The sequence below is a fragment of the Phocoena phocoena genome, chromosome 13 (assembly GCF_963924675.1).
Source record: "Phocoena phocoena chromosome 13, mPhoPho1.1, whole genome shotgun sequence".
Classification (NCBI taxonomy): Eukaryota; Metazoa; Chordata; class Mammalia; order Artiodactyla; family Phocoenidae; genus Phocoena; species Phocoena phocoena.
Window position 1 is genome coordinate 835262 of NC_089231.1, and position 141194 is coordinate 976455.

General features: G+C 53.5%; 2 protein-coding genes across 4 annotated transcripts; one reads left to right on the forward strand and one right to left on the reverse strand.

The window, feature by feature from the left end:
• Nucleotides 1-10939: 10939 nt before the first annotated feature.
• SLC66A2 (solute carrier family 66 member 2) lies at nt 10940-55307 on the forward strand. Of its 3 annotated transcripts, XM_065890047.1 has the most exons (5): nt 10940-11142; nt 16096-16229; nt 23929-23979; nt 43615-43831; nt 55100-55307. In XM_065890047.1, the coding sequence occupies exons 1-5, from the start codon at nt 10940-10942 to the stop codon at nt 55305-55307; spliced, it is 813 nt and encodes a 270-aa protein (XP_065746119.1). The 3 variants fall into 3 exon arrangements, with proteins under 3 accessions (XP_065746119.1, XP_065746121.1, XP_065746122.1); XM_065890049.1 differs by lacking the exon at nt 23929-23979; XM_065890050.1 differs by lacking the exons at nt 23929-23979; nt 43615-43831 and having other exon boundaries at nt 55100-55161.
• A 4713-nt stretch (nt 55308-60020) lies between these two features.
• KCNG2 (potassium voltage-gated channel modifier subfamily G member 2) lies at nt 60021-92033 on the reverse strand. Its single transcript, XM_065890349.1, has 3 exons — nt 92005-92033; nt 91351-91954; nt 60021-60821 (listed from the first exon to the last, which is right to left on the reverse strand). The coding sequence occupies exons 1-3, from the start codon at nt 92031-92033 to the stop codon at nt 60021-60023; spliced, it is 1434 nt and encodes a 477-aa protein (XP_065746421.1).
• Between the last annotated feature and the right edge of the window lie 49161 nt (nt 92034-141194).

Below are 141194 nucleotides of genomic sequence, written 5' to 3' on the forward strand. Positions count from 1 at the left end.
CAATTCTGGCCCCATTTACAGTAAGTTGCCTTTCCCAGAAGCAATTATCCTGAGTCATGAGGACTTCCGGTACTAGTTGTGAATTTTAAAACAGTGGCTCTCAGACCTGGCTGCACGATAGAGCCACGTAACATTTGTCAGCACTCTGGACGCCTTGGCATTTGTGGTTTTTAAGCCCTCCAGGGGTTTCGGTGTGTGAACAAGCGGTCAAAACTGCAGAATGAACAGATTGAGGAAAGCAGAAAAGGAGGAACTGGCTTAAACCTCCCCAAAGGCAGAAAGGGTCTTCATTTTCTCAAATTTGGACATAGACCAATGTCTTACTGCCAGCTGTTTAGAACTTGAAATAAGATAGATTTTCGAAAGATTCTTCTGCCTGCTCAAATCTGCCTTTGATTTCTCTAGTGAGTTTTTCATTACAGCTATTGTACTTTTCAGCTCCAGAATTTCTTTTTGGTTTCTTTTAGGTTTTCTCCCTCGTTACTGATAGCTCCACTTTGTTCACACATTGCTTTCTCAACATTCTATGTTCCTTTAGTTCTTTGAGCATCTTTAAGGCAGTTGTTTTAAAGTCTTCGTCGAGTAGATCTGTCATCAGGTCTTCTTTAGGGCCAGTTTCTATTAATTAATTGTTCCCTTTGAACAGGTCATACTCTCCTGTTTCTTTGTATGCCCTGTAATTTTTATTTTGTTGTTGCTGAAAATTGGATATTTGAATCCAATAATGTGGTAACTCTGGAAATTGGATTCTCCCCCTTCCTCAAGGTCTGATGCTTTTTGTTATTGTTTTTGTTCGTTGCTTGTTGTAGGTCGTCTGAACTGAGGCTCATCCTGAGGTGGAAACTTAATGTCTGCTCAGGTCTTTCCTGAGCCTTTCCTTGGGCACGTGCAGTCACTTTGTAATTTTCTCCTCTGTGCAATTGTTTTTCAATGCCCTAGTCTTTAATGTCTGGCTTGAAAAGGGGAAAAAGAGAAAAACAAAGGGGGATAAACGGGGCACTCGCGTTTGAAATCCACTTGGTGGGGGAGGGGTTTGCAACAAGGGGGGAGGTGTGGCAACAACAGCCACCGGCCTCTTTGGCTGCATCTCTGCCATCTTACGCATCAGAGCACAGGTTCCTGATATTGGAGGACAAGGTCCTTCTGGTCCACCCTGGCTGGCTTCTGCAAGCTGCTCTAGAAACACGTGTATGGCCTCCTGCCATGTGGCTGAGGGTGGGACGGGTAGGTGCTACGTGCTAAGACCTGAAAGTCACCACAATTGACTGCAGTAACCATCCAGCGCTTCCCCTGGAACTTGCAAGCCTTAACCAGCTCTGGATTCTAAATTAGTTACATCAGACAGATTCTGTCCCTGTAGTTGTGCTCCAGGTGGGGGCCATTCCCGGTGCTTCTTGCTCTGCCATCATCCCAGAGTCCTCTCCAACCTATAAACTTCTTTAAAAGCTTTTAAATACTTACTTCCAAGGTTGCCCCGACTCTTGCTCTGACCAGCCCAGCATCTGGTTTTTATTCTGCATTGGTCAGTGTCAGTGTTGGAGTTCCCACCACTCCAACAACTCCTCTCAAAGGCCACCCCAAGGAAAATACACAATGAAGAAACAGCTTTCTTTGCCGAGTAAAAATAAAATCAGCTCGGCTTTTTCCACTTCAGGAAAATCAGTCTCTTGCTGTCAGCCCCTCAGAGGTAGAAACTCTGGGGCTGGGGGCTGGCTCCTGGCCACCCCCCACCCCACGTTAGCATTCACAGGTACTTCTGAGCCTCTCAGTGGGCACCTGTCTGTGGCCCACAGTTGCCTTGGGAAGAAAAGAAAATCCAAAGTCTGAGTTAAAAATGAAGTTGCTTCTTTTCCAGGTAAACAATTTTATCACGTCACAATCTTCCGTTTTTTTCTGCCGCACCACGTGGCTTGTGGGAGCTTGTTCCCCAGCCAGGCATCAAACCCAGGCACCCCCCCCCACCCTCCCCGCCCCCCGTAGTGAAAGTGCTGAGTCCTAACCACTGGGCTGCCAGGGAATTCCCTGTCACATCACAGTCTCAGTGAGGGACCTCAAGGAAACACTTGCATGAGCTTTAGAGAATGTGTCCAGCTGGACGAAAGTGTCCAGCTCTCTGGGGAGCCTCGGGTGCTTGTTCCAGCCCCAGCGAGGAGTGAGGGCCCAGGAAACTCTCAGGCAAGGTGGGGGGAGGGAGAGAGGGAAGGAGGGAGGGAGGAAACATTCAAGAAGCCTCTGGGTGATTGGTTGCAAGTTAATGCACACTTTGTATTTTAAAATTCTCTTTAGTACAGTCTATTTTCCCTTTACTGTATGACTTTTCAAATAAAAAATTGTGCTTTTTGTTACTGGTCAGGTCACAGTCTTAAGAGGTAAGATACTTGAGGAAATGTGAATGACAGAAAACTTAAGTCGCCTGACACGTTTCTGGAGCTCAAGCACATTAATTATCATTTAAAAAGCAGGCCACCAGGCAGGCGAGCAGTAGGGGGCTCCGGGGGCCCCTGGAGGGAATGAGCACCCTGCACCCCTGCTTCCTTGGTGTAAACACGATGCTGGCAGAAGCAGCAGACACAGGCCAGCATCGTGTGAGTCCATTTTCTGAAACGTCCAGAACAGGCAAAGGCATAAAGACAGAGAGCAGACTGCTGGTTTCCAGGGCTGGAGGGGGCAGGGGCTGGGGAGGAACTGCCTAAGAGGCGTGAGGTTTTATTGGGGGACGAAAATGTTCCAGAACCAGATGGAAATGGTGCTCCCACCACACTGTGAATGTACTGTATGCCACTGAGTTGTTCATTTAACAGAGCTAATTTTCTGTTGCATGAATTTTGCCTCAATTAAAAACAAAGATGAGGAAGGTTCACAGGCAAAAGCGTGCGCTTCTGGAGTCGGGATCGTGCGTGTGTGCTGTGTGCTCTCGAGGGCACCCCTCAGCGTAAGCACTGCTGTTCTCGGCTGACTGGTAGTAATCTGCACCTCGAGCCTGCATTCTGCATCTTCTTTCCAGCAAGAGCTCCTTTCGCTGAATGAGTGAGTGGTGAACCCCGATGACGCGGCCTTTCTCTCCGCGAAGCCACCTCGAATTCACAGGCGATGCTGCCTCTGGACGCCTCCTCCATTTCTGCTGTCAGCCCTCACGCCCTCTGCTGCCGCCTCCAGCTCTGTCCTCGTCTTTCCCTTCCTGAGTCAGTCCCCTTTGCAGAGTCATGAACTTCTGCTATTAGAGCTTGTTGCAAACCACTGCTTTTTGTTTGTTTTTGTGCTACAAGATCTTGCATTCATTTTCAGTGGATTTTTAGCCAAACACAGTGAACAAAGGTCACATTCCAACTTTTTTGTTTTTATTTTTCATCTCACAGGTAGCTGAGATCTAATTACCTGGTTTGAATTTGAAATGGTTTCTATTCCAACTATTAACAAAGAATTTTGAGCACGAGACGCCTTCATTTGCCTTCTCTTACTTTCCCTGTGCTCACTGGCCACCTAGTCTGCTGGATAAACCAACTGCACGGAACTTCCGTGTCACTTTTTAAAATAAGTGAAACCTTTTCTGGGTCTTTTGAGACTTCTGATGTGACCCCATCAGTCCTTTGAGCTCTGCACGTTGTTCACATCTGGACTGTTCTTTGTCTAGTAACTGCACACGCTTATTCTGGTCTTTTCTTTTTAGATGTGATCAGACCTCATCTTTACTCAGTTTAATTTCACTACGGGCTTTTTCTCTGCATGTTTTACAAAATAATTCCTTGATGAAACTTGTAACTATGTAGTTCCATAGCCTTCTAGCCTTCCTCTAGTCTTCAACCTATGAGCAGATTTCCCACTAGCATTTGTTTAGTTTCTTCAAACTGCAGTTTTACCCCCCAGCTCAGCCTCTTTTTCAGAGAGCACCTTGTTCTGTACACACTTCCGGCCTCCCGCAAGGGCGGCTCACTTAACCAGGGGATATGACATCGTTGCCACAATGCTCCTGGCTAAACTGCAGACGTTAGATCTGTCCAGTCTCACAGGCACGTTGCTTATTCACTTACTTTTGGTGCATAAGGCTACCATCACCCGACAAATTTTAAGAATTGCATCTATTTCTCTGAAGGTATTTAAAAATGTTCGCACACCCTGCTGTTCAGTCGCTGGCGTCTTTTGCACTTTCTGGAAAGTGAAGTTCCCAGAAGAAAAGTGGCAAAGCAATCGATTCCTGACAAAGCAGTGAGGGTGCCGGGCGCCCAGGTACTTCATGAAAACCGGGCTCAGACCCCCGTGGGCAGCACCGCCAGGGCCCCCGGGCGCTGCTGCACTCGTGACTCTCAAAGGTCTCCGACACCAGCCTCTGCACCCTTGCTTCCTACTCGTCTCTTGGAGGCCGACGGGGCTCTAACTAGTTCCCAACCTTCCTACCACCCGCCTCTCAAGCTGGGGGCTTGCTCTGTAATTCGGGGCCCAGCCGGTGGTCTCCTGGCTGCGGGACACCCCCGCCCCGTTCACTTTGCTCAGGTGGTGTCCCACCTCTGTGCTCGGGCAGCCGCCCCACGTGCTGTGTGGTCTTTGGTGTTTCTGCCGCCCTCCTGATTTCACTGCAGGTGGAGTCTGCATTTCCGTGTAGGGGCTCCTCACTGCTTTGGGGGAGGGGACATGTGCATCTAGGCTGGTGCTCCGTCTGGCCGGGCCTGAGGCCCAGGAGCTCTGTCTCCATCTCACCAGGGAAACCTTGGGGCTTCACAACCAGGAGCCGGACAGGACACCTCTCAGGATGCACATCTTTCCTTTCCTGCTTTTAAAAGAATATTTTCTCCCCTTTGTTGTCCTTTTATCTTACTTTTGTGTGTTTGTCATTTAAAATCTATAGAGGTGACAGTGTTCTTGTGTAAGGTCCTAGCAGTCCATCGGCTACATGACACTCCTGCACAAAGGCTGAGGTGGGGGGCCCTCCAGCGTGGGGCTCTGGAAGGCAGAGGCAAGGCTGAGAAGGGTGGTCATATCCTCGACCTTCGAGGATGTCCAGGGCCTGAGCTGAGTCCAGTAGAGGCCAGAGGAGACCTGGAAGGGTGACGGCCTGTCCCAAGCCCTGCGGAGACGGGACATGCGGCGGGTGCAGGGGCTGGAGCACAGTTCTGTGCTCTCTGCAGGTGTTCTTCGCCTGCAGAACCATTGTTCATGGAGCAGTTGCAGAGCCGCTGTGCTTTCAATGAATATTGATCCTTAATGAGAGGCGCCATTTATGTCTACCGCCTGCTCTGTGTTGGGCCGAGTGGCAACTCGGGTGGGCTTGCAGTGGCTCCACAACTTGGGACACAGGTGTCAGTCTGGAAAGTCAGAAGTGGGCTGATGTGGGTGGTTAGGGGCCATTGGTCTGGGGGTTTGTGTAGTATGGTTGACTGTTGCTAGATGCCATTTGGGAAGTGCTAAAGTTGTGGACACTTCAAAATTTGTGTGCGTGTTAGGGGAAGTGATGCGCCTTTGTAATGAACGATCCCTGTTCCAGTGGTCGAGCCCGGCGACATTCTCATTGGTGTCACAGTCGGAGGCCGGCAGGCAGGAACTGGGCCACGCCCTAGTGGAGCTCTCTGCTACCTTGTTCGCACCTGGCCAGCAGGAGAGGGCGAGCAAGGAGGGTGGGGTGGAGACGGGTGGGGCCGGGCACTTCCACCCATGTCACTGGCCAGAGGTCAGCCACACGGCCGCCCCGAGGCATGGGGTGGGCCTGGGGGCCAGCAGTGAGCCCGGCCTCACCTGGTAAAGGTACGAGCTCAGGATACAAGAAAATAGACATTCGCCAGGCAGAAGCCAAGGCCGGGTCCATGATGCCCTGCAGCTGCCCTTCCCAGCGGTCCAGCTCTGCAGCCTTCTACAAACCTCAGTGGGGTGCTTTGTCCACAGCCCCTGGGTTCTATTTTGTCTACATTCAGAGGCAGAATGAAGTTCTCAGAAACAACCGGTAAGCACATCCTCCGACAATGGGATGCATGGACCCTCGGGTGACTCTCAGCCCACGTGTCCTCATCGTGCCAGCTCAGCACAAGCCCTCAGCTTGGTGGTCTCAGTGACTTCGGTGAGAGCTTACCTTTCTTGGTGCCGTTTCCATATTCTCGACTAGTTCCAAAAATAGCACCTGTGAGCTGAGGAGAAAGTAAGAGCTCACACCTGGAGCCCATCTGTCTCAGCTAGAGCCTTGCAATGGAGCCCACAGGTATCCAAGAAGCGGCATGTGCTTGGCTCAAGGGCAAACGGGGGACACGTTTGGATGCCACATGACCCAAGTGTGGGACGTGGCCTTTCACTTCTAGGGAGAGGTAGCAATGCAGAAACTCGCCTTTTCTTCTGGTAAAGTGAAGCCATGTATTTTTTTCAATTAGAAAAGTCATATAGGGAATTCCCTGCTGGTCCAGTGGTTAGGACTCCAAGCTTCCACTGAAGGGGGCATGGGTTCGATCCCTGGTTGGGGAACTAAGATCCCGCATGCTGTGTTGCAACCAAAAAATAAATATTCCCCCCCAAAAATCATATATACTCACTGTAAAAAATTTAAGCCAGGGATTTCCCTGGTGGCTCAGTGGTTAAGAATCGGGGATTCTGCCAATGCAGGGGACATGGGTTGGAGCCCTGGTCCAGGAAGAGCCCACGTGCCGCGGAGCAGCTAAGTCCGTGCACCACAACTACTGAGCCTGTGCTCTAGAGCCCCTGAGCCACAACTACTGAGCCCATGAGCCACAACTACTGAGCCCGTGAGCCACAACTACTGAGCCCGCAAGCCACAACCGCTGAGCCCGCAAGCCACAACCGCTGAGCCCGCGTGCCACAACTACCGAAGCCCGTGCACCTAGAGCCCGTGCTCCACAAGAGAAGCCACTGCAATGAGAAGCCCGCGCACTGCAACGAAGAGTAGCCCCTGCTCGCTGCAACTAGAGAAAGCCGGCACAGCAAAGCAACAAAGACCTGATGCAGCCAAACATAAAACAAATTAATTAGTTAGGTATAAAATAGTCATATGAGAGATAAGTATTAAGAATTGAGGCTTTATCTGCTCAGGCTTGTTTCCCATGCACTTACTCATATACGTGAATAAAGTACTAATGGTCTTGCTGACGCTCCGTCTTTTTTGCAGCATAGAAGCAATTCCCTTGGGAGGGCGGAGGGCCAGCATCATTGCCTGAGACAGCTGTCCCTGTCACCCATCTGCTCACAGACCTCCGAGGTCCTCTTCCCTGTATTTCCACTGCACAGGACACCACATACCCCAGGGACAGTGTCGCTCGCGGAGGCTTATTTCTGAACCTCACCCAGCCTGACAATCTCTGTCTTTTAACTGGTGTGTTTAGACCACTCACATTTAAAGTGGTTATTGATATAGCTGGATTAAAATTTAGCACTTTATAATTGTTTTTTATTCATTGCATTTATTCTGTTTCCTTTTCCTCCTCACTTTCTGCCTTCTCTGGTTTTAACTGTGCATTTTATACAATTCCATTTTTATCTCATCTCTTGGTGTATTATTTATGGTTTAAAAAAACTTTTCTAGTGGTTGCCCTAGGGTTTACAATATATATTTTAAAATGATCTAAGTTCACCTTCAAATAACATATACTGCTTTATGTATAGTGCTGGTACCTTATATGAGAATATTCCCCAATTCCTCCCTTACATCCCTTGTCATTCATTTCATTTATCCACGTGCTATAATCACCCAATACACTGTTACTTGATTGCTTTAAATAAACAATAATCTTTTAGATTAAGAATAAGAGAAAAAAAAAGATTTACCTTCATTTATTCTTTCTCTGAGGGTCTTCATTTCTTTATGGAGATCCAATTTTCCTTCTGACTAAATAACTTATTTTAACATTTCCTCCAGGGTTGGGGATTTTGCTGGTGGCGCAGTGGTTAAGAATCCGCCTGCCAATGCAGAGGGCATGGGTTCGAGCCCTGGTCCGGGAAGATCCCACATGCCACAGAGCAGCTAAGCCCGTGAGCCACAACTACTAAGCCCGTGTGCCTAGAGCCCGTGCTCTGCAACAAGAGAAGACACCACAATGAGAAGCCCACGCACCACAAGGAAGAGTAGCCCTGCTCGCTGCAACTAGAGAAAGCCGCAGCAACGAAGACCCAACGCAGCCAAAAACAAAACATTTCTTACAGGGTTGGTCTGCTGGCAATAAATTCCTTGGTGCCATGTTTTTCTGAGAAAGTGTTTCTCCTTCGCTTTATGGATTCTATATTGGTTTCCAGTGGTTTGCTGTGACAAATTGCCACAAGCTGGGTGGCATAAAACTGCAGAGATTTATTCTCTCACAGTTCTGGAAGCCAAAAATCTGAAATCAGTTTAACTGGGTCAAAATCAAGGCGTTGGCAGGGCTCTGCTCCTTCCAGAGGCTCCTGGGAGGATTCGCTCCCCGCCTCTGCCAGCTGCTGGTGGCTGCCAGCATTCCTGCGCTGCATTACTCCAACTTTCAAGGCCGCATCTTCAAACCTCTCTGCTCCGTCATCTCATGGCCTCTGTGTGTCTCAAGTCTCCTTCTGCCTCTCTCTTATAAAGATACACGTGATGGCATTTAGGGCCCACCTGGGTAATGCAGGATAATCTCTGCATCGCAAGGTCCTTAACGTAATCACATCCGCAATTTCTTTCTTTTCACAGAAGGTAATGTTCACAGGTTCCGGGAACTAGGATGTGCTAGTTCTGGGTTTCATTTTTCAGACGGCACAGTTTGGCTGGCTTCTTTTGTTTGTAACACAGGAAGCCAGGTACTGTGCAGCAGCCGACATGAGCTCTCTCCTTCTGCTTGAGTGATGGTTCTGGACCAGTGGGTGCCCCTCTACTCCAGACAGGTGGGGTTCAAAAGGGTTACAGGCCCCTTCTGTGGGGCAAAATCTTGGATCAAGAATGCAAGATTGTATGCACTTCGCAGGACTCTGGAGGCCCTTGCTGTCCACGCTCCACCTGGCACAGCTGATGGGTCCAGGGCAGCAGCTGGCTATGGGCTGGCACCACTTTGCCCACGTGCTCCAGGACAAACAGGGCCAGATGCAGCAGCCTCAGATGCTCCAGTGCGTGGGGAGGGAAGACTATATCCCTACTCCAACCTCCACCATAAAGAGGACAGAACATTCTGGAGCTCCAGAGCTCGGGGTAGGATCTGGCTAAGGAGGAACAGCTACTTTTCTTCTCCAGCCTCTCCAGGACTTCCTTCTCCGCCTGTGTTTTATTTCCTTGTACATTTCTGGTGCTGTGTTCTTGGCCTTCTCTGGTGGATACTCAGAAGTACACTGGCCTCAGAGGCTGGAGAGGATGAGAGCAACCTGTGTTTCACGGAGAGCTCTCCTTATCGCCAGGCTTGTTTGGGAGTTGCTCTAAGTGAGGTTGTACCTGTTCTTAGGATTTCCCACGAAGCGTACCAGGTAGGAAGCTGGCTGGCCGGTTGTGTGCCCCTGGGGACCCCCCTCTCTCACCCACCAGGCCTTCCCTTTTGGGGTGATTTGGGCTTGCTGTGGTGGAGGTGGGAGCCCTGGGGGTGCTCCTCTGTAGACAGAATCCTGGGGGCCTGCAGGCGGTCTTTTCTGCTCTGAGCCCACCTGCACAGGGTCCAGGGCGGGCTGGCTGGCTTCTCACGGGGCCCTCCCTGACCCCCACCCCTCCCTCGCCCACCAGCATCTGGGTTCTGAGCACCTACCTCCCTCGAGCTCCCGAGGGCTCCCCTTGGTCAGGTGACACACTCAGGAATTCCTGTTTTCTCTCTCAGTGAGTGCTAGAGTTGTGCGCTCGAGATGAAGCACGTACCCTTCGCAGATCCGAGCTCCACCGGCCAGCACTGTCTTCAGTGACAAGGTACCTAACGCACTTGTGGACGGCAGTCCTGGCTGCTGCCTCCCTGGGCCCCGAAGTGGACCTTCAGAGGCTTCAGGCTGCGGGTGGGCTTTCGCTTCCCCGAGGAGTCGCGCCCCCGGCCCCCGCGCCTGGCCGAAACTGCCCTGGCCCTCTGCAAACTTCCGAACGCCGCTCCTCAGGGACACGCCCCGGCTCAGGATGGGGAGCCCCACAGACCCGGGCAGACCATGAACGGTGGAAGGACCCCTGGAATCACGGGGCGCTCAGACCCTGCCCGAGTCCCCACGAGGGGGGCGTCCCCAGGCCTCGCGCTGACCCTCGGGGCGGCGACAGGACCCGGTCCTCTGCTCCCGTTGGCGGTGCGCCGCGTCTACAAGGCAACTCGCCGCGGGACAGATGGCGCCGGGTCCACGTGGGCCCCTGGCCCAGAAGGAGAGGCCCCGCCAGGCAGCGATTTCCTAACCAGGGCCGGGTGGGCCCACGGAGCGCCCTGGCCACGACCCACGACACCCGGCTTCGCCCCGGGTCCCGCCCCCACCTCCCCGCCCACCGGCGCGCTCTAGGACCCAGCGGCGCCCGCCCCTCCGCCCGGCGCGGGCGGGGCCACGTATTGTGACGTCACGCCGAGGCGGGGCCCGGCGCTTGGACAGACAGAAGGAGGGTGGACTGACCGCTGGGAGCCGCCAGCGCGGGTGAGTCCGGCGGGGTCAGTAGTGTGCGTGGACGCGAGCGCCGCGCTGGGCTGAGCGTCCACCCCGGGCCGGGCCCCCTGGGCAGTGTCTACCCTCTTCCCCCCTCCTCCCGTCCCTCCGACCCCCAGGCTGTGCGACCCCCTCCCCCGGAACTGAGCCCCCACCCCGAACTGAAAGTCCACCCCGGGCCGGCGACCCGGAGGAGGGGGTCGTGCCCCAGCCGCGAGCCCGGCGGTGCGCCCCCCATTGGGCGTGGAGGCCCGGCCCGAGTGCTTTACCGCTTTTCCTCTCTCGCCAGGCCCCGCGACGGAGGACGGCTCAGGGCAGCGGCGGCATGTGAGGGTGACAGCGCGCGCGCCGGGAGCCCGAGAGCGCGGAGCGCGCGTGGGCCAGGTGGACGTCAGCTTGCCGGCGGGGCCGCCGGGCGCTCGGGATGGACGCAGAAGGCTTGGGTTGGCTTTTGGTCCCGCTGCAGCAGCTGGTTTCCTGGGGGGCAGCTGGGGCCATGGTCTTCGGAGGGGTGGTGCCGTACATCCCGCAGTACAGGGACATCCGGAGGACTCAGAACGCCGAGGGCTTCTCGACCTACGTATGTCTGGTGCTCCTGGTGGCCAATATCTTACGAATCCTCTTCTGGTAGGTTGAGGGCTTTCTTACTGTGGGGTGCTCCCAGGGAGATGGCTTTCTCCTTTTCTGGGTGAGGCCGGGGGGGCGGAAGTGTCAGCACTTCCTGGGAAGGAGCTGGTGAAATGGATGAGACTTTTTCCCAGGGAAAATGGTGGGATTGAAGTGGAGAAGCTCACATAATCTGGGATCTGCGTCTTCATTTTCGGTGGCTCGTACATGTACTGGATGCTTGCCCAGGGCCTTTTCTGTGGTGCTGTGTTCTAGGACTGGGTCCATGCCCTTAGGAATTTGGGTGAGGTTTGGGGGTAGTGGAGAGAAAACGAAGGGAATTAATGAATACCGGTAACAGAAGGTGGTCAGCATAGGAAGGACAAACCACTGGCCAGTAAAGGCTCTCAGGAGGGAACCAGACAGGAAGGAGTGCTGTGGGGGTGGTCTGCCGTGAAGGGTGGTCCCTTCCTGCCTTCCGCCTTGTGTGTGCGGGTTTGTTTTTGTTTGTTTTTTTTAACAGTAAGTCAACTTTCTGGATAATACTTAAAAGACTTTTTTTTGCTCCTCTCAGACCAACTTCCTCTTATTATCATTTGCATTCTGGTCAGGAACTTGAAGTTAATTTTAACAGTTGTTGAAGCCAGACATAATTGGGAGGGTACACTTTCAGAGGAAGTGAAAAGAGGTCTCGCGGCCTCGCTGTAAGGCCAAAAAAGCCTGCAACTTTCCTTCCTTCTAGACGGTCCCAGGCCCCTCTGTGAGCACAGACAGGACAGCCTGGGACCGGGCAGCTGGCTCCTCCTTTTGCCTTTTTGGAGTAATCGTGCTTTCTTGCTAATTGAGTTTAAGTCAGCCTTACTGAGGCGTGATTTACAGGGAAGAAAGTCACCCGTTGCACGTGCGCAGTTTCATGAGTTTTGGCAGATGTCCCCTCTGCGGTCATCAGGGTGTGAGTCCCCTGAGTCCAGAAGTTCTCTGGTCCTTCACCTTCTGTCCACCTGGCCTAAGGCAGCCCTTGGTCACTCTCACTCTGTTTTTGCTCAGTCTGAGGTTTTAAAAGGTGAGCTGGTGAGTCGACCCCTTCTCCTGGAAGAATTTGTCACACCATGAGCCCTGTCTCTGGGCCAGTCCGCTTCTGAAGGAGGGGTCAGAGGGCGCTTATCTTTTAACTTGTTTAGCACAAGTTGAAAAAGTGCATTTGAAGACTCCTCCTTTCCCTGTGGCTGAGGATAGCACTCGGCCGCTGCAGCAAGACCCTCCCCTTCCCTCTCTCAGCTGCCCCTCACTAGGTAGGGTTGCACAGAAGCAGGTCCCAAGCTGTAATCGTGTGTGACACTGCTGTCAACCCTGAGCACCCTGGGTGTGGCCTCCGGAGCTCCCAGCCCAGGCCCGGGGCGGTAGGTCGGGAAGCAGCATTTCCTTTAGGCAGTGGCAAGTTTTCTCGGAGGAGTGGCGGAGGATTGGCTGAGGTTGCATTTCTTACGGGAAATAGTTCCTTTGAGAGGTCTTCCCCCCAGCCATGCTTATCATTCAGAATTGCAAAAAGAAAATAGGATATCTAATCTACCTCTAACTATCTGTTTTGGAGAAATCAGAAATTAAACCAGTTTCTTGAATGCCATCTCGTCAGTGCTTCTGGGTTTAACAAGCAAGCATTTGATGCGTTGGGACTGGGAGTTCTCTCTCCATTGTAGGGCCTGAGCCTTTGAGAAAGAAAGAGTCTTTGGTGGAATTCTGAACTTTGTGCACTGGCACATCTATTTCTGCACATCTGATTGCCCCTTTCGCACAGCATCAGCTGCGTGAGCTGTCCTGGGTCCCTCCGTGAGTTCAGTGGCTGCTGTGTGAACACACAGGGCTGCCCTCAGCCTGGATTCCAGAAGACTGTGGGACCCTATGGGAAGAAGGGAGGGCTGGCAGAGGTCTCTCCTCCAGGATCCCTCTGACCTGGGGTTGTGCTTTCCCTGTGTTTCACACCTGGCAGTACTTTGTAGTTCACGTGGTGAAGCCCAGCAGACAGGCCGGGCTCCGTCTACGACTTGTAACAAATACACGCGTCTCCTCCCACGTGGTCCCAAGGCCCCACTGCTCTGAGGGTGTTGCCTGTGCTTCCTTTCCTTCCTTTCTCTGGAGCCTCCAAAGCCCCTACTCCTGGGTCCCCTAGCAGCCCATTTGATTTAATAGGTTTTTCAGGGTTTCCCATGAGCCAGACGCTGGGCAGATGCTGCAGGGTTAACGCTTCAGCAGAAGTGCTGTATGGAACGTGCCAGACACGTGTATATGGGCGATGGGTGGTGGGGAGGGGGAGATCACCGGCTGGGAGCTGTGGTGGGCTCCGGGTGGGACGAGAGCAGTGATGGACTTGGAGGAAGTGAAGAGTACGTTTCCCAAAGCTGGCTGGGAATACAGTCTCCGGAACTCCAGTCTGCCTGGGAAGCCGCCCAGGGAAATGTGTGGTGTGAGGCATGTGAGAAGCTCTGCAGTCCTGGGGGTCGGGGGTGGGGTGGGGGAAGGCTGACCAAGCTGTAGAAACCCGGCGTTTCTGTACCTCACGGAACTCTAATGCCTTTATTTCTTGCGATTCTTCCCATCCTTTTGCAGAACCAGCATTGAGCAGATCATACAAAATGCTGACGTGCAGGATTTGGCCTTTGTGGTGTCGGAAGCCAGAGGGTGGAGTGATTCTGTAAATGAGAAGGGGAAGGAGGGGGCCAGGGTGCAAGGACGGTGCTGCAGGGCCATCTGACCCAGGGCCTGAGGCATTCACAGAGCTAGTTCTCCAGCCCCATCCCTATCTGATCAGAGATATGGTGACACTGTACCGGAGACGGAGAGACGTGGTGACATTGTATTGCAGGTGTAGTAAAATTGTATCGCAGATGTGGTGACACTGCACCAGAGGGCTAGTGACACTCTGCTACTCGAGAAGCCAGTCAGGGAAGTAGATACACAGCTTTTCTTCCAATCGAGCTTTTCTCTGCTACTTTGAAGACGCGTAGAAGGTGTTCCTTGTGGGAGCTTTTGCTCAGGCTCGGTGAGGCAGTGCACGTTCTCTGCCACGCGTCTCCCTGGGAGCGAGACATGTGCACTGCACCCGGGGACGGCGCCTCCACTGGCTGCTCCAAGCAGCAGGCCACACGCTCGTCTGCTGGGCTGTCCTGTCCTCTGCTGCAGACCAGGCTTTGCCAACTGCATTCTCAGGGCGGGGGAGGGAGAGGTGCCCCGTGACACCTCTGCCAGCACAGACTATTAGCGTTAAAGGCAGTAGTTTAAGTAACTTGACAAATGAAAAATAGTGCCTTTCTATTTTAATTGGCTTTTAAAAATCACTAATAATGTTGAGCTTTGTGTCATATTTGTTTTGTCCCTTGTGTATCTTCTGTGGAAAGTTGTGCTTTTTGAAATTTTCTGTCTTGTTCAGCTTGTCTTCACCCTAAAAGCAGTTTAATGTTCACTCTGCCCCCCTTACTTCACTGTAAATACTGAATTTACCTAGATTCGGTTTTCGGTGTGTGGTATAAGGGGAAGCACAAACCTTCATCCCTCGCCCCCCGGTTTTTCTAGTCACTCATTGTTTCTGTTGAAAATAATGGAAGTGGCCTTATTACATAAAGGCCCACATCCCGCGTCTTCAGCCTTGTCACTAACTGGAACTGAGCTTGGTCCCTAGACTGACTGACTTTTTGTGATGCCCGCCCGCTCGTCTCCCCAGCCTGGCGCGGAACCTGCTCTGTCTTCTCCTCTGGACTACCTGTTCATTAGTCAGCCCCCCGGGGTCAGTCAGGTAACCGGTGGGGACTAGTTCCTAGAACTGCTAGAAACGTCCTCAAGCAGCTGTAGGGTTGTGTCCGCACTTTACGGAAGAGATGAAGCCCGGAGGTGGTGGGGCACAGCGAGAAGGCCGGGGGGCAGCGTGCTCCCCAGAGCCAGCCTGTGGCGGAGCGCGTGTGTGGCCCCATCAGCCAGCTGTTAGGGACCCTCTCCTTGTAGGGGCGGGTGTGAGAGCGAGGCCAGGGGAGGTGGGCCGGGCTGTGTCTCCTGGTTTCCAGGAGGAGCTGGAGGTCAGACCGCCATCCAGGACCTCCCGACTGTGACCTGTCGGCCACTGACTCAGGCTGGGGAGGCCCCGTCAGGCCGCGCTGCAGCTGGTTCTAGCAGGATCTCGGCTCCGGAGCAGCCAGGCTGCTTTGAGGGTGCTCTGCCCGGGCCTCGCCGTAGAGGTGACACTTCTGCAGGCCAGTCCTGTGACGCTGGTGGCCACGTTTGAGACCCCAGCTGGTGTGCGGAGGGCAGTGCTGTGACCGGCCCCTGGGCCGGGGTCTTCTGATGGGCCCAGCGGTGCCACTCACTGGGCTGTGGCCGTGGCCTCCAGGAACTCTTGGCTGAGCTGCTGAAATGCTCAACACACTGGAGGAGAGTCAGCAGGAAGGCCCTGGGGCCGAGGGCTGGGAGGGCTGGGCGGGCTGGGGCTCGGAGAAGAGAGTGGACGTGGAGGCGTCCGTGCGGGCCAGCCAGGCCTGGTCGGGCATCAGGGCCTGAGGCTGGCAGTGCGGACCGCGCCCTGCCTGCCGTCTCCTCCTCTCTGGTGAGGGCTGGGTGGCCCGGCCCCCCACTGCTCTGCTCACACTGGGGGCCGTGCTGGCCTGCAGACCCCACTCCCCACGGCCAGGGGCCAGGGTCGCCGTCAGTCTCCAGACTCTGGAATGAGCCCTGGGGAGGCAGGTGTTCCAGCACCTGGGCTTCTCACCTGGCGGTGGCTGGGCCTCCGCAGGAGGGCGGCGGTCAGCTGGCCGGACTGGGGTTGGGGGTCAAGGGCAGGAGACCCACTCCCACCGGCCCTCGGCCCTGGGAGGGTCGCAGCGGCTCCCGGGGGGGCCTGCGGCACGTGGAGCAGCCTGCCCGTGACTCGGCTCTGGGGGGCGGTGGAGGCCCGGCCAGCGCCCCCCTGATGCCGCGGCCCCTCCCCCGCAGGTTCGGGAGGCGCTTTGAGGCGCCGCTGCTCTGGCAGAGCGTCGTCATGATCGTGACCATGCTGCTGATGCTGAAGCTCTGCACCGAGGTCCGCGTGGCCAACGAGCTGAACCTGAAACGCCGGGTCTTTGCAGGTTGGTGACCCGCAGCTTTGGGGATGAAGCCCAGCAACTCGACGAGCAAGGCTCGGCTGGAGCTCTCGGGGTGGGGGGCCTCCACCCAGTGCCACCCCAGCAGCGCTGGCTTCGCCAGGTGGCACGGTGTCTGTCGCGACGCCGGTGTTCGCAGTCAGCCAAGTGACACCGTATCGTGTGAAACTGGAACTCGGGCGAGTTACGACCTGTTCTTACCGTGTCCCTCGCCGTGGCCGTCGTCACGCGGGCCCCTCAGCTGGGGCAGGAGGGCGGCACTGCTGGTCTGTTTCTGCTCAGGCCGGAGCCAGATGTTTCCTGCAGAGGCGGTTTTCTCTCTGACCTTGTGTGTGGCTTGTGCACCAAACACAGCCTCTGTTTTTCCCGTCCCCTGTGGCTGAGTCAACCGGCATCTTTCTCACATACCTTGTTAGACATTCACCCGACGTCGTGCTCTGTGGGCCTCGGGTGGGCACGCGGGGTCCGCGAGCTCGGGCAGGCGAGCTCCGTGCTCAGCCCCTACAGCTTTTGGCTGGCTTGGAAGATAGAAGGTGCTCCTCCTGGTTTTGCCTTCTCCTTTGAAAATGTTTCTTTCGAGCCAGTGTTCTGTGTTCGACCGCGCAGGCTGGTGGGCTTCTCTGTGCAGGAGGGTTGAGGCCGTACTTCTGGTTTTTCTAATGACTGAGTCTAAGACCGCTCTCCCCTTCGACGTTGTCTGGGAATGTGGGTGTGTGCGATCTCAGCTACTGCTTAGAGAAGCGTTTTCTCTGGAGTTTGTTTAGTTCTGGGACTCCTGCAGACTTGAGGTCTTGCCCAGCTATTTTTTCCTTGGTGGTTATTTTCTCTCCCTTTGAGCGACTCCTCTCCTCTTGTGTAGCTTCTGTTTCTAGAGTGAGAGTGAGTGTGTGCTAACTTCAGTCTTTGTAGAAATGGGTCAGCCTCAGCTCCGATGAGGAGCCTGGATCAGTTAGGGTCACTGAGATGATAAAGAGGATCACCCGCCACTCTGTTTCCGGTGTGTTTTTGCTTTTTCTCTCCCGTTAACGCCATCCTCCGAGCTGTGACTCAGGAGATCCACCAGACGTGGTGCCGCTTGTACCGCTGCTCTTGCCTAGAAAGCAGGGCTCCTGGATCCTGGACCCCTCATGAGTTGAGGAGCTGGCTCTTAACTTTCTCTGAGTCGAGGGCTTTCTGCCCAAGCGGCTTCTGCCCCTGCCCTCTGTGGTCTGTGCCCTTTCGAGCCTCCCCTTTAATGGGTGCAGGATCTCACAGCCGAGTGCAGAGTGGGCCGCGTGGAGTGGTCAGTGGTGTGTCTTCACCCAGGGCGGGCGGAAGGCCTGGAGAGGACACCCGGTGCCCTGGTGGCGTAGTGGTCCTGCCCCTCAGGCTCTGCGGCGGGAGACCAGGCTTGTGACCTTGTTTGAAACTGTGCGTGGGTCGTGAAGGCGGAGGGTGCCAGATACAGCAGGTGTTGAGGCCTCTGGGTCACGCGGCAAACTTGGAGTTTAACGTTGGACATTTGATAGCAGCTCACGGTGATGGCCGGCCCTGGTGGAGGGAGGACTGTGCCTCCTGACCTCTGGGCCCCCTCCTGACCCCGGCCCTCCCCCACTGGGTCCCCTGTGGCCTCAGGGAGAGTCGTCTCCTAAGCTCCGCCCACACTGGCTGAGACTCTGAGCATTCAACACTTGAATCCAGATCGGTTTACATGTTTCCGTGTCTACTGTTTATGAGACACACAGGTCTCACCACCCCACTATGGGAAGCTTTTAATGAATGTGTGGGTTTATTTCCTTTCATTTGCCAGAAGTAGGCGGGTGGGCTGTGAAAAAGCCAAGCGGTTCGGGCCTGGAAGCTCTGAGAGCCCGTGGGCCGCTGTGCCGCGGCCCCCGTCTCTCCCCCCACCCTCCGTGGCAGGTGGCTGGCCTCCGCTTCCCGACGTGTCAGCCGAGGCCTCGGGACACAGACTTCTTGGGGAACTGACCATGCACATTACAGTAACTCTCCAGGAGAGTCTGGGGAGCTTTGTTTCACGGTTCTCATAGGATGGCCAGGCAGCCTAACAAAAAGCTTAAATATTTTCCAGCTATCTTTTATAGAGGTTTGCAGTTTTGAAGGTCACTAATTCTACTTGAAAGTTAAGGTTAAAGAAACGTAGATGGTGGTGAGGAGAAAAAGCAGGTTACTTAGAAAATTAAATATCTAATTTGTTATCTGAAGAGCTGCATGTGCTCATTGTAGACGTTTTAGGGAAGACAGGATATACAGTAGGAGTAAAAAGCCTTCCGTCCCACCACCCAGAGGTGACTACTTTGAACATTTTGTAGACGTTTTAGGGAAGACAGGATATACAGTAGGAGTAAAAAGCCTTCCGTCCCACCACCCGGAGGTGACTACTTTGAACATTTTGGTATAGTTTTCCATTTTTTTCTTTTTTCTTTGTTAGTCTCCTGTCACAAAATTGGGATCATTTTCAAAATTAGGATCAAACGTTTTCAAACCTCTCATTCCACTGGCAGCTTTTCCATGCCCTTGTGTGTAGTGGGGGCAGGGCCAGGGGTGTGGTCCCCCTCCTCGGGTTGTCCCAGGTGAAATGGCATCCACCGAGACCACGTGTTTCAGGGAGGAATTGGCTGGAGACACTAATATGCACCTGCTGTTTAACTGTGAACTAGGAGTGAAGTGTGGTGTCCGTCTCGAAGGTGCCGTGTTTTTCCTTTTTCGCTTTTTATTGTAGAGAATTTCAAGCACGTAGAAGTAGGGAGAGTAGCATAACGGAGCTCCGTGTGGCACCATAACCACCTCCAGACCCCGTTCACATCTTTCTCCTGCAGTTTCTGAAGCAAATCCTAGTTGTAGCCTCTTTATAGATAGTCTGTAACGTATCTCTAAAGAAATCGTCACCCATAAGAAATCAATGGTTCCTTATCATGAAACCACCATCTGTGTGTGAGTTTCCAGCTGTCTTGTCCGTTTCCTGGCTTTTTGGCCAGTTTGTTTCCTTAAATCAGGATCCAGCACACACTGTGATTGGCTGGTGTCTTTGTTGTTGATTGGTCTTTTTAATCTATAGGTTCTCCCTAACTCCCCCTTCTCCTTGGAACTTATCTGTTGTTGAAACGGGTCGTTTGCTGTGAGCTGAGTGCTGCCCGCCCAGCACAGGGTCAGCAGACCAGCAGCGGTGTTCAGAGCGAGTCAGGCCCACGGGAGCTGGACGGAATCAGGCTGCTGAACCAGGTCTGTCTGGGACGCCCTGCAGAGAACATTTTAAAAGATAACTGGACCCAGGTCTGGCCCTTTGTCTTTGCAGGACTGTTGCGTCCTTCCTCTGGGAGGTGTGGCTGTCAGCTGGCCCCTCTGGGTGGTGGCAGCCACCGGGGCCCAGGGCCCAGTCTTGACAGTCAGCCCCAGGCCACCAGCCCCAAGGCTCCGCCGTCTCAGCTTCTGTAGAGAAACTTCCCCACAAACGCTACTTGGTCTTCCGACGGTTTGATTTGTAAAGGAAGGCAGGTGAAGGCCTATATTTGCCTCTTTTCAAAATTGGTTCCCAGCACCTTGCAGCGATGAGCACGTTTGTTTGTACGTTATCCTGTGTTTCATGAGGTGGAAGCCCCTTTACCCACCTCTGGCCAGGGGGAGCCTCTGCCACCGGCTCTTTTTTTTTTTTTAATAAATTAATTAATTAATTTATTTTTGGCTGTGTTGGGTCTTCGTTTCTGTGCGAAGGCTTTCTCTAGTTGCGGCGAGCGGGGGCCACTCTTCATCACGGTGCGCGGGCCTCTCACTGTAGCGGCCTCTCTTGCTGCGGAGCACAGGCTCCAGTCGCGCAGGCTCAGTAGTTGTGGCGCACGGGCTTAGTTGCTCCGCGGCATGTGGGATCTTCCCGGACCAGGGCTCGAACCCGTGTCCCCTGCATTGGCAGGCAGATTCTCAACCACAGCGCCACCAGGGAAGCCCTGCCGCCGGCTCTTGATCTTTGACCTTTGGTCCTGTGGACCCCGGACACTGGTGCGACAAGATGCTCTGAGCTTGCTGTCCAGTTTCCTGCCCCAGACCTGCAGTCAGCCAGGTGTCCGAGGAGCCTGGTCTGGAGGTTTCCCAGGAGACAGAGTGCCCCCTCCCAGGCTGGCCCTTCACGGGGCCCTGGTCGGCTCTGATCTTCCCACTGCAGCCCAGGGACCCAAGAATAACAGAGCGTGGCGTCTCTACCAGGCACCTCCCTCATGGCTCCTGGCCAGGTTCCGTCATGAGGCCGGCCGACAGCGAGGCTGCTGAGAAGTTGTTTCCTCGGGGATCCTCAGGGCCACACGTTCCTCCCGCCAGATTCCCGTGTTGTACTGTCACTAAGAATAGTGCCTCCCAATGGGTGTGTCACCAACCGGCTGCAGGCGTGAATTCACCTGAGGTTTGCCCCACATCTCAGCACGGGGGTGGCATTGGCTGGGGAGGTGGACGGGAGGGGTGACTGCTGAAGGGGACAGGTTTCCTTGTGAGGTGATGCAAGTTCTAAAATACCGTAGCGGTGGTGGCTGCATCACACACCTGTGGGTGCCCTGTACACCGCTGGGAGAGTGGCTCTTTGATGGTGTGTAGTTACAGCTCAGTAAAGCTGTAAAAACACGCTGGGTGGGGAGGGTCACGTACCATCCTGAGACTGAAAGCTGAGGACGCCCCCTTCCCCAGGAAGATGTTTACCCGCAGACCGTCCTGCATTTTCAAGGGCTCCGTTGTGTCCTCGGGCATCAGGCTACGATCCTGCTTCAGTTCAGCCCGCTGCCCCGAAGCTGACACAGGGCCTCCTGTTCCCGTGTTGCCTGGGCCCCCGGTCCCCCTGTAGCCGCCATCCCTTCCACCACACACAGGCACCGTTGCCCCTGCGTAGTCTCTCCAAGGTGCCCCCAGCAGTGAGTCTCAAAGTGTGACAGGACTAAAGCCCCTGGGGCAGTTGAGGGCCTGCCTCTGGTCCACCCCGCAGCCTCCTCCTGGCCACAAGAGGCTGACTCTCCCGTCTCAGCTCCGCTGGAACTTCTGCCTTGTCATCTCGGATTCCTGTCTCTGGGGCTGCTCGACGAGTGACCCCAAAACTTGATGACGTGAAAGGACATTTTTGCTTCGGACTCCACAGTTGGGCTGTTTGCTCGAGCTCCTCTCTCACTGTCTCATTCGCTTTCTCTCTCTCTCTGTCTCTGTCTCTCCCTCACTGTCTCTCCCCCTTACCCCCTCTTTCTCTGTCTAGCTTTCTGTCTCTCGCTCTGTCTCTCCCTGTGTCTCTGTCTCTCTCTGTGTCTCTCTTTCACTCCTCTCTCTTGCTCTGTCTCTCCCTCTGTCTCTGTCTCTGTCTCTCACTGTCTCTCCCCCTTACCCCCTCTTGCTCTGTCTCTCCCTGTGTCTCTGTCTCTCTCTGTGTCTCTCTCTCTTTCACTCCTCTCTCTTGCTCTGTCTCTCCCTCTGTCTCTGTCTCTGTCTCTCACTGTCTCTCCCCCTTACCCCCTCTTGCTCTGTCTCTCCCTCTGTCTCTGTCTCTCTCTGTGTCTCTCTCTCTTTCACTCCTCTCTCATGTGTCTGGGTTGGTGCTGGCTGTTGGCCGGACCTCAGCCGGGCTCTGCTGGAACATCCCTGCGTGGCCTCCTCATGTGGCCTGGGCTTCCTCACAAGGCGGCGCTGAGTTTCAAGGGGAGAACCGGGTGGACGCTGTATCTTTTTAAAGATCTAGTCTTGGAACTCACACAGCATCACTTCTGAAGACCTGCAGTCTCAGGCCACCCATAGTCAAGGGGGCAAAGACCCGCCTCCTGGTGGGGGAGGGGAGGTTCTGAGGACAGTGTGGTTGTGTGTTTTTTTAAAGATTCAGTTATTATTTATTTATTTTTGGCTGCGTCGGGTCTTAGTTGCGGCACGCAGGATCTTCGTTGAGGCACGCGGGGGGATCTTTCGTTGCAGTGTGCGGGCTTCTCTCTAGTTGTGACGTGTGGGTTTTCTCTTCTCTAGTTGTGACACGCAGGCTCCAGGGCTTATGGGCTCTGTGGTTTGCAGCACGCAGGCTCTCCAGTTGTGGCACGTGGGCTTAGTTGCCCTGTGGCATGTGGGATCTTAGTTCCCTGACCAGGGATTGAACCCGTGTCCCCTGCGCTGTAAGGCGGATTCTCTACCGCTGGACCACCAGGGAAATCCCAGTGCAGTTGTTTTGGAACCTTCGTGCCTGGCGTGCAGTGTGTCCTCAGTACAGCTCTGTGGAAGCACATGATGGTTGAAAACATTTCTAGCGTCTCTCAGCTTCAGAGCCCACTTTCTTCCATCTGTCCTGTGCAAAGGTGTCTTTTCTAAAACGTAGATCTGATCATGTTGCTTTCCAGCCAAGGAACCTTAGGTAGCTTGGCGCAGTACAAAGGGATGTGACCTTCCCACCCAACTTACCCAGCCCTCTGCTTGCCGACCCCCAGCTCTGCACCCGCGCACTCTGTGTGTCTCCCAGCCATGCCCGGTGCTTCTGCATGTGCGAAGCTCTGCTTGTCAGCTCAGTGTGATCAAGCCTGGAGAGGAGAAGGGAAACGGTGTCTGAAACGCACAAGTAACTGAGTTGAGCGCTCTCTCCTACAGCCTCCCTCCTCTCCCCTCCTTCCCTCTTTTGATCTGTAGAGGAGGTGCCCATGAATGGTGAAATTGGTCTGAATCAAAGAAATAGAAGCAAAAAGCTGAGAGAATCTGACCAACTCTGAGGGGTCAGAACCCAGAAGGTCCAGGAGGGGGTGTTGGGGAGAGGGGTGGGGTGAGGAGAGGAGACTGCAATTTGTGTTGGTTTATAAACCACTCCCCCTGCCCGGACCCTCCAGCTCCTCCCGGTCTAGGCAGCAAGTCTGGTGTTTGCTTTTAGTTGATTACATGCAAAATTTCCATTTTGGGGTAGAGTGAACATGGCCTGGGGCAGGTGGCACACGACCTTTGGTCTTGCCTCTGCTTTCTGACCTCAGTGACTCTTCTCTTTAACTACTGTCCATCCCAAGCCCCACCTGCAGGTGGAACCCAGCTGGAGGTGCTCTGTCTTCAGGGCCTCTGGTCGGTAGGTCAGTCGGTCATTGTCCTGGGGTGGCCCAGACTAGGGAGGTCTCAGGTGGGGTGGGGTGCTCGGAGGGGCAAGATACCTGGCAGTTGAATTGTCGCACAGTGGGTCAGGTACTCCTTCCTGGGCCACAGTGGAGACAGCTGCCAGACCTGCTCCCTGACTGGGTGTGATGTCCGAGGGCGGTCAAGTTCACGTGCTGAGCTAGCTCTCCGTTTATGGCGGGAGTCCTGTTGAGTGTCCTCTGAAAACAGCTCTATTGAGCAAGCTTCTGGAGAGTTTGGACCCTGAGACAACTACCTTGCAACCAGGGCTTGCGTACAGATGAGTTCCCAGGGGAAAGTAGAAGGAGGGTCTGCTGTATCTCTGTCAGCACCTCTGACCTTAGAAATTAAATGAAAATGAGGTGGCTTTTCATTTTTTTCCCTCTGTCCCAAGCACTTATTTGGAGGAGGGTAGGTTTGGAGAAAAATGGTTCAGAAAGTGTATTTCCTAATGCACAGAAACTAAAAGCTCGCTGTCTTCCTGTTCCATTGTTTTTTGTTTTTTTTTAAAGAAATACAACAAGGACTTACCAGTGTTAAAACCAGTCTGTTTTTGTCTCTTCTTCCTTCCTGTTTTCTCTCTCTCTGTCTTTAAATGTAGCTGCAGATAATAAAGATGAAGCCAGAGCCCCCCCCAGGCGGTCATATCTGGGTAGGTACCACGCTGCATGAGCCCCCCCCAGGCGGTCATATCTGGGTAGGTACCACGCTGCATGAGCCCCCCCAGGCGGTCACATCTGGGTAGGTACCACGCTGCATGAGCCCCCCCAGGCGGTCACATCTGGGTAGGTACCACGCTGCATGAACCCCCCCCAGGCGGTCACATCTGGGTAGGTACCACGCTGCATGAGCCCCCCCAGGCGGTCACATCTGGGTAGGTACCACGCTGCATGAGCCCCCCCCAGGTGGTCACATCTGGGTAGGTACCACGTTGCATGAGCTTCCTCCTCTGCAGCTCGTCCCTCTCTGTCTCTGCTCCCATCTGTGCCGCATCCTCACCTTGCATGCACATCATCCACCCAGTGTGGCCAAGGCTCCAGCCAGCCAACCAGCCACACCTGCTGTTTTTGAGCATGAAGTAGCTCCTAGAAACCTGCCCATTTCCTGCGTGTGTGGGAGCGGGGAGAGGGAGGGAGGGGCATGGAGAGGTAGAAAGAAAGAGAAATGATCAGAACACAAGTTTTGGAATTCTTTCGTTAAATTTATTCCAAAGTATTTTATTCTTTTTGATTCTATGGTAAATGGAATTGTTCTCTTGATTTCACTTTGGTTTGCTCATTGTTTCTTTGTAGAAATAAAATTGATTTTCACAAATTGATCTTGTGTCCTGCAACTTTGCAGAACTCATTTATTCTAATCATTTTTTAGTGGATATTTGAGGCTTTTCTATATGCAAGATTCTGTTACCCGCAGATAGAGGTAGTGTTACTCCTTCTTCTCCGATCTGGATGCGTTTCATTTCTCTTTCTTGCCTAATAGCCCTGTGGCCAGACGTGGGAGAGCAGGTGTGCTTGTCTTGTTCCTGATTGTAATGAGAGGGCATTTAGTCCTTGACCATTAAGTATGATGCGAGCTGTGGATTTTACAGAGATGCCCTTTATCAGGTTAAGCAAGTGCCCTTCTGTTCTGAGTTTGTTGAGTTTTTCCATCATGAAAGGATATTTAAGTTTGTCAAATGCTTTTTGTGTCTGTTGAGATGATCGTGTGGTTTTGTCCTTTATTCTGCTTTTACAGTGTATTACATTGATGGATTTTTGTATGCTGGACCAACCTTGCATTCTCGGGATAAATCTCATCTGATCATGATGTATAATCCTTTTTATAAGTTGCTAGATTCTGTTTGCTAGTATTAGGTGGAGGATTTTTGTGTCCATATTCGTAAGAAATATTGGTCTCTTTTTTTCTTTCTTCTTGTGATGACTGGTTTTAATATCAGGATAGAACTGGCTTTATAAAGTAAGTTAGGAATGGGAAGTGTTCCTTCCTCTTCTATTTTTTTTAATTTTAAGACTTTGCTATCAATTTCTTATTAATTAAAATGTTTTAATTGAAATATATTTGACATATAACATTATGTAAGTTAAATGTGTGTATGTTAATTTGATACATGTATATGCTGTGATATGATAGCCATGGAGTGATAATGAACACCTCTATTGTGTTACATAATTATCTTTTTTTTTTTAGTAGTTGGAATAATTACTTTTAGTCTCTTAGCAAGTTTGATGATTATAATTCAGTGTTGTTATCTGTATTCAGTCTACTGTGCATTAGATCTGTGGGGCTTATTTACTGCTTGTTGCAAGTTCACCGATTCTTTTAAATGTTTGGTACAATTATCCAGTGAAACTCTCTGGGCCTGGGCGTTTTGTGGGAAGTTTTAAAAGTACTAATTCAGTCTTTTACTTGTTATAGATCTATTCTGATTTTCTATTTCTTCCTGAGTTAGTTTCAATAGAAGTTCTTTCTTGGAATTTGTCCATTTAATCTGTTATTTAATTTGTTGGCATATAATTGTTCTTGGTATTCCCTTATAATCTTTTCGACTTCTGTAAAGTTGGTGGTAATGATCTTTCTTTAATTCTTGACTTTAGTAATTTGACTCTCCTCCCTTTCTCTCTCCTTGTTTTGGTTCTTCCAGCTCAAGGTTTGTCCATTTAATTGGGTTTTTTTCCCCAAAGAGCCAACTTCTGGTTTTGTTGATTTTTCTCTATTGTTTTTCTAGTCCCTATTTATTTCCACTGTAGTATTTATTATTTCTTTCCTTCTGCTTATTTTGGGTTTAGTTTGCTTTTTTTTTTAGTTTAAGATAGAATTAATTTACTGATGAGGTATTTCTTCTTTTTTTTAAATTGATGTATAGTTGATCTTCTTTTTAAATATAGCATTTACAGCCATAATTTCCTTGTAAGGAATGCATTAGCTGCATCCTGTAAGTTTTGGTATGTTGTGTTTTTGTTTGCATTTTGGTCTTAAAATATTTTTAAATTTCCTTCAGGATTTCTTCTTTGACTCATTTGTTATTTTTGAGTTTGTTGTTTAATTTCCACATATTTGTGAATCCCCCAAATTTCCATCTGTTATTGATTTTTAATTTAATTCCATTGTAGTTGGAGAACATATTTTGTATTATTCCAGTCATTTTATTTTATTTTATATTTTAAAAAAATGTATTTATTTTTGGCCGCATTGGGTCTTTGTTGCTGCTTGCGGGCTTTCTCTAGTTGGGGCGAGCGTGGGCTACTCTTTGTTGTGGCACGCGGGCGTCTCATTGCAGTGGCTTCTCTTGTTGTGAAGCACAGGCTCTAGACATGTCGGCTTCAGTAGTTGTGGCACGCGGGCTCTAGAGCGTGGGCTCAGTAGTTGTGGCGCATGGGCTTAGTTGCTCCTCAGCATGTGGGATCTTCCTGGACCAGGGATCGAACCTGTGTCCCCTGCATTGGCAGGTGGATTCTTAACCACTGCACCACCAGGGAAGTCCCTATTCCAGTCATTTAAAATTGAGGCTTGTTTGATGGCCTGGCTGATGGTCTCTCTTAGAGAACGTTCCATGTGCACTTCAGGACGATGTATATTCTGCTGTTGTCAGGTGGAGGTGGAGGGGTGTCTGTTAGGTTTGTAGTGTGGTCAGGTCTCCTCTTCCCTTTTTCCTCTGTCTAGTTGTTATGTCCGTTACTAAAAGTGTGTATTGAAATCTTCAGCTACCTTTAGATTATTTGTTTCTCTTTTCACTTCTGTCAGTTTTTGCTTTTTATATTTTGGGGCACTGTTGTTAGGTGCATATGTTTATCGTTTTATACTGATAGATTGGCCCTTTTATCATTATAAAATTTTCCTTCATTTCTAGTGACTTTTTGTTTTAAAGTCAATTTTTTTCTGATAGTAGTGTAGCTACTGAAGATCTCCTATGATTGCTGTTTGTATGGCATATCTTTTTCCACTTTGCTTTTGACTTCTTTGTATCTTTGAATCTAAAGTACGTCTCCTGTGGACGGCATATAGTGGATCATTGAAAAAAACTCATTCTGGCAATTCTGCCCTTTGATTGGATTGTTTAATTCATTCACATTGAATGTTATTGTGATATGTTTAGATTCACACCTGCCATTTCAGTTTCTGTTTTCTATCCTCATGTCTACCCTAACCCCCAACTGTTCCTTCTTTACTGCTTTCTTTTGTATTAAGTGAACATTTTCTAGTGTAATATTTTAATTCCTTTAATGAGCCTTAAATATATATATAGACACACATACATATGTGTGTGTGTGTGTGTGTATACTACATTATATCACATTATATTATATTATATTATGTTATTTTCTTGGTGGTTGCTCTAAGGCTTATGATATGCATCTTACCAGAATCTACTTCAGACTTATACTAACTTAATTATTTAATCAGTTAAGAGAGGAAAGGAGAAGAACTATGCACATATACTGTCTTTTATAATTACCTGCATAATTACCTTTACCTATACTTTTTGTTTTTCTCAAGTGGATTATAATTATTGTCTGATGTCTCTCTCTTTCATCATGAAGAACTTATTTTTTGTATTCCCTGTAAGATGGGTCTGCTAACAAGAAATTCTCCCAGTTCTTTTTTATCTGGAAATGTCTCTATTTTGCCCTTGTTTTAAAAAAAAAATTTTGCAGGAATTCCCTGGTGGTCCAGTGGTTAGGACTCCACGATCTCGTTGTTGAGGGCCCGGGTTCAGTCCCTGGTTGGGGAACTAAGATCCCACAAGCTGTGCAGCCAGGATAAAAAAATAAAGTTTGCTGGATGTAAGAATCTTGGTTGACAGTTTCTTTGCTGCATTTCAAATATGTTACTCATTATCTCTTGCTGATTTCTTTCTTTTTTTTTTAAGTTAATTTATTTTTAAAATTTTGGGCTGCATTGGGTCTTCGTTGGTGCACATGGGTTTTCTCTAGTTGCGGTGAGCAGGGGCTATTCTCAGTTGCGGTACGTGGGCTTCTCATTGTGGTGTCTTCTCTTGATGCAGAGCACGGGCTCTAGGCACGCGGGCTTCAGTAGCTGTGGCACGCGGGCTCAGTAGTTGTGGCTCGAGTGTTCCAGAGCGTGGGCTCAGTAGTTGTGGCGCACAGGCTTAGTTGCTCTGCAGCATGTGGGACCTTCCCAGACCAGGGCTGGAACCCTTGTCCCCTACATTGGCAGGCGATGCTTAACCACTGCACCACCAGGGAAGTCCCTGATTTCTTTCTTCTTTTTTTATTTTTTGGCTGTGCCACTCGAATTGCGGGATCTTAGTTCCCTGACCAGGGATTGAACCCAGGCCCTTGGCAGTGAAAGCATGGAGTCCTACCCACTGGACCGCCAGGGAATTCCCTCTCTTGCTGTCTTTTTCTTTGGCATTCAACATTTAGACTGTGGTATTCCGTGAGGGTGTAGTTCTCTTTGTACTTACCCTTTTTGGAACTTGTTAAGCTTCTTGGGTGTGTAGACTGATATTTTCATCAAATCTGGGAAGTTTTCGGTCATTATTTCTTAGGCTGTTTTCCTCTCCTTTCTCCTCTCTTCAGTGCACCCGTCACACACATGTTGGTGCACTGACTATTATTCTGTGTGTCTCTGAGGCTCTGTTCAATTTTCTGAATTCCATTTTCTCATTCTTCTTCAGATGCATGATCTCTATTGACCTGTGTTCAAGTTTGCTGAATCTTCCGCTAGCTCAGCTCTATTGTTGAGCCCCTTATTGTGCTTTTTTTTTTTTTTACCTCAGTTACTGGACTTTGCAACTCCAGAATTTGGCTCTTTTTAGTAATTTCTACCTCTTTATTGCTATTCTCTGTTTGATGAGACATTGTCAGTATACGTCTTCCTTTCATTCTTCATGTACGGTTTCCTTTAGTTCTTTGGACCTATTTGTAATGGCTGCTTTGAAGTCTTTTCTGCTGAGTCCAATGGTTCTGTCCCTTCAAAAGCAATGTTTCCTTTTCTTTCTTCTTCTGTGTATGGGCCACTTTCCATACATACTTTGTTGAAAACTGGCTGTTTGAGGTAAAATACTGCAGCAACTCTGGACGCTGACCCCACCCTGCTTGGGGGCCTGTTTGGTGTCTGTGTGTTTAGTGACTTGGCTGGATGGCTGCCCTCTTAGAGTCCCTCCCCCGCCAGGCTGGCTGTGGACCTGCTGTCTTTGACTCTCCTTGTCCCCCCTGTTAAGCTGCTCCGGGGTCTGCCACCACTGATTAACAACTGATTGCTCTGTTGGTTTTGATAACGGCCTAGGCCACGCAGCAGCGCTCTAAGGTCTGATCCAGTTAAAGTCAGGCAGGGGTGGCCTGAGGCCCGCCTTTGACAGTTGCTGTGTCCAGGAGGGCCGCTCTTGCTGTCTTTCTGATAAACCTTCAGCTTCCCCTCAGTTGCCCTCCGACAGGTTACCTATTGTGTTTGTCTGTGCCCTTAGGCTTGAGCCTGTTCCAAGCAAGGTACCCCTCTGGGGGGAGCGGTGGAGCGCTCTGTTCTCACCCCTCCACTTCCAGGGCAGACCCTCTGAACCCTTGCTCTGGAGCTGGAGGCCGGGCAGCGGTGGCCCTTGTTGGGGTGACTGCAGTGCTTTAAGTGCAGGCACTGGGGGTTGTAGCCCCTGGTATTTCCCGGCTTCCCCTCCAGTTGTGGGACCTCCACCCCATGAGCGCACTGAGGCAGGAGGGATATTCTGTACCTGCTGCTCCTGGGGGCTGCGGGGAGGGGCCCCTCTGGGCTGCCCCCACCTGGGGTGATGCTGTCATCACTCGGGGGCAGGGCAGGAAGCAGGCCACGTCCAGGCTCTTTTCCCAAATAGTTGCCTCTCGGTTCCAGAGACTCACACCAGGGGGTGGAGAACCTCACGCCCCTTTCCTGGACGGCCCGTCCCCTCGGCTGCGTTTCACCCGACGGAAGCCCTGCTGCCGAATTACAGAGGGTGTTTCGGGCCAGGAGGGCACTAGCTTTTCCGTGTTTCTTTACTTACGGGTGAACTCAGGGCACTTGAGCATCTCTGTGGGTTTACCGTCACGTGGGCGCTCTGGAAGGTCCGCCTTACCGGAAGGCCATGTCCTCTCTTCCCTTTGAGCAGTAGCCTTAAAGCTTCACTTTTAAAGTGAAGCTGCTGTCTTGATTTGGGGAAAACGATTTATCCCAGTCTGCCTGGGTCAGGGCCTTTCTGGCGCTCGTCCAGCTGGGTACAGCCATGTGGGTGCCGCGGTTCAGCACAGAGCTGGTTCGGTCAACCAGTGACCAGCTCGCTGGGCAGCCTGGCAGAGCAGGGAGCACAGGCCGTCAGCCTCTGGCCTCTCTCGTTGTCCGAGCAGAAGCTAGCAGTGGGGCCTGGAGGTGTGAGGGGACACGACGAAAAGCCTCTTGCAGCCAGGAGCCAGGAAGGCCAACCAACCAGCACCCACGGGGGGCTCACCCTGCCCGGGGCCGCCTTGGGACGTGATGAGCTCACCTCCCAGGTAGCACTTTTGAATGAGGGGTGTGTCCCCTCTCAGTGGTCAGTCCTGCCCAGCTAGGGGGTCGGTGGGGCCTTCGGCTGGGTCTCTGCGTCTCTGGGCCGTGGCCTGCCTGCTTTGGACGAGGACATATGGAATGAAAGGTGGGTTCGAAACGTGAGCCAGGCTCTGTAGGCTGAGAGGGCATTTATACTTGTGCACCAGATCGCTGGCTACCCTTGCTGAGTCCTGTGTCGTCCCTGGTCATTTGGATAAAGTGAAGCTGGGGGCCAGGAAGGGTCCGCACCTGGGTGGGCTTCCCTCCAGGTCAGCCCCTATCTGGAGCCCAGCCGGGCCGTGCCCTGGGCCTTCTCAGATGGCCCTGTGCTCCCATGGGGGCTGGCACACCTTCTTTCTTTGCTGGAGGGTGAGCCCTGGACATGGGCTCGGAGGTCAGGGCTGCGTCCCAGGACCCAGCGGGCACTTCAGAGTCATAAAAACAGGTGAATGAGACAGCGGTGGGGTTAAGAGCCAGGTTTCAGTTTGAACCAGGGCTTTGAAGGGATGGAAGGTTGGCACGTGAGGGTCTTCTGAGAAAGGGGCCATCCCGAGGGTGGCCTTGTCCCCGGGAGTGGGGCGCGTGGGGAGCCCCCTTGGTGGTGTCCCCGCCCCGGGGCTCGCGCGTTCTCCCCACGGGGCCGGGGCCGGAGCGCACGGGGCCCTCCGGCGGTCACTCGTGTCTTCCCGGGAGCGGGTCGCACGGGGGCGCGCGCGGGCCGCCAGGCCAGGATTGAGCGTCGGTTGCTGCGGAGCCGTAACTGCCCGTGGTTAATAGGGTCTCGGCTTTAATGGGAGGGGCGGGCCCCGGGCTGTGGGCGGGACGGGTCCGGGCCCCCTTGGCGGGCCCGGGAGGCGGTGGTGCCGGTTGTGCCGGTTTTCCATGGCCTTGGACGGCGACGCGAGGAGCGGACCCGACAGCCCAGTCCGGTGGCAGCAAACCGGCCTCGGCGTCAGCCGTGCTGCCGGCCAGGCCCAGGCGTCCGGGGTCAGAGGGCAGTGCCCACAGCGTCCCCAGAAGCCTCCTTCCTCTTTGAAATGTGACCTCACGATTTGAGAGGACCAAGTTGTTGCATTGAGATAGGTGAGCGGTTTGTGTATTTTAAAAAAACCAACTCCGTGGAGGTACAGTTTACATACAGCGGAGCCCCACTTGGAGGGAGTGCGCTCTAGAAAAGTCGCTGGGGGCGCAGGGGGCTCCTGGGCCGGCCGGCTGGTGCGTGTCCCTCGCAGGTACCCGGTGAGGACCCGCGATCCTGCCTGGGGAGGGCCCCGTGTGCCGGCCGGAGCAGAGGCCCAGGAAGGGCTGCCCGGACACGGCTGCAGGTTGCGTGCGGCGGTACCTGGGGTGTCTGCGCGCTGTTCCTGCTTTTCTCTCGCTAAGGAAAGCACCAGGCTGAGTGCGGCGACCCAGGTCGGCTCCGTGGCGCAGCGGCTTCTGTGTCTGGAGCCGCATTCAGAAACCTCCCTGGGTCTCTGCTCTTCTCACCGGTGGCCGGTCTACACCCTCTTAGGCCAGATGTCTTCCATATTCGTTTGGAGCATAAAAACACAATCCGTTAAGAAACCGAGTCTTTCTTGCCACTAGGACACAGTCTCCTGGTGCAGATTCTCCAAATGGTAAATCACGTCTTAACCCAGAAGTGATGGGACTGAACAAGGAAGGGATGGATTTGTGGATCCAGGGAAGCCTCAGACCTTCTGAGTAACATTTCAGTAATTGGGAAGCTTCAGGGATGTGCTCTTCGCCATCAGGTGTCTCTGGAGGCAGGTAGGGAGCAGCTGAGCTGGATGCATCTGAGGCCACACGCGGCTCGGCCCCCAGTCCTGGGCACCTCCCTTCAGCTCTCAACGCCTTGCCTTCAAGTCTTGCCTTTTTGTCTGGAAACCCCCACATCCCGGGAGGAAGCATATCCTGCCTGAGTTTGGGGCTCGCTGCGGAAATGGTGACGGGGTGCAGTTTATGTTAACACCTCCAGTTCCTCGGGCCTCCTCCTGGCGGTGTTCTGCCCGCGTTCCTGTTCTCTGAGCACCGTCTGCTCACGCCTGCGCCTGCACTTGACAGTCCCCGGCACAGCAGGGGGCGGGGGCCCCAGGGAGGAAGGTGTGGCTCCTTTTGAGGAGTCGGGGTGCCCGCCCTCCCCTGTCCCTGGGCTAGCACCACTTTTTCTGAAAGGGAATCCAGACCTCCCTCGTTTCTTAGCTTATTTTTTTAAATTATTAATGAGAAAATCTTCTGACATAGGAATCCCTAAAGAAGTAGAAAAAATGTTTGGTCGCATCTGATTACAGATCAGGAATCTACGTTTTATTAAGCCTTCTGTGTTCCTCTAACTTTTTCTGACTAAACTCTGCAAATTTCATTTCATGCTTTCTATATCTACCCAGTGGTATCTTCAGCTGACGTTTTTCCTTATATAATTCCTACTTTTTTCTCCCTACTGCTTGATTTAATTCACCGCAACACATCAGTTACAGTTGATGGGTAGATGGGTCGCTAAATGGATTTTAAGTTGTCCAGGATTCCAACGACAGCACCTAAAACTTGAAGTTTACAAGAACTATTTTTAATTTCAGCATTACAAAATATATTTACTAAAGTGGGTATTTACGTCTGTATCTCTCTATGAAAAGCAAATCATATATATGAAAAACTTTATTACACATTAAAATTTATTTTTAAGATATAATTTACATACCATAAAACTTACCCTGAAAATTTTTAAAGTTGAGGTAAAAGTGGCACAAAGTAATCCATTTTAGCCGTTTGAAAGTATACAATTCAGGGCTTTTAGTGCATTCACAGTGTTGTGCAATCATCGCCACTGTCTAATTACAGGACGTTTCTATCACCCCAGAAAGAGACCCCACACCTCCCAATTTCCTTACGCCAAGCCCTGTCAACCACTCAACTGTTCTGCCTGTTTTGGACACTTCACATCAGGGAATAATACAATATGTGCCTTTGTGTCTGGATTCTTTCACTCAGCATAATTGTTTTAAAATTTGTCCAGGTTGTAGAGTATATCAATAGTTCATTCCTTTTTATTGTTGAGTTATATGGTTGCGCTACAATTTGTGTGTTTATTAACTGGTTGATGGAAATTTGGGTCGTTTCCAGTTTTTGACTGTTACAGATGAAACTGCTGTGAATGAACCCTTGCGTACAGGTCTCTGTATGAACATATGCTTTCTTTTCTCTTGGGTGTATACCTAGGAGTGGACTGGCTGGATCATGTGGTAAGTGTACGTTTAATTTTTTAAGAAACTGTTGCACTGGCTTCCGAAGTTCTGCACCATTTTGCATTCCCACCAGCAGTGTGCGAATTCCAGTTGCTTTGCATCCTCATCAATACTTTGTATGGACCTTTTTAAAAAAAATTTTTAGCCATTCAGATAGGTATGGGGTGGCATTTCATCGTTGTCTTAACTTGCATTTCACTAATGATGTCGAGCATCTTTTCATGTGCTTGTCACCCTTATATCTTCATTGGTGAAGTATCCAAATCTGTCAATTTAAAAATTGTTCTTATTGAATTTTGAGTTTTTCATGTTTGGATACAGGTGTTTTTATCAGATACATGGTTTGCAGTATTTTCTCCCAGTCTGTGGTTTGTCTTTTCATTCTTTTAGTGGTTTCTTTTGACAAGCAGAAGTTTTAAATTTTTATGAAGCCCAGTTTATCAGTTTGTTCTTCTATCGGTTATGCTTTTAGTGTCAGGTTTAAGGCATCTTTGTCAAACTCAAGGGCACAAAGGTTTCTCCCTATTTTTTTTTTTCCTGGTGGTTTTGCAGTTTTAGGTTTTAAATTTAGATCTGTGATCTAATTATCTGTCAGTTAATTTTTGTTCACAGTGTGAGGTATGGCTCCAACGTTATTGTTTTTGCATATGGATGTCCAAAGACCGTCTTTTTTCCCCACTAAATCACCTTTGCATCTTTGTCAGAAATCAGCTGTCTGTGTGTGGGGTCCTTTTCTGGACTCTGCTCTGTCGTATTGATTTATTTCTCAATTCCCGTGCCAGCACCGCACTGTCCTGATCGCTGTGGCTTTTTTGGTGCCGAGTCTTGGAATCAGGTAGTGTCAGTCCTCCAACTTGGTTCTCTGTTCTACGTGCTTTGCATTTCTATATGAATTTTAGAATCCATTTGTCATTTTCTACAAAAAGCACGGTAGGATTTTGATTGGGATTATCTTGAATCTATAGATTGATTTGGGGAGAATTGACATCTTTATGATTGTGCCGAAAGTGTTAACACAGGAGGCTTGGGACTGCTGTCCTTAGGAAAGCCCGCTTGCCAAGTTGGCCCCTGGCTGATGTCTGGGAACTTGGAGTTTGGCATACTTCCCGTCATTCTCAACTGATGAGAGGGGCTTTCTGTGCTTCAGCTGTCTGGACACCTGCTTTCCTTCTGGAAGTCTGGGATTTTGGTGTGTGCTAGGCAGAGGGTATCTACGTGACCAGCCCCCAGTAAAAGCTCTGGGCACCGAGTCCTTAATGAGCTGCCCTGGTCATCGTCCGTTGCTGGAGGAATCAAGCTCATCCGAGGGAGGGTCCTGGGAGAGGCTCCCGGGAGCTCACACCTGGAGTTCTCCAGACGCCGCCCCATCTGCCCTTCCCTTTGTGGATTTTGCTTTATATCCTGTGGTACAATAATCACGGCTGTGGCTCTGGAGGCGTGCTGGGTGACTCCTCCTGAAAGATCATCGGACCTGGGGATGGTCTTGGAGACTCGTGACACAGCAGTGTTGAGACGCCAGCGCAGAAACACCGTGTAGGTGTCCACTTATGTCTGCTTTCATTTCCCTCAGCAATGTTTTGTAGTTTTCAGTGTGCCCATCTTGCACATTGTCAGATTTATCCCTAAGTATTTCATATTTTTCATTACCGTATCATGTATGGTATTGTTTATTAAGTCTCAGTTTCTGATTGTTCACTGCTGGTGTGTAGAAATGCAATTTACTTTTGTATGTTGATCTGATAGCCTGCAACCTTGCTGAACTCATTTATTCATTCTAAGGGATTTTAGTGGGTTCCTTAGATACATAATAAATAAGATCATGTCATCTGCAAAAAGGGATAGTTTTACTTCTTCCTTTCCCACCTGGATGCCTTCTATTTCTTTTTTGGTTTTTTTTTGCCTGGTTGCTCTGGATAGAAACTCCAGCACAGTGTTGATTAGAAGTGGTAAGAGTGGGCATACTTGCTTTGTTCTTGATCTTAGGGAAAAGCATACTTTTGTTTATCCCCTGCCTACCTTAGAGTAATTGTCATGCAGTTAACTTTACATGTGCTAAAGCCCCATGCTACATTGCTCTTATTTTGTTTAAATAGTCACTTATCTATTAATAAGATTTAAATGATAAGAAAAAAAATCGTATATATTCACCCACTTATTTACCATTTCCAACGGTCATTTTTTTAAATTGATTTATTTAATTTATTTTATTTTTGGCTGCATTGGGTCTTCGTTGCTGCGCGTGGGCTTTCTCTAGTTTCAGCGAGCCGGGGCTACTCTTTGTTGTGATGCGCGGGCTTCTCATTGCGGTGGCTTTCTTGTAGCAGAGCACTGGCTCTAGGCATGCAGGCTTCAGTAGTTGTGGCACGCGGGCTCAGTAGTTGTGGCTCGTGGGCTCTAGAGCACAGGCTCAGTAGTTGTGGCGCACGGGCTTAGTTGCTCCGTGGCATGTGGGATCTTCCCGGACCAGGGCTGGAACCCTTGTCCCCTGCATTGGCAGGCGGATTCTTAACCACTGCGCCACCAGGGAAGTCCCCAGTGGTCATTTTTGATTGGATGCCAGACATTGTGAATTTTACTTTGCTGGGTGATGGGTATTTTTGTGGGCCTATACATTTTCTTGTGGCTCGTGGGCTCTAGAGCACAGGCTCAGTAGTTGTGGCACGCGGGCTTAGTTGCCCCGTGGCACGTGGGGTCTTAGTTCCCCGACCAGGGATCGAATGTGCGTCCCCTGCACCGTAAGGCAGATTCTTTACCTCTGGACCCCCAGGGACGTCCCAGTTTGATCTTCTTAGATCTTGCTTTTAAGATTAGTTCAGCGGAACCAAAGCAGTGCCCAGTCTGTTCCCTGCTGCTGGGGCAAGTTGCCCCTGTGGTCTGCCTAACGCCTGTGTGTTTTGAGGTTTCCCAGGCTGGCTGGGGTGAGGGATGCCAATGTGGGCCCTCTTGGTTCCCTCGCTGGTGGGGGCCCCGCCGAGTCCTTGAGGGCCATTCTGCAGGCCCTTGGCCCCCACACGGCCCTCCCTCCAGCTCCGAGACCTGCACACCCCACCTGTTAATTCCCAGACCAGCTCGTTCACCCAGGCTGTCTGCCGGCTCGGCTGTGAGGGGCCCACTTCCTGTCCCGTGTCCTGGGAACTCGCAGGGTACAGCTGGGACAGTTTGGGGTGCACCACGCCTGCTTCCCATCTCAGAGGTCACTGTCCTTCATGCCCAATGTCCAGGGTCTTACTGGGAACTCGCAGGGTACAACTGGGACAGTTTGGGGCGCACCACACCTGTCCCATCTCAGAGATCACTGTCCTCCATGCCCAATGTCCAGGGTCTTACAAGGACATATTTTGCCCATTTTGGGTCCAAAACTCCACGTATTTTGACCGTGTTTTGGTTGTTTGGGAGAGTAAATGTGGCCCCTTTGCCCCATCTTGGCTGGAAAGAGAAGGGGCAGCTCAGTTCTTACTTTTCCGGCCTTTGTATTCTTCTAAGCACCGCTAGCCGCTTAGGTGTAAACGCCCAGCTAGTACGGGTTTTTGTTCCTGTCCTACAGCCTGGGATTTGCCAGAGTGGAAGGACGATTAACCTTTCTCCTCAGGGCGGTGGTGACGGTGACGGGCTGTTCCCTCCACCCCTTTGCTCTGTGTGAGCTGCCACTGTGGGTGTCCCAGGGAATCCCCACGCCCTCCGCTAGGGGCACCAGCTGTCCCCCTGCTGCTCTGGGGGGCCCTCCTTAGATGGCTCCGTTTGTGGTAAACGCATGAATTGAGGTGGCTTAGGGTGTGCTCGGCTTACCGGTGCCTATTTTTTAGGAAGGCCCTGTGCCTTGATTTTCAGTGAACATCGTAGGCTGAGTGAGTTGACAGGCTTGGATGGGGTTGGATGGGCCACAGAGAGGGACAGTGACCGCATCTGAAGCCCACGCGCATCAAGTCACGCTGTTGCCATGGAAACACAACTGGGCATCTGTGGGGCTCTCGTCTTTTTTTTTTTTTAATTAATTTTATTTATTTTTGGCTGCGTTGGGTCTTTGTTGCTGCGCGTGGGTTTTCTCTAGTTGCGGCAACCGGGGGGCTACTCTTCGTTGCAGTGCACAGGCTTCTCACTGCAGTGGCTTCTCTTTTGCAGAGCACTGGCTCTAGGCGCGCGGGTTTCAGTAGTTGTGGCACGCGGGCTCAGTAGTTGTGGCTCACAGGCTCTAGAGTGCAGGCTCAGTAGCTATGGCGCACGTGTGGGATCTTCCCGGACCAGGGCTCGAACCTGTGTCCCCTGCATTGGCAGGCGGACTCTCAACCACTGCGCTGCCAGGGCAGCCCAGCTCTCATCTTCTTGATCTCAGCACACTTTGCCTTCCTCTTTTGTCTCAGATACGTGGTAACTTGTGGAAATGCATGTGAGCGTCCTTTTTCCTTCCTCTGGAAGTTCACTGCTGTATCTCGTAAAGGGCCAGGTGCTCCCGGGTGCTGGCACGTTTCCCTGGAACTTCAGAAACAGTGGTCAACGCAGCTCCTGGAAGAGACGATTCCCCTGCCTGTGATACAGGCAGAGACAGACTTCTGGGAAGTGGGCATCGATCATGACAGGTCCTCTGTCCCCGATGACTAGCTCCTATCCCACCTCCTCTGAGCCACACTTCCTCCTGCCCTTTCCCGTTCTCAGGGACCTTTGTCCTCACCCCCCGGAGGGCGTGCGGCGGTCCCTGTGCGGCAGTGGCTTCGGAGGCACCGACCTCTTGGATCTCGTTCTCTGAGGCGGCCGAGTGCTGTTTGCCAAATGAGCGTTGAATTGGACAGCTTTCCACCTCGTTCGGAATTCATGCTTATTGATGATGACGCCTGTTACAGTCATTCGGGCCTTTTGAGGAGACACCTTGAGTTACTCATTCAGAACATGCATATTTGGTCCCACCTCTTCCTGAGCATAGACCTGTGAGCAAGTCATGCAGACTTTTTGTTTCCAAGCCCCCCGCACTCAGACGCGGGGCCCAGTGGCGCTGCTGGGCCGCCCTCACGTCACCCCCCTCCCCCCCACGCCTCTGCGCCCGCCCGCTTCACTCGCCCGGGCTGCCGGCCGGTTCCGAGTGGGGTCCTTGCGCGGGGACAGCACTTCAGCTGCAGCAGGTGGGTGCGGGTCTCAGGCCGGGTTTGCTGAAGGGGCGCGTCCCAGCGACCGCAGTGGCTGCGGTGGGCAGCCCGGAGCCTCATCACCACCACAGCAGTGGATGCTCAGGCGAGGGGCTGTCGGATGAGAATCTGACAGCTGTGATGCCCGAGCGCTGCTGTCGGACTCTGACCCACGTGGTTGAAGTTTTACAAACCTGAACGGCAGGAATTACGCTCATTTCCACAGGTCACCACAGTGAGTCACGGTGAAAAGGGCCGTGTCTCCTAGGTTCTCGAAGTGAATTGTTGGCACCTAAGCCTTCGGAGGGGGCAGTTTCCTGAGCATCGAGTCCAGGGAGCTGGCGCGCGCTGTGCATCCTGCCGGCTCGCCCGCCCAGGGCCCCCTGGCTGGTGCCAGGCTGATGGGAGGAGTCCGATCCGTCTGTCATGCTGGGGGCTCATGTGCCGGTACATAGTCCTTGCTTTCAAAAGGAATTCTTTACAAATGTATCCAAGAGGCTGTGTTTTCTGCCACAGATGAGCTTAATTCCGTAAAATGCAACTTTGTGTTTTCGAGCGTAAACGCAGATTGCTCGACAGACTTGGTACAGCCATGTGCTCTGGCGAACGGCAGCCATATGAGCGAGCTCTCTGGAGGTGGCAGCGGGGCTCCCGGCCCCTCCGCGCTCCCACGGACGCCGTCCCCCCTCGTCTTGACCTGCTTCTGGTCCTCGTGTCCCTCCTGGGAGTCCGTCGTGGTGAACGCAGGGAGGGGTGCTGTCCTCAGCGTCAGCGGAGCAGGGGGCTGACAGGATGCGGACTCCCCCGAGCGCCCGTGGGGTGACCTCGACCTTCGCTCTGCCGTTTCTGGCATTTGTGTGGATGGTTTTTTGGCTACAACGGCTTTGCAGAACCTGCCTGTGACACAGCGGGATGTGGACCGGCAGCCCAGGGGCCCGGGATGGCCTGAAGAGAGCTAGCGAGAAGTCGGAGGTGGCCACGCGGGCCCCCTGCGGCCTCCCTGAAGCCAAGGTGAAGCCCCAGGCCTGACCCTCCCTGCGGGTGGGGGGCGGGCAGAGATGCCGTGGCTCTGGCCCGGCCCCTCTCTGGGCACCATTCTTCTGTCCAAGCTCGCGCTGACGTCCTGTAGCCTCAGGACTGGGTGTACAAATATCTTTTCGAGTACGTGTTTTCAGTTCTTTTGGGTGTATGCCCGGAAGTGGAATTGCTGGATCATACAGTAATTCTGTGTTTAATTTGTTGAGAAACTGCCGTCCTGTTTTCCGCAGCAGCTGCGCCAATTTACATCCCCACCAGCAGTGCACGGGCTCCCTCTTCCCACCTCCTCGCCAACACTTGTTATTCCTTGTCTTCTTGATGATGGCCATTCTGACAGGTGTGAGGTGACATCTCATTGTGGTTCTGATTTGCATTTCCCTGATGATTAGTGATATTGGACATCTTTTCATGTACCTGTCGCCCACTTGTATGTCTTCTTTGGAAAAACGTTTATTCAATTCCTCTGTCCACTTTTTTATTTTTTAATTTATTCATTCATTCATTTATTTTTGGCTGTGTTGGGTCTCCGTTGCTGTGTGGGCTTTCTCTAGTTGCGGCGAGCGGGGCTACTCTTAGTTGCAGTGCACGGTATTCTCATCGCGGTGGCTTCTTTTGTTGTGGAGCACGGGCTCTAGCACACAGGCTTCAGTAGTTGTGGCTCGTGGGCTCAGTAGTTGTGGCTTGCAAGCTCTAGAGCGCAGCCTCGGTAGTTGTGGCGCACGGGCTTCAGTAGTTGTGGCTCGCGGGCTCTAGAGTACAGGCTCGGTAGTTGTGGCACATGGGCTTAGTTGCTCCATGGCATGTGGGATCTTCCCGCACCAGGGCTTGAACCCGTATCCCCTGTACTGGCAGGCGGATTCCCAACGACTGCGCCACCAGGGAAGTCCCATTCTGCCCGTTGTTAATGGGGCTGTTTGTTTTTGGATGTTGAGTGGTCTGGTTCTGTATATATTTTGGATATTAACCCCTCATAAGATAGGAAATATTTCCTCCCATTCCATAGTTTGCCTTTTTGTGTTGCTGATTGTTTCTTCTGCTCCGCAGAAGCTTTTTCTTTGTTTCTTTTTCCATTAAATTTTTAAAGGTTGCCCTCCATTTACAAAGTATTGGCTATATTCCCTGTGTTGTACAGTATATCCCTGTAGCTGATCTTACACCCAGTAGTTTGTACCTTGCACCCTCCCACCCCTGTATTGGACGCACCCCCCCCCCACCGTAACTACTAGTTTGTTCTTTATATCTATGAGTTGCAGAGGCTTTTTAGTTTGATGTAATTCCACTTGTTTATTTTTGCTTTTGTTGCTTGTGCTTTTGGAATCATATCCAAAAAATCGTTGCCAAGACCCATATCAAGGAGCTTTTTGCCTAGAAGCACAGAAGTTTAACATTTTGATGTAGTCCAATTTATCTGTTTTTGCATTCGTTGCCTGTGCTTTTGGTGTATCTAAGAAATCACTAACAAACTCAGTGTCATGATGCTTTCTCCCTGTATTTTCTTCTAAGAGTTTTCTAGTTTTATCTAGTATGTTTAGTCTTTGGTCCATTTTGAGTTAATTTTTGCACATGAAGGTAGGGGCCCAACCTTGGTCTCTTCTCAGAAACTTATTGACACGGGTTTTCTGGTAGTCATTTGCCAACTGACTTGCTCCCCGAGAACCTAAGATAGAAAGGCTTCCGATCGATTGACCACAGACCCCGCTTTCTGAAGTCCCCACACACTCACCTGCTGTCCTTGGCCGTCCCTGTCCTGCCCGAGCTCTCAGCCCTGGCCGTGTTCTCCCTGCTCCTCGGGCACAAAGACAGGACCTAATTCGGCAGGCCTGCGCGTCCTGCCCTGCCACACCCTCTCGGGCCCTCTGTCTGGGATGCCTGCGTGTGGGCCCGCTGTTCCGTGTCCTGCGCCCACACACACAGGGCCACACACTGTAGCCGGGGCCTCTTCAGGGAGCAGCCAGGCTCAGGACCCTGAGGTCCTCGGGGAGGGGACCTCAGTGCCACAGGCCGTGTTCATTCTGCCTCTGGCGCCCCTGCCTGCCCTCCCCCTTCCCAGCTCCGATGCCCACAGTGTCCTCACGTGGGGTTAGGTAGTGGGAGACCTGGATGTGGGGGACAGGGCGTGTGGTGCAGCCTGGACCCTCCCCCACGGCACCTCCCGGCCCCCTGGACGGCCGACTCCTGGTGGCCTCGCCCGTGCTGGCAGCCCTTGCTGGGCCTTTTCCCGAAGGGGTGCTGGGCTCTGGACCTTACCAGTCTAAGGACGGGGTCAGGCTCGGCACGTCACGCCCTCCCCGACTCCCTCCGTGTTTATCCCCATTCCCTGACCTTCCCGGCCACCACGTCTGTGCCCAGGACCCCCGCGTGTCTCTGCCCGAGCCCAGGAAGCTCGTGTGAACTGCTCATTTGTGTGAGTGCTTGTGAACTTGGTGTCGGCAGGACACGCCTGTGCGGCAAATGATAACATCGTACCAGCTGAGTGTGTGGTGATGTCGTACATTTTTACTGGGCCCTTATTAACCCTTATTATGGGCTGGGTACTTTTGAGATTCATAAGATTAACTCATTTAACCAATAAAACAACCCTAGGAGGTAGGAACTATTGTTCCTCTATTACATCTGAGGAAATGGAGAAACAAAATTAATCCAAAGTTGCAGAGGGAAGGAATGGGGATTCTAACCAGGAGAGAGGTTCCAGAGGCTCTGGACCAGCCCGCAGTACACTATCAGACTATTTAGGAAGAATTTAAAGATTTTAGTGTCTTTTATGTGGAGCTAATATCTGTATCAAGGCTCCTTCAGAAATGCCGTAATGGAGGCAGATGGAGCCCACAGTTTACGTCCTCCTCTCACTGACCTCGACCTCCCCACTCGGTCCTATCCTCCCCGCACTGACCTTGACCTCCTCACTCGGTCCCGTCCTCCCCACACTGACCTTGGCCTCCTCACTCGGTCCGTCCTCCTCTCACTGACCTCGACCTCCCCACTCGGTCCTATCCTCCCCCCACTGACCTTGACCTCCTCACTCGGTCCCGTCCTCCCACACTGACCTTGACCTCCTCACTTGGTCCCGTCCTTCCCACACTGACCTTGGCCTCCTCACTCGGTCCCGTCCTTCCCACACTGACCTTGGCCTCCTCACTCAGTCCCGCTCTCCCCACACTGACCTTGGCCTCCTCACTCGGTCCCGCTCTCCCCACACTGACCTTGGCCTCCTCACTCGGTCCCGTCCTCCCACACTGACCTTGGCCTCCTCACTCGGTCCTGTCCTCCCCAACACTGACCTTGGCCTCCTCACTCGGTCCCGTCCTTCCCACACTGACCTTGGCCTCCTCACTCGGTCCTGTCCTCCCCAACACTGACCTTGACCTGCACACCTCATTCACGTTTCTCTCCCTTTTGCCCTAGACTTCGACCCCCAGCACTTTTGGCACTGGAACAGCTTTGGGGACTACGTGCAGTGTGTCCTGGCCTTCACCTGTGTGGCGGGCTGTGTCACCTACCTGTCCATCGACTCGGCCCTTTTCGTGGAGAGCCTGGGCTTCCTGGCCGTGCTGACCGAGGCCATGCTGGGCATGCCGCAGCTCTGCCGCAACCACCGCCACCAGTCCACGGAGGGCATGAGGTAGGGGCGCGGCAGGGACCTGTGTGCAGATCTCTGCTTCACTTTCAGTTCTGCTGGGAAGCTACCAGTTCAAGAGCAGCTTCGGGCTAGGACGCTGGTCTTCTGACCTCTTGATGTACAAGCAGGTGTGTTCCTGTGCGACAGGTGAGGGGAAGCCGAGACCCTCCCGTGAAGCAGCTCACTGCGGGCCACGGACGGGAGGCGGGGTCCGCAGATGTCTCCTGAAGGCAGAAGGTTCAAGCCCTTTAATGTAGGAAACGACGCGGCAGCCTCCTCCCCCTTAGCACGAGAGGTCTCAGGTGCTCCCCGCCTCCCTCAGGCACAGTTCCATTTATGAGAACATCAGAAAGCAAAAAACGCTTAGGAATTAACTTAACCAAGGAGGTGGAAGACCTGTACAGTGAAGAAACTACGGTGAGATGCCACCTCTCACCCGTTTGGATGGTGACTGTCAGAAAAACAGAACAGCAAGTGTTGGTAAAGGATGTGCAAAGATTGGAATTCTTGTGTTCTGTTGGTGGGAATGCAAAGTGGTCCAGCTGCTGTGGAAAGCAATATGGCATTTCCTCAAAAGATTACAAACAGAATTACAATGTGACCCAGCAATTCTACTTCTGGGCATATAACCAAGAGAATTGAAAGCAGGGTCTTGAAGAGATATTGTACACCCATGTTCATAACATAATAGCATTATTCATAACAGATAAAACATGGAAGCAACCCAAGTGTCCATCAGTGGATGAATAGATAAACAAAATGTGGTCTGTCCGTACAATGGAATATTACTCAGTCTTAACAGGAAGGAAGTTTTGACACAGGTTACTTCATGGAATCGTGAGGACACGATGCTCAGTCACAAAAGGACGGATACTGTATACTTCCACTTATACGAGGGACTGAGGGCCATCAGATTCATAGACACAAAGTCGAATGGTGGTTGCCAGGGGCTAGGAAGAGGGGAGAATGGGGAGTTATTGTTTAATGAGTATTTATCTGTGGTGTTTTTGAGTGGGTATCTCTCTGTATAGATTTTTTTAGTGAAGTGTAAAAACTCTACCTCCCTTATGATATTTTTAATGTAGTATATTTTATAGATGTGATGTTTCCCTCCACTTATAATTTTCTTAAATATTTCCTCTCTTCGTATTTAGAACCACATCAGATAACATTACAATTTTTGCTTCAATCAGCATAATGCACAAAACTGAAGAGGATAGGAATGTCTATTGTTTTACCCTTATTTTTCCTTATGATGTTCTTCCTTCCTTCCTGCTGTTGCAAGATGCCTTCTTTCCTTGTTTTCGTTTTTGTTTTTGTTTTTGTTTCCTGTTTTGAGAAACTCCTGTAACTAGCCTTTAAGGGTATTTCAGGTGGTGGCAGATTTTTTTACTTTTCCTTCACCTGAGAATGTCTTGATATCCCTTTCATCTCTGAAGGATGTTTTTGCTGATATAGGTTGAACTAGGTTGATAGTTCATTTCTTTTAGCCCTTCCTTCTGGCCTCTTTGGCTTCTGAGGAGAAACCCACTGTGATGTTTGTTTCCTCTGTAAGTAAGGTGTTATTTTGCTCTAGCTGCTTTTGAGATTTGTTTTTTTGGTCTTTGGTTTTCAGAAGTTTGACTGTGTCTTGGTGTGGATCTGTCCTGTTTGGGATTCACTCAGCTTCTTGAATCCCTAGGTTATACTTCCTGCTAATTTGGGGAAGTTTTCAGCTGTTATGTCTTTGAGTACTTTTTCAGTCCTGCCCTTTACCCCTCTTCTCTAGGACTCTGATGATGTGGAGTGTTAGGTCATTTGCTATGATCCTTTTGTTAAGATCATTTCTTTTTTTGTTATGGTTCACTGGATCTTTCCGGTGTTCCAGCCACTGTGCTCTGAGAGCCCATTTACTGACTGTTTCCTTTGGTTATTGTATTTTTCGATACAGTAAAACTTCCATTTGGTTCTTCTTTACATATTTGTTTCTTTTGTGAAGCTTTTTGATTCTTTGCTGAGACTCTCTTTTTTCGTTTGTTTCGAGCATATTCATAATTGCTCACTGAAGCAGTTTTAAAGTGGCTGTTTGAAAATCTTTGCTTTTTCTCACTGTTTTGGCATCTAAACACTGTCTTTTTAAAATTTTGTTTGAGATCTTTTTGGTTCTTGATATGACAGATGATTTCCAGTTTAAACCTGGACATTTCCACGTTATTTATAAGACTCTGTGTCTTACTTAGACCTTTGGTTTTAGCTGGCTTTCTTGACACTTCCCTGGCGGTGGGATTGGGACGCCTGGCAGGAGTAAACGTCTAGGATTTCCACCCTTCTCTGCTATCACGGGTGGTGGTGGGGCTGCCTTTTTTTCTGTTTTGTTTGGAGTAGAGCAGTTACTGGCTAAAGTTGCCTATTCTGCCAGGCTGCACCCTTCCTGGTCTTTTGCACAGAGAACAGCCTGTTCCTGGGGCCTCCTGGCATTTCCTGCTTCTTCAGCTCCAAGTCTGGCGTTCCTGTGGCCTTTTCCCCACCTTTGAGAGTCTTGTGTTTCTGCATAATGTCCAGGGTGTATAGGGGAGGAACAGGGGGACGATTCTGTCTTCCAAGAAGCTGAAGTTGGTGTCACACCTGATTTTAACTAACCCTTTGTTTTTGTGTGCGATCCTCTTATCTTGGGTACGGGACACATGACTGCAGCTGTCTTTTAGGCTGACCTTCTAAACCTCCTTTTATTTGACCACCGTCTCCATGTTTCTCCAGAAATATCCTTGCCATCTGACAGTGATGCGCAGATGTTTTAATTTGCCCAGCTCATCTACTTGACTGACGGCCTTGAAGGCAAGAACTGTATCCCGTTTCTTTCTTTCCCCAACATCTGACAATGTGCTTGGAAAATTACAGCAGTTCAGTTCAGTAAATATTTATTGAATGAACTCATGAAGGACTAAAATAGTTGATTCTCGAAATCACTTTCGGGAAAGTGACAACACTTGGGGAAGCAGGCATGAATGTGGAAGATTTACCAGTGTGGGTACCTAGCTGATCGGGCTAATTCTTGGAGAATCTGTGCACAACAGCAAAAGTTGCAGAAGGCCCCAGTGGGAATTGTCCCTGGTGGGGCTGCGGTGACTCAGCCAGCAAAGGCAGTGTCGGAAAGACGGCAGGCCGGACCGTGCAGGTCTGTGCCGCTCTGCAGGAGCGCGGCCGTGGGCGTGGCCGTGGGCGTGGCTGTGGGCGTGACCGTCCCCCTTCCTGTCTCAGGGTGACCTCGGGAGTGACGGGATGCGCAGAAGGCCCTGGTACCTGGGGCGTTGGACCTGAAAGGAGGAAGCCCGGGTCGTGCACGTGCTCCTGAGGTTCTGACTTTAGGGCGGAAAGGATGCGTGTGGTCGTCAGCCTTTGGTGACCGCAGCCCCTCTCCCCCAGTGCCCTCCCCCCCACAGACCACCCGCCTGCCTGGTGGCACCGGGTAAAGGAGACAGAAGGCAAAGGCGGAAGGGAAGGGAAGGAGACTGCGGTCAGTGCCGCGAGCAGGTCGCGAGAAGGCCCGGCTGCGCGGGGACGAAGACCCGCTTCATGCCAGCCGGCGGGGCCCGAGCAGGGCCCGGAGCCAGTGGGGGGGGGCAGTCTCTGTCACGGACATGGGCACGGGCCGCTAATTCAATCAGCTTGGAGTGCAGGGTCCTCTCGAGAGCCCCACTCATCCTCGTTAAGAAGACTAACCTAATCGTGGGCCCTGCCGCTCGGAGCCGGGCTCTGGGTGGAGGTGCAATTAGGTTAGGGGCCTGTTCAGTGTTGCTGTCGTGGCGGGGCTCCATGGGTGGGTCTGCAGGGCCAGGCCGCTGGGGGCCAGCTGGGCCCCGAGCTGAGGCTCTGCTCTCTGCATGTGGTGTGGGGTGGCATGTCCTGCAGGTGGCCGGAAGTGATGGGAGGGTCACAGGTTCTCTGCTCAGCTGGAGTTAACAGAGAGGTGACCTTGCTCTGTGTGTATCTAAAGGGCCAACACCCTTTTTCTTAGCGGTGAGCACACACTGAGTGCTGAGAGAGAGAGTGAGTGCGGGGCTGGAGCCTGGTTACAGTTCTGTTTCCTGTAAAGTTTGTGCTTCTTCGAAGAAGTCTGTGTAAGAGGAACTCTAAGGTAAAGGAATTTTCACGCCGTGACGGATTAAACCTGAAGCAGGTGCGTCAACGGTGCAACGCAGGCACAGGCCTCTCCCAGCACAGCTCACAGGCACCCGGGCCTCCGCGCGTCCCTCTTCTGGGTCTTCCCTCAGCCCCACCGCGGTCTCTGCTCCATCCCTGCCAGGCTCCGTTTTGTCACTTTGTCCCCAGGGTGGGGCCTTCTTTCCTTGCTCAGTGACGTGTCTTCAGAACAGCTTGGCTGTCACACGTCAATAAATCCGACTCCACGATCCTGAAAATGAGACTCTTAGGTATCCCTGTGCAGGTCGGGCTGGTCTGACCTGCGTCTGACCCTTCCCTCGTCCCCAGGGCCGGCACGATGCCACCCATGTGTTCAGGGAGCCTGGATGCCCACTCGAGCCTGAGCTGTGGCGAGCGTGGTTGCCCCCGCGTGTCCAGCCTGTCACGTTGTAGCCTGGTTCCTACGGGGTGGATCGCGGGCTCCTGGGTGGGGCGAGGAGGGTGGGGCTGTGAGGAAAGCGCCACTCGCGCTCTCCACATCCCGGCCTGGAAGAGAGAGGCTGGGGCTCCCTGTGTGCACTCAGCCCAGCACTTGCCCCGACACGGGACCCTCCGGCCGGCTGCGTGGTCAGCCCCCCTCGGCGTGGACACCGGAGCGTCCCGAGGTTGGTTGCTCCCGTCCCAAGCAGAGGACCAGAGGCCTTCCTCCCTCTCCTGCACCCGGGCCCGGACGCGGGACTTGGTCTCAGGGCTGCCTCTGCCCCTCGTCCCCACTTCCCAGCAGCCGCCCTGCGCGGCCTGACCCAGCACCCTCAGGCGTCCATCCAGGGAGCCCGCCGGGAGGGCTGCTTCATCCCCGACCTGCTCTATGACGGAGAAGCCCTGGACCCGCTGGGACCTGGGATTCTCAGAGCCTGTGGTCAGGGCCACCACAGACCTGCTGCAGGACGCTCAGCCTCAACTTGCTTCAGACAGAAGACCGTCAGGAGGTGTGAGAAGGGAAGCGGCTGTGAGGTCCTATCCGGGGGCCAACTCCGTCTCCTGCGGACCCACGGACGCCTTTAGAGGGTGTGAGCCCACGCGCACAGGTGTGCACACACGCGCACACGCAGATTCTCTGACACACATGCACATATGCTCACGCACACACATGCACACATTTTCACACACGTACATTTCTTGGAGGAAATGCAAGAGATACTTGATGATTTCCCTTTACAAGATGTTAAGTGACTGTTCTTCTGAACCAGTAATAGAAAGTGCCGTCGCTTTTGAAATCATGTTACTAATTAGTGCAGAAGTTCCCTCCTCCTTCCTCCGCGTTCTGCCGGATCGGAAGATGTTCCCCAACAAGTAATTACTGGAGAGCCTGGGGGCGGGTGGGACTGGAAGAGGAGGCCAGCTGTGGGGAAAACCATCCGGGGAACCGGTTACGATTGAGGAGGGGGAGGGGCAGGCGGGAAGCCCGGGGGCGAGCAGGGGCCACGAGAGGAGGTCGTGTGTACGCGCGTGCGTGTGTGCGTGCGCGGCCCCCGTGGTGTGGTGGGGATGCCCCAGCCCGCTGCCTTGTCCCAGCGGGGACACTTCCTGCCTTGACAGGAAGCGTCCGGGAAGTGTCCACCTGGTCCGGCTCCGGCGTTGCCCTTGAACCTGGAGCTGGGCGCCTGGAGCCTTGCCTTGGCTGCTCGGGAATCAGGGCGGCGTCTCCCTCGGGGGCTGCACGTACGTCACTTCTCAGCCCCCCACTCATCTTCCTCTGTCGTCCTTGACACGTAATCAGCCCACAGTGGTGTGAGCGGAGAATGCCGTGCACGTGGTAACAGCGCACGCCTGGGCTCCCACACACGCTTCTCCGCCACAGTACACGCACGCACACGCCACACCCAGGGTCCAGTCGGTGGACGAGGAGGGCTGGAATTACAATTCAGCAAAAGCCCTGGAACTTAAAGAAAAAAAAAAACTGCATTGAGATGTAACCTACCCACCATCGCCATTTAAAGTGCGCAAGTCAGTGGATTTTAGGACTACCACAGAGCTGTGCAGCCGTCACCCAGTCTAATTTTAGGACATTTTCGTCACCCAGGAAGCAGCCTCATACCCGTCAGTACTCCCCATCGCCCCCACCCTCGCTGCCAGGCCTGGGCAACCACTGGTCTGCTTTCTGTCTCCGCGGCTCTGTGCTCGGGGCACGTCATGTAAATGGAATCAGGCGATGCGAGGTCCTTCGCTGCGTTCACTCTGCATGATGTTCCCAAGGTCCGTCCACGTACGATCTGGCAGTGTCCATCTTTTCTAAGGTTGAATAATATTTCAGTGTACGGACAGATCAAGTTTTGCTTATGTCTTCTTCAGCTGGTAGACATTTGGGTTCGACATCTTTTTGGCTGTTCTGAACAGTGCTTCTGTGAACATTTGTGTACCGGTTTTCGCGTGGACGTATGCTTTCCTTTGTCTTGGAATACACCTAGCAGTGGAATTGCTGAGTTGGTGGCTGCACCATTTTCCGTTCCCACCAGGGGTGTTCGGGGGTTCTGGCTTCTCCACACCCTCACCAACGCTTGTTACCCTCTGACCCCTTGATTGTAGCCATCCTCGTGGGTGTGAAGTGGGATCTCCTGTGGCTTTGATTTGCGTTTCTCTGGTGACTAATGACATCAAACACCTTTTCCTGTGATTATTGGCCATTTATGTGTCTTCTTTAGAGAAAGGTCTATCCAGATTCTTTGCCCATTTAAAAATTTGGTTAGCTGCCTTTCTTTATTGATTTGTAGAGATCTTTAACTGCTCTTGCCAGGTATATGATTTGCAAATATCTTCTCCCAGTGTGTGCTGTCTTTTCACGTTGCAGCGCAATGGATTTGACTTGGATGGAGTCCAATGTATCATTTTAAAAACTGCTATGCTTTGGATGTCACACCCAAGAGACCACTGTTTCTTGTGACCCACGGTCACAAAGACCTACTCCTGTGGGATGTGTTCTGGGTAGGGTTTGAATTTCGGGGAGCTTTGGATAGGCGGACAGGAGGGTAGGTGTGGGCCGGGAGGTGGGAATGAGGCGCGGCCGGGGAGGTGTGTGGGCTGCTGGCGGGGCCGGGGTAGGCACAGGGGTGAGGCTCTCACCTCGTGGACACTGGCCGGGCGGAGGCTTTCTGGACGGCCGGATGGGGCGAGGATGAGGTGAGAGGTATTTTAGGAATAGTCATCTGCCTGCTCACTTGGAGAGGAAACATGCTGGAGCCAAGAATGAGGTACCAGGGGCCCGGATTAAAATAGCAGGAGGGCGGGGAGGGCCAGGTATTTGAGGCAGCAGCTTGGGGTGGGGCCCGGTGTGGGGGGGACCTAGAAAAAGGAATCCAGCTTCCCGGCGCCCCCTGAGCTGGAGGAATGCAGCCTGGGGACAGTCTCCCCTCCCACCCAGACCGGCTTCTGCAAGGTTCCGAGCCCTGCGCCCCCCGCATCACTGGAGCCCTGGGCCAGCTGAGCCCTCTGTCGAGGAGGGGTCTTCCTGGAGACCCAGCCATGCGCAGCACGCGAGCTCCGGACGTGGTGTCCACGAGGACGTCCCTGGCCTGCTGGCCAGTGGTAGCCAAGCCTCGGGGCTCGCCCCACCCAGTAGCTGTTGAGGGTAAAGGAAGACCTAACACCCGTGTGGGGAGAATGGGCCTGGGCTCGGCACACGTCCACAGGGTACCGCAGGGTCTGGGGTGACCAGTGGGTGCGAGGCACGAGCTTGTATGTCCAGAGCGCCCTGCACGAGGGCTCACATAGCTCAGGCTGGCACTGGTCTGCTTAGGCCGGGAGCAGCTTGATTAATATTTGCCCCGAGCCCTCGACACGTGGGGCTGGTGGTGGGGCCTGTCGGATTCCTGCCCCCGGGGCGAGAGCTGACTGTGGGCCGGGCCCGGGGAGGCGCCTGGGCAGCTAAAAATGTTCGTGTGCGCCAGGCAGGGCCCAGCTCTCTGCAGTTACCTCACGTCTCCACTTGTGGGGGTGCACCTGTGCCTCCAGGGCCCAGAGGGACACCAGCCCGGGACAGGCTCCAGCTGTGCCTTCTGCCGCCCCCTCCCCAGCCCTTCCCACAGTGTAAGGCACTCGCTGTGTGCCCTTGGGCAAGCCACCTGACTTCTCTATGCCTCAGCCTCTCCTCCATAAAAGGGGCCGCACAGGCCACTCCGTGTTGTTTGTTTTTTGGGGGGGGGTCTTTGGGTCTCCTATTAAGTTCGGGTACCTCTGGGGGAGACTGTGCCTCAGCTCTTAATTCTGTAAAATGGAACTAGACTCATTTATGACTCGTTGGTTCTCTTCCTGTCTTCGTGGCCTTTTGCAGAAATAGCGGTTGCTTGTCAGAGCTTCTCCTTGAAATGCTTGCTCTGTGGGTGTGGGTTTTCCTTTGAAATGGAGGTGCTCCGAGCTGTGGAAAGCTGTGAGCAGCCTCGCTGGCAGGCCGGGCATCTCTGTAGCTCAGATGGGTGGCTCTGGTCTGCCCAGGTGCCCGCAGCCTCCTGGTGCCACCCGGCCACACTGGTGCCCAGTCCCCCCGCGCACACCGCTCCCACCACAGCTGTCACTCTGGTGCGTTTCTCCACCGTGTCATGTGCATCTCCCTCCCGCCCAGCCTCTGCAATCCCCCCGGGGTTCTACGTGTGCAGGTTGACCCGAGCTGCTGCTGGGCAGCCCCTGTGCTCCCACCCGCTGCTCTTTCCAGATACCGCTGTGGGCGGCCCCTGTCCAGTCCCCTGTGTCCCCGAACCGTGATGCAGAGTCACCCATGGGCCATTTTTCACACCACTGATTCACTAAAATTCCGAGTTGGTGCACCAGAGCAGGACAGAATCCAGACGGAGAGACAGGCACAACTTTGCAGCGACAGACGCCACGTAGAAGAGATGACAGCAGTGGGCATTCTCCCTGCTGCTCCTCAGCCATCGTCCAGGGTCTACCAGGTCAGGTGTCCACAGGGACCAGTCAGCGAAGGCCAGCAAAACTTGGGACGGGGCACAGGGTGGCCAGTGATGGAATGCTACTAATCTCAGATCTTTTCCATGAAGGGCCCGTCTTTCCCCTTGGGTGCAGTTACAAATCTGGACAGGACGGATGGGGCAGCTCTGGGTGCTGGAGCAGACGGATTGACGTTTTGTTTTTTCACATCTGCCAGCCTGGACTCCAGCACAGCCCCAAGTCCAGAACGGTGTGCTGGGTAGAAAGCTCCGAGAGAAGCCTCTCTGCCTGGTCTGAGGGGCAGGAAGGGCTCTCCTCCAGGACCTGCGGGGCAGACCACCACCCAAGTCCCCGCCTGGCCACCGAGGGCTGCCCACACAGTGCAGATACGAATAGCTCCGCAGTGCTTTTGAAAACTGAGCTGAAATTGAGCCGTAGCCCCTGAAAACCACCCAGAACTTGCAGCTTGAACTCAATTTAACCGCGTCGGTTCCCTGGTAGAACATAAAACACGACGTTCTCCACAGGACTGAAGCAAGACAGTCTCCTTACGGAACGTTAAAAACGTCTAGGATATAAACCCAAGTTACTCACCACGAAGAATAGGAAGATCTCAGCAACTCTCAAAAGACAATCAACAGACAACAAAGAATCGAGAAACAGTCAACTAAGGTGACACAGATACTGGAATTATCAGATTTTCAAGGCACTAGTGTGACTGTGCTCTAAAGGGCAACAGCAGACGCTCTTTAAATCAATGCAAAGACAGACCATCTCAGGAGAGAAATAAAAGCTGTAAGAAAAGCCAGCTCGACGTTTTTAACTTGAAAAATACAGTAGCTAAATAAAAACTACACTTCAGTAGTTCAGTGGTAGAATGGTGATGACAGAGGACGAATCAATGAACTTGAAGATCAATGAGAGTCTGAACAACAGAAAAAGTGAAAGTTTGAACGACAGAAAAAAAATCGGGGGAAAAAAAGAATAGACTCAGGGACAGCACCATGAAATCTAACATTCGTGTCACCTGAGACCACAGGAGAGGGGAAAGGCTGGTGCAGAAAAGAATGCTGGAGAAATAATGGTTGAAGACCTCCCAAATTTGATGCAAGATCAACGTACAGATTTAAGATATTCAGCAAGTCCCAAACGTGCATTACATCACAAACTGCTAAAAACCAAAGGCAAATAAATGTTGAGAGCCAGAGAAAAAGGACTGATGATATATAATAACCTGGATTTTTAAATGCAGAGTTAGTTATCAGCTAATTAAAAACAAAAGTCTTTAAACGCCATGTGGGTCAACACGACAAGCCAAGTGAGACGCACGGGACTGTTCAGGTGGGTGGGCCGGCCGCAGGGTCGACGGGAACCAACCTCCTGGGCCTCCCCGTGCCCTGAGTCATTCTCCTGATTAAGGATCATGGAAGCCTCCAGACGCTGTGGGTGCAGGTCAGGGGAGCTGTCCACTTCCTGTCCCGTGACGTGAGCGATAGACGACACGCGGCCGCTCTGTGCCACACGGACCGATCTCAGACTTTGGGAGTGGCACCGATGACCAGGAATGGAATCGCCCTCAGGCTGTCTTTTGAGTGCGGAGCCTGGCCTGGAGGGGATTCCCAGGAGAAGCCCGCATCACCCGGCTTTGCCCGGCAGCCTCTGGTTTCCTGCTCAGCACCCCTGGGTGCAGGTGTGGGGGGCAGAGGGCCACCCCTCCCAGGCCAGTTCTCATGCTGCAGGGTCAGCCTGTGGGACGCGGCATGAGGAGGTGGCGGTCTTCCCTCTCCCATCTGAGGCCACAGCACGTCTCCCGAGGGACACACACCTGATGTGCCTGCAGCCAGGAAGGATGGGACGTTTGTGAGGCGGTGTGGGCTCAGCCCCTGTGCCAGCCCCTCCCCTGCTCTGGAGAGCTGAGGCTGCTCCTGCCGAAGGGCCTTCCTGTCCTTGCGGCCATGCACGCGGTGGCTTCATGGCCAGGACAGGAGGGATGGGAGGGTGGGCCGAGGCCTGGCATGGCCCCTGGCCCCTGGGCTATGTCCCCTGGCCCCTGGATTAGGACCCCTGACCACTGGGTTATGTCTCCTGACCCTGGGTTATGTCCCCTAACCACTGGGTTATGTCCCCTGACCCCTAGATTTTGGCCCCTGACCCCTGGATTATGTCCCCCGGCCCCGGGGTCGTGACCCCTGACCACCGTTCATGTCTCCACAGCATCAAGATGGTCCTCATGTGGACGAGCGGCGACACCTTCAAGACGGCCTACTTCCTGCTGAACGGCGCGCCCCTGCAGTTCTCAGTGTGCGGGCTGCTGCAGGTGCTGGTGGACCTGGCCATCCTGGGGCAGGCCTACGTGTTCACCCGCCACCCCCTAAAGCCGGCCCCCCACGCAGCGCACCCCGCCAGCGCCAAGGCTCTCTGAGGCAGCCGGGAGGATGAGGATGTGGGACCACGGGCCGTGGGCTCCGGCCAGGCCACCTGTCCTCCCCGAGTGGGGCAGGTGGGTGCTGCGGCCCCGAGACAGGGTCCCAGCCGTCGGGTCTTGCTCAGCTTCTGTGGCTCTCGGGGGGTGATGGGGGCCTGGGTGCCGACATGGTGCTCTGTTATCTAGGACTCGTGTGAGCAGGTTCTCCCCCCAGGCTGGCGCTGTTCTCAAAGTGACGGAAAGCAGGTCTCCTCTCCCACTTTGGCTCAAAATACTGCTGGCTGCAGCCTGGGTCATGTTCACATACCAGGAGGAGGCCACCCTGGGCCCTGCAGGACCGAGGACCTCAGGAAACCTCCACATCTCAGCCCCCGTGGCCTCGACGTGGCTGATGGGGCCGAGGGGGCCTGCAGCTGGGCTGGGGAGCCCCAAGATGGGAGAGACGGGGGGCAGGAGTGAGAAATGGCACCAGGAGAGCCCAGGTCCCAGCCCACGGAGCCCGCAGCCTCAGACTGGCTGGGGGTGACTCACGGCAGGGTCGGGCCCGGGACACGTGGGGGTGAGGTACCGAAGCATTGCGGGGCTCTGGTTGCGCAACCCCAGGTAGGCGCCTTTCCAGGGCCCCCGGTAGCCTCGCTGCTCTGCCGGCCCCTCCTGGGCAGGCTGCTGTGGACCCACCATCTCCAGCCGGGCTCTGGCCAGTGTGAGCCCCGAGGTGTTGGGAGCGGGGCCTGGGTTCTCTGTGGGTGCTGGGGCGTGGCGGATGCAGCAGCCCCCGGGGCTGCCTGGGAAGGCCGAGGGCCCGGGCCTGGGGCCGGGCAGACCCACTGGCCGTCGCCACGGCGGGCTACCGCACAGGCATCCCTTTCCTCTGGGAACCGTGTGCTTGCGGACATGGCCTTAGGCGTCTGTCTTCCAGGCCTGGAGCTGCCTGCGGGTCAGGGCAGGGGACAGCGAGGCAGGTGTCCCCCATGCTGTGCGGGGCATCCCTGCCGCCACCCTCCTCCCGTGCAGCCCTCCGCATCGGCTGTGCCTGGTGGTGGTGGGGTGCTGGTCTGACACTGGTCCCCCTTCGGTTTACACGAGCATCTCAGCCGTGCCCAGCGGCCCTGCTCCAACTCCGGGCCCCGCAGGGCAAGTGTTCAGATGCTTCCACAAGGCTCCCGCAGGCGCTTTTCCTTCCCCCAGGCAGAGGGGTGGCTCTGTAGTGTCCACGGCCCTGGGGCTGGTGCCAAAGCTGCAGCGTCTGCTATGGCCAGTGGAAGGCGTGCGGAGCCGTTTCCTCCTCCTGAGTTTTCCTCAAAAACTCCTGAATGTTTGAGGATCCTGCTTAGTTCTCTGGCCTGCAAGATGCTTTGAAAACGTTTACTTTTTAAAAATGAAAGGAGATGTCTGTAGCAGTCATTGCCTCCAAATTGAAACATTACCAGTTGCAGGGGTGACCTACATGCCACGTGTGGGAGCACTGCTGATTCTGTCAGGGTGGCTTTAATTCAATAAACTGCTCGTGGATCCAGCGTGGCCTTGTGAGTGGAGTCGGAGTGGGGGGTCCAGGGCAGAATAAAGGACCGGTCTCGTCCTCATTCACCTCAGGGGACCCCAGGGAAGGGCTGGGCCAGCGTCTCCTCCTTGGGGGACAGTTGTGGCCCCTGTGAGACCGGGGCTGCTCCCTCAGGCCCCCCGGGGACAGTGAGCGTCCTGCGCCAGCAGGGCCAGGCGGGGGGAGGTGGTGGCGCCCTGGTCTCCGCCAGTTCACACAGTTCCCTTAACAACGGGATGCCTCAAAAGGTTGGGGAGTGTCTCCTTTAAAGGCCAAAAGAAGTGTTTCAAGGAAAACCGGTAATTCTGTATAGCAAGTAGGGTTGGATCCCTTTGTACCGAGCAGTTTTTTTTTTCATGGAGAGTATTTCTGCTGAGGGCAAGAGCAAAAGAATCAACAAAGTCGAAATACGCGGAAGTGATATATTTTACGTTTTTTCAGTGAGTCACCCCAGCCTGTAGCGCTGGCCTCGGAGAGTCTGAGTGAGCTGATCAAAGGTGGTGACATCCGATGTGGCCGCCCCAGGCAGCAGGGAGCCTCGGTGTGGACCCTGGAGCCCATGTACTGAATCACGCAGGACAGGGGTCCTGCTCTGGGGGTAGATTTTGTTTTCCTTCTGATAATGTGTTAATTGAAAATAACTTATTTTAATTAAAAAATTAATGCCGTAGAAGTTCAAATACTAAAAAAAAAACCATGAAGGTGCCTTTTGGGGACTTCACTACTGAGCCGGGAAACGGCACTGAACAGGCTGCTGTGTTCCTCCGGGGAGCGAGCCCTAGAGCTGCGCTTCAGACACAGAGAAGAGAGAGCTGTTTCACAGGCCCAGCTGCTGCCCCGGCCGAGAGAGCTCTGAACCCCGAGCTCTGGGCACAGCCATCCACCGGGGAAAGGGCAGACGTTTTTAATAGCCCCACGAGAAGTGGGGCTTCTAGTGAAAAAAATACATGAAGGTCACTTTCCCCCCCAAACCCTAAATGTCCTATTTATTTTTATAGCTCTTCCTCTCAACGAGGATAGCATTTTGGAAATGGGAACAAAATGGTGCTGTTGCCCCAGCTCCTGGGGTGCGTGAGAAAGTTCATCTCGTTCAGTTGAGCTTCTGAAAGCTCTGAGCAGATAAAGAGCTGCGAACGGTGCCGGCACCCTGCCCACGGCTCTCGAGCTGCCCTCACCACCCCAGCCCTGGTATCCAGCTGGCCAAGAAGAAACTGTGTGTGTGTGTGTGTGTGTGTGTGTGTGTGCGCGCGCGCGTGCGCGCGGGCAGGGGCGGGGGATGCATTTTCCCCGAAGATAAGGCGTGCAGGAATTGGGGCTATTTTGGGAGCAAATGTGGGGGTTTCCAACCCTCAACATTGACAGTGGAGCATGTTCAGCCCTGGAGCTGCCCTGTTCAGTCTGAGTGGCACACGCGGGTCAGCTGGGGGGTGGGGGAGGGCCCGTCGGGGCCCAAGGGAGGATGCACAGCCTGTGCAGAAAGCAGCCCCGAGGGGAAGGGGCGCGCTGGCTGATTCCTGGAATGGCACAGCACAAGTCACCCCCTAAACGCTTTGCAGACGTTTTGGGGTCAACCAGACAGCTCTGGCGGGGACCAGGATCCTGCATGTTGGGGCTGTGGAGCCAGAGGGTTCTTCGGGATCACTCTGGTTGTACCGATGGGGAAACTCAGGTGCAGAGGGGGGTGCCTGGCCCACGCAGCCTGCCCACTGGTTTGGTGGCCAGAGCAAACCCAGTGCCCCCGCGTCAGCGAGTCGTGAGTCGGCGGGAACTGACCTTGGCTCTCTGCACAGCACTTGGGGGGTTGAGACAGCTGCATTCGCGAACTCAGTCTCCTGGCCTCCCTCCTGCAGTGCTTTCGAGCGTTTTCAGCAGGTGGCCAAGGAGGCAGCGATGGCAACACCACGTCTTGCAGGAGACGCACAGAGCTGTCCCACAGGGGTGCCTCCAGTCTGGGTTTCCTTGGCGTGCATGAGGGAGCAGGCCGGCGGGGACCTGGCCAGTTCCCGGCCCCCAACCCAGATGGGCAACCGAGGCCACAGCTAGCGGAGCCTTCCAGAGCGCAGCCGGAGGGACGGTGGGGGGGGGGGGGAGGGTCGGGGTGGCGGTGGGGAGACGGAACAGACAAGCCAGCGGCTGGCGCTCCGCCCACGTGGTGGGCAGTGGGTGTGCTCCGCCCCTCCCCACACACCCGCGGTTCCCAGCAGGATGGCCGACGGGCACCCCATCCCGTGACTCGAGGTGGCCTCTGGTCTTGCAGGGTGCCTAGGTGCCCTCAGAGCCACTGCAGCGCGGGGGGGGGGGGGGGGGGGGGCGGGGAGGACAGGGGACAGCTGCCTTGGGTTACTCCACCGCTGACCGAACCCTTGCAGGGAAAATCGGCAAGGCCTCCCCGCCCCACAGGAGGAAGCGGTTCTTCCCGGACGACCAGCCGTGCTGGGTGACGAGCGATGTGACGAGCATAGATTCCTCTGGCCTCCAGAGAAGCAGCTCAGTCACCCCGGGCGGGGCGCCCGAGGGGAGGGTGGGGCCGGCTGATGTGCAGGCCTTCAGCTTTGCCGGGCATTTTCAGGGGCGAACAGATGAGGAGGGATCCCGGAAGATCCCCACGGAGCTTGTGCCGGGGAAGGGAGGTCAGAGGTCAGGGCTGGGACCTCCCTCCCCTGAAGGAACTGGCGTGCTGTGAGCATCAGTGTCACACCTCTGTCCCTATCGCTTGGCAGCGATGTGGGCTTCTGCAGTGGGTGACACGGCGGGCGCAGGAAGGGACTGCGCCCCACCCCCACTGCGTCCCACCAGTGACGCGCAGGGGAAGGTCAAGGTGAGGCCTGGGGATGAGCTACAGGCTTGGAGCTTCTGGGATCGCTGAATTTACTTTTAGCTGGCCATCACGGAGTCAAAAGTCCAGAGACAAAAGGAAAGCGGACGACAGGCTGGTGACGCTCCTTGGAGTTCAACTCTCTCAAAGCACAGGATGGCTGTGATCCCCGATTCAGGCCGGGGTCAGCCCCGGGCCAAGTTCTGGGCTGTGCGGGGCGAGCAACATGCACGGCAAAGGGAGCCGGGCCCCCAAGTCGTCCCCGTCCCTCCGTGCGCGGCGGGAGGCGAGAATGCGGTCTGGTCCTGGAGCTCCAGGGGAGCAGCCTCTTCGCCGGTGCCGCGTCCCCGCCGGGTCAGGGCGGCCCCGCGGACGCCCACAGCCCGGCCGCGGAGTCCCCGGCCGGGCCGGCACCGTCGGGGCCCTGCGAGCCGTCGTCCTCCGCGGCGGAGGCACAGGCAGAGGCGGAGTGCGTGCTGTCCTCGCGCAGGGCGGGCTCGGGGCTGGCAGCGCGCTGCTGCTGCTGCTTGAGCTCTGAGTAGGAGCGCGAGAAGGTGTGGAAGATGGAGGTGACCGGGAAGGCCATGAGCAGGATGCCGCTGAGAATGCTGCTGAGCGCCACCACCTGCCCGGGGAGGCTGCGCGGCACCATGTCGCCGTAGCCCACGGTGGTCATGGAGATGACGGCCCACCAGTAGCTGGCCGGCACGCTGGAGAAGTCGCGGCGTGCGCCCAGCTCGCGCTCGGCCAGGTGCACGAGTGGCGCAAAGAGGGCCATGGCCACGCAGAGGAAGAGCAGAAGCAGCCCGAACTCGCGCGCGCAGCGGCGCACGGTCAGGCCGAGCGAGCGCAGCCCCAGCGAGTGGCGCGCCAGACGCATCACGTAGAGCACGCGCAGCGCGCGCAACAGCCGCAGCACCAGCCCCGCGCGCTCCAGCAGCTTGTTGCCGCCTGCGCCCGGCCGCGCCGCCAGGCCCACGAGCAGCGACACGTAGAAGGGCAGGATGGCCAGGATGTCGATGATGTTGAGCGGTGTCCGCAGGAAGGCACACTTGCTCTCAGCCTGCAGCGAGCGCAGCAGGAACTCGAAGGAGAACCAGGCCACGCACACCGTCTCCAGCACAAATAGGTTGCGGCACTTGGGGGAGCACTCGCCCTGGGGGGGGGAGAAGGGGACACGTGTTGGGGGCAGGGAGGCCTGTCCCTCCCGGGCTGCCCTTCCTCCTGACGCCCACCCGTGCACATGTGCCACTGTAAGGGCAAGGGTTGTAAACCAAAAAAGCCCAATTCCTGTAAAAAGAAAAACAACACAAAAATTTACTGGGAGGTTGGCTTCCCACAGGAGAGCAATCAGAGCTCAGCTGACCAGCTCCCCAGCAAAACCAGAGAAAATCGTTAAAAAACAACCACTTAAAGTCTCTGGAAACACTCCTAAGGACAACAGAAAATGAAAAATGTATTCAAGAAAATCTGTGGAAATTGGTTTAAAAAGGAGAGTCTTTGGTATTTGAACCGAGACTCCCCCAGCGTCCCAGCTCAGCGAGGAGGCGGCTCCAGTCCAGAGGCTGCAGCCACCAACGCGGGGCTCCCTGTCCCCGTGGGCTGAGTCCCCGGAGAGTGCAGCTGGGAAGAGGGACACCTGCTCCCACACAGCCCCTACTCCTGCAGTGGAATGGAGGCTGTACCTTGAGGACGCCGGGACCCCCAGAGCCCTCGCCCCCGCTTGTGAGGGTGGTTCCACGCCAGGAGAGACGACGGAGAGGACCTCGGCCCGCTGGCTCCCCGTCTCTCTGCAGGGCACTCAGCTCAGAGAATGAGGGTCACCAAGGAAGGAGCTTGCCACTGCCCCACCCCCAGGCCCAGAGCCCTGGCACAGAGATGCTGTGTAGCGGAGACGCAGACTGTAAGTGAGATGCCCCGATCACTTCCCAGAGGAACCGACTTCATTTGCAACAGAAAGTGGTGAAGTTCAAACCCAAGGGTGCTCTCAAGAGTGGTAGAGGTTGCAGTGAAGGAAAACAAGAGGACGTTTGTGGACCTGATGAAGACACAGCCTAGGCTGTGGGGTGGCCAGTTTGCAGGAGAGAACTGGGGTGCAGAACTGGAGGAGCCCTCCTGGGGTCAGCACTGACCTCAGAAACTGTTCCATCCTGAGAGCCGCGATGCGGCTGGATTGGCTGCTAGAGGAATTTATGCCCAAGGGCAGCTGAAAACAATAGAGCAGTCAGCCAGCAATTAGAGGACTTTCAAAGTTCCCTCAGGGAAGGAGACCCAAGTGCTACCAAAAGCAGTGTCCTCCCAGAGTGACTGGGCCTCTTAGAGGAGCAGCGCCAAGGGCTGAACATGTGTGCCTGCGTGCGTGCGTGCGTGTGTGTGTGGGGGGGGGGGGCAGGGGGCAGGGCAGGAATAGACTTCACTAAAATAATCCAACCAATCACTAAACAAGCAAATGACAGTAACGTGCCCCGAACTGGGGGGCAGGGGAAGGCAATATCCAGTGTTCCTAAATTGTATTGTCTAAAATGTCTAGTTTTCAATAAAAAAATCATAGTGCAGGCAAAAAAACAGTGAAGTATGACCCATACATCAGAAATCAGGCAACAAAAACTGCCAATGAGACCAAACGTCAGATTTAACAAAAAGTTTCAAAATTGCCATTATAAATACATTCACAGAACTAAGGAGAACTTGATTAAAGAAGTAGTGGAGGGGGCTTCCCCGGTGGCACAGTGGTTGAGAGTCCGCCTGCCGATGCAGGGGACACGGGTTCGTGCCCCGGTCCGGGAAGATCCCACATGCCGCGGAGCGGCTGGGCCCGTGAGCCATGGCCGCTGAGCCTGCGCGTCTGGAGCCTGTGCTCCGCAGTGGGAGAGGCCACAGCAGTGAGAGGCCCGCATACCGCAAAAAAAAAAAAAGAAGAAGAAGTAGTGGAAGGTATGATGACAATCCATTCCATCAGATGGAGAATATCAATAAAGAAAAATTTAAAAAGAACCAAGTGGAAATTTTGAAGTTGAAAAGTACAATAACAAAAAATTCACTATAGGAGCTCAGCAGTGGATGTAAACTGTCAGAGAAAAGGTTTGGTGAACTTGAAGATCGACTGGTGACGATTACGCAGGCTGAAAACAGAGGGACGCAAGGATCGTGCTGGAACCAAGGAATCCAGGTACCAGCAGGAAGGGGAGAGGAGAGGAGGAGAAGAGTGTTTGAGAAACCGTGGCTGAAAACTTCCAAATCTATTGAAAAACAAGGACCTACACACCCAGGAAGCTCACTGAGCTCCAGCAGGGAAAAGACATCACAGGAAAAATGCTGACCGCCAAAGACAAGGAGGAAACCTTGGAAGCAGCAGAGACAGCGATAGGTCACCTGAGAGCTCACTCTGGTGAGATTACGCCTACATCTCAGCAGAAAGCAGTGGGCAGCGTGTTCAAAGTGCTCAGAAGACAGCCGAGAATCCTACATCCAGCAACGCTGTCATTAAAAAATGAGGGTGACATAAAGACTTGCCCAGATAAACAAGACCGAGAGCTGCCTTACAAGAACTCGAAAGGAAGGTCTTCAGGCTGAAAACCAGTGACCCCAGAGTCTTCTTAGATGTGATACCAAAAGCAGGAGCAAACAAGATAAAAAAGATGAATTAATCAAATTTAAAACGTAATCGCTTCCAAGGACACTGTTATGGCCTGAAATGCTCCTCTTCCAAACCCTTCTGTTCAAGCCCTGACTGTTAGTACCTCAGAAGGTGACTTTTTGGAGATGAGGTCTTTAAAGACAATGCGCAGAATGGGAGAATATATTTACAAATCATATACGATAGAGACTTGTATCTAGAATACAGAAAGAATTCCTACGACTCAACCATAAAAAAGACAACCCAATTAAAAAAATTGGCAAGGGATCTGAATAGACCTTTCTCTGAAGAAGATACACAAGTGGCCAAGAAGCGCATGAAACGGGGCTCAACACCGTTAATCATCAGCGAAGTGCAGATCAAACCCACTCGAAGGTCCCACTTCACACCCACCAGCACGGCCAGAATGACAGCGCAGACGACAAGTGTTGGAGAAATTAGGGCCTCGTGCACTGCTGATGGGAACATGCAACCGTCCAGTCACTTTGGACAAGAGCCTGGCTGTTCCTCATACAGTTCCTCACATGACCCTGCAATTCCACCCCTGCCGTGAGCCCAGAGAAGTCAATATGCACGTGCACAAAGAAACTGCACACGGATGTTCGTGGCCGCATGACTCACAAGAAGTGGAAACAACCCAAATGTCCATCCGATGATTAATGGATCAACAAAACTTGGTAGCGCCATACGATGGGACATTATTGGGCCACGGAAACGAATGAAGCGCTCATTCCTGTTACAACACACACGAACCCTGAAGATAGTTCAGAGTGAAAGGATCCAGTTACACAAGACACGTGCTGGGTGGTTCTGTTCTTACGGATCCAGAACAAGGAAATCTATAAAGACAAAGTTGATCCGTGGTTGCTTGGGGCTGGTGGGGGGAGAGATGGGGCCGGGCAGTGAGTGCTGAAGGCACTGGGTCTCTTTTGCGAGGTGGAAATGCTCTAAAATCAGACGGTGGTGATGGCAGCACAACCTGCGAACGTATGAAAACCCGCTGAATCGTACACTCAAACTGGGCAAATTGTACAGCATGTGGATTATATATCAGCAAAGCTTTTGTTTAGTTTTGTTTTTGCAGTACGCGGGCCTCCCACTGCTGCGGCCTCTCCCATTGCGGAGCACAGGCTCTGGACACGCAGGCTCAGCGGCCATGGCTCACGGGCCCAGCCGCTCCGCGGCATGTGGGATCTTCCCGGACCGGGGCACGAACCCTTGTCCCCTGCATCGGCAGGCGGACTCTCAACCACTGCGTCACCGGGGAAGCCCAGCAAAGCTAGTTTTTAAAAAAGACTTATTAATTAATCCCAGAGTGTGGCTGGCTGGGTGTGGACAGTGAGCGAGGACCCCGGTGTCGGGGCTCCGTGTGCAGGGGCGTCCAGAGCGGAAGCCAGAGAGCGTGCAGACCTCCCCAGCTGCCCCCGTCTGGCCACGTCTCACCTTTGCCCCCGAGCCCCCAGCCAGCCCAAGTCCCCTCCCCAGGTTACCTCTATCACTGCTGAGGAACAGAAGGAAAGGTCAGGGGAACACACCAGACTCAGCGGACGCCCCTGATGCTCTCTGCTGTCAGTCTTGGCACAGCTCACACGGCGTGAGGGGACCCGGGGCCTTGCACCACCCCCACCTGGCTCACGTCCCTCTGAGTCCCCGCCCAGCAAGAAGTGGTGAGCTTCCATCGCCACGCGGACCGGAGGTGAGGACCCGCCTGGTGCTCCCAACGGGGGGCAGGTTGTGGTTCAGAAGACATTTGCAGCACTGGCCTCGGTGTCCTGAGGGCACAGAGGTGGGCAGGACCCCGCAGGGCTGCTCCCCAAGCCGGACACCAACTTGTCAACGGGGAACCTGGGGCACCCCAACTCCCGCTAACCTCTCTGATTTGCACTTTCTGAGCCAGCCGCCCAGTGCCCAGGGCGCTTTACGCGTATCGAGCGGAGCCTGGCGTTCTCATTAATGAGCTGTCTGAGCCCAGCGCCTTGGCCTCTACATCAGTCACCCTCCCGGTCGTGCGCCTGGAAAACCCTGCCGTGTGCTTACTTCCCCGCGTGGCCCCGGACATAAGGGTGGGCCCCGGGGAAGGTCACAGCTTTAGGATAAAGCCCTGAATGTCACTGGGCAGGTCCATCCTCAAACAGAGGTGATGGCGGCTCCAGCTGGACGAAGAGCTCCCACCCCATCTCGGTCTCGGACCCGCTCGTGGGGCGCAGAGGTGGAAAAGCCGAGTCCACTCCCGAGCAGCGGGGGGGGGGTGTGGGAGGGTGGGCGCTCCAAGCTTTGAGGGTGAGCCTGGGGCACACCCTTGTCAGGCTCTGAGAGGTTACAGCACCTCCCAGGCAGCGCTGATGCCCCGGGCCTCTGACCACCTGGCACGGGCCCTGGACAGGAGCCAGCAGGGGTGTCCCGCTGGGCCTGGGGCCTTAGGACAGAGCAGCTCCAGGATTTAGGCAGGAAGACGCAGCTGGGGCCGCGGGGACTGACAGGGTTGGAAACCTGGGTGGGGGAAGGGGACCTGCTGGTCAGTGAGCAGGAGAGGAAGGTGGAGCCCCAGGTCGTACCTGCCTCACCTGCTCGGGACTCTGATGACCTCAGCCCAAGGGGTGCTTGGGGGTCCCGTGACCCACCGCCCCAGGAGCACCCCCGACGACGCCCGTTCGTCCAGGCCGACCTGGGGCTCTGGGTCCCCCGTCATCCCTGGGCCAAGTGCAGCCGCTGGCCCCCTTTCAGGTGGGCTGCGGCCACGTGTGCTGGTGGGGGGGAGGGACAAAGGTCCCCCAGTCCGCCCGCCCCGTGCTGGAGGAGCGACCTCAGCGCTCCGGCCTGGAGCCAGACCCATCCGGTGGGTCCGGGAAGAGGCATGTACTGTGAGCGCCTCCCCTCACCCCCTTCAGGACCAGCCAGGAGGTTCACTGGAGGCAGCTCTTTCTGGAACTTTTAGTCCAGAAAATGACGCTGATTTATCATAATTTGACACATCTGGCCTATTTGGCCAAAACTGGGTCAGCGGTAAATCTATGTTTCGCTGGTTCACCCACTTCTGAAGGCCCCACTGCCTGCACTTTCACTGACGCCGGTAATTAGGCCATAGCTGCCCCGCACGGGCTGCTGTGCGCCGGCCGCGGGGCGACGCCGCCCCTGCCCGAGCCGAGAGGACCTTTCACACCCCGCCTGCCCGGCTCGAGGCTGGGGGCCCCAGTCGTCTGCTCTTCGTGCCCTCCGCTCCCTCCGAGGGCTGACTATCGGGGCCGGACGGGGCGTCTGCTAACGGCTGCCGCCCCCCTCAGCTGTCGGGGTGGGAGGGGAGGGCTCGGGTCTCAGGGGCTTGTGGGGGACACGGAGACTCCGGAGCGATTGTTTCTGCAGGGAGAGAAGGTGGACCCTACACCCTGGGACGGTCGCGGGCAGTGGGGGACCTCCGTGTCTGGTCTCGGTGGGTGGGACCCTCTCACCTCCACACCACCCTTCGCGTCCCCCGGGGGTGTTCCCATGAGAACCGCAGGGCCACCTCTGACCCCAGGAAGACGGCCTGGAACGTGCCAGAGCCACTCAAATGGACCAGCGACCCCCAGGGCCCAGGGAAAGGGCTCCCCCTTCAGAATCACAAGCACCTTTCGGCTCCACAGAGGAAACAAAGGAGCAGCAAAGGGAATCCCAGGACCCAGAGCCCCTTTCTCTGGCTGGGCCGCTACCACACTGGAGCCCTGACCCCCTCTCGGCCCCTCCGCCTCCGGCCACCCGTGGGTGCGGGGAGCTGAGGGCGCAGCATCTGCTGTAAGGAACCCCTGGGCTCCGCAGGCTGGACCACGCGCGACCATCACAGGCCCGCCACTCACCGGGACCAGGTGCGGGGGGTTCTCACTGGGGGTGCAAGAGCCGGGCTGTGGGTGGGAGGGAGGGTCCCGCACAGTCAAGGGGGTTCCTGAGGAGCGGGGAGAAGGGACAGGGAGGTGCGGGTGGCCCAGAACTGGCCTCGGCGGCTGCGGAGCCCTGGGGTGGCCCGGTCGTCCTCTAGGGCAGGAGGCCAGAAGCACAGCTGTGGGGCTGAGGTGGCAGCTGGATGGGGGTGGGCAGGGCCCCCAGCACTGGAGGCAGGGCCTTCTCCCCAGGCTGCAGCTCCCCCGGCACAGCCTGCACTGGTGCCGCTCATGGGCTCCGCCAGGGCTCCCGTGAGGCACCGCCACCTCCCCCAGGGCCCTGGGTCCTGCCTGGTCCCACGGGAGACTTCCCTTCCCAGGGAAAGGCCACAGAACGCCGCGCCCCCTCCCCCGGAAGGGATCTCGGCACCAGCCTGAGAGTCTGTGCGTGATGCTCCAGCAGGCGTTGCCCTGGGCGCTGGGTTCCTCCCCTCTCCTTCCGAAAGGGTCACTGGGCATCCTTCAATTACCTGTGGCTCAAGAACCAAAGGCCGGCTGCCCCCAAGGAAGCAGCTCTGTCACCGCGGCGTCGAGTCTGAGCTGACCGCAGACGTGGACGCAGGGCAGTGGGCTGTGTGGCCACACCGTCCATGTCCCCGCACATCCAGAAATGTCGAGGCCGCACATCAGATTCCGTGCCGGACTGCAAACCTTACGTGAACGCTATTAGCCACCGTCACCGAGAAACCAACCAAATGGAACCGCCAGCATTCCTCCAGGGCTGTGGCAGCCTCGGGCTGGCAGACAAGAACGTTTTCATGTTTATCAGAAATTGCTGAGCTGTTCCCCTCAGGAGCTCCACGATTCACCCACTTCCCCACCAGGCCGGGGTCACGGGGGCCCCTGCCCCCGGCCAAGGATCGAGAGGAGCCCAGAACACTGGGCAGAGTATATACCGGCACGAACGTCTCACAGATACATCTGAAAAGCCTTCAAGGGTCCGCACCCTTCGACCTGGAAAGCCCGTTTGGGGAGTGGGTTCTCAGGGACTGTAAGACACGTGCCCACAGGCTGACGCGGAAGGATACGCACTCCGGTGAGGCCGGGGGTGGAGCCGCGGGGCCACCGCTACCAACCCCGAGGCCCCCGCACCGCTTCTTTACAGCCAGGCCGCCCCCACCCCAACCTGGCAACCACGGATCCCTCTGCCTTTTCCAGACGCCTCATAAACGGACTCACGCCGCGTGTAGACTTTCGAGTCTGCTTTTCCCACGCCGTATCCTGAGACTCGTGCTGCTTTGCTCTCTATTGCTGACGGCTTGTTGCATGGATGTGCCAGTTACCCCTGCATCCGTGGGTGTGCATGGCGGTGCTTTCCAGTCTGGGGCTGATGCAAGCAGCTGGGGGGGCTTTCGTGGAGACACACTTTCATTTCTCTCGGATAGATAACACCTGGGGGGTGCTGACTCACTCATTCATTCTACAGGCTTTTTGGTGGATTTCCTGGGATTTTTTGTGTGTTCGTAGTTTCGCTGCTTCCTTTCCCATCACATACTTTCTTTTTCTTGCTTCACTGCACAGAGGAGGACTTACAGAACGATGCTGAATAAATAGGCTTTATTCCCAATGGCAGGGAGGAAGCATTGTCATTTATCTTTCTCCTTACGTAGGTCATCAGCTGTAGGTTTTTTAAAATAGGTGTTCTCCACCAGGTTAAAGAAATTCCCTCTATTTCTAGAATTGAATGTTTTTGTTTTAATCGTGAATGGGTATTGAATTTTGTCAAACGCTTTCTCGACATCTATTGAGATGACCAGATGGCTCTTCTTATTTTTATTTTTTTTGCGGTACGCGGGCCTCTCACTGTCGTGGCCTCTCCCGTTGCGGAGCACAGGCTCCGGACGCGCAGGCTCAGCGGCCATGGCTCACGGGCCCAGCCGCTCCGCGGCATGTGGGATCTTCCCGGACCGGGGAACGAACCCGTGTCCCCTGCATCGGCAGGCGGACGCTCAACCACTGCGCCACCAGGGAAGCCCCAGATGGCTCTTCCTCTTTGCTGTGTTAATACTGTAAATTACACTGATTGATTCTCAGAAGGTGAATCAGGCTTGCTTTCCTGAAATTTCCGCTTAGTCATGGTGTGCGGGTCCCCTTTTTATACATTGCCGTACTTGGTTTAGTAACATTTTGTTGGAGTTCTGCATCTATGTTCATGTGAGACACTGGTCTGCGGTTTTTTTCTTTCCTTGGCGTCTTTGTCTGGTTTGGTGCCAGGATAATCCTGGAAGTGTCTACTTTCTGCAAGAGATCGTGCAGGACTGGTATCATTTCTTCCTTAAACTTTTGGTAGAATTCACCAGTGAAACCATCTGGGACTGGAGTTTTCTTTTTGGAAGGTTTTAAACTATGAATTAAATTTCTGTAATCAGCATAAGGTTATCTACTCCTTCTTGAATGAGTTCTGGTGACTGAACATGTTTTTAATTATTTTTGTTTGACGAACCAAAAAAGATAGACTTATAAAGGAAGAAACAGTATTCCTACCACGACCCATCTCCCAGGGGCAGGAGTTCTCAACTGTTCCTTCTGCTACAGTTACTTCCATACTTTTAAGTAACATACTTAGCTGGCTTATTGATGGAGTAACTGTACACATTTCTATGACTTTGTGTAGCTGAGGATTCGGTTCTCAGACACCATCCCCACCACATCCATGATCCCTTTCCTCTAGAAACAGGGCTGTCACGCTTTGAGGTAAAATCTGGAGCTACTAAGATAAGGTGGAGGCGCTTCACTGCCGAGCCAGGTTGTGGGCTACACTGCATTACATCTTTTTCCCTCATAAAATGTTTTCTTTTTTCCCTCAAGTTTTATGGCCCCGTTCTAAAGTTGCTTAGCTTGCTGTAAATCATGGTGTATTTTCTCCAGATTGAAAACACACCGGACGGTCCTGTTTCCTTTCCAAGGCCTGCCTCCCCTTGCAGGGGCCTCTGCCCTCCTGCTGTGCCCTGTGGTCCGCAGCGGCTCTCAGCTCCTCTCTGGGGCTCTCCGTCCACCTTGATGCGCGGTGTCTCCTCCTAAGTTTACTCCATTTTCCTGCCAAAGCGCATCCTCTGGTACCCCCCTGAGAGGAGGTACGCGGCGGGTACGTCTTTGAGCCTTTGCATGTCTGGAGAGTCCTGACTCCACCTCCATGCTTGACTGCTCTGGCCTGATGTAGGCGATGGGCAGAAAGTCCATTTCCACTCGGAAGTTTGACGGGGCTGCCCCATCACGTCCAAGCTTTCAGTGTTGCTGGTGAAGTTAGCACTGACAGGGAGAAGTGCTTAAACCTCAGTCAATGCATTTCCAACCGAAGGGACCGTGTAGCTGGCAGAGGTCGGAACCCGAACATGGCCAGCTGGGCCTTCCGAGCCTGCCACCCCGAGGCCACCCAGAGTTCCTCCTCGAGGTCCATCTGAGGGCCACCCCCAGGCCCACTCCACCCCGAGGTCTGCCCCAAGCTCCCTCGCCTGAGGTCCGGCGCCGTGGGGACTGACAGTTCACCCATCACGATTCCCTGTCTCGCGGAAGTCCTCGGCTATCTTCTCGGGGCTGGTCAACCTAGGACCCGGGCCCTCGCGTCCCAGAGACTCGGGGGGTCCCCATGTCCTCCTCTCTGTCTGCTCATCGTGATCTCCTCCCAGTGACGGCTGCCCTCCTGGCTCGACCCCTGACTCCTTCCCTCCCCCGACCTCTCCACGTCGTCTCTCAGCACCCCCTAGACGAGCGCCAACCCTTCCAACCAGGCGCTGCGATTACATCTCAGGGCCGCTCTCACCCCTCTTGGCTCTGTGGACGTGGCCCTTCCCCTCGGGCCTCCACAGGGACCAGTGAGGCCCCTTGGGGTCTCCTGTTTCCTTCAAGCTCCACCTTTGCCCGTCTTTGCCGTGGGCTTCCTTTCCCAACAGGCCTCTCCTCCTCCGAAGGCCGAGGCACCATGTGGAAGCTGCCCTCACCATGGGCCCATCGGCCGCCAGGCTTTGCAGGTGAAAAGCTGGAGCGGCGGCTGCGTCGGGGTCCCGATGCCGGCCGGTGGGACTCCACCCGTCGAGAGCGCTCGCCCAGGTGCCCGCGGCGGGGTGCGGGATGGCTGAGGTCGGTCACGGCAGGCTCTCCCACACCCTACGCGGCTGCACCCCAAACCCGCTCCCGGGCTCAGGGCTCTGTGGGGGGGGCAGGCGGCCGGAAGCAGCACCGTCGGGACAGTGGGAGCACAGGGGACAGGTCAGGCTGGCTCCACACCAGGGGCTTCTGGACACCAAGTGGTTTTGGAACTGTTCTCGGAAGGTGCGGCCTCCACGGCCCGGCCCTCACTCAACACCGACCCTGCTTTGATTTCCTAGTGAAAATAAACAGCCGGCCGGGTTTCTTCAGTAACAGAGGCTGAGGGGTGGCCAGTGGCTCGGTGGGCCGGCAGGGGGGCAGCAGAGGCCTGGTCTGGCTGCATCTCCAGCCCCTGCTTCGTTCTCATTTCAGAGCATCAAAGATTCAGCGGCATTCGTCCTGCTAAGGCGCCTGCTGCCCCTATTAGACTGCGTGCAACCACTCTCCGTAGATAAACCCAGGTGTGAGGGCGAGGAGAGGAACAGGGGCTGGGCCGCGGCGGGCGGGACTCGTAACTGCGAGGGCAGCGCTGAGCTCGGCCTGAACGGCTGTCGCCAGCCTGAGGGATCCAACCCCAGGGAGCGTTCCACCGAAGACCCCGAGGCTTGCAGGCTCCCCCTGTGTTTATCTAGGGTGCGATTAGACCCTTAAAATGCTCACGTCCCTTTGCTGCCTGTGTGTGCTCTGGACAGATTCTCGTCCCTCCATCCATCCACCGCGGACCTTGTGTCTGGCAAAACAGCGAAGCCAAGCTGTGGCCCGCAGCTGGGGCACCAGCAGGGTCACGAAGCCACCCCGTCACAGACGGGACACTTGGAAGGGTAAAGGGCTCGTCCTCACTCATTGAGCTGGTCGCTCGTTAACAGCTTCGCGCGCGGATCTCCCTCGTGCCGCCCGTAAGTACCTTAAGGAAAACACTTATGAACTCATTTCACCAACTCCAAATTTATAATAGTTTGAGCTGAACTGAGGTTTATTTTTTCCGGTTACCTACGGTAACAGGCTCTTGTAGTACAAATGGATAATTAGGGGAAGGAATATTAAATCCACTTAAGAGAACCAATGGTTAAAAAGATCAAACAGTCATTTACATAGAAATAATGAATGTACTCATTTCGAATTGTCTGCCCTGAAGCAGCGCTGTCAGTTCACTTTCCTGGCAACAGCCCACGAACCAGTTTTGTGGGGTCCCACGGAAAGAAATGAAGATACCTTGGTTACGAAGTACTCCACCCTCTGCCTGGCTGGAATGAGCCTGTCTTCCCGTTGGACCCACCCGCATCTTCTGGTCCCTCCTGGGAACGACGTGCCGGCCCAAATGCTGGAGGGGTTCAAGAACCAGACAGAACCGCAGCCACCAGCATCTTGACACTCGGTGCCCCGAGGAGTGAGGTCGCTCAGTGCTCACAGCTGCGAGCATGTCTGAGCTACAGGGTGTTCACTCATCCCTTCCACCAGGTCGTTGAGTGTGAGCGCTGGGCACCCTGCCCCCAGGGCCCCGCCATCCTCGCGGGAGCGACCCACGTGAGCCACAGACACAACAAACGACATGGTCACAGACAGCGCCGCCGCCCATGAATTAGTGAAGAGGGTGTCCGTCTCAGGGGAAAACAGTCCCCAGCCAGGAACCGGAATTCCATCTGAGTCACAGGCAACGGCACGAAGTGGGCAGGTGCTGCCCTTCATTTGCTCACCAAGCTTAGTCCTTGTTCCTAGGGAAGCCCTCCTGCAGGGGTGGGCGTGCTCTTTCCAGGGAAACAGGCGTGCTTCCTCCTCTCTGTCCCGTGCCGGGCTTGGTCCCACCTGTCCGTGCGGCACCCCTGACGCACAGTTGTGCGAATCCCCCTTAGAGCCCTTGGCAGCAGCGACTTGATCGCACCCTCCTGGCTGCTGGGTTCAGTCGCGGCCCCTCCGAGATGCTACGCACAGTGCGCTCGCCCCACGACGCTTTCCGGCTCCTGTGACCCGGGCAGGAGGCGGCTCCTGTTGCCGGCCAGAAGGGCCCTCGTGCCCTGGCTTCCGTGCGCTTTCTGACTGGCTTCAGCAGGAGGTGATTTTTCCTGGGAAAGCAGCCCCTCCCTGCCGACCTCAGCACGTCCATCTGGCAGCTAAAGGCACAAATGCACAGGGCCAGGGGCAGGGGCCCTGCCCATCATGGCCACCGCAGCAGCGGCAGCGCTGTGGACCCGCAGGACCAGCCAAGGTTTTCTGCAGGACCCAGGACCGTGCCAACACTGCACGGACATCCTTGGGGCAGAGGACGGAGGGTCAGGCGGGCAGGGAAGGCTGAGCGGGGGCGTGCACGGCGGGGGACCCCGGCCGGAGGCTGGCAGCCCCTCTCGCTCAGGAGGGGGGCAGTAGATGTGTGTCATCACACCGGGGGAATGTCCACAACGCACACACCCAAACAACCCAAGGCAGGTGGATGAAGAAGGAAATCGTCGGAAGCGCAGATGCAGGTGGAGATGTGAAGAGAGGACAGCCTGTAGTGAGCGAATGCAAACGTAAAAAGCCAGGCAAACTGTTATCAGGTCGCCCAGAACTGGCCGGGCCCAGGGTCCAGGGGCTGGAGCCCACGAAGGCATCGCAAGGGCCCCTTGGGGCAGCGTTCGGGGCGTGGGCTCACAGCCCCGCCCCCGACGGGTACAGCTGAGGACCTAATGAGCAGAGTGGTCGAGCGGTGGGAGATCCGTTAGCAGATGTGATAGGAAGGGCTGGAAACGAGAGCTGCAGGGAGGGAGCGCTTAAAATGACCAAATGACAGGACCGCTTTGACGTTACTGTTACGGGAGCCAAGTGGCTACAATGCACTACTGCACCACGTTTACAGTTTCATGAAGAGGCTTCGGGAACAGAGGCAGTGAAATGCATTCAGGCTTCAGCAGCCACCTCTCATTTGATTTTCACTTTGTTCTGTACACGGCTCTGTACCTGCCACGCTTCCGTAAAGAAGGAGCAGCACGTTTACAACCAGGAGAACACTCTGAAGCGTGGGTACGCGTCAGGCCGGTGGGAGCAGAGGGACAGGCCGTCTGGGCAGGCGTGCTGGGCGGGCGAGGGGCCTGGCTGACCGCGTCCGGGGCAGGATCTGCGGTGTGGTGGCTGTTTTCTCCCAGCTCTGCACCCAGCTGAGCCCACGTGGCCGTTCTCACAGGACGTCAGAGTTTATTTCTCAAGATGCTCATTGCCAGGTCACATCAGAAAACAGCAGCTCTCCCAATCCCCCCAGTCTCCACTGAGACCTTGCTCCTTGGGGCACAGCCCGCTTCCCTAGGAGCTGCCACTGTGGGGATTTCACAAACAAAGCCGACCCACTGGAGTAACCCTGACCCTCACTCACCGAAGATCTTATGGGCGTTGATAAATTAGAATTTGGGGTTCTGAGAACAGCCAGTTTGCTGAATTACAACAGTTAACGTCTTCTCATTAAAAAATTCCTTCGTGTTATGTGCTCAGGTCTGTTCCCGCTAACTGGCTGGTGCTGGATGAATTCTGCTGCCTTAAACAGCTTTTAAAAAGGCCTCACGTACACTGGGAGACACCCTTGATCCCCACTCATTTCCAGGCACGTTCAATGTTCTCACAGCTGCCCCGACACCAGCTGCCGTGGAGGAGCGGGGCACGGGGTCCCCTGGCACTGACTGCAACACAAGGTGACGCCCACCCCCCCTGCCTGGGCCCAGGGAGGGGCCTCAGTGGGGACGGGCTGGGTGGGGGACGGGCTCAGGGAGGCCCGCTGGGCTCCACCGCTTTCTTCTCTGTCCGCTTCTCTCCCCACTCTGTCCTGGAGCGAGAGACTGTCCGAGGGCCCGATCGAGGTGGCTGTGTCGGGAGACCAGGACTCAGGCCTCCTCACTTGAAGCCGAGGGCAGTGGCCAGTCGCTCCCCTGGAGGTCGGAGGGGGTCAGTGCAGACTTGGGGTGCGGAGATGGCATGGGGACCCCCGGTGGCACCAGGAGGGAGGGTGGGGAAGCGACCAGAGGGCTGTTTCCTGGCACAGCGGCTTCCCAGTCGCCCTGCCCCGTGGTCTCCACACCAGCTGGGGAGACGGAGGCCCCCGCCCTGGGCCCGGGTCACATCCTGAGTGCGATGGGGCACCTGCTGACAGCCATGCAGGGGCCGGTCGTCTGATTCCCCAGCTGCCCCTTCGGCCTGGCTTTCCCTCTGCTCCCACTGCGGACCGACAACTCCCGCTGTGTCGTTTACAGAAACCAGTGTCTGGAGAAGGAGAGTCAGTGCCTGGACGCGGCCTCGTCGCCGCCGCCCACCCCGTATCCCGCACGTGCTTTAGCATCTTGTTTGCAAAAGGGTAAAAAGCTGTCACTGAATTCTGTGTGCAAAGCACCGTCCACAGCAGTTTCCAAGCATTATTCAGTTTAACCTCAGCAGCTCTGACGTGTCTGCATTTCACAGACGAGGAAACTTTGGCTCTGAAAGGACATGGAAGTGTTGTCAGGTCTTCAGCAGTGGGTTACCAGAGCTGGGGCGGGAGCCCTGGTCTGCATTTAAGTCTGAGAACTTAACCAACACCCAGTTTTGCCTCTTCCGGTGACAGAGAAGGTGAACCAAAGGCCTTGGCTAGATTATGACACAGAGAACCTTGGGACCGGCTTCCAGTTCTGCACGTCAAGAGCTTGGCAGTCGCTGCTCCCTCCAAACAACAACTGAAAAGCTGAACAGACTGAAGAGTCAACACCTCTTCTTGGGCCGTAAGAGAGGTGAGGTCACAGGGCAAATCACTGCCCCCCAAGGACTGGAGAGACAGACGGGTGAACGCAGGGAGTCCAGCTTCCTGGGGCAGAGACTCGAAGCTGCCATGGGAACCGGTGCCAGGCAGGAAAACCCGACTGTGATTTTTCAATTGCTGGAGGCTCAGTGTGAACAAGTCTGAGAGTCAGAAGCTCCAGGGGACCCTGTCAGGGAGGCCCTCAATACTGTGAGATTAACCACCAGGAGCTCGATGAGGTTCTCACAGTAAATATGGGAGCAGAGAAAACATACAGGGCATTGGTTCAAGATGGCAGAGTAGAAGGACGTGTGCTCAGTCCCTCTTGCGAGAACACGGAGATCACAACTACCTGCTGAACAGTGATCGACAGGAAGACACTGGAACTCACCAGAAGAGACACCCCACGTCCAAGACAAAGGAGAGGCCACAGTGAGACGGCAGGAGGGGCGCAATCACAATAAAATCAAATCCCGTAACTGCTGGGTGGGTGTCTCATAGACTGGAGAACGCTTAGACCACAGGAGTCCACCCACTGGAGTGAAGGTTCTGAGCCCCACGTCAGGCTTCCCAACCTGGGGGTCCGGCAACGGCAGGAGGAATTCCTAGAGAATCAGACTTTGAAGCCTAGTGGGAATTGACTGCAGGACTTAGCAGGACTGGGGGAAAGAGACTCCACTCTTGGAGGGCACACACAAAGTAGTGTGTGCATCGGGACCCAGGGGAAGGAACCGTGACCCCAGGGGAGAATGAACCAGACCTACCTGCCAGTGTTGGAGGGTCTCCTGCAGAGGTGGGGGGTGGCTGTGGCTCACCTTGGGGACAAGGACACTGGCGGCAGAAGTTCTGGGAAGTACTCCTTGGCGTGAGCCCTCCCAGAGTCTGCCACTAGCCCCACCAAAGAGCTGGGTAGGCTCCAGTGTTGGGTTGCCTCAGGCCAAACAACCAACAGGGCGGGAACCCAGCCCCACCCATCAGCAGACAAGTGGATTAAAGTTTCACTGAGCTCTGCCCACCAGAGCAACAGTCAGCTCTACCCACCACCAGTCCCTCCCATCAGGAAACTTATACAAGCCTCTTAGACAGCCTCATCCACCAGAGGGCAGACAGCAGAAGCAAGAACTACAGTCCTGCAGCCTGTGGAACGAAAACCACATTCACAGAAAGATAGACAAGATGAAAAGGCAGAAGGCTACGTACCAGACGAAGGAACAAGATAAAGCCCCAGAAAAACAACTGAATGAAGTGGAGATAGGCAACCTTCCAGAAAAAGAATTCAGAGTAACGATAGTGAAGGTGATCCAGGACCTCGGAAAAAGAATGGAGGTGAAGATCGAGAAAATGCAAGAAATGTTTAACAAAGACCTAGAAGAATTAAAGAACAAACAAACAGAGAAGAACAGCACAGTAACTGAAATGAAAACTACACTAGAAGGAATCAATAGCAGAACAACTGAGGCAAAAGAGCGGATAAGTGACCTGGAAGACAGAATGGTAGAATCCACTGCCACAGAACAGAATAGAGAAAAAAGAATGAAAACAAATGAAGACAGCCTAACAGACCCCTGGGACAAGATTAAACGCAACAACATTCGCATTACAGGGGTCCCAGAAGGAGAAGAGAGAAAGAAAGGACCCAAGAAAATATTTGAAGAGATTATAGTCGAATACTTCCCTAACATGGGAAAGGAAATAGCCACCCAAGTCCAGGAAGTGCAGAGTCCCAGGCAGGATAAACCTAAGGAGAAACACGCCAAGACACATAGTAATCAAATTGACAAAACTTAAAGACAAAGAAAAATTATTGAAAACAACAAGGGAAAAACGATAAATATCATACAAGGGAACTCCCATAAGGTTAACAGCTGATTTCTCAGCAGAAACTCTACAAGCCAGAAGGAACTGGCGTGATATATTTAAAGTGATGAAAGGGAAGAAACTACGACCAAGATTACTCTACCTGGCAAGGATCTCATTCAGATTCAATGGAGAAATCAAAAGCTTTACAGACAAGCAAAAGCTAAGAGAATTCAGCACCACCAAACCAGCTCTACAACAAATGCTAAAGGAACTTCTCTAAGTGGGAAACACAAGAGAAGAAAAGGACCTACAAAAACAAACCCATAACAATTAAGAAAATGGTAATAGGAACATACATATCAATTATTACCTTAAACGTGAATGGATTAAATGCTCCAACCAAAAGACACAGGCTCGCTGAATGGATACAAAAACAAGACCCATCTATATGCTGTCTGCAAGAGACCCACTTCAGACCTAGGGACACACAGAGACTGAAAGTGAGGGGATGGAAAAAGATATTCCATGCAAATGGAAATCAAAAGAAAGCTGGAGTAGCAATACTCATATCCGATAAAATAGACCTTAAAATAAAGAATGTTACAAGAGACAGGGAAGGACACTTCATAACGATCAAGGGATCAATCCAAGAAGATATAACAAGTATAGATATATGTGCACCCGACACAGGAGCACCTCAATACATACGGCAACTGCTAACAGCTGTAAAAGAGGAAATCGACAGTAACACAGTAATAGTGGGGGACTTTAACACCCCACTTACACCAATGGACAGACCATCCAGACAGAAAATTAATAAGGAAACACAAGCTTGAAATGACACAACAGACCAGATAGATTTAATTGATATTTATACGACGTTCCATCCCAAAACAGCAGATTACACTTTCTTCTCAAGTGCACACAGAACATTCTCCAGGATAGATCACATCTTGGGTCACAAATCAAGCCTCAGTAAATTTAAGAAAATTGAAATCATATCAAGCATCTTTTCTGACCACAACGCTATGAGATTAGAAATCAATTACAGGGGGAAAAATGTAAAAAACACAAACACATGGAGGCGAAACAACACGTTACTAAATAACCAAGAGATCACTGAAGAAATCAAAGAGGAAATCAAAAAATACCTAGAGACAAATGACAATGAAACACAATGATCCAAAACCTATGGGATGCAGCAAAAGCAGTTCTAAGAGGGAAGTTTATAGCAATACAAGCCTACCTCAAGAAACAAGAAAGACTTCAAATAAACAATCTAACCTTACACCTAAGGGAACTAGAGAAAGAAGAACAAACAAAACCCAAAGTTAGCAGAAGGAAAGGAATCATAAAGATCAGAGCAGAAATAAATGAAACAGAAACAAAGAAAACAATAGCAAAGATGAATAAAACTAAAAGCTGGTTCTTTGAGAAGATAAACAAAATTGATAAACCTTTAACCAGACCCATCAAGAAAAAGAGGGAGAGGACTCAAGTCAATAAAATTAGAAATGAAAAAGGAGAAGTTACAACAGACACCGCTGAAATACAAAGCATCATAAGAGACTACTGCAAGCAACTCTGTGTCAATAAAATGGACAACCTGGAAGAAATGGACAAATTCTTAGAAAGGTATAATCTTCCAAGACTGAACCAGTAAGAAATAGAAAATATGAACAGACCAATCACAAGTAATGAAATTGAAACTGTGATTAAAAATCTTCCAACAAACATAAGTCCAGGACCAGATGGCTTCACAGGTGAATTCTATCAAACATTTAGAGAAGAGCTAACACCCATCCTTCTCAAACTCTTCCAAAACACTGCAGAGGAAGGAACACTCCCAAACTCATTCTATGAGGCCACCATCACCCTGATACCAAAACCAGACAAAGATACTACAAAAAAAGAAAATTACACACCAATATCACTGATAAATACAGATGCAAAAATCCTCAACAAAGTACTACCAAACAGGGCTTCCCTGGTGGCGCAGTGGTTGAGAGTCCGCCTGCCGATGCAGGGGACACAGGTTCATGCCCCGGTCCGGGAAGATCCCACATGCCGCGGAGTGGCTGGGCCCGTGAGCCATGGCTGCTGAGCCTGCGTGTCCGGAGCCTGTGCTCCGCAACGGGAGAGGCCACAACAGTGAGAGGCCCGCATACTGCAAAAAAAAAAACAACTAGCAAACAGAATCCAACACATTAAAAGTATCATACACTATGATCAAGTGGGATTTATCCCAGGGATGCAAGGACTCTTCAATATATGCAAATCAATCAATGTGATACACCATATTAACAAATTGAAGAAGAAAAACCATATGATCATCTCAATAGATGCATAGAAAGCTTTTGACAAAATTCAACACCCATTTATGATAAAAACTCTCCAGAAAGTGGGCATAGAGGGAACCTACCTCAACATAATAAAGGCCATATACAACAAACCCACAGCAAACATCATTCTCAATGGTGAAAAACTGAAAGCATTCCCTCTAAGATCAGGAACAAGACAAGGATGTCCACTCTTACCACCATTATTCAATATAGTTTTGGAAGTCCTAGACACAGCAATCAGAGAAGAAAAAGAAATAAAAGGAATACAAATTGGAAAAGAAGAAGTAAAGCTGTCACCGTTGCGGATGACATGATACTATACATAGAGAATCCTAAAGATGCCACCAGAAAACTACTAGAGCTAATCAATGAATCTGGTAAAGTTGCAGGATACAAAGTTAATGCACAGAAATCTCTTGCATTCCTATATACTAACAACGAACAATCAGAAAGAAAAATTAAGGAAACAATCCCATTCACCATTGCAACAAAAAGAATAAAATACCTAGGAGTAAACCTACCTAAGGAGGTAAAAGACCTGTATGCAGAAAACAATAAGACACTGATGACAGAAATCAAAGATGACACAAATAGATGGAGAGATATACCATGTTCTTGGACTGGAAGAATGAATATTGTGAAAATGACTGTACTACCCAAAGCAATCTACAGATTCAGTGAAATCCCTATCACATTACCAGTGGCATTCTTTACAGAACTAGAACAAAAAATCTTAAAATTTGTATGGAGACACAAAAGACCCCAAACAGCCAACGCAATTTTGAGGGAAAAAAACGGAGCTGGAGGAATCAGACTCCCTGACTTCAGACTACACTACAAAGCTACAGTAAGCAAGACAACATGGTACTGGCACAAAAACAGAAATATAGATCAATGGAACAGGATCGAAAGCCCAGAGATAAACCCACACGCCTATGGTCAACTAATCTATGACAAAGGAGGCAAGGATATACAATGGAGAAAAGACAGTCTCTTCAATAAGTGGTGCTGGGAAAACTGGACAGCTACATGTAAGAGAATGAAATTAGAACACTCCCTAACACCATACATAAAAATAAACTCAAAATGGATTAGAGACCTAAATGTAACACTGGACACTATAAAACTCTTAGAAGAAAACATAGGAAGAACACTCTTTGACATAAATCACAGCAAGATCTTTTTTGATCCACCTCCTAGAGTAATGGAAATAAAAACAAAAATAAACAAATGGGACCTAATGAAACTTCAAAGCTTTTGAAAAGGAAAGGAAACTACAAACAAGACGAAAAGACAACTCTCAGAATGGGAGAAAATATTTGCAAACGAATCAACGGACAACGGATTAATCTCCAAAATATATAAACAGCTCATGCAGCTCAATCTTAAAAAAACAAACAACCCAATCAGAAAATGCGCAGAAGACCTAAATAGACATTTCTCCAAAGAAGACATACAGATGGCCAAGAAGCACATGAAAAGCTGCTCTACATCACTAATTATTAGAGAAATGCAAATCAAAACTACCATGAGGTATTGCCTCACACCAGTTAGAATGGGCATCATCAGAAAATCTACAAACAACAAATGGTGGAGAGGGTGTGGAGAAAAGGGAACCCTCTCGCACTGTTGGTGGGAATGTAAATTGATACAGTCACTACGGAGAACAGTATGGAGGCTCCTTAAAAAACTAAATATAGAATTACCATATGACCCAGCAATCCCACTACTGGGCATATACCCAGAGAAAACCATAATTCAAAAAGACACATGCACCCCAATGTTCATTGCAGCACTATTTACAACAGCCAGGTCATGGAAGCAACCTAAATGCCCATCGACAGACGAATGGATAAAGAAGTTGGGGTACATATATACAATGGAATATCACTCAGCCATAAAAAGGAATGAAACTGGGTCATTTGTACAGATGTGGATGGATCTAGAGACTGTCATACAGAGTGAAGTAGGTCAGAAAGAGAAAATCAAATATCGTATATTAACACATATATATGGAACCTAGAAAAATGGTACAGATGAACCAGTTTGCAGGGCAGAAATAGAGACACAGATGTAAAGAACAAACGTATGGACACCAAGTGGGGAAAGTGGTGGGGGCGGGGGTGGGGGGTGGGACGAATTGGGAGATTGGGATTGACATGTATACACTGATGTGTATAAAATAGATAAATAATAAGAACCTGCTGTGTAAAAAATAAATAAAATTCAAAAAAAAAGAAAACATACAAATGGCAAATAAGCACGTGAAAACATGCTCCACATCATATGTCATCAGGGAAATGCAAGGTAAAACAACAATGAGACACCACTCCACACCTATTAGCATGGCCAAAACCCAGAGCACTGACAGCATGAAAGGCTGGCGAGGATGTGGAGCTACAGGAACGCTCATCACTGCTGGCGGGAACGCAAAAATGGTGCAGCCACTTCGGAAGACATTTTGGGGCTTCCTTAAAAAACTAAACATAGTTTTACCAGACGATCCGGCAATCGCACTCCTTGGTATTTATCCAGAGGAAACGAAAACTCATGTTCACACAAAAACCTGCACAGAGATGCGTACAGCAGCTTTATTCATGACTGCCAAATGGAAGCAACCAAAGGATGTCCTTCAGTGATGAATAAACTATGGTGCATTCAGACAATGGAACATTATTCAAGGCCAAAAAGAAATGAGCTACCAAGCCATGAAAAAAAGATGCAGAAACCTTAAATGCATATTACTAAGTCAAAAAAGCCAATCTGAAGAGGATTTCAACTATAGGACCTTCTGGAAAAGGCAAAACTATGGAGAAAGTAAAAAGATCAGCGGTGCCAGGGCCTGGGGAAGGGGAGGGAGGGATGCATACGGCGGGGGGCGGGGTGCACAGAGGATTTTTAGGGCAGTGGAACGATTCTGTGTGATGCTATTATGGTGGATTCATGTCATTTTACATTTGTCCAAACCCACAGAACGTACACTACCCAGAATGACGCTCATGTAAGCCCTGGGCTTTAAGTGATTATGACGTGTCAGCGTAGGTTCATCATTTGTAACAAACGTCCACGCTCTGGGGACGCTGATGCTGGGAGACGCTGTGCATCTGGGGGTGGGGGGTGCAGGGGGCATATGGGAAATCTCTGTACCTTCCTCTCAATTTTGCTGTGAACTTTAAACTGCTCTAAAAAAATTGTCTTTAAAAAACAAAAAGAGTCTCGTAGCTTCTATTCTAGGCATTTGAGCACAAGTCTTTTTTTCCCCTCAGACTAAAGCACAAATTCAAAACAAAAATCCCCTGTTTTTCCTGCCAAATTTACATGGAAAGTAGAGGGAAGTGTCCTGAGCTCCATGTTTATCCCTTGGCACATCTGGCTTGGTTTCCAGTGCCTCTAAGAGCCTCGTAAGAGGGTCTCCCTTGAAAACAGGCAGTGGTCCCTCCAACGTGGCGGTCAATGACTGCTAGGGGCCTTGGACTACAATTCTGGGTGGCGTGGTGGGGACATGGTGGGGGGAGAAGGGACACGTCAGGGGGAGGGGCCGAAGCCTCGCCTTTCTCAGCAGCCTTGGAGCCATCATCCTCATTTTACAGAAGAGAACGACGATCAGGGTTAGCACCTGACCCAGGAACGTCTGGCTCTCAGATGAGGTTCTGCCCACAGCAGAATATCTGCCACCACATTTTGGTGGTTCCTGGATCAGATCTTTGCAAACAAGAAAATAAACCAGCCAAACCTGTTATCCGTTTTCAGTGGTCCTGGGAGCCTCTGTTCCCAGCTCAGTCCCTGGGGGCCCTGGGGTCACAAGGGCCCTCCCTGCAGCCCCAGGGCAGCTGTGCCAGCAGAGGCCGCTGGCCGGTTTCCATCCTTCCTTTTTCCTTTCAGCTCCACTGGGCCCTGTGGCCACCAGGTCAGGACAGCACCACCAGTCCGTTCGCATGCGTGTGACGATGGGACACAGAGGGTCACGGGCCGCGTTTCCACAGGGAAGCCACCTTCCCCTGCTGGGTGGGGACCGGAGCCTCCTGGGACGAGGTGGAGGTCACGTGCAGCCCCAGTGCCCAGCGGATGCTGGTGGGAGAGCCCCATGGTCCGGCCCTGTGGCAGCGGCCCGAGTGCAGCATTCTTACGCGTCGTGGACGGGAGGCGCTCTGCCAGGAGCTGGGAAGAAGCCCAGGCTCAGGGGCTCCTCTGCCGCTGGCGCAGTCCGTTAGTGCTGCTGCCAGGGCTGAAACAACACATGTTCGTCCTTCGCAGCTCTGGGGCCAGACGCGTGGGGTCCAGGCAGAATCGGTGTCTGCTGAGGACCTGCTCCTGGTACGTGGACGCACCTTCTCACTGTGTCCTCACGTGGCGAAGGGGCAGGGGAGCTCTGCGGTCTCTGTTACGGGGACACTAATCCCATCGCGAGGGCTCCACCCTCATGACCTCGTCGCCCCCAGAGGCCTCCCGGCCCCGGCACGCTGGGCGTTAGGATTCAGCATGTGAATCTGGGGGACATGACATTCAGCCGGTAGCACTCTGCACCCCACCACCGCCAGTTCATGTCCTTCTCCCCTGCACTCCATCCAACAGCCCCCAAAGTCTAAATCACTTCAGCATCAACTCCAGAGTCTAAGGCCTGACATCATCCGAGGCTGGCCGGGGGCGGGTGGTGGGGGACTCCAGGCCGAATCATCGGAGGCAAAATCCCTCCAGCTGTGAGCCTGTGACCAGACGGTGCCGTGCTTCCACACACCACGGTGGGCCAGGGGTCCCACAGGCGAGAACCAAGGAGAGACAGCCCGCTGCGCTGGTTCCGTTTGTTTCTCCCGGGAACCCTGACTGACACAGCTCGGAAGCAGCAAAGCTCTCACCCCAGCTCCAGGCTGGCAAACTCGACGTGTGTGTCTGTGCCCACACGCAGCAGAAGCTCTGTCACCAGCTTCCGATGCTGTTGCCAAATGTCTTAGTGAATTCAATACTTGAAGTCCCAGTCATGAAATCCATAACTAATTATGTGGGTCTTGATTTAATCATATGAGCTTAAAGGAAAAAATCGACTCGCAAGCCAAACACCAGCCTCCGTGGAAAGGAAGTGCTGGCTCTGAGCGCAGCCTGCGCGAGGACGGGCTGTTCCCCCCAGGCCGGTTCGCAGCCCGTCCCGACGCAGCCAAGCTCTGCACTGTCTCCAGGCAACGACGGCCGCCACCGCATGAAGGAATCTGCGAGCTGTTTGCTGAAACAGAGGCTCCTGTCCCATCCTCCCAGCAGCTCCAAAGGCCTGTCCTCAGCATCTGATGGCTGGGCAGGCGCCATGGCGTGACTTCCAGCACGGGGAGGGCCCCGATGGCACGACCTGTCCCCGTGGTCACCTAACCACGCCCGACAGCCTTAGGAGGATGGATTACCCTGCAGCAATCGTGGGCTCGGGGATGGTCTGGTGCCCGATGGGGGGTGGGGTGGGGAGGGCTGGAGAAACACTCTATCTCCTTCACAGAGCCCCCAGTAACCTAGGAGTGAGGCCAGAGGCCCACTGGAGCCCCGAGGCAGTGGGTCGGGGACCTCGCCTCCCGTCTGGCTTGGGGCTCCCACAGCGACTTGTAGGTGGGGTCTGGGGTCAGCCCTGGAGCTGGGGCTGCCTCGCCGTCCGCAGGAGCTGGGGGGCGTCCCTCCAGCACTGGCCCCCCGCCTCACCTCACCGGGTCGGGGGGCACAGACCCCTCTCTCTCCTTCTGAGCCTGGCATTAAAACTTCTGCTCGCGTGCCAAGGGGAGACGGGGGGCATCTTGGGGTGGTGACCGCTGTGATCGTTTCTCCCAGGAACCAGGCAATGCGTTAGCTCAGAATGCACTCTTGGGGTCAGAGGAGTCACGGTAACTTTCTGTGGCCACGGTGTTTAGGGGTTTGGTATTACTCATCTTCATCTCTGCAGACAAGGTGGGGCTGCCGAGCAGACAGCCCTGAGGCCTGGCCACGAGACCCGCTGGATGCCAGGGAGCCTTTCCTTCCCGCATGGATGGTCCCGCCGTGGACCAGACACTGGGGACTGAGCCCACTCCGCGGGGACCTCCTGGGGCAGGACAGAGCGGGTCCCCGCATGCACGCCCCCAACCCCTGCCCCTGGGTCCTGCAGGCGGAGGCAAGAGCAGCCATGGCTCCAGAAGTCTGGGGGGAACACTGGTGCAGCAGTGGGGGGGCCCCCGCTCCTTCTTCGTGCTCCTGACCCGGTAAACACCCGAGACGCCACAGCAACGCTCCTAAGAGCTGTTGCCAACACACAGTGAACGCTGTGCTAAGATAACTCAGGGTTGGCGTGCGTTCCACGGGGCTTCCGGGTGGCGGTCTCCTCTTCTCTCGCTGGCCAGCTTCTCGCCCTGCAAACACCTGTCTTCATCTCCAAAGCAAAACCAGCGTCCGGGCCTGGAGATTTTGCATGGACAACTCCAATGTCACCTGGGGTTTCGAACCCTCGGAAGCCCTCAGACAGGGGCGGGATCCTTACGTCTGCCGGGCCTGAGGTTATGAACACGACACGGAAGGGTGAGGACAGGCGTCCACGAGGGCAGAGCTGAGCGCTGGAAGGGGCTCCTGGCTGAGACCTCAGTGCAGGAGGGAGACAGTTCCCTGGCAGCGCCGGCGTGGCCCCGACCGGGGCAGGGACCTGGGGACATGCAGCAGGAGTCTCGCCCTCGGGTGTTTTCATGACGGTGGTCGGCCACATAATGCCTGGAAGACGTCCACGTCCTGGTCCTCAGGCCCATGGCTGCGTCGCCTCTGATGGCAGAAGGGACTATGGAGGGTGGGATGACGGCGAGGCTGGAGCCGGGAGCAACCTGCTTACGGGGCCAGCGTCGTCACAGCGTCCTTCCAGCCCATCACGAGGAGGGGACGGTGGTGGGAGAGGAGAACCAGGTGACGTGCTGGGAGGACAGAGGAGGGGCCGAGGGATGAGGGAAGGGGACAGGTCCCCCGGAGCCTCCACAGGAACCAGCCCTGGACGTGAGGCCCGGGTCCCACCGGGACCTCAAGGGCGAGTCGTGCCGTTTCATGAGGCAGTTCGTGGTGGTTTATTTCACGGCAGCAGGGGACACACGCAGTCCACGGCGGAGCCGGAGCCATCAAGGCCCCACCGCGAACAAGGAGCAGGCCTAACTGCTCACCGTGTCACCTTCAGAACGGCAGGAGCCAGAGGACGGGCCGTGAGGGTCCTGCGGGTCCCACCCCGAGGCCGAGCCCAGCCCTGGGCTGCCCCACAGACGTTCCTGGGGACCTGGCCCCCACCCGCGCACTGACCTGGACACCGAACGGCCATGGAGTCGGAGGGGCGGCTCTGCCCGGGGCGCCCCCCAAACCTCGACGGGGGCACAAGAGGCAGCAAGGAGTCCCGGTGTGGCTGTGGGCCCTGTGGCCTTTCCTGCTGCAGCCATGCCGGGTCTGCCCAGCCCGGGGCTGCCCTGCTCTCGCTAAGCGTAGCGGGGGGGGGTCCTGGGACCCGCCTGGCCGAGGGTCCTCAGGGCCTCCTGAGTCGGTCGGACGCACCGGAGCCCCAGCTGCTTTGACTTGGGACGGGCTGTGCCCTGCGGATCACTGCGGCCCCCACCCGGCCCGTCCACACTCCGACTCCACGGATCTGATGGCTCTAAGTGCCTCATATGAGTGGAATCAGACAGGATTTGTCCTACTGAACTGTCAGTTGGCTTGTTTCATTCGGCAAAACGTCCTCAAGATTCGTCCCGCGGGTATGCTTTTACCATCCTTCTTCCTATAAACCGTGAAAAGCGGAGACCTAGGTCTCACTCAGTTACAATGCGTGAGAGCAAATTCTGGACGGAGCCACCACCGGGCACAGGGACTACCAGGGCACCGAGGAGACACAGGGGACACAGCAAGAGCCTGGATTCTAGGGGAGGGCGGACCGCAGGGACGCCCACCCCCAAGCACACGGTGCCTGCGCGGCCTCGGGGGCACAGGGACTTTGCACAGCTCTGCCCGCCACCCTCGGGCTCAGGCCACGTCACCAGCCAGAGGGGACCTGGACGTCTGGCTGCGGAGTCTGTCCTGGGGCCAAGACAAGAAGGCAAAGGGAGCTGGTCCCTGTGCCCAAAGGCCGCGTCCCGGCCACACTGGAGCCGGGGGCTGGGATTTCTATGCAGTGGGGGCCTCCTTCCAGCCCAGGCGGGGGCCTGGCCACTCAAGGGGTATTTCATGGATTGGCAGCAGGAATCAACTTTCCTCTGAGTCCCTGAATAATGGAGGATAATAATCTTTTTTCTCCCTTGATGCTTTTCTGCACCTACACACAAAAATAACCACCAATGCCAGTGCTGCCAGAGATGACAAGAGATGTCACCAGACAGACTGATGACAAGGGAGCCGTACCAGCTCACCCCTGATTCTTCACGACACTCCCTGCTCCCCCAAGATCGTTTTTCAGGAGGGAATTGGGTGCATTTAAATGGAGTGCTAACTAGAACGTGGGTGCATTGGGGAAGCGTCCCTGCTTGTCACTGATGGAGGATGAGGACCTCAGGCCCACGGAGCTGTCGGTGCTGTGCCTCTCAGAGGATGCTTTCTGGAGCCTTCAAGAGAAGACGTGAAATCTCACAAAGAAGTTCTTTAGCCACTTAATTAAATCAGAGATCACACAGAGATAATACTTCAGCCTTGTGACTTTCAAGCTAAATTCTACTGGAGGGCTTCCCCGGTGGCGCACTAGTTAAGAATCCGCCTGCCAGTGCAGGAGACACAGGTTCAATCCCTGGTCCGGGAAGATCCCACATGCCGCGGAGCAACTAAGCCCGTGCGCCACAACTACTGAGCCTGCGCTCTAGAGCCCGTGCTGCGCTACAAGAGAAGCCACTGCAATGAGAAGCCTGTGCACCGCAATGAAGAGTAGCCCCTGCTCGTGGCAACTACGGAAAGCCCATGTGCGGCAACGAAGACCCAACACAGCCAATAAATAAGTAAATAAAATAAAATAAAAATTTCTACTGGAAAAACCCCAACAAACAAGAAAATAATGAAGGATTCCATGCCCTCCATCCCTGATGCCTCGTGCCTGGAAACTTCCGTGGTCGGACCGTCAAGGGTGCAGCTGCAGGGGACAGCAGGGAGGCTCCCCGCAAACGTAAACACAGAATCACCACAGAATCCAGCTAGTGCACTCCTGGGATAAACCCCAAAGAACCGAGGGCAGGGACTCACCAGATGTTTGTGCCGTGTCCACGGCAGCGTTATTCCCGACAGCAAAAGGAGGAAGCGACCCACGTGTCCACGGGCGGATGACGGATGAACAAAGTGAGGCGATACATACGCGGGAGTATGTGTCAGACCCCTTCCTAAACAGGAAGGGGTCTGACACCTGCTGCATCACGGATGAACCCAGAGGACACTGTGCTCAGTGAAACAAGACAGTCACAGAAAGATGCTGCCTGTGTGAGTCCACTTAAATGAGCCCCTGAAGTAGCTGAATTCACAGAGGCAGAAGGTACAGGCTGGGTTCCAGGGGCTGGGGAGTTAGTGTTTAATGGGGACAAAGTTTCAGTTTGGGAAGATAAAGATTTCTAGGGACAGAGGGTGGTGATGATTGCCCAGCTCTGTGGACGTACTTAACGCCACTGAACTGGACGTAAAAATGGCTAAGATGGTGGATTTTATGGGTTTTTTTTTACCACACACACACAGTTGATGAAACATAAAACGTCTTCCTTCCTGTGGCAGTGACAGCACCTACTGTGTGCAGTGGGCCGGGGCTTCGTAAGCACCCCTCACGAGCACATGGCCACACTCACCATGTGCTCACCGACACTGGGGTCCTTACTTCCTAATCTGACGACTGATTTGGTGAGACAGCACCTGGGTGGTGTGAAGCAGTGTTTCTGGAAATGGGGAAGAGGTGGGTGACGGATGTGAATGGTGGGTGACGTGGGGACCAGATGACGCCTAGAGGATTCTCAGGGTCAGCTCGACCTCCGGTGACGCTGTCATTGGTTGACATAGGGAACTTCTGTTCCCTGATCCCTGTGGAAGTGATTTCCCCCCTTGGATTGTATGGAGTTACTGCTACTGAGGAAGTCCAAACATGTTGAGTGTCTTTACAAGCAGAATCCCCAGCTGGGGCCTGATTAAGACAACTGGAAATGACAGCTCAGGAGTCAGACACCCAAACGATGAAGGAGAAGCCAAACCAATTTCCTAAAATTTACATTTAAATCTAATCTGCAATCAGGATCCCCAGGCTCGTGGTCAAGACCGCTCACAGCTAATGTTCCAGGAGAACAGAGCTCCGTGTCTCTGAATAATGAGCTGACGGCAGCGGGCGGGCTCGGGCTCTACCCCGGACTGCGGAGGGGCTCTGACGGAGAGGCTGACATGAGCTCTGCCCTGCTCTGCCTGGGGCCGTGGGGTTCAAGTCCGAGCCTCTGCCACCCCTGGAAGCTGGAGCTGGGGAGGTTAAGGCAGGACGCCCCTGCCACCCCGTGAGAAAACACAGGCAATGCTTTGAGGGCAACACGAAGCCACATCCTTCAAATACCGCAGCATCTCCTCTCGTCTAAGCCCGACCCGCACGACACCCACTCAGGCCTTCCCCGAGTGTTTCCGAGACATTCCGTAGGCTGTGCATCGCACAAACGCTGCTGAGCTCTGGGTGACATCCTGACCCCAGGATGACACTTCTGCCCACTGCCTCACGGGACAACAGAGGGGGCAGGAACAAGCCCCAGCACCTCCACAAAGCCGGCCCTGGGTGTGCCAGAGCTGGGCGCCTGGAAGAATTCAGAGGTCCTGTCCCTGTGGTCCAGGACGACGGGACTTGAGTTTAGGACACAGCACTCTCTAGACTGCGTGTTTTAACTCCAAGCTGTCCAAGCCTCAAGGCCTGGCCGTCAGAGCGGTTCAGCGAGAAGGCCCGCTGGCCCGGCAGCCTCGCCGAGCTCTTGCAATCGGCTGGAATTCGGAGCCTCTGCTGGCAGCGCAGCGGGCGGCCTGAGGGGGCAGCCGCGCCGGGGGCTCACTCCCAGCGAACCTGCCCTGGGCGGGTGCAGGGGGGCCCAGGGCCTGCAGTTTCAGCGACCAACGGGGTCGCGGGGCCTAAGACCACCACCCAGAGGGCGCCCCACGGCCCAGCTGCCGCCGCCCCTCCCCAGTTCCGTCCCAGCCGCCCCCAGCCCTGCCCGGCCCAGTCGCCCCGGCCCCGCGCTCACCCTCTCCTCCTCGGCGCGGATGTCGGGCATGGTGCTGAGGCAGAGGCCGACCGCCGTGACGGCCACGAAGGCCACGGACACGCAGGCGAAGAGCTTGCCGGCCGGGCCCGAGCGCGGGTCGTCCAGCACGTCGCGCAGGCGCCGCCGGCCGCGCGCCAGCCGCCCGCCGCCGGCCCCAGGGGCGCAGGCCGGGCTACCGGGGCCCCCGCGCTCCGCCGGCCCCGCGCGCGCCTCGGCGGCCTCCTCCTCGCGGCGGCGCAGGCGGCGCAGGCAGCAGCGCTCCAGGCGCGCCTCGTCGATGCCCCAGTAGGCCAGCTCGTCGCGGAAGGCCAGTGCGCACGCGCCGCGCAGCAGCCGCAGCTTCCCGGCGCGCAGCAGCGCCACGATGGCGCGGAAGGCGCACGGGCTGCGGTCGAAGAAGAACTCGTCGCGGCTCACGTCGTAGTCGTCGCACACGCGCAGCAGCTCGTCGTGGCCGCGGCAGGCGCGGAGGCGCTCGAGGCGCGCCAGGGGACAGCGGGCCAGCGCGGCCCAGGCCAGGCGCACCCTGCAGCCGCCCACGTTGATGATGACGTGCCGGGCGCGGGCCCCGCCAACGCCGCCGCTGCCGCTGCCGCCGCCGCCAACCGGGGGCTCGGGGCCCGGGGGCTCCGCGGGCCCGGGGAGCAGGGCCATGGCCCCATGCGCCACACCAGGGTCCGGAGGCTGGGCCTGCGAAGGAAGGGAGCGCGCGTTAGGCCGTAGACCGGCCGGGAGCTCTGGGACACCCCCGCCCTCGCATGACCTTGGGGCTTGGGGAGCGAACCAAACCAAGGGCTCCATCGGCCCAGTCGCTCGGTTCTCCTCTCCTGCATCCCTGACGCCTGTAGGTGGTCCCAGGAGCCCGCCCCTCAGCTTTCCAGCAGGCCCCGCTTACAAGGGACCCGCCTTAATTTCTTGCCTGGAGACTAGGGACACGGCCAGCGCGGGGCAGCACGAGGGAGGAGGGCGGGCCGCCCTGGAGATGCTGCCTCTGGAGATGATGGCAAGGCCAGACCTGGGGGGTTTCCGGCTGGTTAACAAGTGGGGGCCGGGGGACGGACTGCTACGGATGTATTGATCCTTAAGAAGCGTCAGCCAAGCTGCCACAGCAGCCTGTGGACGTTGTTTGCATTCGGATTAGAGGGAACCAACTATAAAAAGACATATAAGAGTAACTAAGAAAATCCCAGCACTACCTACGATTTTAAAGCCTTCTTAAAGGCATGAGACTAGTACTGCGCTCGTGAAAAACAGGGCGTTTCGGCCCCGTAGAGGCCCACAGTGAGGTATTCGCGTGAAATGAGGTCTGGGTCTTCATTAAGCACATCTTTCTCAAGGTGGTGTGCAGAAAACACTTCATCTGCTGCTGGAGCCCGGTGATGAGAACACTGGGGCCATTATACTTTCTCTCTGCTTTTACATACATTTACAAACGTCCCTAATAAAAACAGGTTTGTTTTGCTTTTTAAAAGCTTCCAGATAATTCCACTGCACAGCTGGGTTTGGGAGGCACTGATGTAGAGAAACTCACGATGCTTCGGTTGCCTTGATTCTCTAAACCAGAGGTTCTTTATTTATTGTCCATGGGAATTCTTCAGGGATCTACGAGCCTTCTAAAATTAGATGCAAACTTGTCTGTGTACACATTTTTCTAATAGAGGATCCTCAGATTCTCAAAGGGATCTGTGGCCTCAAAGCTTAATGAAGCTCCCAGCTCCAAACATCTAAGGGAGGGAAATATCTCTGTAGTGTGGGGATTGCTAGCCTGGGTCCCCTTTAAAATACTTTGAACGTGGGTCACCCACACTAGTTGGTGGGCATGTACACTTTGGCATTCGTTGTCGGATGCCTTCTTAAGAATGCTTGGGCAGGGGTAAGATTCCAGGTGAGTTTCTTATATGAATGATTACTTGTTTTATTCTTTGACCAGGGTTCAAGAAACTCACAAAAGAAATCATATTCTTCTCAGTGAGCATCTCATCATAGCTCGTGCGTAGACCAGCAACCAGAATTCCTAAATGTGTTGGTTTACTTGGCACTTGTTAAAAGGACGTGTCACAAAATATGTTACTGAGACAAAATCATTTTTGTCCTGAATGTGGACATTTAAAGTTTTGTGGCGTATTTACCCACAATTGCACCTGACATTCCTTCCTCTGCCCAGAGCTGGGTCACCCCTTAACGTCTATGTATCTGTTTGGAAACAGGGTCCCTGACTCAGGAACCACATCAGAAAGGGTCCATAAGTAACACTGATGACTGTGTCCTTTGCAGAGACTCGCGTGGGTTCTTTCCCACGCCGCTGGAGGGCGGTTCTGTTCCTCCAGATCCTGCTCAGGATGGCCCCCCTTGACTCGTTAACACAACGGGGTCAGCGCTTCAGCACCACGCACTTCTCTACACCGTGGCAACAGTGACAGAGCAGAGAAAACAGGCAGATACCAATCCGGGGACATAAACTCCAAAGGTCCCATTTACCAGGGAGTATATCTTAGACGTTGGCTAGGCAGTAATCTGCAGGGGAGGGACAGTCCCAGTTTGGTTCTCAAAGTGTAGACTGAGGGCCAACAGCACCAAAATTATCAAAAGAACCTGCAAAAAAAAGTATATTCCTGGCTCTACACTTAAAATTCTGAGGGACTGGAAAAGTGCACAGTAAGGACCCCCAAACATCCCCCCATTAAAGCAATGAGAAAACCGGCAAAAACCATCAGAATCAACTTTTTTTGGAACTCTGGACAGTAACCAAAGGGTAGCAGCAGCCAGGGGAACACTTGAGTAAAAACAGCTGAGGGCTTCCTTGGTGGCACAGTGGTTGAGAGTCCGCCTGCCGATGCAGGGGTCGCAGGTCCGTGCCCCGGTCCGGGAGGATCCCACGTGCCGCGGAGGGGCTGGGCCCGTGAGCCACGGCCGCTGAGCCTGCGCGTCCGGAGCCTGTGCTCCGCAGCGGGAGAGGCCACAACAGCGAGAGGCCCGCGTACCGCCAAGAAAAAAGTGAGCTCTTAGCATTTTATTTAACCTGCTTCTCAGCTCAGCGTTCGCCTTGAAGATGACAGCCTGCGTTCCTGGTACCAGGACTGGTACTGGAAGAGGAGAGTGGACCCGATTCAGGAGGAACCGTAATTATTTGGACCCTTCTGGTGGCTCCCCCGAAAGACCTGTCAGAAGGCTTGCCTGTACCTCCCCTAACTCGGGACTCTCCCAGGGCTAAAGTGGCCACCCGGGCAGTTTGTGGAAATCACTTACACGAAAATGTTTGCTGAGGCAATGGATGAATATTATTGTTGGGGCAAAAAATAGACTAACCAGAATGCTTGGGAGAAGAGGCTGGGGAGTGAGACTCTTTGGAAATGCTCCAACACACTGCTCGAAATCTAGAATGCTCTAGATTTCGCGCCTGGGGCCATGTGCGCGCTCAGGAGAGACCTGAGAAGGCCCTACGCTCTCCCCCCGCCCCGCCCCCAGCAGACTGCACAAGCAGGAGGCGAAAGGGGGAGGCAAGGGACAGGCCCGCTGGGTGTTGAGGGTGCCCTGACACACAGGGCCCGTCTGCAAAGCCTGGTCTGTTTTTGTTTTCGTTCCAGGCATGTGAGAATCTCTGTCCAGTCACTTGCTGACCATTAAGCTAATGGGACAGAGATATCAGTGGCCACACAAGACAAAAACATACAGACTTTGCCTAATTCGTCCAGAAAAGTCAAACAAACAACAGCAATTACAACAAACCCTGGGGAGCGGAAGAATCTGATTAGAAGAACGCAGGAGTAAATCTTCATGGCCTTGGAGTAGGCAGTGGTTTCTGAAATACAACAGAAGCATAAGCAACAAAAGGAAAATAAATAAACTGGGCTTTGTCATACTTAAACTCTTCTGTGCATTAAAGGACATTATCAAGAGAATGAAATGATAGCTCATGGGATGAGAAAAAATTTACAAACCATATATCTGACAAGGGTCTAGTGTCCAGAATATATAAAGAGCTCCTACAACTCAAAAACAAAAAGACAAACAACCCAATTAAAACGTGGGCAAAGGATTTGAAGGACTTCTCCAAAAAAGATACAAAAATGGCTAATAGACACTTGAAAAGATGCTCAGTGTGATCGGTCATCAGGAAAACGCTAATCAAAACGACTTGGTACCACTTTACGTCCATTAGCTGGGCTGCGACCAAACAAATGGAAAAAGGAGTGTTGGCAAGGGCGTGGAGAACTCAGGACCCCCGTACTCTGCTGGTGGGAATGAGAAATAGTGCAGCTGCTGTGGAGAACAGCTGGGCAGTTCCTCAAAAAGTTAAACATAGACTTACCATGGGATCCAGCAATGTTACTCCAAGAGAAATGAAAGCCTAGGTTCACGCAAAAACGTGTACGTGAATATTCAGAGCAGCATTATTTACAGCAGCCAAAATGTGGGAACAACACAACCGCCCATCAGCTGACCAATGGATAAGTAAATGTGCTCCATCTACACACCGGGACACAAGCAACCACAAAAAGGAATGAAGTGCTGACACAGGACACAGCACGGATGGATGTTGAAAACATGGTGTAAGTGGAAGAGGCCGGACAGAAAGGAACTGTCCGGAGCAGGCAAATCTGCAGAGACAGAAGGTAGGTTAGTGGTTGCCAGGGGCTGGGGGCTGGGGGTGGAGGAGTGACCGATTAATGGTGACAGGGTTTCTTGTCGTCATGAGGATGCTCTGGCATTAGGTAGTGGTGAGGGCTAAAATACTAAAAACACTGAATTGTACACATTAAAATGGACATTATCACTTCAATTAAAAAAAATTGACATCTGGTTCTGTGCATGTCAATGAGCAGGCGTAGTGCACTAAAGCCCGAGAACCACTGCTTCAACTGCCAAAATCAAGACCTTTCGTTGTTGTTAAGGATTTGCTGCTCTAACCAGGCAAACCTACCACCAGGGCCACTCACGAACCGTAAGGCGGGGGGCGCCCGAGGGGTGTTCGGCATGCAGCCCGGATGCCTCACTGACCCTGAGATTTGGGAGGGGGAGAAAACCAAATAGAAGGGGCCGTGGGGAGAGAGCCAGCGTGCCTGCCCAGTCACTGCAGGATTTGAGGGCGAAGGCGCTCCGGGCTCAGCTGTGTTGCTGATGCCTCGGGGTCGGCGTTTCGTGCAGCAAACGTCAGTAACATCGGCTGGTGCTAGACACGGGATGCTGGAGCTCGTGGCGGTGGGGGTGGGGGGCGGAGCCGGGGGCGCGAGGCTGGCTCTGCGCAGAGGAGAGGCTGCCCTGAGGGCTTTGCAGGCTCGCCGACCCGGCAGGAGGTTGGGGAAATCTGAGGAGGTTATGCTGAGGAAGAAGATCCTACTTTCCTCAAACGCAGTCAGTTGTTTAGGTCGCGGACACTTGTTGCAGAGATCCCCCAAGCTGCCGCTTCTCATCGAGGACCCAGGGACAGCGGCTCGGAGTTCCACATCAAGGATGCCAGCGGCTCACAGCCGACCTCCTTCCCGGGCAGCTCGGAGGAGGACTCAGCATCTGCCCAGGAGGCGGGCGGGGGTCCTCACGGGAGGCGCCCCACTCTCTGGAGCCGTGCGAGGCCACCGGGAAGGATGGAGCCTCCAGGGCAGGCTCACAAGTTTCTGGGCTGAGGCCGAGGTGTGCCCGAGGGAAAGTGCCACGTGACCTCACGTCCTTTTCCCGTAACTGTCAGAACCAGAGCTGACGGCAGCTTCTGCCTGGAATACCGTGAGGGGCAGAGACAAGTATGGAGTGGGAAAGCCCACCTTGCCTACGCTAGGCTGGGGTCCTCCACGTCTTCCTGTCCCCGTGGAGCCAGTGACAAATCCGTAGCACAGGTTAATCAAGTCCTTTTGTACCCACATCAAATGTGTGCTCCGAATTCTTTGTAGGTAGGGGTGACTGGTCATTAAAATAACGGGTAATCAGACAGACCCTACAACTTTCCTGTAAAGGGTTTTCTTCCCCGGAATATACATTTACAAACATAAACATAACTTACATGTTACTAAGTGTTTTTAAGTCACGTTCTCTCTTAAGAGACTGACAGTCACTGCTGAGAGCCCTGAAGTGCGTCCCTATCCGCTGTGTGGGGCATAAGAGGCATTCAAGTGCCGTGGATTTTAAGAAAAAAACGGACAGCTCAATAGAAAAAATGGGCAGATTGTCACAGAGTTTACAGTAAAGGGAAAACACAGACTTTAAATATATGAAAAGATGCTCCAGTTCATTTCTTTTTTTTAAAATTTATTAATTTATTTGGCTGTCTCGGGGGTTAGTTGCGGCACGCAGGATCTTTCGTTGTGGCAAGAGGGCTTTATTGTGGTGCACGGGCTCTCTAGTTGTGGCGCATGGGTTTTCTCTCTCTCTAGTTGAGGAGCGCAGGCTCAGTAGTTGCGGCGTGTGGGCTTAGTTGCTCCACGGCATGTGGGATCTTAGTTCCCCGACCAGGGATCGAACCCACGTCCCCTGCATTGGAAGGTGGATTCTTGACCCCTGGACCACCAGGGAAGTCCCTCCAGTTCATTTCTAATAGCAAAAATAAACATCTCAAATTACTACATTGTAATGTGGGAAGGTTTGATGACACACTTTATTGCCAAGGATGTGGGGTCTCTCGGACGTGTTCATTTCTGATAGATAGTAAACTGGTAAACCATCATGACAGGAGGTGGAGGGTTTGAACTAATCCTACAGGAAGCACTGATGTTTGTCCTTACACCCTAGTGAAAGGGTAAACTAGAAAAAAATCTGCCTATGGGATAGGAGGATTACAAGATTTCTCTGCCTGGCTCTACAAGAATATGTGTCGAAAAGCCTACCTGCACAATGGATTTGAGGTTGAAACTTTTGTCTCTGAAACTCAAAGCTAGGGAATTATCCCCCGTGAAAGGTGGTCCCAGCTTGGCAATATCCTGGAGACACACATAATCAACTGGGGTGACTCTGCCCCCGGGACACCTGGCAAGGCCCGGGACATTTTTGGTTGTCGTGATTGGGTGTGACTGGCATTGGTGGGAAGGAGCCAGGGGTGCCATGAAACCCTACAGCGCACATGCAGGACACCCCAGAACAAGGGCAGACCCAGCCCAATGCCATCAGCACCCCTGGTCTAGAGGGACGACTCGCCACTCAAGCCTCATAGCTTCCCGCTGATGAAGCCTCGACCGAGATGAATTTACAAACCGAAATTATAAAATACACAGGGCAAAGCCCCACCCGAGCAAACACCTGCAGACACAGGAATAAGAGGATCAGGCTCCTGGGAACTTGAGATGATAGGATTTTCAAAAATCTTTACAGACATCAAAGAAGGAATTAAAACCCCAGAGGAAGAAAGACATTATCACAAAGTCCAGGAGGATCTGAATGAGAAAGAGAGTTTCCAGAGGTGAACAGATGAGACTGAAAGCAGAGTCTGTCGGGTTAGGGTCGGGGTGAGGTCAGGTTGGGGTCAGGGTGAGGTCAGGCTGAGGTCAAGTTGGGTCAGGCTGAGATCAGGTTAGGTCAGGTCGGGTCAGGTTAGGTCAGCTTGAGGTCAGGTTGAGGTCAGGTTGGGTCAGCTTGAGGTCAGGCTGGGTCAGGTGGAGGCATTCTCTCCCAGGAACCCTCCAAAAGGGGTCAATGGAAGACAGACGTCACAGACAAGGACACATAAAGCAAGCAAAGGAGAAAGGAAAATGATCAATTCTGTTTACAGGAATCCCAGGAGAAGAGGTGAAAATAAACCAAGTGACGAAAATGTGGTGAAGATGGAAGACATCCAGCTGCAAAGGCTCAGTGCGCAACAGGACGAGGAGATTCCACACCTGGCGCTTTACAGGGAGACCTGGGGGCTTTAGTCCTCAAAAGGAATGTGTGCTGTGGGACTTGGCTTCGTAGCTACTCTGGGGAAAGACGCCCCCGTGTCCGGCACAGCCTCCCTCCCTCTCCCTCAGCTCAAAGCCCCGTGACACTGTAACTGGGGCTGGACACACTCAGTGGTCACCGCAGAAAGGGCCAGGGGCCTGGTCCACTGCCTCCAAGGCAGCCGTGGCCAGAGGAGAGGGAGCGTCTGCCCATCATGCTGTGCGCCCGTCGGGTCCTGCCCCGGCTGGTACCCCCGCATTCCGTCCCTGGGCCCTTGGAGCCGCGGGCAGGAGGGGGGCCGGTTAGGGATGCATCTCCTGGGGGGCCTGCAAGGGAGCGCGGCAGAGGGGCGTGTGTGAATGAAAATGAAAAGGGGGAAAAACACACATGATTAGGAAGAGGTTCTCAAATACCAGGTCAACCCACGGTGGAAGAAATATTTATTCTGTAGCTGAATTTACCAATTTAGGCTTAAAAACATGAACTGGAACAGACTAAAACCTCTTTAGCAGAGATAAAGTTTTCGGTGTCACCAAGCAAAGTATTCTCTAGGAGAGATTTCTTTCCTTGTACAGAACAGACAGCTTCTTACTTGGAGAAGGTGACCTTTAAAATGAGACCCCTGGCTGTACCTGGGACGAGGGATCCATGCTGTTGGGCACCCCGCACCCCCCTGTGGCCCCCACGTCCCCGGCCTGTGCACACGCTGGTGGACTCCCAGCTGTCAGCACCTGTCTCTTTGCCGGACAGGCCACAGATGCTTGAGCCTTCGTGCTCCCCGGGGCAGCTCTTGCCATGGTGACAGGAAGCCCCTGAGCCCCCGGTCCCCGGATGGGCCTCAGTGCAGACTCGGGGTTAGGGGGTGGGGCGTGGGGGTGGGGGGTGGGGTGTGGTATGGGTGGGGCATGTGGGTGGGGTAGGGGGTGGGGCGTGGGGGTGGGGGCTGGGGTGGGGTAGGGGTGGGGCATGTGGGTGGGGTGGGGTAGGGGGTGGGGCATGGGGTGGGCTGGGGGCTGGGGGGTGGGGACTGGGGTAGGGTGAGGCACGGGGGGAGGGTGGGGGGACCAGGCACCCCGAGGGCACAGGAGGCCCCCAGATGCGTCCAAAAGGTGGGCGTTTGATCTCAGCTTAAAAGCCAGTGGCTTTAGGATCTAAAACATTATTTCACACCGTAAATGTTGCCAGATAGTTAATCCAGTGATTAAAGGCTCTGATAAACTGTTCCCTGCCTCAGTTCTGGTTCGGAATCTTTACAAGTTCAGTTCACACGCCACCTCCTCCCTCACCTCTTCTCGCCCTCAGCCGCCCGGTGGTTTGCGGGAAAAGGGGGCCGTGACCCGGCCCTTCCACAAAGACCATTCCAGCCTCTCGGCAGGTCTCTCCTTCCAGGTACCTGCTTTGCTTTACAGCTGAAATGCTTGACCTCTGAGCTGACACAGGTTCACGAGAACGAACACGTAAAACAGGCCATGTGACAGTATGGAAAAAGTGATCTAAATAAGAAATGCTTTTCTCCAACCAGCCAACTAGCAGATGACTGCGGCTGAGCTAGTTTAAAATAAAAATGCATCTAACCTCCTGACAATAAAGAGAGCAGAGGTTAATATTTCGTGAGCCACTGCATTTTTTGTTTTTCAATTCTTAGTGTCCTACCAAGACAAACATCATATGAATTAAGATAAACATCATCTATGGGTTAAAAACAAAGATCCAAAGGCAAAGAACTAATTTTAAATAAAACATGATCCTTAGGAAGCTTCAGCCTTAAAGGTAAGTACTATTAGGATCATTCCTATAATTTCTTTCCAGTTGTTAAACTCCAGTGTGTTCAACTATTTTGTTTCGAAATGCATTTATATTCTATATGTCAACGTTACACAAATTACAAAAGGCTTCTAAAGTGTATATATGAACAGAACTCAAACCTTGCTGATCAGATCTACCTAATTTTTAGCCATGTTGTTGACAGAAAGACTGATGATTACTTTTCAGTTATGATTTATGAGAACCACATATAATCTCCAAATCTGTAAGACACATTGACATTTGGTAACTAATAACTCTTATTCACAAAGCATGATGGATATATACAGCAGAGCTGCATATAATGGCCCTGAAGATTTTTCTTAAATTAAACTTTCAATTTTGAGCTTGAAGAGATCCTTTTACCCAATTCGTCCAGTGGTAGCATCTCGCAAAACCGCAGGGTGCAGACACCGACACAGTCCAGACACAGAGCATCGGTCACCACCACGGCCCCCGCAACCCACCTCCAGCCCTCCCGGCCCCAGCCCCAAACCTAACCCGGCCACCACTGGTCTGTTCTCTGTCCCCGTACTCCTGTCATCCCGAGAATGGTGTATAAAAGGACCTGCGCTGTTATGTAACCTTTGAGGATTGGCTCTTTCCACTCAGCATAATTCTCAGAAGATTCACCGGGTTGTTGCTGTATCAACAGTTCACTCCACGAGCTCTCGTGGTGACGATGCTCACAGCTCTTTAACCGCCCACGAGGTGAAGGACAGCTGGGTTCCTTCTACGATTTGGCTGTTATGAGCAAAGCTGCTATAAACATTTCCATAAAGGTTTTTTCCCCTCTCTGGGTTAAATAGCCAGTGGAGCAAAAGATTTTACTTTTTTATTTTATTTATTTATTTATTTTTGCGGTACGCGGGCCTCTCACTGTTGTGGCCTCTCCCGCTGCGGAGCACAGGCTCCGGACGCGCAGGCTCAGCGGCCACGGCTCACGGGCCCAGCCGCTCCGCGGCATGTGGGATCTTCCCGGGCCGGGGCATGAACCCGTGTCCCCTGCATCGGCAGGCGGACTCTCAACCGCTGCGCCACCAGGGAAGCCCCAAAAGTTTTTACTTTTGATAAAGTCTAATTTACATTTCTTTTTTTCCTCACTGTGCTTTTGGCATCAAGAATGATGTGTATGATCCAACATCCCAAAGATTTTCTACTGTTATTTTTCTAAAGTTAATAGTTTTGCATTTTACATTTAAGTCGGACTTAATTTGACTTAATTTTTGTATAAGGGGTGGGACTTAGGTGCTTAGCAGGAAAATACGTCTACACCATCTTCCCGGAAGTGGAAGTCCCCAAAGATTTTGAGATCAAGCTGTAAAACGTTCGCTAATCTTGTGACTTATAATAGAGTCATTTACAAGGAATTCTGCCGGCTCTGGAAACAAGTTACAATAAAATAAAACCAATGTAATTTTTCCTCTAAAATTTTACAATTTACTTAAATGATATGCTTGGAGCATCTAGTGTGTCTTCACGTTCTAGCTGCTCAGTATCTTACAAATTTTTTGGAAGCTGTGTCTACATATAAATATGTAAACGGATGTTTCAGGTGTCCATTGACTCTGATTTCTAAACAAATAGTTTTTCTAAAATTATTCTTAGAACAGCAGTCACTGAAAGTGGCTCTAGTCTCCCCAGGATGACTCAGAATTTTAATAGCAATCTTCACCTACATTCCACCCAATTCTGAGGGAACACCTGGCCTTGGTTGCAGCAGCTTGTGACACCCACCACCCACCTTGTACCGGTGCCCGGTGGCAGAAATGTGCCAGTTCTCTCAAACCCCTCTGTTCAACCTTTGCCTTTTGGGGATTTGAAATCATAAGCCTAGACTGGGTTAATTTACCTCTAAGTGTTTATTAAGCTTCAGAGAGTTCTGCTGAATAAATAGGAAAGAAATATCCGAACTGCTCAGAGCGTGGACACGAACACGCCCAGCATAGCTTGTAGGTTCGTACAGCTAAACGCTTTCTCTTTCTACTGCAATCCACTTCACCACCTGGGACCACATCTTCCCACTGAAGAGCCGTTTCTCACCAGAAGCGGCTCATTTCCGATGGGAGCAGGCCAGGTCCAACGTGAGATCAGGCACCGTGTGCCAGAAAGCAAAGCAGAGCTCCAGTGTCAAAGGGCATGTGTGGAAGGTCGAGGGTGGCGCAGAAGGGCTCCTTCAGGCAGACTTTGAAAGTCTAAATACATAGTGACTGGACTTAACACACGAGTAAGTAAAGCCCTCAAGTCTATGGTACATACAGTATACACAGTGACAAAGAGAGGAAGAAAGAGAAAAATCAACTCACCGTCGGAAAACAAGACATCCGCACGGTGCTGGCTACCAGGTCATCGAGAGGGAGGCGGGCTTCACGACGGGTGCGAACCATGTCCACCCCTAATCTCGTAGCCGAACTTGGTGCCAAGGGTCTGGGCTGTGGTGAAGGTGCAGCGGTCAGAGTCTCCAGCAGCCGTCCGGCTCTGCCCTGGGCGAGGACGAGCTCCAACAGGTGTCCAGACCCAAGTCCCTGCATCCGGAGGATACGGGAAGAGGGAGAGACAACTGGGGTCTTCAGAGTCAATGACCAGGGAAAATAAAAGGTGGGAGGGATGTTCTAGAATGTGGGGTAAAGGAGATCAAGAGACATAACCAAATGAAGTACATAAACCTTGATTAGATTTTATCCAAAAAACCTACAAGACACAGTTTTGGGACAACTGGGGACATCTGAATTTGGACCTGAAATATTCGTTATTGTTAACTTTCTTAGGTGTTACAGTGGAATTTGGTTACAGAAGAGAATGACCTTATTTTTAGTAGATGTATGCTTAACTATTCAGGGATAATTGTCTTGGTTTCTGTAAACTACTTCCAAATGGTTCATACATTTCATATATATATGGACACACACATATATATATACACACATTTCATATATATATATATATATATATACACACTTCCACACAGATGGCTAGGTTTTCACTGCACTACTCTTTCAACTTCTTCGTATGCTTGAAATTTTTCACTTAGAAAGAGCTATAGGAAAGGGGCTTCCCTGGTGGCGCTGTGGTTGGGAATCCGCCTGCCAATGCAGCGGACACGGGTTCGAGACCTGGTCGGGGAAGATCCCACATGCCGCGGAGCAGCTAAGCCCGTGCGCCACAACTACTGAAGCCCGCGCGCCTAGAGCCCGTGCTCTGCAACAAGAGAAGCCACTGCAGTGAGAAGCCCGCGCGCCGCAACGAACAGTAGCCCCCGCTCGCGGTAACCAGAGAAAGCCCGCGTGCAGCAACGAAGACCCAACGCAGCCAAAAATAAAATAAATAAATTTTAAAAAGGAGCTGGGAAAAAGCAGCCCCCTGCCAAAACCAACTAAACGTGATTCTAATGACGTCACTTTTCTCCTCACAAAGCAGGATGCAGAGCAACATACGCCTCCACTTTTATTGAAGGAAACATTAATAATGGTTATGCTGTGTCAGCTAGGCTGGGCCATGGGCTGCCCAGATATTTGGTCAAACACTTTTCTGGGTGTTTCCGCCGAGGCGTTTTTGAATGAGATTAACATCTAATCTGTAGAGTAAAGCAGACTGCCCTCCCTGACGTGGGTGTCTTACATCTTATGTCTTAGCGTGAAGGTTTTTAAAGATACAAACCCTGCTATGTAGCCAAGCCCGCTGCCTCTCGGCCCTGCAAGGTCCCCTCTCCCGCCTCCACCGACGGCCGACGCCGGGTCCCTGCCCCTGCTGCTGGTGGCGTTTCTGGGCTGGCAGCTTACGTCGGCTGTGGGTCACCCCACCTTCCTTTCCCTTCCTGGCGTCTGCCAACTGCGCTAGGACAGAGCCCACACACCCTCCGACACAGAGGCCCCGGTCAAGGACTCAGCTTTGCTTGTGTGGATCTGCCTTTGTGCTGTTTCAGTCAGAACCATCACTCAGAACCGACCACACTGGTCTTGACCACATGGGCCAAATGACTCTTTTATACATATTGACTTGTCCATCATTCATTCACTTTTACAGCACACTTTGACCTACTCCCAATGGCTCCTGTCCATCCGTGGGGAGTTCTGCAAAAGTTTGTTTCTTTTAAGATACTGTGGCCACAGATTTGGGTTTTGTTCTGTAAACTCGTCCTTACTAATTTCTCACTTTGCAAACATCACTCACACCGTAGGTGTCGAAAGAAAAGCAATTAGAATCACAACGGAAATTCCCAAGGACCGTAACAGTCACATCCAACGGCAGCAGGAGAGATTTAGGTTACGTGGCGAGAGAGCCTCCATTCATTATAAGCTTGAGAAACACTGAGAAAAGTTATACAACATCCCGGCCAGTTCTTAAGGGAAATCAGGCCTCTGCCTGCCACACCGACGGGGAGGTGCCAGCTGGCAGGAGAGCAGGTGAGGCGGAACCGTCCCAGCTCTCGCAGGGCCGGCATGTGCTGCAATGAGGGGACAAAGCCAAGACTGTGTTTCTTTGAAAACAACACACGTAAATGTGTGAACACCTTGTAAGCCTGCCAGGTGCTGCACACAGCGAGATTCCCGCATGTAGGCGGGAAAACCCGGGACGGAGCCAGAAGCCAGGTGCCTGGGCCAGTTACTTAAAAGTTACTTAAAATCTCTCAGGGTCTCAGGGTCTGGTCGGTGAATCAAGGGATTGGATGAGATGATCCCTAGGCCTCTTCCAGACTCAAGGTCCATAAATACCAGATAAGAGTGGAAAAGATGGAAAGCCTGGCCTCTTGGAAAAAAGCCAAAGAGAGCGGGAAGATGGAGGGGGGCAGTAGCAGCAAAGCCTGAAGAAGAGAGAGACCTGGGCAGGTGGGGGACACCTGGCGGCAGGTAGACACAGTTCCACCGGGGGGTTAGCACCCTCGACCACCAGCCCAACTTTCAGTCCGGGTCCTGGGACGAAATGATGTTTCCTCTGTGGCCTCCGTGTCCTGGGGTGAGGCAGCCCTGAGGAGAATGAGGTCAGCTGGAGCCTGGGGCACCCAGGGGACAAGGATGGGAGGGGACAGTGGACACAGGCTCTCTGGGGGCCCCGAGTTCTTCATTTTGCCACCACCCCACTCTTCTCTACTCAGAGCTCCTCGTGGCCATCTCTCTTTGTCTTTGTCTCTGTCTCTCTCTGTCTTTCTCTCTCTGTCTCTGTCTCCCTCCTTCCTCCCCAGCACAGCCTCAGGATCCGGGGAGCTGTCCGGTGGGGACAGGCGTCCGAGTGGCTAGTCCATGCCGCTGGTTCTTTCCCCAAAGCTCTATCCTCCTCCCTCTTGTGCATTAACCTCTGAGGAAATCGCTGTTTTCAGGTGTCCACATGTTGAGACTCTTTAGGCGATGGTTTTAATTCGATGAGCCCATTCTCCCCGGGGGCGTCTGGGCCACACGCAGGACCCTCTTACCGTTGGCTGGTTTCCCCACGTCAGGGTTCATCCCAGGGAACCCTCTTCCAGAGCTGCTGTCTCCCAGGCCGTCTGGCGGTGCTTCTCCAACCCCTGAAACGACAGGTCGGCCCTCCTTCAGGGCGCCGTGTCTGGACGTTGGTTGGTCACGGACTTCTTACAGAATCTGGGAAACACGGTTCACTGCCTCATAAAGCACACGGTCGGTCTGGGGGTCTGAGGACCCTCTGAAGTCTGCTGTGGTCACGGGGCCCCACGGTCCCGGGGGAATGTCCATGTTTATTCCAATTACCCGCTTAATGACATTGTGATGGTCATTGTACTTTGCCCCAATCAACGTTCTCACTCGCGTCTCCAAGGTGCGCACATGCTCTGAGTGCAGGGCTTTGACAAGACAGATGGAAACGTAATAGCTTCTCAGAACTTGTTCTTTTCTTATCTCCTCTCGGTCTCCCATCAGCGACCTAGACAGACACTCGGCGTATCACTCTAAAAATGTAAGAACTGTCACCTCCAGGCTCAAACGCAAGGCCCCTGACCACGTCTTCCCTGTTTCAGGGAGAGGATTCTTTCCGGAGGCCAGTGTGTGTCCTGTGCCCTCATCCCGCCTCGTCTCCCCAATTATTCCCTCTTCCAAGCCCCCCGTGGGCTCTTTCTAATCAGCAGAAGAGCAATTCACAGAGGGACACCCCTGCCCCCAGTGCTAGCCGCTTCCGGCCCTCCCTGCTGGGCGAGAGTCTCCACCGCGCGCACCTGCCCTGGCCCCACAGAGCGCTCGGGGGATGAACAGCGCGTCCCTCTGGAGGCCTCCCCTCTCTGGGCCCACCCGGGGCTCCCCAGCTCACCCTGCTGCCCCCACAGGCCCGACGCCCTCCTGGACGACCGTGAGGTATGCCCTTGCACGTCGTAAGTGAGCTGTCCCCGAGTGGAGGAGCCGCTGGGGCAGAAGCCCAGGGCTCACCAGGGCTCAGGCCACCCGGCCACCACTCCCGGCCGCCCAGAGCCCAGCTGACCCGTGTGTGCACTGCAGCACCTGCCCGTGGCCCAGGCCTCCGGGCGCGCCCAGGCCCCGGGCTCTGTTGCGTGATTCACAGGACAAATGATCACTTCAGAGGCGCCTGGGCCTCACCCTCCGCAGGGTTAGGGCCTCTGGATCCTCAGCACGAACCTCCTTATGGGCTTCAGTGCGTCTCCCTGTGCCCGTGAGCCTACGGGCTGGAAGAAGCATCTTGCGTTCCAGGACAATCGTAACTGCTAAGTCTGCTTCAGGGTATAGCTGAGAGGATTATAATTAGCACACCTGTATGCAGATGTCTGTTACATCCATTGTTTTCTCTGAAATAGCTATTTGCATAGGTACTTTTGCTTCTGGAGCCCAAAGGAGAGGGGCTTCCACCCAGCCTCGGAGCTGCGGCACCAGCGGGGGGAAGGGAGTCGCCCCATCCCTTACGCGTGGATTCCTGGTTTCCAGCCTGGGATTTGGAGGAAACATCGCCCCGAGGGAGGGGTTCACACTGGCATTCTGTCTCTCTGCAGCATTTCCCAAATCCATCCTGAGCATCTCTCGGGGATGGTGGATGCACCCTCAGTGTGTCAAGGGGCCCCCAGTGGGTTTGTCCCCACCCCTATCAATTTCTAAACCCACATAATAAAAGCTCTTGAATGGTCTAAAATAGACCGCGGAGTTTGAGAGCCGCTGTCCTGAGCTAGCGAGCCCTCTGGCCCTGCCCCGCTGCTGGGGGCCTGAGCTCTCGCTGGGCCCCAGGGCGCTTCCTGAGCTAAGAGGCTGAGTCTGCGGTCCAGCCTGGCCCTGGACGCCGACCCCAGAGCAGATGTTTGTACAGGACGGAGCTACCGAAACTGCAGTGAATGGAAAGATGGTGGTTTGAAATTCTCATGGGTCACGGCCGCTACCTGCTACCGCCTCTGCCCATCACACAGGGGTCGGGGTGGGGGGGCGTCCCTGTGTGGACCAGTATCCCCGGCACCCAAGAGGACGGGCTGCAGCTTGAGGGCACAGGGCTGGCCCGGACCAGCCCCCAGACCCTCCAACTCCAGCTCCGGGGCCCCTGGACTCTCTGGGGCCTTAAGTGAGGGTCCCCAGGCTGGTCCCCAGAAGGAGGCCCAAGGCCTCCACTGCATCCCCATAAAAGACCAGAGGCCCCCAGTGATCCCAGTAAGAGCAGGCGGCCTCCTCACAGGCTCCAAACATCAGATCTCAGCTCCCTGAGCAGGAAGTGAACAAAGCAAAGTTTCTAGATAATTGAATTTTTACTTTTTAGTCAGGACAATTCTTAACTGGTAATTCCTTTTCAAATCAATTTTATTAAACAAGTAATCATTCCCACACCTTCTGCAACAGGATTTGATGCACGTAACTGGACCTCCGTGGGAGCCCCTGCGAGGCTGCGGGGCACCACTGTGCCGTCACCTTCTCCAGGGAGTCCCGACAGCAGGGGACTCCTGTGCACCCCGAACCCCTCACAGAAGGAGCCGCGCGCCTCAGGAGAGGGGGTGCTCTCTGCAGGAATAAGTCTTCAACCCAAGTCTGAAGCGACTGCCTCACTGTGAAGACCTCACGCACCAGAAATTCTCTCTCCAGTTCGGCGCGGTGTCTCTGCAAATTATCAGAAACACCCCAACTAACTGCCCACGTAGAGGAGAGCGACCGAGCAACTACCACGGTCCACACGGTGAGCGACCAGCCGCTGCAAGGAGAACGAGGAAGATGTCTGCAGCCGGGCGTGACGACTTCCGGGACGTGTGCTCAGAGGCACATCTGGAGACGCACAGTCCAGTGAGGCAGGGGCATATAACACGCACAGGGCCTGCCTGTGCAGGCGGCATTTAGGAAGGAGAAGCGGAAACCACAGGGACTGGTCCCCGGCTGGGTGGGTGGGGAGGACAGGGCGGGGCCTCCCCTGAGCTCCCGGAGCCGCACGCTCCACGTCCACTTTGCCACCAACGACCAACAGCCAGGTGGGAGAGAAAACAGTACGAGCCTCACTGTAGGGGTGGGAGGAAGAGAGAACCCGCCCGAGAAGCCGTGGGAAACAGCACTGATGGCTGTGAGCCCACAGACAGAAGAGCTGGGCGTGCAAGGCTGTGCCGAGTAGGTAAACTCTCAGGCTGAGAACATCCTTCTGCAGTGTCAGCAGCTCGATATGCAAAGAAAAACCGGAACTTGCAGACTCAGGAGATGGAGGCTTCAGCGCGGTCACCGCGCAGGACCAGCGTTGATTCCCTGTGTTTTTGCAGAAGATCTTAACAGGAGGGGAAGCTCGGTGGGGATACAGGAGAACTCTGTGCTAATTTTTCAGCCGTTCTGGAAGTTTAAAATAGTTCAAATAAGAAGGGTTTTTTTAATCTAATTTTTTCTGTTTAAACCCTGAGGCACTGGAATGAAGAGCACCTTGAGTCTGAATTTGATGAGTTTCACTTCAGCCTTCACACCCCCTCCCCAGGTATCAGCGCTGGGATTTCCTCAAAGGCAAAACCCCCAGACACTCAGCCCACTTTAGTGTGGCCTCCGACGCTTTCTGCAGAAACCAAAAACCATCTAAAATTCCCATGAAACACCAGAGACTCGAACAGCCCATCTTACGAAAGAAGAACAAAGTTGGAGGACTCACGCTCCAATTTCAGAACATACCACAAAACTGCAGTAACTAAGAGGGTGGTCCTGGCACACGGGCATCATTGAGAACCCAAGACAAAGCCTCACGATCACAGTCAGTTGATTTAGACACGGGTGCCGGGTCCACTCAATGTGGAAAGGACAGTCTTGTTAACAAATGGTGCTGGGAACACCGGACAGTCACGTGCAAAAGGATGAACTTGAACCCCTACCTTACACCACATGTAACGCTTCACTCAAAATGGGTCAGTGATCTACATTTAAGAGCTAAAACTATAAAAATTAAATAAGAATGGGGTCAAATCTTCACGATCTTAAATCTGGCAATGCTTAAATATAACACGAAAAGCATACACAACAAAATCTAAAAATAGATCAATTGGACTTGATTAAAATTAGAATTTGGTGCATTGAAAGACTCTATCAGCAGAGTGAAAAGACAACTCACAGAACAGGAGAAAATATTTGCAAATCACATACCTCATCAGGGTTTAATATCGAGAATATATAAAGAGTTCTTACAACTCAACAACAAAAAGAGAAACAACCCAGTTTTAAAACAGACAAAGCACTTGAATAGACATTTCTCCAAAGAAGGCAAACAGCCAAAAAGCACATGAAAAGATGCCACACATCCTTAGTCCCTGGGGAAATGCAAACCAAACCCACAGTGAGATTCTATGGGGACGACTTTAGTCAGACAGACAGACAGTGGCAAGCACTGACTGGAATGTGGAGAAACTGGACGCCCACACAGCACTGGTGGGAATGTAAAATGGTGCAGCCTCGGTGGAAAACAGTTTGATGGTTTCTCAAAAAAGTAAACACAGAATTACCATATGACCCGGCAATTCCACTCCTAAGTATATACCAAAATAATCGAAAGAAGGGACTCCAACAGTTATATGTCAGCCAATGTCTGCAGCAGCATTATTCCCAATAGCCAAATTGGGAGCAACCCTCAACAGAGGAACAAATAAACAATGTCGTCCATCCACGCAAGGGGATATTTCTCAGCCACAGAAAGACATGAAGTACCTACACCTGCTACAACATGGATAGGTCTTGAAATCGTTGTGCTAAGTGAAATAAGGCAGACACAAAAGGACCAATATTGTATGAAACAGCTAGAAGAGGCAAATTTGTATAGACAGAAAGTAGACTAGAAGTTACCAGGGGATGGGGTTTCCCTGGTGGCACAGTGGTTAAGAATCCGCCTGCCAACGCAGGGGACACGGGTTCGAGCCCTGGTCCGGGAAGATCCCACGTTCTGCGGAGCAACTAAGCCTGTGCGCCACAACTACTGAGCCTGCGCTCTAGAGCCCACGAGCCACAACTACTGAAGCCTGCGGGCCTAGAGCCCGTGCTCCGCAGCAAGAGAAGCCACCGCCATGAGAAGCCCACGTACCCAACTAGAGAAAGCCTGCACGCAGCAACGAAGACCCAACGCAACCAAAAATAAATAAAATAAAAATAAATTAAAAAAGAAGCTACCAGGGGCTGAAGAAGGGAAACGGAATTATTGCTTAATGGGCACAGGGTCTGTTTGGGGTGATGAAAAGATCCTGAAAATAGTGGTGATGGTCACACACACGGTGAGTGTAGTTAATGCCACAACAGTACAATTTAAAATGGTTGAAACAGCCAACTCTACGGTTTACACGGTGGGGGGCCTCCAGCTGTGGCCTGAACTGACTCGTGACCCTGACCGGTGACACGGCCCCGACGCGGCCCAGCCAGAGCAGACAGCAGGTACCAGCTGCAGATTGCTGTGTGGACCGTGTGCTCGGCGTGGCACCCGGTGCGGACCCACATCCGTGAGTGACGGGGCCTGGGGTGTGTATGGAGGAGCCCTCCCCATCTGCTCACACGCTGTGGCCTGAGCCCCAGCTGTACCCGATCGGCCAGCAGGGAAGTTCCCAGGACAGTGAGGCCGAGTGTCCTGCCCCAGGGCAGGTGCCCGGGACAGCCAGGCGGTGCCGGCGGCGGAGCCGTCCCGGGCGGCCATGGCCCGCGGGGTCCTGCCTGCCTTGTCCTGCCCGGCGTCCCTCTGCCGGCTCCTCCCATAGCCAGTGCCCTGTGGGTATGTGGCCTCGTCCGCTGGCCTCCCACGTGGCCGCTGCCCCTCGCTGGGCTCGGGTCAAGGGGGTCTCCCCTACCCCTCTCTCCGCCACGGCTGTAACCTCTCTGCTCTGCTTGCTTTGCTTCTTTCATCTCTTGAGTATTTGCAGACGCCTCAGTTTCTTGTTTGACACACGGTCACTGAGGTGCTATATCGCCAGGCACCGGGCTGGGCCCTGGGCTCCGAGGGGCTGGACCGAGAGTCACAGTTGATCCCAGCAGCCTGGCCAGACCTCGGGCTGCTGGACGCCCACCCCTGCTCCCTGGGAGCGGCTCGCCCTGCAAGTGGCACGGAGAGCACCGCGCCAGCCCTCCGGAGTCTCCAGGACAAGGTTCCGTCTGGGTACACAGAGGCTCGGCAGGTTCGGGCTGGCTCAGCATCGCACGTCCCCAGAGGCCATGATTTAGCTGCTCTGGCAACAGCCCACATTCTCCGTAATTAGGACCCCTTAGGAGACGCCTTCGCAGCCCTTAAGCGATTTTGAGGGGGAGCCCCCGCTGTGACTTCAGGCTTCAGAAAACAACATTTTTAGAAGAAATGCTGCTTCCTGTCAGCAATGGGAAGACTTTTTCCCCCTTCTCCTTTATCCACAGCTGCTATAGATAAAAATGGGTCAAAATAAGTAAAAACTGACATCCTGCTCCTGCAGTCACGAGGGCCCCCTGCCGCGTGGAGGCCCCTGCCGCGTGGAGGCCCTGTGCGCACCCTTCAATGGGGCGCCAGCCATGAGGCTCCTGAAGGGACCAGGCATCAGTCAGTGATGGGAGACCCCTTCCTGGGAAACATCTGTGTTGGTTACATTTTCTCCTCTGGGAAGTCAGTTCCTCGGAGGCAAACGGCACTAGCAGTAAGGATGTGTCCCAGTCGTGGTCCCACCTCACTGGACAGGGTTCACCGGGGACATGGCTGGACCAGAGGCGAAGCGGGGCTCCATCCTCAGTGGAAGCCCAGAGGACCTCCAGACAGAAGCAGCAGGCGGGGGCTCGGCAGCAGGGCCCCAGGAGGTGGGGCGTGTGTGGGGAGGGCCGGGGATGGGGGCATGGGCGGGGGCACAGTGCCTGAAAGGGCTGCTGGTGTGGCCCCTGCTTTACAAGCTGGGCTGTGTCCAGGCCCGGCCGTTGTAAATGAAAGAAACTTCCATGTATAAGATACTTAGGGATACACCCGACCAAGGAGGTAAAAGCCCGTTCCCTGAGAACTACAAAAGGTTGTTAAAGGGAATGAAAGAAGACACAAATAATTGGAAATATATCCCATGTTCATGGACTGAAAGACATAATATGATTATGATATCTACACTACCCAAAGCGATCTGCAGCTTCAGTGCAATCCCTGTCAAATCCCAATGAGGTTTTTTGCAGAAATAGGAGAGCCATCCTGAAGTTCACGTGGAACCTCAAGGGCCCCGAAATAGACAAAACAATCTTGAAAAGGAACAAAGGTGGAGGCCTCACCCGTCCTGATTTCAAAACTTACTACAAAGCTGTAGCCAACAAAACAGTACATCACTGGCACAAAGACGGTTTATGACCAACAGAATGAATCGAGAACCCTGAAATCAACCCTCGAATACACGCTTAAATGGTGCCAAGACCATTCAATGCGGAAGACCATCTTTGCAACAAATGGTGTTGGGAAAACTGGATATCTGTATGCAAAAAAAAAAAAAGGAAGTTGGATCCTTACCTTACACCATATAAAAAAATTAGCTCGAAATGGATCAAAGACCTAAACATAAGAGCTAAAACCATAAAACTCTTAGAAGAAAATGGAGCTTTTCTTCTAAGCTTCATGACATTGGATTTGGTAATGATTTCTTGGATATGACATCAAAAGCTCAAGTAAAGAAAGGAAAAGTAGATTAACTGGATTTCGTCAACATTAAATAATTTTGTTCACCAAAGAACACTATCAACAGAGTGGGAAGACAGCCCACAGACCAGATGATAAGGAGAAAATATTTTCAAGCCATATATCTGATAAAGGACTGGTATCTAGAATATATGGAGAACTCCTACAGCTCAATGACAACTTAAAAAACCTATTTTAAAAATGGACAAAGGACTTGAATAGATATTTCTCCAAAGAAAAAAAATATAAATGGCCAATAAGCACATGAAAAGATGCTGTAACAACACTAATCATTACAGAAATGAAAATCGAAACCACGATGAGACGCCACCTCACATCCAGTAGGGTGGCTATCATAAAGGAAAACAAACAGAAAGAGCATTGGCGACGATGTGAGGAAATTTGAACCCTTGGGCACTGGAGGTGGGAATATAAAATGGTGCAATCACTGTGGAAAACAGTACAGGGATCCCTCAAAAAATTAAAAATAGGGCCTTCTCTGGTGGCACAGTGGTTGGGAGTCCGCCTGCCGATGCAGGGGATACGGGTTTGTGCCCCAGTCCGGGAAGATCCCACATGCCGCGGAGCGGCTGGGCCCGTGAGCCATGGACACTGCGCGTCCGGAGCCTGTGCTCCGCAACGGGAGAGGCCACAACGGTGAGAGGCCCGTGTACCGCAAAAAAAAAAAAATTAAAAATAGAGTCACTGTATGATCCAATAATGCCAGTTCTGTGTATCTACCCAGAAGAATTGAAAGCAGGGACTCGAACTGATACTTGTGTGCCCACGTTCACAGCAGCGCGGTTCACAACAGCCAAAGGTGGAAGCAACCCAGGTGTCCATCAGCCGACGGGTGGATCAGCTGCAGGTGGTGATAGACACAGGGAACGTTATAAAAAGGAAAGAAATTCCGCTACAACGTGGACCAACCTTGAGAACACCGTGCTAAGTGAGAGAAGCCAGTCACAAAAGGGCAAACATTGTAGGAGGTCCCTTGAGGAGTTAAATTCAGGGACCGAAAGCAGGAGGGGACGGGGGCTGGGGGAGGGGAGGAGTGAGTGCTTCACGGGGACAGCGTCACCTGGAAAATGAGGAAGTTCTGGAGACGGAGACGGGGATGGTTACACAAGAATTCAAATGCATCTAATGCCACTGAACTGTGCACTTAAAGATTGTTAAAACGGTACATTTTACGTTACGTATAGTTTACTGCAATGAGCCACGCAGTTGCCTAGACCTTATCACTCATTAGTTTTCAGATTACAGGGATCATGAAGAAAGCACTGCTTAGACGCCCAAAACATGAAACTTCGGTCATGTTTAAGGAACCCTGGCCGTGGCACCTGTACTTTCCTTTTGGTACACCCGGTGGTTCCTCACGCTTTCCTATTTCCACTCTTTTTCCTCAGCTGAAATGTCCCTCTCAGAAGACTGCTTCGGAACCCCCGGAGCAGACTGCACAGTTCACGTTCTCAGTGATGGGCACTAGATTCCTGGAAAAACCCGCTGTCTTGTGTTGTGAGGTCACAAGCAGGGACTCTCAGCCTTCCCAGAAACTGACAACTACCCCCTTCCCAGGGGGCCGCCCCACTGCTCTCCTGGGGGCCTCGCAAGCTTGCGGCGTCTGAGGGGCGCGAGGGTGTCCCCGTGGGACCACAGCTGGCAGCTGGGCCACTTCTCCCAGGAGGCAGTGGGAACCGGGGCTGGAGGCTGACCTGGACTCAGCACAGAGGAGGCTATTCTGGGAGGCCTCAGGGTCTCCCGCATGGGTCAGCCTGCCGACAGGTTCAGCTCCGGTCCTCCTTGGCCTGCACCCCGAGACCCCCTCCTTCCCCTCCCGGCTGTGTCCCCCTCCCCAGGTCACACTCCTGCTCCCATTGAGGCTGTGCTCAGGGGCCCTTGGGGAATTGCCAGGGTCGGGCACCTGCCCAGATACTTGAGCTTTAACCTGTGGGATTATCCACAGATGAACGTGTCAGCCCCTTCACCACGATCCCTACAGTCTGAATAACTAATCAGTGACGAGACCACAAGCACCCTCTTCTTCTGAAATTATTCAGGGTAAATAATAAAGGAGTGCAGCTGATAAAGCCACAGAAACCAGAGGCCCCGAGTCTCCACCCTCCGTCTGCTCCCAAAGCTGGGCCGCCACGGCTCCGCAGGCGTCACACCTGCTGTTCCTCCCATCAAGGTCAACACCTGCCGCTCGGTTCCGGAAACCCAGCCAAGAAAGACTTAAGGGCTCTTGCCTCCAGCCCGGGGTCCGAGGGTCGAGGCCTGTTCCTCGAGAGCTATGTGACATTCGCAAGTCAACTGCCTACCCTGTGTCCGTTTCTCCACCCGCGACGGCGAGTGGCAGTGACGGCGCCCGTATCACCGGGTAGGGAACCAGCGAGGCCATCGCTGTTCCTTTCAGGCAATGCCATCACCTTCCTGCAGCCCAGATGTGACCATTTCTACGATGACAACAAAGCCCACGTGTTTGCCTGTGAGACTGCAGGCAGGTCCTACCAACGGGCAGCCGCTCTCCGATGGCCCAGGGGTACCCAGGCCCTCGGGCCAGTTCTGCATGAGGCGTCCAGATCAGGTGAGGCTTGTGTGGAAGCACAGCAGGAAACTCCGTTGACTGGGGAGGGGCTGCCGCACACGATGATTTACTTGGGGTGACTGGTATCATTTAATTTTTATACAGCTTGCTGTTAACAGAGGCCCCAAAATAAACAGTTGTGCCACTTGTTCAAGAACATTTTCTCTTTTTGGTTCAAATAGTTTCTTTTAAAATTATATATATATATATATTTAAAATTTATTTATTTTTGGCCGCGTTGGGTCTTGGTTGCTGCACACGGGCTTTCTCTAGTTGCGGCGAGCGGGGGCTACTCTTCGTTGTGGTGCGCGGGCTTCTCATTGCAGTGGCTTCTCTTGTTGCGGAGCACGGGCTCTAGGCGTGCGGGCTCAGTAGTTGTGGCGCACGGGCAAGTTGTGGCGCACGGGCTTAGTTGCTCCGCGGCATGTGGGATCTTCCCGGACCAGGGCTCGAACCCGTGTCCCCTGCATTGACAGGCGGATTCGTAACCACTGCACCACCAGGGAAGGGAAGCCCCCAAATAGTTTCTTACCTTACCAACGCACACTTGTTCTCAGAGGTCGGGAGAGCTGGTTGGGGGGCGGGGATGAAGAGGAAGCAGGGCGCGGCTTAACAGGCCCAGGGCAGCCCCGAGGGAGGGGACTCCACGACCCGGGCGCCTCACCTGTGGGTCCCACCCAGCGGGTTCCGTCGGCACCTCCGTAGGGTGGCCCGGATGGACTTGGGGTGGGAGAACAAATGGGGGTCCACTGCCCCTCGCACTCACGACTGGGATGACAGCCAAGGAGCGGCCGAGTCTTCCTGGGGGTGTGTGGCAGAGGCAGCGAGCAGGTCTCTCGGAGCAGCCGCAGTCAGGAGGGGGCAGGGGGCTGGGGGCCGCTCCTGCCAGAACCTTCCTTCAGGGAAGAGCCCACAGCCTGATCCTAGCGGCTTCCTGGCAGCCCTTCCGGCACTGGGCCTTTCCAGTGGCCGCCTTCCAGGGGACACGCAGGGCTGCCGGACCCTGTCTCGGGTATGTGGTATCCTGGGCGTTGCAGGGTCCTAAGGAGGTTCCGGACTTTTCACGGGAGGATGTGAATGTACGTGGTTCCCAGCATCCCGGTCCCCGAGACGACACGCCCCGCCCCTGAGCCCCCGCCCAACCCACCCCATGCGTTCCAGCTGCTTCGACGGGACTAGAAGGTTAATTTCGCCCAAACAGAGCCTACGATCCCACTGCGATCCAGCTCCCAGCAATGAGGGAGGCAGCTGTTCCCGTCCACCCTGCAAAAGCCCCAGGTGTCACCGGTCAGCTGCTGGATGCAGAGGAGGGGCTTTGTCAGAAAGGCGTGGGACGAGACTTCCCACCACGGACGCAACACTTTTCTTTTCAGCCACAGGGAGGATATGTTTTGATGTTTCTTATTCATCTCTACATTAATTTGCATAAATGAGTCTTAGAAGTTCATCTTCATAAAGAATAATGTTCCAAGTATAAAACTAAGCCATGGCAAAAGTGGAAAATTGGACAGTGCAATAACATAGAAGGAAGAACTACCTTTAATCCCATCACAACTGACAGCCGTCGTAGAGCTGGGGGTCCACCCCCACGTTCTTTCCGTATTCTGACACAGGTGGCTGAGTTGACCTCCGGCTGCTGGCAGCTGCAGTGGGCATGGTGCCCGGCGGGGAGGGAGATGGACGGGTGGGTGCCTGCAGGCCCTGCATCCACAGCAGGAGAGGCAAGAGGGCCCCCGGGGGAGCACTGGAGCTCACACGTCCTCAGACTCCACGGTTCTCCTCTTTGCTCCCTCCCAGTCAGACAGGAAGGCTGAGCAAGGCTTCCACGCAGGGGTCTGGCTGGTGGGACGGGGTCGGTGGGCAGCGAGGGCTGTAGGGAAATGCCCACATTTTCGCTAAATCGTGGTTCTCTCCTTGGCACCGGGAACCCCATGGAAATAGGACGTTGGCTCTCCTTTGATGCCACTCCAAGTCCTACCTAAGCTCTCCTGACTGCCTGTAAGCGTGTGGGTGGACACTGGGGAGGGGTAATGGGCCATTACTCTCCCTCAGCACTGCCCTATCACTGGACACTATTTCACTGGTACTTTGCAGCTAGACACTCGTATGAAGGCTGCAGAGAACACCCCTTTGCATATTAAAGTTATTTTCTCTGAGAAGACTTCCCTACCCCCAATAGAAATCTATATTAAAGTATATTACTAACTAACACATATATAGATTTTTCATTGTAAAAAGTGTTCTTACTCAGCAAATTCCCCGGAGATTCATCCAAGCTACGCGTGTATCAATAGGTCACTCCTGTTTTATTGCAAGTAGCATTTCATGGTGAGGATGGACCGTGGTTAACCATTCACCCGCAGAGAGAATCTGGGTTGTACCCAGTTTTTGATGACCACAAACAGAACTGCAATAAACTGTCGTGTACAGGCTTTTATGTGAACAGAAGTTGTCATTTCTCTGGGATAAATGCCCAGGAGTGCAACCGCTGGGTCATATTGTCGTTGCATAATCGATTTCATAAAAAACCGCCAAACAAATTTCCACGGTGATTGTACCATTTTACATTCCCACCAGCGATGTATGAGAGACCATTCCTCTACGTCCTTGTCGGCATTTGGTGTATATTTCCATGGTGATTGTACCATTTTACATTCCCACCAGCGATGTATGAGAGACCATTCCTCTACGTCCTTGTCGGCATTTGGTGTATATTTTAAATTTATTTTGTTAAGTGTGTAGTGAAACCCTTTTGTGGCTTTAATTTGCTTTTCTCTAATGGCTAACGATGGTGAACACCTTTCATGTGCTTATTTACCATCTTTATATTCTCTTCAGTGAAATAACTGTTCATGTATTTTGCTCATTTTCAATTGGATATTTTTGGTTTTGTTGTTGTTGTTGGCTATTGAGTTCTGAGAATCCTTTATATACTACAGATTTGGGTCCTCTTTTGGATGTGTGGTTTGCAAACATTGTCTCCCACTCTGTAGCTTTTCCTTTCATGCTCTTCAAAGGGTCTTTGGAAAAGCAGTTTTTAATTCTGACGAGGTCCAAGTTATCAAGTCTACCTTCTACAGACCATGATTTTGGTGTCAAGTCTAATAACTTTTTGCCTAACCCTAAATCCAGATGATTCTCTCCTATTTTTTTCTAAAAGTCTTACAGTTTTACATTAAAGTCTGTGATCCATTTTTGAGTTACTTTTTAAAACATATATTTTATTGAAATATAACTGATTTACAGTGTTGTGTTTGAGTTGATTTTTTTTTTCTTTTTGCAGTACGCGGGCCTCTCACTGTTTTGGCCTCTCTCGTTGCGGAGCACAGGCTCCGGACACGCAGGCCCAGCGGCTCACGGGCCCAGCCGCTCCGTGGCATGTGGGATCTTCCCGGACCGGGGCACGAACCCGCGTCCCCTGCATCGGCAGGCGGACGCTCAACCACTGCGCCACCAGGGAAGCCCCTGTTTGAGTTGATTTTTATAGAAGGTGTGAAGTTAAGGATGAGTTCTTTTTTTCTCCTGTGGATGACCAACTGAACTGCCATTTGTTGAAAAGGCTACGCTTCCTCCACTGAACTGGTTTTGTAACTTCGTTGAAGATCAGTTAGGTGTACCTGTGTGGGTCCACTACTGGGTTCCGTGTTCTACGCACCTGTCTGTCCCTCTGCCAGCATCACATTGTCTTATTACTGGAGCTATACAGTGAGCATTAATATTGGGTAGAGTAATTATCCACTTTATCCTTCTTTTTCAAGATTGTTTTAGCTATGTTAGAACCTGTGCCTTTCCGTATGAATTTTAGAATAAGCTGTACATGTCTACAAAAATTCTTGTTGGGATTTTGATAGAAATCGTATTAAACCCATAGATCAGTTTGAGGAGAATAGACAACTGTACTGTGTAGAGCCTTCTAATCCGTGGACATGGTATGTCGCTCTATTGTTCAGGTCTTCTTTGATATCTTTCATCCGCATTTTATAAATTGTAGCATATGGACCCTGTAAGTGTTTTGCATTATTCATACCTAAGTATTTAATTTTCTTTCAAGTGACTGTAATGGTCTTGTGTTTTGAACTGGTTTCACATGTTAATTGTTGGTATACAGAAACGTGAGAGATTTTTGTGTCTTAATATCTTACCCTGTGACCTTGCTGTATTCACTTACTGGTTCTAGGAGCATTCTTGGTACATTCCTTGGAATTTTCTACACAGATAATCATGGCACCTGCAAAGAGGGGTAGTTATATTTCTTCCTTTCTGAACTGTGTGCCTTTTATTTCCTTTTCTTGCTTTATTTAACTTTCAGTACTAGGTTGAGAGGGGACGCCCTTGCCTGTTCCTGATCTGAGGGGGAAAACATTCAGCCTTTCACCATTAAGTATGATGTTAGCTGTATGTTTTTTTCAGGTGGTCTTCATCAAATTGAGGATCTATCTCTACTTTTCTGAGAGCTTTCATTATTCGTGGGTGTTGTATTTTATCAAATGCTTTTTCTGCATCAGTTGATGTGATTATATATCTGTTCTGTTGATAAGGTGGATTATACCGACTGATTTTTGAATGTTGACCCAGACTTGCATACCTGGGTTAAATCTCACTTGGCCCAGGAACTTTATGCATCACTAGATCCAAAGTGCCAATATTTTGTTCAGGATTTTGTGTCCAAGTTCATGAATGGTATTGATCTGTAGTTCTCTTTTTTGTGTGTTGTCTTTGTCTAATGTGGTCTCCAGGTAATGCTAACCTCAAAGAGATTTAGAAAGTGTTCCCTCCTTTTCATTAAATGTTTGGTAGGATTAATTCTTTTTTGAATGTTTGGTAGAATTTTCCAGTGAAACCCCCAGGACCTGGAGATTTCTTTTTTTTAGGAGTTCTTAAAGAATTAACACAATTTTAAAAGTTATATGATTGATATAGTATCATATATAGAGATCTTTCCTCTTTTCTAATATAAGCATTTTAGTGCTATCAATTTTCCTCAGCACTGCTTTGGCTGCATTCCACATATTTTGATTTGTTGTGTCTTCATTTCCTTTCAGTGCTATATATTTTAAAATTTGAGACTTCCTTTTTGACATATGAATTGTTTGTGTGTGTGATTATTTCTCAAGAATTTAGAGATTTTTCTGTCGTTTTTCTGCTCTGCTCCTTGAGTCTGTAGGTTTGTATTTTTTGCCAAGTTTGAGAGGTTTTCAGGCATTCTTTATTCAAACACTTTTTCAGTCCCATTCCCTTTCTTCTCTCCTTCTGAGGCCTGATGATAAAAATGTTGATATTTTTGTTATTTTCCCACAGGTGCTATGACTCTGTTCATTTTTTTTTTCAGTCTTTTTTTTCTCTCTGTTGTTGAGACTGGTCAGTTTTGATTAATCTCAGGTGCACTGATTTTATCCTCTGTTATGTCCTCTCTACTTTTGACCCCATGCAGCAAGTTTTTAAATTCAATTATTGTATTTTTCACTTCTATAATTTCTTTGTATTTGTTTTATAACTTGCATTTCTTTGCTGAAATTTTCTGTTTTTTGTTTGTTTGTTTGTTTCAGGAAAACCCATAATTGCTTGGTGAAGCATTTTTTTGAAGGCTGCTTTAGAAGGCTAGTCAGATAATTCCAACATCTGATTCATCTCAGCATTTATTGATGGTCTTTTTTCAGTCAGGTTTTGATATTTCTGGTTGCTGGTATGATGAGTGATTTTTTTTTTTTTTTGTATCAGAGATACTTTTGGACATTCTTTTGCATGTTGAATTCTATTGTTCCAGCTCCATTTGTTGAAGAAACTATTCTTTCCCCACTAAACGGTCTTGGCTCCTCTGTTGAAAATCAACCTCCACAGATTTTGGGGTTCATTTCCGGACTCCCCACTCTATTCCATTAATCTATACATCTCTTCTTATGCCAAGACCACACCATTTTGATTACTGTTGCTTTGAAGTAAGTTTCAATAAGTAGTAAGTGTGAGTCCTCCAACCTTGTTCTTCTTTTTCAAGATTTTTTGACTTACCTGGGCCCTTTGCAATTCCATATGAATTTTAGGACCAGCAATTTCTGCAAACAGGAAGCAGTGATTTTGACAGGGAGCATACTGAATCTGTAGGGCAGTTTGGGGAGTACTGACACTTTGACAATATTAAGCCTTCCAATCCATGTACACAAGATGTCTCTCCATTTATTTAGGTCTTTAATTTCTTTGTATTTTTCAGTGTACAAGTACTTCCTTGGTTAAATGTATTCCTAAGTATTTTATTCTCTTTGATGCTGTTATAAATGGAGTTGTTTTCTTAATTTCCTTTTCAGATTGTTCACTGCTAGCGTATAGAAACACAACCAGCTTTTGAGTGTTGTTTAAGTTCTGGTTTGTTTTTATAACAGTCATTGCTGACGGATATCACCCACCGCTTCTGAGGTTGGAAAGTCCTGTCCCTCCAGAGACTTTAAATAGTAACTTCTAGATTTTTCTAGTTTGTTTTAAAATGTTTGCTTTCTGTATGTACTGCCTCTACTCAGTATCTGGTATTGGGTGACATCGAAGTCGGTCTCCTCTTACTGGTTGAGCCACACCCCCAGCATCCTGGTCAGCCTGCCCTGCTCCCTGGAGTGCTAGGATGAGCCTCCCTCAGTGCCATGGTGCCCCATCCCATGTCCCAGGAGAGCCTGTGCCCCATCACGAGTGCCACATTCCCGACATGGGCGTCTTTCTCCAGCCTCTCCTGTCTCTTTCCCAACGCTTCCTTTTTCTAAGTTTCTCTTTTTGTCCCTCTTTACTTTGATTTTTTTCTTTTAGACTATTTCCAAGTTCCTCCTCTTTTTGAAATACCAGCTTCTGCCCTAAGACAGAAAGGCCTTTTACCTAAGAAGCTCCACACTGGGTGCCGACAGCGCTTCCTGCCTGCTCTCCTCCCTGCAAGGCCATAGGGGTTGTTTCCACGCCACAGACAGGGACAGCAGTCGTGTGAGCAGTGTGGGACCAGACTGAACCCGGCCACAGGTGCCTGAGTGACATGGACACTGGCCACCAGCTCAGCGACCTCACGACCCCTGGAGGCTGGGCACCCATGATGCAGGAGGAGGGGTTGGACACCACAGCAGTGAGTCACAGAGGCAGGGAGGCTGGCCCCAAGTCGGCGGGCATTCGGCGAGACTCCTGTTAACAGTGCCTGGGAGAAGTGAAGGCTTCTGCTCTAGGCTGGGACGTCTAGAGGTGCCATCTGGAGGTGTCATCGGTGGGTCCGAGTGCCCACCCTGCTGTGAGGGAGGGATGGCAGGGATGCCCCGTCAGGTGCCCAGGTGCCGGGGTGTCTGCGTGGGGCTGGGGCCGCACACCAGGCTCTCAAGTGCAGACTCCAGCCCGGGTCTGGGGCCTCGCAACCACGGACGCTAGAAAGGATTGTGAGTCAGAAAATGTGAGCCTTGGTCCCTCAGTCGGGAGCTGTGTGGCCTTGAGCTCATCACTCAGATGTTTCTCACCATCCAATGGAGCAAACGACCTGCCCAAGGACCTCTGGCGGCAGGGCTTGTCCCCCCAGCAAGAGGACATCTGGGTGATGACATCCCCAGGGAGACGGAGCCCCGAGACGCAGGAGTCACATGGACAGTGAGGACAGACAAGCCCCGGCGGGCACAGACCTCTCAAAACACACCCCCAGAGGCCCCGCTGTTGGGGGAGCAGAGAACGGCTGCCCGCCTGCCTGCAGACCCCAGGTGCCGACCCAAGCTCAAGGTCTGAGCCCAGGGCTGTGACTGATCGCGGGCAGGTCAGCTTCCTTGTCCTTGGGGTGAGTCTCCCCGAGTTCTTTCCAGCTCAACACCTGGGAGTCTCAAGTGGCCCAGGTTTGGGGCTAATTCTAATATTTAAACATGAAAAAAGGTGAGGGAGTTCAGCCTTGAGACTCTACACGGAGCCTAGACCCATGGGGAGGGTGAAGAAAGAAAATGCTGCAAAGCTCAAGTCAGTAACTTCTAATTCTGCCCCGAGCCAATGACAGTTTTGCAAACAGATGCCCACACTGTCCTGTTTGCTCTCCATGAACATGGCCTTCACCTGCCTGAAACGAGGCTTGTAAGCCCTTATTCTGGTCTCACCACCAAAGGGACAGTGGGACGTCCCTTCCCAGGCCGGGGAAGTGGGGGAACTGCGTGCCAAGGCCTCCTCCCCGCAGCCGGGAATGGCGCCAACTGACGTCCGATTCTGGGGTCCTTCTTCTCCAGGCCGAGTTAGGCAACGCGTTGTGTGTGTGGGGACAGAATGATTCCTGTTCCCCGGGGCCGCGGCGGCGGGAGGGCAGGCCGCACCTGGCCCAGGGCCGCACGGGCTGCAGGGCAGGTGCAGTGAGAGGCCGACTGAGTACCGAGCGCGGACAAAGGGCCTCGCTGGGCAGCCTCTCTGCGCTGGGGGTGCGGAGTGGAGGGGGACGGGGGGCAGCCCCAGGGCAGGTGTGTGGTCTGAAGACGGCCGCATGCCGCTCAGTGGGGACACGTCTCAAAGTCGCCTACATTCCCCCCACGTACCGACACCAAGAAGAGGTCTGTGAGCCACACAAGCGCACACGGGCCACCCAGCTCAGAGCCCCCAACCCTCGGGCGCCGCTCCAGGTCTCCAGGCCGCGTGGCTCACGGGGCGTTGCCTGGAGATTTCTCTAAGGGTCTCCCCTGCCCGCCAGGCTTGTGCATGCGTGTGTGTGTGTATATGTGGGTGTGTACGCATGTGGGTGGGTATGTATGTGTGTGTACACGTATACGTGTGTGTCGATGTGCATGCGTGTAGGTGTATATGTGGGTGTGTACACGTGTGTATGGATGTGCATGTGTGTGTAGCCGCGTCCATCCTCCTGTATCTGTATACATCTCCTCCTCCACAACTGGACTCCAGATTTTAGAGGCCCAGGATATTACTTTCTGCTGCTCAGCACAGAACCCAGCTCACCCTGAACACTCAGAGACGTCTGCGGGCCCTGCAGCACAGACACAGCCACGTGGCCAAGGCCAGAGGGCGGGCGCCCAAGTGCTGGTGCTCGCACGGCTGGTGGCCCACTGCAGGGCTGGAGGGAAATGCAAACAGCGTGGGCAAACGGTGGTCCGGGAAGAAGAACATGCCAAAAACGGGAGAAGCGAGGCCGCCACAGAGAAGCAGAGGACAGGAGGAAAAGGCGGCGGGGGAAGAAGCACAGAGAAGCAGAGGACAGGAGGAAAAGGCAGCGGGGGAAGAAGCACAGCCTTCCCGGGAGACAGATGGGACAACCGAGGCAGCAATGACCCCTGAAAACACACGCAGGAAACCAGGCGTCTCCCGGTGCGGGACATGCAGGGACATGCGTGACAAACAGCCCAGGAGCCGGCCAGCTCGGTGGCAACACACGTCCCGATTCACACTTTCTCCTGCGCGAGTGTTTTGTAACGACCCCGTGGTACCTTCCGACAGAAAGACCTTGGCATTGGAAACGCAGAGATTAAGATTCGAAATGTGATGAGAGTCAAGGTGATGTGCAGGGAACTCCAGTACAACTTTCCCGAGAAACCATCTGGCGTCATGTATGAAAAGCCTGAGAGCTCATGCACTATGACCAAATGAAACGCCTTCTGACGATAAAGATGTGTCTATTATAGAATATTGAGAAACGAGGAACAACCCACATGGCCAACAATAGAAGGAAACACAAACACATTTTGACAAATCCACCCAAAAATATTCAATTTAACAAGAGAAAACATGAAGACATAAAATGATCCCAAATGCTTGTGTGAGAGTGTGTGTACATGGGACTGTGGGTGGTAATTCTGTATATAAACCCTGAAAGAAGGACATATCCTAACAAATCAGTAGCCATTCCTCTAGGAGTGGAATTACACAAGCTTTTTCTTAAACTTATGCTTCTCTTTAATCTATGTTTCCAGTTCCTCTATGATAAAAATGTACTTCTTTCATGGTGAAATAGCAGGTATTTTTAGTTGCATTTGTCGTATCTGGAAACGTGAGGTGCCACCTTTCCACTTGCTCCTCGGGCTTGGAGCGGGCTTCTTTTTGGTCGCGTTCCCTTCGGTGTGAAATAATCTCTTCACATAAAAGGACGTCAGCCCAGATGTGACCCACCCATGACGCCGCTGAGCAGAGCGGGCCCCTCTCCCTCCCAACGGCCTGTCTGCCTGCAGCTCTGCTCCGGTGGACGCACCGGGCACCCCCCACCCCGGGGACCAGGTGTGGGCTCAGATGCGTCGCGGCCCCCAGCCGGCCAGCAGGTGTTTGCCGGGAGTGACAGCCCCTCGGAAGCCTCTTACTTGCCAAGCCTCCGCCCCCCAGTTGTAGGTTTCTTCTTAAAACAACACGTCAGGATTCCAGGAGATGAAAAGCCACCTTGTTCGTCATGCTTGTTGCCCCGCACACCTCTGCGTTTTCTTGAGACTCTAGAATTTTTCTATTTCCAATTTGGTGAGTATTCAAGAAGCCAACGATACATATTTCCTATCTTTCTTCATCTAAAATATGTCTTTTTTTTTCTTTTGGTGGAAAAAAAAATCAAGGAAATTTGTTCACAGTCAGAAGCGGTCATTTTCTTGAAGCAACTGTGAACTAGCTAAATTCTCCAGAAAGGGGCCTCACAACAGTACAGCACCACAATCAAACATCAGAGGCTGAGAAGCAAGACCGTTCCCTTCCCAAGACTAAGTAGCTAATCTACATAACGGGCATTAATTTTTAATGCGTTTTATTTCACTGAAGCGTTACACTCCATTGCATTAATTGCTATGATGCTACATAAAACATTCGGATTTAACACTTGTCATGCACTTTTTCCCATGTTAATCTACACGCCTCCTCGACCCCCGGAAAGGAAAGGAACCCTCTTCCCGGCTGTTACCAGACTCCATTGGGCCGCTGTTTGTTCAGGGAGACGATCTGAAATCAGCTTGGCCTGGAGGTCGGGGGCTCAGACAGCGCACGGGGACTCTGCCCCAGGAGCCGGCGGCGGTACCCTTGTGCGGGTGGGACTCCGGGACCAGGGAGTCCGGCAGGTGCCTCCTTAGCAAGGGGCGGGGCCTGAGCCAGCGCCCCGCCCCCCCGGGCCGGCCCCACCCCAGTGCGCAGACCTGCGCTCTGCTGTGAGTCTGCCCGTTCGGCGGCCCGGCTACGCTGAACTCAGCGGGGAGATCCGGCTTCTAGACACACATTCTGGGCAGGGCCTTTCCGTTATTTTGAACCCGTTTAACGTTGTGACCCAGAACACAGAGAACTGCACTCATAATCGGTGACATGCCGGTACTTTCTGTTTCACTCCTGCTACAAAGACGCCAGTCAGAGCCCACACACCAGCTTCCCACTGCCCCAGTGACGGGAATCACCTGGACTCCGGCTGAGGCTCCGAAGCCCAGGCCCCATGCCAACCCCCGGACAGAACCCGGGACGGAGGCAGGCACCCTCTGGGGATGGGAGGGGTGAGGGTGCATGTGGAGACCCCCGGCTGGGAGTGCACAGGCCCCAGGAAGCCACGCCAGCAGGGGGCAGACCCTCCGTCCACACACACCCTCCCTGAGTCCTGTTTGGGCCGGGTGGCTGCAGGCCGGTGAGGGCTGAGTCAGAAACACGGAGATCACAGCCTTTGCCACCGGAAAAGGCTAATCCTTTACAAAAATAAATCTGCGTCTTCAAGCTAGAATTTAGTAAAAACCCAACATTCGTATCAGCCTGAGGGTTTCTGAGGCTCTGCTGGGCCCCATAATCCTAGCCTCGCTTTTCATGCGCCCAACACTTCCCAAGTCTAATCTGAGGTTTAAACTCCATCGTTTAAATATCTGAGAAGGTTAAAAATATCCAGGAAGGTCATTAAATTCTGGGAACTGCAGCCCAGGGTTCTGGCTCTGCCACCACTGGAGCTTATCTGCTCCCTCCCCGGGAGGCTTGTCTAGGGAGGAGGGAGGCCAAGGCGGGCGGACAGAGCAGGTGTCGGGTGGGTGAGGCGGGGGCAGAGCGCCGTGGCCCAGCCGGAGCCCCTCGGCGGCAGCGAGGGCGTCGGGGGCCCAGGGCGCCGTCTGCCCCTCGGTGTACGCGGTCTGCTCTTACCTCTTAGCTTCATTAATTTAAAAAACAACGTAATGTCTCCTGTACTATTTATACATGACATTTCAATTTGTCTTCTTTCTAAACAGACAATCAAATTAAAGTGTTGGGAGTTTCTGCGTGAATGTATGCCCGGCTCTGTTTCACAGAAACGAGTTTTCCCCCGAAAGTCAGAGAGCTGGCATGGTTCAGTGCAGCCTTCTGGTCTGACACGGGAGGGATCAGGAAAGATAAAGCAGCAGCAGCTGAAACGTTTGCCCTGCGGCTACGATCGAGGAGGCCCAGTACGCGTGTGTCTGGCCTCACAGCGACGCGCACCCGTTCCTGCTTGGGTGCGTTAATGGCACGGGGCACCGAGTAACCGTCTGTACCTGGCAGGTGCCCACAGGTGCGACGCCGAGTGGGGAGCGGGCCTCTGTCTCGTCTGCTTCGGCTGAGAAGTGCTGAAGCTCTCAGGAGAGCCACTGGGAGGTGACAGAGACACGGCTGTTTCTTTCTTTCTTTCTTTCTTTTTAACATTTTTATTGGAGTATAATTTCTTTACAATGGTGTGTTAGTTTCTGCTGTATAACAAAGTGAATCGGCTATACGTATACGTATGTCCCCATATCTCCTCCCTCTGGCGTCTCCCTCCCACCCTCCCTATCCCACCGCTCTAGGTGGTCACAAAGCACCGAGCTGATCTCCCTGTGCTATGTGGCTGCTTCCCACTAGCTATCTATTTTACATTTGGTAGTGTTTATATGTCCATGCCACTCTCTCACTTTGTCACAGCTCACCCTTCCGCCTCCCCGTATCCTCAAGTCCGTTCTCTAGTAGGTCTGTGTCTTTATTCACATCTTACCTCTAGGTTCTTCATGCCTTTTTTTTTCTTTTTAGATTCCATATATATGCGTTACCATACGGTATTTGTTTTTCTCTTTCTGACTTTCTTCACTCTGTGTGACAGACTCTAGGTCCATCCACCTCACTACAAATAACTCAATTTCATTTCTTTTTTATGGCCGAGTAATATTCCATTGTATATATGACACGGCTGTTTCTTGAACGCCCAAGCGGACCCCCTTTCAGCTGTGACGTGCAGAGTAATCACCCACTGAAAGGCCGGCTGGGGCCAGCGCCTGAGCCCTGACCAGCTCCGGGGGTGATGCTGCAGGCTCCAGGCCGTCGTGGGGCAGCGAGGGAGGGGTTGCCAGGGTGCTGGGGTGTGAGCGGCTCTCACCCGGCACCCTCCTCCACCTCGGCCTGGAGCTACCCAGTGACGCCCTCTTCAGTCTGACCCTGAGTGACCTTGCGGGCAGTGCGGGCTCTGCGTCTCAGTCCTAAAATGTCCCTGTTCCTCGGGAAATTGCCCGTTAGGACATGGTGCTCAGATATTCAGACGCACGTGGCCATTCTCCCCGGACCCCCTGGGCCCTCACATCTGGCACCGCCTCATCTGCTCCCCTTCACTCCCACCCCTCGCGTCCACGCTGCCGCGGAAGCTGAGAGGCTGCCCCCCACTCCAAACGCCCCTCAGCCCGCCCTGCCCTCCTGGTGCCCGGGTGGGAGAGCTGGGGTAGGAGCGGGGCTGCCCGCACCCGTGGCTGTCAAACCCTCCAGGGACACAGAGCCCACCTGCTTTTGCCAGGGCAAAACCCAACATGTTATCATTTCCTACCAACCCACGTGTTCCACACAACCTATTAGTCATCGCGCACACACCTGTAATTACGATAGTGTAGGTCCCAGCCATACCCTGGGTGGAAACTCTTAATTAAACTCAAACAATGAATCAACCAGCACATATTTTCTGAGCATCTGGCGTGCGCAGGCCTCAGTGCCTGGCGAGAACTCGTGTCCCTCCTTTCCTCTCATGCCTACAAAAACATCCAATTGTTTCCTTAAATTATGGAAATCTCAAGGTATTAAAAAAAAAACTTTTGCAAAGTGGAAATACACAAATTGTAAGATGAAAAGGATCAAGACACTTGGCACTGGCCTTGGAAGGGGTCTGGGAGTTTTCTCCTAACTTATCCCCGGTGAAGGTGCAGATACACTAGCGTTTCATTGGCAATACTGTGTAATCCTTAGTGTGTGTGTGGCTGGTAAGCAACGGGGATCCACAGCAAGGGGATTCCAGCCCCAAATGAGCCACCACGCTCCCCCCGCATTCAGTTTAAGGGAAGCCAGAATGAGTCCATCCATTGACTAACGGGGAATCATAGATGTGGTGAAGCCTTGGGAGGCCTGCTGTATATACACGGCACGATCTAGAGATTAGGGGTGGGGGAAGGACGGCGCCCTCTTCTGCTTAAACTGCCTGGGTTGTGGGATCGCCCTGGAGGTCGCCGCAGAGACGGAGGGTCTCTGTGCTCTCACCCCTGGTGGACAGGGAGACCTTGGGGGTTCTCCTAACTGACCCCCTCGGCAGCTGCCCCGGGGAACGAGTGGGGGCAAACCAGCTGCCACCGCCGCCTCCGCGAGGCCACCTCCCAGCGGGGTCACCGCCACTGGCTCCAAATCTTGGCCTTGAGTACAGGACTCAGGAAACTGGCATCTTTGCAGCCCAGCGAGAGGGAGGAGAAGGGGAGGCCCAGGCAGGGAATTCCAAAGGCCAAGTAGAATCCACCGAGGCCAAACCCAGCTCTGGGCTGGAGTTTCGGATGAGGTGACAAACCGTGACAAAAGGAGACACAGCCCACGATCAGAGCCCTGCCCAGAGAGTCGGAAATCAGAAACTGAGTCTGCTGGGACCAGCGGGCTGGGAGGGGGCTCCACCGGTCACCCGAAACCCCTGGAGAGCAAACCCGCGCGGGCTCAGGGACACGGCAGGGTCCCCAGGGACTCGGGAGCTTGGGGGAGCATTAGGGGCGCAGAGAGACCCCAGCTCGCCCTTCTGGACGTCCTTGTCATCCCTGCCAAAGCCCAGGACCCCCTGAGCACCCGCCCCCCTCATTTCTGGAGCCACTATCCGGACCCCGGGCTGCTCTCTGAGCCCCCCAGCCCCGGCGCCCGATCTGGGCTCAGAGGGCGAGTGTGGGAGACCCCTGGGCTCGGCTCGGATGGGGAGGGCGCAGGGAGCGCTTGGGATCCTAGCTGGCAGAATTCGCAGACCCTCTCCTGGGTTCAGGTCCGCGCCCCGGCTCCGCGCCCGGGCCAGAGAAGGCAAGGCTGGGAGGGCGGCCGTGCGTGCGTGCGTGCGTGTGTGTGTGTGTGTGTGTAAGGCTACCCTTGCGCGCACCGCTGTGTATACGGGGCGACGTTCCCCTCTGCACAGCAGGGGCAGGCAGGAAGGGGCGAGGAAAGGGCACCCGCGCGCCGGGGACTCGCCCACGTCCCGTGCCCTCTTCGCGGAGCCGGGTGCGCCCACAGCCAGCCAGGGAGGGTGCCTGGGAGATCCCTGGTCATCCCACTCTGGTGCCCCCACCCCGATCTCCGCTTAGGTCACCGCCCCGCTCCCGGTCGCGGACGCCGCTTTGTCCCACCCCTCCGTCCCCTCACCTGGGCTCCTGCAGATCCGACACAGACAGACGGGGCGGCAGCTGGAACCAGGCTCCGGCCAAGGCCGCCCAGACCTCCATGAAAGCGCACGAAGCTGGCGGAGCCCGCGCGCGCCTGCGGCCGGGCGCCGGCCCAGCGCGGGACTTGGAGCCTGACTGGGGGCCGGGGGCGGCGCCCAGCCCAGCCCCGCCCGCCGCTCCGGTGGCCGGGGGGTGGGGGAGGGGCGCTTAAATGTCCCTCCCGCAATCTCCTTGGCCCCAGCCCCCTGCGCAACCGAGTAGAGACCGCGCGCGCCGGACTGTCGCCGCTCTGGGACAGGTGCTTGCGCCCCCGTTGCCCTGGGCCCGCCCAGACGCTCGGGTGTAGACCCCCGCGCCCCTCCCGCCCCCGCCCCAGGATCTCACGGTGTAGACACCCTGTCCCCGCTACGGCCCCGGGAGACTCCAGCGTAGGTCTCTCTCCCCGCCGCGTCCGCCCCCCGTCTCCCCTCTGGCCTCGGGACCCCCCGGTGTAGATCCTACTGCGTCTCCTGTCCCCGCTCCGGCCCGGAGCCCTCACTGCAGAAGCCCCGCGCCCTTCCGCCCCGCTCCGGCATCGGCACCTTCCAGTGTGGAAGCCCGCGCCCCCGGCCCCGTTCCGGCCCCGGGACCCTCCCCTGTGGGTCCCCGGCCCCACCGCGCGCGCAGCTTCACCTCGGGGCCCCCGACTCCGCGGGCTGCCGCTTGGCTCGCCGGGCCGGCGGCCTCCTCCAGGAGGAGCGCGGCGTCTCTGGAGCCCGCAGCCCGCGGAGTCCGGCACCGCCCCGCGCACCGCCCCCGGCCCGGCCCGGCCCCGGCGATCCGCCCGGCTGCTGTGGCGCGGCGCCCCCTCGCGCCCGGCCGCGGGTCCTTAGGGCGAGCGGACCCCTGGGCGCGGCGGTCCGGCCGGGAGCCCAGGGACGTGTCCACTCAGGGCGAACTCTCGGGGGCGCACGAGGCGCGGACCCCGATCTGCGCCCCGGGCCCACCGACGCAGGGTCGGCTCCAGAGGCGCAGAGACCCTCGCCCCCTCCATAACCACACGCGAAAGCGGCCCTTGCGGAAAAGGGGCAGGCGAGGGGCTCTCCAGTGAGCGCGGTCGCGAGAGCCCGGAGGAAGGGCACTTGAGGGGTCTGGAGACGCTCGGCCGGTCACCAGGAGAGCCTGCGCTTTGCGGGCTGGCACTGCCAGATGCGTGTGTAGTGTGTCTTGAATGCTGACGGCCTCTGTGAGGGGCTGTTTCACCACGTGCATTTACACGAAGAACGTGTTCCTCTCCAGCTTGAGCCTGGACACCGAAACCTTGGAAAGAAGGCTTTTTTCTTCATAGAAACTCACTGAATATCAGAGCCGGAGAGGCCTGGCCACCTCTCTGTCCCTGAAAGGCCACCTCTCCCCCAGGAGGCGATGGCTTCTTGGTGCTGGCCGTCCCGTGTTTTCCGGACAGAGTCTGTCCTAGGCTGAGCAGAACCTGTTATGGGTGGTGGGGCGTTTGCCCCCTGGGGATGGATATTGTAGCTGCTGCGGCAGAACTAGGTGGAGGATCCCTTTAACACAGAAGCCCTCCAACTCTAGGAAACACTGAACAATAAGTGAGTAAATAAGGCGGCTTATGGAAATCTCTGGCCCACAGCGAGTGCCCAGCCTCTGGGTTACATAGGTCTGAGTGTGGATGGGTATGTATGATTTCTCAGGCTAAATACTCCCCAGCCCCTAACCCTTCATGGGAGGAAATTTCCAGCCCCAGCTCCACCGCGGCTGCCCCTTCAGAGCTTGTGCCGTGGTTGTGATGTGCAGAGTGGCACGAGCCCATCCCCCTCCCCTCTCCAGACACCATACCTCTGTGTATCCGGCCGAAGCACTCACTAGCCTTTCCTGGCACCACGTCACGTTCTCAGTCAACCCTGCATTTTCAGTCCGCAAAAATCTCTCCATCTCCCCCAGTCTCTACTGGTGCCGTTGTTCTTGGTTTCTCCTGATCTGCGGTTTTTAGCTATTTGGTTCTTTAAAATCTAGGTGCAGTGTATTTGTTTCTATTAAATTGTGTGTGTTCATTTTCACTAACCTCTTTGGTGAGCCTGTCAGGTATTTCAGAAGCCGAATTCTATCATACAGTGCCTTAGATCTGTCCTCACCTTGAGCTGGTGGAAAAGCGGTAACTCAACGTTCTCCAAAGAGGAGGACACCCAGGGCCCTGGGGCCTCCACTGAGCTGTGCCTCTGGTGCCAACTGCAATCAACTTGCCTATCGTGGTGCCAGGGACACCCTACCCCCCTCTAGACTGTTCTAGCAATGCACATTTTCTGTTTTTCTTTGGGAGACTTAATTGAATGCCTTTCTGAGATAGAAGCAAAACTCATTAGGCATCTGAACTGCTAAGTCTACCAATTTTACAAAAACAAAAAAGAAAGGATAACACGCATGGTCTGCTTAATTTCACTTGGTCGTGATGGAGTAACCGTCAGCACTTTGTTTTAGAAGCAGTGCACTGTGAACTTGCTGGCGGCGGGTGCAAATCCTGTCCATCACTTAGTAGCCTGAGTGCATCTTTGGCCAAATCACTTAGCTCTCTGTGGGTCACTTTCCTTGTCTATAAAGTGGAAATAACAGTAGAACCTCCATCACTGTTTTGATGCTTAAATGAGTTAGCGCTAGGACACATCTGGGCCATAGCAAACAAAACCAATTATCATCATTATTTTAGGCGCTTACAGAGCAGTAACCATCTAGAATGTGGTAGGAATGCTGAAACAAGAGACTGAGCACGTCTGCAAACCAAGGAGCTTTGAACTCCGGGCCCAGGGACCCTTGGGGAGGACACGCAGTCCAACCTCCGCCCGTGGGCTGCCTGGCACCCGCAGATGCGATGGGCACTGTGGGCATCCTTCCACGTGGGCCAACTCCTCTCCCTAAAGCAAAGCAAATAGTTCAGCATGTCGGAGAGGGACAGACCATTCTCAAACTTCCTTTTTAAGTACTCTTCTCGTCTCTCTAAGCCCCTTAACTTCCTTCATTCCCCTTTATTATTTTCACTGCTTTGTTTCTGGACTTCTGAAGGTTTTGCTCTGTATTTCTGATCGTTTTGAAGCCACTGTTAGGCAGCGTCAGTGAGGAGCGAACGCTGCGGGTGTTGGACCCTCTGGCAGCCACGTGCCTGGGGGTCCAGCACTGCAGGGATTTTATAAATTCACTGCTGGTCCACAGGACGGGAGCCAGGGACAGGGTTGCAAAAGACAGTACCATCAGCCCCAGTAGACTCGTCATTGCTCTTTCTGAATAATATTAAATGCATTGCTGTTTGATGCATTTGCATTTTTCGTGTAGCTTCTGTTTTAGGAAAGGAGCAAACATTTACAACATGTTTTTTGAACGTAATACGTGCTTATTGTTGAAAATCAGTAAACCTTCTGTGAAGAATACAAAGGAGAAAATAAGAAATCCCTGTACTTCCCATCTCCACCATTCAAACTTGACCACTGTTACTGTTTAGGACCCATTTTGGTACCAAAACATTTTGGACTTTTTTAATGTAAGAATATATTTTTGTTTGTTTCTATACAAAAATAGCATCATAGTAGCTCCTGGGTTTTCACTGGATTTAATAGCAAATGAACATCTCCAGTGTTTTCCAGGCTCCAACATCATTTTAAGTGATTGCACAGGATTCCTTCTTGTGGCTGGTACCAAACTGTCACTGAGACTCTGTTGTTTGACATCTATGTTTTCTCCAGTTTTCCACTAATTATAAAATACTTCTGCCAAAACAGCTTTCTAGATATATCTTAACCCACTTTCTTGACTATAGTAGCATATTAGTAAATACTGACTGACATGTTATTAGTGGAAAATCCTTGCTGTGAGTGAAATCCTTTTCTTGAAGAAATAGAAAGTTTGCATATGCACTTATTTCTCTCTCTCTCTTAGCAGATAGCAATCCCCGTGTGCAGGGACATTTCTATTTTCGCTTCTTTGTCCTTAGCGTAGATGGGACCTGGCGCCCATGTGCGTGTTTGGAAGGTGTTTACTGTGAGTGTATAAGTGCGGAAGGGTGTGAATACTGTTATGAACGCACACGTCTGATTACATTCTTTACCAGCATTTTCCAAGTAAGTACTTTTATTCTAGGTACTTAACTAAAATTTTCATGAATTGGTTCCTTTTTGAGACGAGATGATACATTCCCTCCTCTTTTTTTGGTGACAGCTTTACTGAGAAAGAATTCAGGTACCGCACAATTCGTGCCCTTCAGGTGTGTGATTCAGTGGATTTTAGGATGCGCACAGAGCTGTACAACCGTCACAGTCAGTGACAGAGCACTTTCACCTCCACGTAAAGAACCCCGGACCCTGGTGACGTGAACCCACTTTCTGTCCATCTGTCTGTCTGTCCACCTGTCCCTTTTGCGTGCAAGGTGCTCAGAGCTCCGTTCAAGAGTCTGTCGGCCTTTCAGACACTTGCATTCTTTTGTTTGTTTATCTGCCTGTTCTTGGCTTTCTTTTTTGCTGTCTCTTCTTGTTCATGTCCGTTTCTGACGTGTGTCACCCTTCATCTCTGAGTGCTGCGGGGAACCAGCCGTCTCCCTGTCAGTGGCTCACTCAGCTGCTACTTGAGAACATTCCTCTTTCTGCCTTTCTGTTCTCTGATTTTTCTTTCTCAGGAGCGTTTGCAGCATTTCACGTGTTCTGGTCACTTTGTAGTTCCCGCAGATGCCCATGATCTGTGCTCCCCCCACCCCCAGGCCACTGGTGGCTGTCCCACCCTGTGTCCACCCCATCTTCCCGCTTTGGTGGATCACACGCCCCCCACCCCCACCCCGTCACGGGAGGCTGGGCCTTTGAGCTTCCCCAGAATTCCCCCTTTGTTCATCCCTTTCATCGTCCACCCCCACTCCCCTGCTCTGCATTTCTCTTCTTCCATTTCCTCATCCTACTTTGAGCTCCACACAGGGACACCACCTACTAAAAGGTAGATCGTTTGCCTCAGCGTGTCGTCCAGGAGGCCCTGGGCCTTCTCCTCGTGCCTGTGGTTCAAGAACAGGACGGTGTTTCACTCAGGAGAGAGATGTCCTTCTGAAACGTGTGCATCACTTTAGGGTGGGCTCTGAGGACAGGGGCCTGCGGTGGATTCTTGCCAAGTGTAAGCAACTAGCTTGCCTCCGCGGTTGGGGGGTGGGCGGCGCACACGTTTGAATTCTCTTAACCCCACGCATCTAAGGAGCGAGGCTCTTCCCGGGACTGGGTCCTCCCCTCGTCCTAACGAGCAGACACGCTTGTGGTCCAGGCCCGTGGGCCTGGCTCTGCTGCTTTTGATCTGTGAACTTCAGAATCTGTGCCTCAGTGGGCGGCTCGTGCAACACTTCTCAACATGGCTTTTGTTATTACGAGATGTTCGTGATCCCAGAAGCGCAGCAGGGTTTCTACAGGAGCCGCTCATCATTTAATTTAAGCCTACGGTGGGATGCAAGGCTCTCGCTGCCTCTCTCGGTTTCGTGCGGTCTCACTCGCGTCACGCTTCTCGAAAGCGGCCTCAAATTTGATGCAGTAACATTTTAAATTGTTTGAATTGCCTAATCCTGTACAGAATACTGAGTAAGGGTCTGGCTGATTGGGACTTGCTTTTTCCCGAGTTACTTGGCATCAGCGACACTTTGAAGAGAAATACTTCTCTTGCCTTTGTGAATAGGGCAGAGCCCTCGGCGGCTCCAGTGTCACGGGACAGGCCAGTCACCCTCATCCAGTTCAGTAAATTCTCCTTCACACCCGATCGGTGCCGGGAGTGCTGGGCACTGCAGCCCGAAGGATGCACTGGAACCAGCCAGAAAAACCTTGCTCTGCGGTAGCTGTGCGGTGGGCGGGTGGGAAGAACCTGAATGTTGACACGCAGGGCTTTTCCATCCTGGCTCAGCCTATAAATGAGCTTTAAATTTCTCCCCCACAAACGGGAACCCACTGCGCTCCACCGGCAAGCTCTGCCGAACAGTGGTGTCTCAGATCACAGAGGCCAGGACAGTGGTGAGAAAGAAACAGAGAGACACAGGGAGAAGCTACAGCCTGCCCCGCACCCACGGCACCCACGCACAAGCCCAGACAGAGCGAAGAGCCGTTCTGGGCTCTGGACAAAGCAGTAGCAAGCAGCAGGCCCTTGATGGCCTGTGCCGGAGGTAGGCGCCTTCCTCAGATAATGATGAATGAATCAGAGGAGGCGCACGGAAGGATTTCCTGCAAGTGATAATAAAAGCGGTGCAGGAGACGCTCGGAAAAGGGTTAGCAGAATGGGTGCGACAAAAATAAACACAGACGCCGAGCAGTGACATCCCAGCCGCCCTTGACCGCACTTTCCTCCGTCCCTCAGAAGGAGGGTGACCGTCCCCGTCAGGCCCAAGCGCGGAGCAGGGCTGCCTCCCCGCCCCCCACGCTGCCCTGGCCGGTCAGCCACCTCTTCTCGCTGGGGTGGTGGTTAGAGCTTCCTAACTAAAAGGCAGGCAAACAAATACATAAAATCCAGCCTCCCTCGGCGCTGTGACCCTTGCCTGCCCGTACATGCTGCTATCAGGGCCTAAGCTGGTCTCCCCGAGTCCACTCAGGTGCCCGGCTGTCCAGGCGCCAAGGTCAGACCTGCCGGTGGCCTCGCCGCAGATCCCGTCCGTCCATGGTCCTCACTCACGACGCTCACTCCCTCCTTCGGACGACGGACTGCCATTCATCACGCACGTTCTTCCTGTACTTGCCTTTTAAAAACTCGGGTCCATCTCCCCCCAGCACACAGCAAGACCATTGCTTGTAAGAGCGTGTTGCATTTCAGGCAGAAATGCCTGTTTGTTGGCCTTTTTCCTGGGTAAGTTTTCAGCCTCGCACCCGTGCTAACAGTTCCCTCGTCCACCTTCATCCTCACGACATCTAGGGTGGGTGCCTCAGTCCGCCTGGTCGTTAATTATCGCCCGAGCGCCGTGGCCCTGGGGCGTTTGATGGCCTTGGCAGGGCTGCAAGCTCCGTGCTCCCATGCTGGCTTTGGGGTTTTTCTTTGCTGAGGAATAACAAGGCCCGATCCTAATTACAAGGAGTCCCCACAGTTCTGACAACACTTCCATCTGTGGCCGTCCTGCTCGCATCTGCCGCAAGAGAACAGAACGCCCACGGTGGTTACACGCGCGAGGCGGAGCTCCTGCCCTGGTTACGAAACAGCCAAGTCATCTAGGATTTCCGGGCTTCCTAGCGGGGCTGGGAGTCTGGTCACGCCCCCTCGGACAAGATGAGGGCCCTGGGCAGCCAGCCCGTGTTTGTGCACGTGTGCGTGCACCCGTGAGGCGTGTGTGCGCCGTGCCGTGGCAGGCGCTAGGTGCACGCGCTCAGGGAAGAACACGGAGCTTCACGTGGGAAATGCCGGGGTTCCTTCTGTCCTGACGGCAGCCGCTCCCCTCCGTCCCCCGCCCCTCCGCGCCCTTCCCAGTCCTGGGGGAGGAAGCCTCCGGGATTCAGGGATGCTGGGCCTGGTGTGGGGTGCAGGGCGGGCCCCTGAGCGTGAGCACACCGCGGACCTCCTGTCCGGGAGCGGCTGAGATGGGACGAGCCCTCCGGAAGGACGGCCCCACGTGGACCCCGTAAGGAGCAGAGGTGGGCCAGGCGGGAGGGCGGTGGAGTTCCCCTGCTTCCGGGGAAAGTCTGCATCTGCCCCTCCGGCTCGGGGGCCCCCCGGGGCCTCGTGGCGAAGGAGCGGGGACACAGGTGGGGGCTACCAGGGCTGTGGCTCTAGGGCGGCGAGGGGGGGTCAGCCTCTGGGCAGAGTTCGGTCTGTCCTCCCCCCGTGGAGCGCGGATGTCGCCAGGCGCGGAGGAGGGCCCACGTGGTGGCCCAAGGAACAGCCCCAGCCGTCTGGAGAGCTTTTCCTGCACTGGTTAACGGACTGGCCGGCCTCTGGCGCCCTCGGACTGGACCGGGCTCCTGGCCGTGGCCCCGGTGCTGGTGGCCCCTGCTCCCAGCTTCTCTGAGAGTCGAGGTGGTGGCTCTTCACCCCCAGTTTCCCACTGAAAAGTAGTAAACCAGCTCTCTGTTCACCAGAAGGGCTGCATTACTTACCTCTCAAGGCAGACAGATCTTTAGTGTGAATTTCTAGAAGTAGCAGGTCCCGACCCTATGTCCTGTGACCGGCTTGATGGCGACCTCGGGTCGCGTTTGGTTTCGGGGACGAGAGAGCCCTTCCAGCAGGGTCCTCTGTGCAGGTGGGGGAGGGACACGGGGACGGGGGGTCGGGGGACAGCTCAGCCCCATCCCGTGGAGACTGCGACCTCCTCGCACCTCACGGGGCTGCTTCCCCTGCAGGGGCAGCCGTCCGCTCAGGGTCCAGGGGATGTTTTCATTCGGTTTGTTTGCTTCCTGGGAATAGCGGCTCCTTCCCAAGGGACCAAAATGAAAGTGACAAAAAATAAAAATGTCAACAAACATTTGGAAGAACTGTTTAAGCTCACTTATAAGTAAAAACTGCAAGTTGAAAAGATGCCGCTTTTCCTTATGAAAAGAAATATCTTCCAATGGTCCCAGTCATCCTGTCCTGAAAAACCCCTCTGAAGGAAACTGGCTGGAGATGGAAAAGTTGGGGTCTAAGAGTGTTTACAGGAGACACATTCATATCATCGGGAAACGGGGATTTACTCAGCGTCAAGCTCAGGTTGCCCCGAGGATCCCAGCTCGCGGAACGCGCGTCGGCGTTTGAGAGCACCTGTTTTCGGGCCAGGATGTGAAACTGTGTGGAGTGGACGCGAGGCGGGGCGTCTGCTCCGGAGAACAGAGGACGGAAACCTCGGCGCCCCTGCTGCGTCCTGCGTTTGTGGGACTTTTATGCATTTTCCTTGTTTCCTGCAAAGAATTTGGGTAACTTTCATAACCATAAACGGTGGGAAATGAACAGCACGTAGGGGTCCTCCCTCAGTGTGAAAAGCCTGTGCTTTAACCTGGAAAACCGGAGGATTCCCCAAGGTTTACTCCGGGAAGGCCTAGCCCTGCTTTGACAACAATTAGGTAAAAACTGAGGAT

Bases quoted from the DNA above. Each gene is read 5' to 3' on its own strand.
- SLC66A2 (XM_065890047.1), top strand. From the start codon at position 10,940: ATGGACGCAGAAGGCTTGGGTTGGCTTTTGGTCCCGCTGCAGCAGCTG. The intron at 23,980-43,614 runs GTAGGTACCACG...CTTTTGCCCTAG, and splicing joins CCCCAGGCGGTCATATCTGG to ACTTCGACCCCCAGCACTTT. The intron at 43,832-55,099 runs GTAGGGGCGCGG...ATGTCTCCACAG, and splicing joins CAGTCCACGGAGGGCATGAG to CATCAAGATGGTCCTCATGT.
- KCNG2 (XM_065890349.1), bottom strand. From the start codon at position 92,033: ATGGGGCCATGGCCCTGCTCCCCGGGCCC. The intron at 91,955-92,004 runs GCGGAGCCCCCG...CGGCAGCGGCAG, and splicing joins TGGCCCTGCTCCCCGGGCCC to CGGCGGCGTTGGCGGGGCCC. The intron at 60,822-91,350 runs GTGAGCGCGGGG...TCCCCCCCCCAG, and splicing joins TCCGCGCCGAGGAGGAGAGG to GGCGAGTGCTCCCCCAAGTG.